Here is a 115,536-nt window from a genome sequence, read left to right on the forward strand (position 1 = left end):
CATTTCAAAATTTATAAATGCTGAACTATGTTGAACACCGCCCCCCCCCCCAAAAGGACACAGTTTAGATACTTTTATTTGCATTACTTACAACAACATACAAAACAAGCATGATAATGAATCCATAAGAGGAAATTGTTAACTTCAAAGCTAAGCTGAACGATGGAAGCTATCTTGGGGCTTTTTTAGGACTGTGGAGCTCCACAATCACAAAGTAGCATATGGAATAAAGACTGTTTTTCAGCAGTGAAATTCATAATGGGCCAGTTGTGACGTAAAAAGAAACCATGGTGTTCTTCTATGTGCACTAGTAGGGCGAGCTTTGGGCTTGTGTGCTCCCCATCCTCTCAACTCCTCTTTTATGGCCATGAGACAAGAGGTTTGTTTAAACTCTAGTTAATGAACAAATCAGGTTCATAAACCACAGTTTGATCTCAGTTTGTTTAAAGCAGAGTTTACATATACACAGAAGAAACTGTGCAGGTATTCTATCTTCTTTTCTTTAACAGAGTTTTGTAACAAGAAAGAAGACAGTAGTGGTGGAAAAGACGAGAGGGTTATTATGTGTGGAAAACAGTGTATGGCCCCCCTTATAAAATTCTGTGAATGAGGCAAGGTGATGGCACAATAAGAGGCTCATCTGGAAAAAAAAAACTATGCAGAAAAGTTTCATGATTTATTAATTTTCTTAAAAACTGCAATTTCTTCTCAAGAGATTTGTTATTTTGTTTGGCAATTATTTAAAAGTGTGTTAATAATAAACATGTTTACCATAGTCCTGAGCCTATACCACTGAAATCAACAGAGCCTGCACCAAGTGCTCATGAAAATTTGCAAATTCCTTTTGAACAACTTGTGGTTCTGTTGTAAGACATGAAGCAGCAATAACGGCATCATTAAAAAAGTGTTCAATTTATTTTCTCTTTTCTGTTCTCTGTTGACGCTTTCAGTCTGAATAATGCAAGAAGTATAAAAAGATACCATGCCAATGAGCTGTCAATATCTAAAAACAATATATGGTAATCCTTATATTTAAGTTAAGTAGGATTCTTCTGCTGAGACCACTATTCTAGTTTATATATTTTATTTATTAAAACATACTTTAACGGTTTTATCAGTAGTAGCCTAGGCATAGCTGAATTTAGGATTTGGGTCCTCCTCTGTTGCATGCCATTTTCTGTTCTTCTTACCGATGTCTATAATGGAAATGGGAAAATAAAACTCTTCTTCAGAAGTGCATGTCAGTCTCTAATTATGCTTTGAAAACTGAAGTTACCTCATCTAGTCATAATGCATAATAGTCATTACTCACTGTCACACCCTATTATACCACCAGAAACGCAAGTTACAGAAGGATATTAAACATTAATATACTAGAAACACTAGCATAGTAGAAAGACAATTATTCCAGATATACACCCTAATCCAGAATTTCATGCATATTCTGATATACAGGTGGATCTCCTATGCACATGGAGGTTATTGACCCTTCAATCCATAGTTCTTCAAAATTAAATCTCCTTCCTTTGAAAACACACACACAAACAAAAAATGGGCAACATGCAGAAAGGCAGCTTTGTATTCAATACATTTCCATGCCCAGGTTGCTGGTTGATGAGACAGCCAAGAAGGCATTGGTAGAGTTGAATCTATTGTGGAATATATCCTAGAACCTGCTCTTACAGGAGTCCTCGACCATTTTGAACCCGTGGAAACATTTGGGAATTTGAGCAACTGCTGTGGCCACCACCACAAAGTGGCTCCCATAGAGGAGGTAGCTAGTCACATAATGGCTGCTGTGGGGGCCTGGCTAGTCCAGAGGGGGCAGGGTGGAGAGTGAAATAGCAAGGTTAGACATTGGGAAAGGGAAATGGAAAGAGTTGCTCACCCAATCTTCTTCCGTTGACACAAGCCTTGCCCCTTTCTCTTTCTCTCTCTACTCCCAGCCTCTAGCCTTGCTATTTCTCTCCCTTTCCCATCCCTAGCTTTCTTTCTCTCCCGTTCTAGCCCCTAGTCTTGCTCTTTATGCCCCACTCACCTCTTTATGTTGCTGTTTCTCTCTAATGTTCTTCCATTTTTTTCTAAAAATATATCTATTTTGATCAGGGAAGGGAGTGAAGAGCTGTGTCATGGCACCTGCACTGGGGACCCCTATGCTGTTATATTATGATATAATTATGACAAAAACTTCAAGATTATCAGTCTTCTTGAAATAACATTCATCCTTACTTCACTTACCTAATGGCTTTTCTATCTAACCTCCCTTGTTTTACGCCTTTAAAAGCTGGAGCTCAGCTGTGTCATTTCTTCAAACTTTATTTCTGAACTTAAAAAAAAAATTATGTTGCCAGATCTCTTTAAGATAGTATTAAACAATACTATATATGTATGTATGTATGTCTATAATCATTTAGTATACGTTAAATTTTTCTTTTAAAAAATCAAAATGATTTTTAGAATATAGGTTCAGAGCCTCGTGTGGTGCAGAGTGGTAGGCGGCAGTATTGCAACCGAAACTCTCCCCACGACCTGAGTTTGATCCCAGCGGAAGCTGGGTCTCGGGTACCTGGCTCAAGTCAACTGAGCCTTCCATCTTTCCAAGGTCGGTAAAATGAGTACCCAGCTTGCTGGGAGAAAAGGTAGTCACGACTGGGGAAGGCAATGGCAAACCACCTCGCTATAGTCTGCCATGAAAACGCCAGCATGAGCGGCGTCCCTCTAGGGGTCAGTAATGACCCGGTGCTTGCACAGGAGGAACCTTTCCTTTCCTTTCTAAAGATCAAATCAAGTCATGCATTTTTGAGATAAAATTAATAAGATATTATAGTCACTCATTTGACATTTTTGTTAAGATTATAGAGCAATGTCAGGTTAAGTTTAACAATCATTTATTACATATAAGTTATATAAAATTAGTAAGGTACAAACAAAGGGCAGTATCCTATACTGTCGTTGTGTCTCCACTGGTTCTCTTGCACAAGTGGAACTGATCTCTTGCGCAACAGGAACTAGCAGTTCCCAAAACAACCCCAGAACCGAGCAGATCAGTGAAACTCCCTTCTATGAGCTCTGCTGACCTGCCCCATTCTAAAAACTAGTGTTGCTGCTTGTTTCTGAAACTGCGATTCCTCGTTGTGCTAGCTGTTGGTTGCGCTAGCAGTCAGGCAGTATAGGACGCTGCCCCAAGAAGCACAAACAAATAAATGGTTGCTTAAAAGACTCTTCATCCCACCTTTACCTGTTTTGACTAAACCGTAGCACCTTGCAAACCCATATTTGATTTAAGCAAATATGAATTAATGTAAAAATCAAACTGACATTAACAATCCACACCACTTACTCCAATTCAGATTTTGGCCTTAACCTAAAGACAAAGCCCATCAGTATAGCTAAGAGGAAATATCCCAGCTCAAGTGTGACAGCGGAATGTAGCAAGGGTTGATCACACATTAAACACTCCTACAAGACTCTTTTGTATCAGTTTTCTATGGTGTTAATGATTTAACAACATTTTAGAGGTAGAATTCATGTCAACGTTGACAATGAGTCCAAACATGTCAAACCTTCCATTATTGTTCTGCTTTTAAAGTAACTGATTAATCCTTGAAGCCCACATTTCTGAGAAGGAAAAAAATTAAAATAATTATATTGACAGCATGTTCATTTAAGACAGGATAATGTAAGATTATTTTCTTCAGATTCTACTGACCACATTATAATAAAAAAACTATTCTTCATAATATATATTGGCATAATAGTTATGCTAGCTGCATAAAAGCCAGCACAGCTCTCTGCAACCAAAAAATAGGTGGAATACTTCCAGGCACTATAGTCAGAGGGCACAGTATCAATAGCCAGCTTCCCCCAGTCCCCCAAGTCAGAATGGTAAAGAGAGGACTCAGAGAAAAGTCTCTTAAAGTATCTACAACTCAAACTCCTGCAAAAATGCTAAGTGCACCCACTGTGACATTTCAATTTTGTAACTATGCAAATTCGTAAAATGTTTAAAAAGTAAACACCTAATATATTTAATTACATACTTGTCTGTTCGTTCTGTTGTTATTGTAAGTGCTCTCTCTGGAGAATGTGAAGGAGATCTCAACGTTGAGCTAAGTGGAGATGAGGCACGTAGGGAAGATGTACAGAGGCCATGCCGACGCATCTCTTGAATGGCACGTTCCCTATCAGGTAGAAAATTATAACTGAAATATGGGAGTATCTCCACACATTTTCCTAAAGTGAAAGCAAGCTGGCCACTGTGCCTTCCTACACGATAAACTGAACCCCTGTATACCTAGCACGATTGACAGGCTGCTGGAAGCCCAAACAGCTGAATGATAGGCTATTAGGAGCCCGATCACACCAGAAAATAAGGTGCATGGGATGATTCTACCCATTGCCCCGGTGCTCCGCTATTTGGCAGGGTGCCAAAAGCCCAATTGTGCTGGGAAAGAAGGCACACAGGGAGAGTTATCTTAAATCAGATTTGTAATCAGTTGTAATATTAAATATTTTCTTAATACAAACTGTGTACAAAGTGTTTTTGTAGTTTTTCTCTTAAAAGCAAATTCACTTACCGTTCAAATCGTTCTGTTGTCAGCTGTCTTTTTACAATATCATAATCAGCCTGCAGCTGTGAAAGTTTATTTCGGAGTATAGAAACTTCTCTATTAAGACTTGTTCTAAAAATATTAGCAAACAAAGAAAGGTCTTAACAATTGCACATTTACAGCTGGCATCTTACAGGAACTTTAAAAATAGCCTCAAGCAAGGCAAACAGATAAACAAGAATCAAGAAATGCATGAATATGCATACATGCAAATTTTCGCACACAAATGCAAATACAGCTGTGCAAATGAAGATACTTCTCAATTGCAAAACAGTGCTGGGGAAAATGGTTAAGAGATCAGTCCAGTCCAAGCATGCATATTTCGAAGTAAATTAATCTGAAACTGAGATCACTCCACACATTTGCTCATGCTGCTGACTGAATTCCTTTCACACTGACATCTTTGAGCTCCCAAATGCCCAGAGGTGTATGGAGATGCTCACATGTGAATGAGAAATACATGGCTACGTAAGATTGTAGTGAGTATCCCAATCATCTAGATGAAATTTCGTTTAGTCCTGCTGCTGGCAGGCAGCTTCACATATTCCATTACCACATTGCAGTCACTATCTGACCTGTATGGCTAGGGGAGAAAATACATCACAACCATTAAAGGAACTACCTTTAATGTGAAACTACCTTTACTTCCAAGTCAATGTTTTGTCAGTCAAGGTGTTTTGTCTTTGGATGCAAGTCTAGAAGGACTGGGGCTCCAGGCAAAATAAATGAGGTTTACAACTTCTAACGACAAATTTGTATGTATATAGATGTACTAATCAGAAATTTAGGATCAGGTGATTTTTTTTTTATATACTTAAGTTTTATAAAAGCCCAGAAATCTCTGCATTAAGTTCCAAATAACAGCTGAAAACAAAAACAAAATGTTAGAATTGTAGTTTTGTGCCTTAAAACGTACAGTTTACTCTCTGAGAGTGTTAACTTGTCCTTGAGCAGCTGTATTTCTGAATCTTTCTCATGGGTTATCAAATGATTCTGAAAATCTTTGTCTCTGCTGGTAGCCAAGAGTGTTTCCAGGTTTTGTATTGTAAGTCGCTCACTGGACAGCTGCTTTTTTAACAGTTCTGCCTCTGCTTTTGCATCTTCCAACTCTGATATAACCTAGGAGCATGAAAATCATTTGTTCCAATTAGAAGCCTCACAGTAAATGTTAAATATTAAAGGTTTTATTTATAGACACCCTTTCATAGACTCTGTATAGATATATTGTTTAACCTTATCTATTTTCCTTAACCACATTTAAGTCTTAATGTCTGAATATACTAGCAATAGTTAAGGACTGGCTGCAAAGTAGTATGGGCCACTATGGTTTGCAAATCACTGTTTGCATTTACTGTAACTTATGTATGTACCAACTAAACCATGGTTAAGCCTCTTTCTCCATACCTCTAGTCCCTACTGCTTGCACGACAACAAGCAGGTCTTTATACACACACTCTGGAGCCACGACTTAACTCGGCAAGATCAGACTATGGTTTCTCTATACATTTGGGATCTTAACAAGGGTTAAGGTAATAAACCATAGGTAGTGCTTCTCAATAAAGATTATATCTACATCAGACTATCAAGATGAGAAGCTATCAAGATTTACTTATAAGATATTACAAGAATATAAAGTAGTCCAGGAATAGATGCTGTGCTTTGCTTGGGTTCAAATAATTATTAAAATGTGGGCAAACCACCCTCAGTCTGAGCTCTGTAACTGTAACACAGGAACATTAGTAAACTACATTGCGAGGGTTATGGGAGGATAATATCATATAATGGGGTTAGATGGACTTTGAGAATTTCTCATGTCTTATTGTGGTCCATCTTTCACTTTGAAAACTTTGGCTTGAATCTTGAGAACTTCAGGATGTTTACAGAAATCTCCTGTCTCCTTGTCCCCCTTGCAGCCCCTGTGAAAAGTCTCTCTGGAGGGTAGGAGTGCCCTCCTGATGTGAGATGTGGCATGAAGGGTTGCTGCAGGAGGAGAGGAACCGCCAAAAATTGGGTTTGGGTCCTTAAAGTTCACAGAACAAATGTTTCTCATGCACTACTCTGCTCAGCAGCTCCTCATACCCCCATCCTACATTAAGGAGATGTCCCTTGAGGGAGGCTTTCTAGGGATCACAGGTAGCTTTAGAAGGCAGGATGGGACAGGAAGCTTTCCATCCATGAACTTCCATACATTATCTAATTTAAGACAACTTCCTTAAGAACTTATCTTAGGATCCAAGCTGTTGGGTTTCTATTTTGGTGTTAAAAGTTTCACCAAGTCTCTTAAACACAGAATTTATTTAAATGCACTAAGTTCTTCCTCTCTTACCCTCTCCAAATCCAGAGATTTGGATGTTAACTGACGTGAGATAAGGTCTTTGCCAGACTCCAGTTTAACACACAACTCTCTAACAGAGGTCACATCAACAGTGATTGAAGATTTTTCTTCTTTTTCTCGTCTGAGACTCTCCTCCAGTCGGGCCATATTTTTTGCCATTGAAGAGATCTGTGATTCATAAGCTTGGTGTGCAATGATATGCTGAGTGAAAGACAAAAGCAACTCTATTACTACATGCATACATGATGGTCCTTCTCACTATATACTAATTGAAGTTCAAGTTCCCTGGCTCACCTATATAAAAACAAACAAAAAAACAACCCCCAACAACTTGAAACATTTTTTTCTCTTCCAAAATACACTTACAGCCATTTGCAAGACCTAACAGGCATTGGGCAAGAACAGAATTAGATCTGAAATTAGTTTTCCCTTGGACACATACTGATGATTAATTAACACCACTTGCTCCTTGCAGAAATCTCCAATTAATGCCAAGGCATTTGATTAAGAAAGCACATTAATAAAGTGGACCAGGCAGCAAAACCCAGCTACCAGTGATAATTACCTCTTGAATTTCTTTTTCTAATAATTCCACTCTCTCTCTAAGGTGTCTTCGCTCGGTATCAACAGAAAGGAGTTCCAATCGTACAGAACTGCTTTGCCCCTCAGCTTGATGGGCCTTTACTTCCCAGTCCTCAGCTTGGCTATGGAGCATCTGGAACTTTTCCAACAACTCTTTGTTTTCTCTTTCCTAGTTCAAACAGAAATATCCATCTAATCCACTGAGCAATGAATCACTTTAACAAGAGCTTTCTATCCACCAGTCATTTGACCTTTTTTATGCTTGGAAGTCAAATTGGCAAACTGCTTCACTACACGCGGCAGGAAAGGAAATATTTTCCACACCATACACAATCATGTCTTCCCCACACTTCAGAAAAATAGACAACTACATCCTTCTTAAGAGTCAGGCAGGGTCCTTGAGTTGAGATCTCAAAAGATTTAAAACAGATGTTGCTTTAATCAACTGATAAACATTCTGATTACTACACACAACGAGGGTGCTATTCTTTCAGTCTGCTGTACTAATTTTAAAAGAACTAAGGTCTTTGGCCATGTACATGTATACCATTCACATACCTCACTGGAATGATAGGTTTTAAGTTTAAAAAGCAATCTGGAAATTTGATGTGACAGTTGTTTCGAAAAGGATCACACAAAAATAGTATATATGCACCAGATGTATACTTGTGACAAAACCCCAAGCTGCTTTTTAATCTAATTAAACATAAATTAAATTACATATAAGTTAATGAGCACCCGCAAATGTGCTCATAGATCCAGCTCTGTCACATGAGGTCTAAGTGGCCTCAGTGTCAGCTTTGGCTGATACACTAGCTACAACCATGGCAACACAGCTTGGCTACAGTTATCCATGCACAGGTAACCTCCCGCCTGGATTATTGCAATGTGTTATATGTGGGGCTACCTCTGAAGATGGTCCGGAAACTTCAGTTAGTGCAGAATAGAGCAGCAAGGCTGCTTACTGGGACTGGCTGTTTCAAAGATATTACTCCAGTCTGCATCAACTTCACTGGTTGCCAGTCAATTTCCAGGCCTGACTGAAAGTGTTGGTGCAGATCTTTAAAGCCCTAAACAGCTTAGGACCAGTCCACCTGAAGGTGTGCCTTCTCCCATATGTTCCTGCTTGACTACTAAGATCATCTTCAGAGGTTCTTCTCTGGATGCTGCCACCCAAATGATGCAACAGGTAGCTACCAGGGAAAAAGCAGGTCTGTAGTGCCCCCTGCCCAAGTCGGTGGAGTGCCCTACCCAAAGACATACACTTAGTGTCTTCACTGTACACATTCAGATGCCAGGTTAAGACCACCTTCTTCCAGTAGGCATTTAATATTTTGATATTTTCATTGTTTTGGGGTTTTTATATTATTGCAAATCGTGTTGAAGACATCTGCCACCTTGGTGGTATATATAATTAATTAAATGCAGCATATGGTTTTGGAATGTGAGCTACTGAAAGGATTTTTTTTCTGTATAACGCTAAGTGGTGCACACAGATGTCTGGGTTACATCCTTTATCTTTACAACAAGCAAGAAATTGCACGCAGTATGAAATACTACACTCGAGATATTTGGAATAAGATTATGATTTAAAATTATTTTTAAAACGTTTCACAAGCAAATTAAATAAATTCATGAACTGCATGTTACATGAAAGACTTTGTATTATCCTACAGTGAAATACATGCAGAATTTGAGAGTGGCTTCAGAATTTAGCGTGCTGAGAATGGGCATGAACCAACCCTTTGCATGGGGCTTGAACTCATAAGGCTGTATCCCATGTTCTCATCCTGTACCCAAAAGGATGCATCTCATCCATAGAAGGAAACAGGAAGGCGTTGGCTAGATTACTGCTTAATGAATGTGGTTACAGTACTTAAAATGCCCCTGTACTGTCTATCTAGGAAGCCCTGAGATGCTACTTCTAAATGCAAGAGCTCTATCCAGGGCTGAAACTGTCTTCGAACAAAACTATAACTTGACCTCCCTGGCAGCCCTCCCTACCTCTACAGCATTCCACTTCTACAATGAGAGTGTACTAGATCATGCCCTATCTTAGCTTCAATTTTTTAAAAGCAAATTTTCATCAGCCCTCCGGCTGTAGAGATTGACTTGTGAATATGTGGACACTTGCTGAAATTTCAGAAGCCAGCAAAGAGCTCATCTGATGTCAAATAATTTAGGAATGTATGGCTTCAAGGTCCAGCATAATTATCTGTCCTTCCCCCTTGATAGCCAAAGCAAAATGAGCATACTTTTACATGCCTTCCACAGTGTACACAGGTTGCAGAATTTCAATTAATTTAGTGCAGAGATTAAAACATGGTACATTTTATTCATAGAGTATTTATGGTAACTTTCAGAATGCATTTCCTCACCTTTGAGGCCATTAAACTTTCAAACCTGGAGACTTCAGTTATGTAGTTATGAACTCTAATTTTCATTTCTTCTTTTTCACGTAAGGCTATTTCCAATTCAGTTGAGATTGCCTGTTTAGATCACACATAGTGTTAGATCCCATATTACGTACAAATAAAACAGGCCTAGCTCTCACTTCAGGTGGTAAACCTGTGTCTGGGCTGTACAACTTCAGGTGGATGCTCACATGACCAAATATTTATGCATAGGAAAAAAACCTCTTCCTGCAAGGAATTACATGTCAGGGAGAAGGCTAACTTTGCTCTTATACTCTTGTTTTCTATATATAGGCATTTTGTTTTAAGCTGAGGAGCATTCAAAGGTGTGAATGCTCCTCAACTGAATGCTCACCATCTACAGTGTAGTACAGCGAAGACATTGGTTGACTACCTTAAGGAGAACTAGGCCAATAGTGGCTACATTTTAACGTTGCACTTTGAACATTTATTTGATAACTATTTTAACATTTTACGTATTTTCGCAACTGAATATCTAGTGGTAAAAACCAAGTTTGGTAGAAATAAAGATTTATGGACCTTTTGCTACATAATAGAAGAGACATTTGGTTCTGAGTTCTAAAGCTACTGAAAGTTATTTGATCACTGAGCACATAGTACATGATGGTTTAGAGAAAGTAGAAAGATGATTTACTAGAAGTCAAACTTTTCATCTAAATTACAAGGCTTCTCCAAGGTTTCTTCCTATCCAATGACTGTAGATAGTAATTACAATAATACACATGCAGACTCTACATTCTATAGCATATCATATATTTAGTTACTATGACTGTTTCTCTGCAATAAGATGCATTCCCTAATGAGGTTGCAAGAATTAAAAAGACAAACATCTGGAGAAAGATAACTATGTATCAGTCAGTACAATTTAGTATGTCTATGAGCAGAAAAAAACTTGCTTGGAGGACAAGCTTGGAGTGTGAATGAATAGTTAGTAGTAGCATTTTATTTTGTTCGTATGGTACTTGGATGATAAGTTTGCGACTCAAACCAGTAAAGGGATATGAAATACCCAAATACCTACATACAAGAACTGTGCATGCTCCAAAATACAAAGTTCCTTTACTTTTATTTAAATAAGTAATGCTGATTCAGTTTTGGCCATAATAATTAAAAGGTTTTGGATATCTTAATTTATGCAAATTATGATGTGCATCATTATGAATTATCCTTGTACCTGATTTTCTCTGGCCATTGTGGCTAGATCATCCTGCAATCTTCTGTTTTCCTTCAGAGCCATTTCTTTCACCCTGCCGGTTTCTCCAAGCTCAGAGTGTATTGCATCAAGCTGGCGACGGAAACTGGCTAGTTCACGGTCTTTACCATTTAAGGCATCCTTTAATTGGCTAGCAAATGGGGGATTTGGAAAACCTTAAACAGAATTTATCTTTTTGCATTATGGTATATAATTCTATATAATAATCACATTCTAATAATTAAGATCAATCAACTCTTGTCTTTAGTTTTGCATTGAATGGTACCTATCATATTTTAATTATCACCAACGGGTTTGAAAGTAAAATTCTGTCTTTATAATGAACATGGATTTCTCATGTTTCTTGCCAACCTAATCTCCAAGAATTTGTGCGGTACGCCTAAATTTCTTGTACAGTACCATGATTGGCTGAATACAGCCAATGTTGCCAATGTCATGGTTTATATTAACCACTGTTTGCTAAACAAGCTAGGATATGGTGCAAACAAACCATTTCCAAGCCAACAACAAACCCTGGTTTAAAGCTGGCTTATTATCCTGGCTAGCTTGAGAACAATAAAAACATAATTCACATGAAAGCCAGTGTGGTGGAATGTTGGACTGGGACTTGGGAGACCCAAGTTCAAGTCCCCACTTAGCCTTAAAGTTCACTGGGTGACTTTGGGCGAATCAATGACTGTCAGGCTCACCTACCTCACAGGGTTGTTGTAAGGATAAAATGGAGAGGAGGATTACATAAGTTGCCTTGAGTTCCTTGGAGGTAAAATGGCAGGATATAAATTAAATAAATAAATAAATAAATAAATAAATAGTTCCTTTTCAGATGTCACAGTAAGCTATTCCTGCTGGCTTATTTACCTGTTCATAGGAAGGAGGCAAACACGCTTTGAGCATGCTGCTCATTTAACATTGTTGTGAGGGGTAAAAGGAGGGGAGCGTGGATTCCTGGGCCCAAGGGCAGTCTCTGACCTCGGATCCAGGAATCTGAAATATCCCATGGCCCCCAACAGTGGAGGCTGGTCTGGGGGCTAGGATTCAGCACCTTGAGCGCTGGAGGGCCAGACTGGAGCGTTGGGCAGAAAACAACAGAATGAAATTAAATAGGGATAAATGCCAAGTTCTGCACCGAGGAAAAAAGAAACGAAATGCAGTTACAAGATGGGGGATACGTAGCTCAACGATACCACAAGTGAGAAGGATCTTGGAATTGTTGTCGATCACAAGCTGAGTATGAGCCAACAATGGGATGTGGCTGCAAAAAAGGCAAATGCTATTTTGGGCTGCATTTATAGAAGTATAGCTTCCAAATCACGTGAAGTACTAGTTCCCCTCTACTCAGCACTGGTTAGGCCTCATCTGGAGTACTGTGTCCAGTTCTGGGCAAGGATGCAGACAAACTGGAGAGGGTTCAGAGGAGGGCAATGAAGATGATCAGGGGACTGGAAACAAAGCCCTATGAGGAGAGACTGAAAAAACTGGGCATGTTTAGCCTTGAGAAGAGAAGACTGAGGGGAGATATGATAGGGCTCTTCAAGTACTTGAAAGGTTGTCACACAGAGGATGGCCAGGATCTCTTCTTGATCATCCCAGACTGCAGGACACGGAATAATGGGCTCAAGTTACAGGAAGCCAGATTCTGGCTGAACATCAGGAAAAACCTCCTGACTGTAAGAGCAATATGACAATGGAACCAATTACCTGGGGAGGTAGTGGGCTCTCCCACACTGGAGGCATTCAAGACGAGGCTGGACAGCCACCTGTCAGGGATGCTTTGAATTGGATACCTGCACTGAGAAGGGGGTTGGACTCGATGGTCTTATAGGCCCCTTCCAACCCTACTGTTCTATGATTCTATGACCTTGGATAGCCCCTTTAGATTTCTGGCTGGTTCTGACTAAAACCCTGAATGGAATCACAGCCCCACTGAAATCAGAGCCACCAGCCTCTACTGGCCCCCACAGATGCTGTCTAGAGGCCATAGGATTGCTCTATGAATGTTTTCTAAACTGTCATATTTCAGCTTTCTCCAGAAAACGTTCTTCTGCAATTGCAGTGCACATATAAAGGCTCAATTATGGGGATGGGGCTACCTTGACTACTGTAGCATAAAATTTACAACAGCCAAAAGTAATAATTTTCACTACCACTACTTACTCTAAGGACGACTCCAACTGAGTAAGCGTTTGTTGTAAATTGAGAATTGTTTTTTCCTATAGAAAGAGACATGATGAATTACATGTTGCTGATATTATCTCTTCCTGTTATTCAAAGTCTAAAAACAACATTAATGAACCACATGAGCAGCAGTACTAGGTCTGACTAAGAATCATCTCTCAAGTGACCAAGTACAGATGTTTCAAAAACCCTGTAAATAGCAGTAATACAGTACTCTACAATATAGTACACAACCAGTCATTCACTAGCATCTCTGGTTGTTCAAGATTTCAGGGACAGCTACAGCATAAATGTTACTAATGGTCTTCGATACCTTTAACATCTATTATATTTGTCTTACTGTTTTGTTTTTGTACTCCAATTTTCTTCTGGCCACCAATGTCAATTCCTCCACTAGTTTCAGCTATGTTATATGTTCACAGAAGTGTGTGCATTACTGATATCCCCCCCTTGTGCACACTTCCTCAAGAAATAATCTGACCTCATCTTGCACCCTAAATAGTCAGTCTAAGTTCACACTTCTCCATGATGCTGACCACAAATGGTTCTGACAGTATGGCTGGGGGGATGGGGGACTGATGCACAACCCTTTTCTCTTCTTCACAGATACTGCAATATGCTTTGCCTTTCTCCTCCTCTCTCCTTCTTGAAGCGTCTATTGTGATCAAAAGGAAGTCTTGCTCTAAGAAAGCAAGAGAAAAGCATGTGGGCCTCACCTGCCAATGTTTTTCCTCCTCCCACACTTTGCCAGTAGGAGGGAGGAAAAAGGCAGGGGTGAAGTGGTAGCTGAAGGGGTCTTGGCAGCATCTTTTTTTTATTATTTGCCCATTTTAAAAATGTCAATCCCCTTCATATACATTACTTGGAGCAGGGGCGGGCAACCAGGCAGTGAGCTCTCCAGAAGCACAAATATCAAACAAAAATTGCTGTTTTATTAGATCTAGACTAGATCCACTGGATGACTAGATCCATTGTCTAGTCATTCTAGCCTTTAATATACTATTTGTTTTTTAATGAGGTTTTTAGGAAGCTTTTAACAATGTCTCATTTTCTTGAATTCAGGATCTATTTTGTTTAGTTATTTTTATTAATATGTGCCATATCTGAAAAAGACATGGAGCTGAACTCTGCTAATTCCACAGAGGTTTCCAGATCCCTCCTCCTGTCTGCATTCCCATGTTCCCCAAAACATTATCTTGAGGATCAGGGGGCCCCTGGAATGGTGTGGAACAGGACAGACTGTTCCACACAGGAACAGTGGGAGAGAGAAATTTGCAAGATTGGGGGGGGGGGAGCAGTAGTGTCTTCTACACATTTAGAGCCCCTTTGGAAACTAGCCATTTAATTTCCTCTGCAATTTTGTTTACCCATTCGTTCAGTACTACAAGCCCAAGAACTGTCCGCCCATGGTGCAACAGAATTAAGAATAAATCTATTATAAAAAGGTTCACATAATCTATTTCATACTTCATGTACATACCTTATTTGCTAAATTGTCATCTAAATATGCAATTCTCTCAGTCTTTTCATCTATACTTTCCTGAAGGCTGTCCTTTTCCTTATCCAAGACATTAATAGTACTTCTGAGCGAACTGATAGTTTCATCTTGTGTGGAGTTCTTATTATTGAATTTATCTGAAAATAAATGAAGAAGTGCTTACCTTGGTTTGGCTCACTTGTCTGAATCATCTACAGCTACAGTCTGTACTACAGAGATAAGTGTAGATTAGAGGATTCCATGGGTAATAGAATGTGCTCCTTCTCACACTTCTCTGCCTCTCTCATCTCTCTTCCTAAATGGAAATGACTCAAAAGGACAGGAGAATCAAAATGCATGAGAAAGAGAATCCCATCTCATGGGCACTGCCCTTCTCTTTCCTGCCCGAATTCCTGTCAGCGTTTCAACAAGACTGGAGAGGAACTGGGGCTGGTAACTGAAGGCCATGTTCAACCCTAGGGCTGCCAACTGTTGGCCTTTAGTATAGACTGGGAAAAGAAAAGGCAGATGATTCTGACTTTCTTTGTAGGGAGTTGAAATAGCTGTCCCAGTCTCTTCTAACTCTATGATTAAATGTCCAAGTCATAAAATTATTTTTCTAAGAAATGAAACAGCACTCACCTATTTTGTCTTCTAGCATTGCAATTTCTTCTTGAGCTGAATGAAGTTCATCTTCTTTAAGAGACAATTGGTGCTGTAGGTCATTTAGGGATTTCTGTATTTGTTCATTTAGTAATCTGCAGAATTGATATACATTGGGGGGGGCAAGGGGGGAGAACCCAAAAAGCAGGTTTTTAAATGCAATTAAGTCAGAATATGATGAACACAACTGAAAGCGACTGCAAAAGTACACTTTTATGCAGCAAAAGAAATCAATGTTTCCATTTTATCTGCAGTGGGTATTATAGCTGCTAAACTAGTAATACATTGAACTCACGAAAAGGGTAATTAGCATCTGTACCTTTTAAAGCTAGTTCCTTATTGTTGGATAACATCCAAAAGCAAAATTTGTGTTTTAAGATTTTGCTTGTGAATGTGTTGGCTTCTCCTATTAACTTATGGGTGGAAAATTATATTGCTAATACATCAACTAGAAATGCATACTGACACTGAATATTACATCCTTAAGGAACACAACCTAATTTTTACTGAAACAGAAATAAAAGACCACAGGGCTTGCCTCAGCTGGACTCCCCCCATCCCCCACAGGGCCATCTACCCTCAACTGCCCTGTGGGAAATATTCCAGGAGAGGGAGAGAGGCAGACAAAGAAGACCTCAGGGCCTGCCTCAGCTTGACCCCACCTCTCCACAAGGCCACCTACTGTCAACAGCTGTGTTGGAAGGATTCCAGGAGAGAGAAGGAGGTAGAAGAGGATAGCACATCTGACACCTGGATGCTCCCCACCCCAGGGCCACCTTCCCACCAACTGTGGGACGGATCCTGATGATTTAAAAAAAATGTTAATATTGTTAATTGTGATTTTATTATTTCTATGTTACTTGTACACCACCTTAGTAGGATTACTAAATAACTGGGCTGAGCACTAGAACATGAAAAAGACAAACTGTCTGACTGTATATAATGTGTTTTCCATCACTACTGAGCAACCAGACTGTCCGACTGTTATTTGGGATTAAGAAGCACAAAGTCTGATATGACTGTCGGGAGGACATAGACCTACCACGTCTCTTTTAGGGGTTGGTCACCAATGCAAAAACGTCATGTAAAATGGTATGAATTACAAATTTGTATTTAATACTAATAAGATACTAAATACACTAATGAACTTACTGAAGTGAGTTTAACTCTGTCTTAAATTGTGAAGTGTCTTGAGATGACTGGGAGAGTTGATGACACTTAACGTTTAATTCATCTTCTAAGCAGAGTATTTTGTCTTTCAATAATGAAATAGTAGTTATCTGGTCAAGGTGTTCTGTTTCCAACTACAGCACAAACAAGAAATATTATTTTCTGAATCTGCTTGTATTTTTCTTGAAAGTATTTTTTAAAAGCGAAGCAAAAAAAAAAGTTCAGTATAATTCACTCAAAGAAATAAAACTTATCTTGAACTCTTTACTTCGTTATAAATTCTACTGAAATTGTTAAGTATTAAGTATTTCAATGACTGCATTGAAGCCCACAGTAATCAATTACCACCAGGAATAGGAACAGGAATTATTACTAGTTCACATGGTGCCTATCACAATTCCCAAGATTCAAGCGATCATGAAAAAGTGATAGACCTCTAAAAGTCATGGTTCCAATCCCAATCTGAGTAGTCAGCGCAGAGAAACAAATGACATCCCATCATTATGCATGGGTTGATGTCAGCAAGTACCCTAACCCACTTACCCTTTGAACAGTGCTTTCTAACTTTGATATTTCCTGTTCCAACTTTGATTTTTCTAAAGCATTCTCCTTCTGCTTGATCTAACAAAATAAAGAACAATAAATTTAAGTAGTAAGTAAAAATCGGTTTACTTAGAGATTCTCATTAATAATACATAAATCTCCTAGATGTTATGAACTAAATTGTCAGTACAAGATTTCCAAGAGTTGAGCATCTGATGGTCCAGGGTGCATGGAAGTCTCAAGGACACCTACTTTGTGTTCCTTCAGGACATAAAACTTGGCTGAAGATATGCGGATGGGAGAGACAGCAAGAACAGAGATGGAAAACAGGGCTTCTCAATTCATCAGTGAGCATTTATATTCCTTTCACCATTCATACTTCGTGCATCCTTACAGTGAGAACTCTCACACAATGATATTTGCACGTTACTTTGGGCACTTAACTCACACAAGTTACTATAGAGAAAGGTGGGACCAGAGGCTCAATAAGGGTACTGCTATTTTTCATGTAGGGTTAATGTGGAATCTAGCACTTCTCAGAGAAGGTGTGGCATGTGTATTTCGAGTGATTCCTTCACCAAAGCAGACTGGGCCAGGGAAACCAAGGTTTTTCACCACTGTAACGGAGCTGAATAGAGTTTACCCTCCCATGTGGATATTCTCATAAGGATGAAATATTTTATTCTGCTTCTGAACTTATTTGTGTTTTAATTTTATTTTATGATTTAATAGCCACTCTGAGAACCTGTGCTGAAGTGGTATATAAAATAATAATAATAAAGAATATTGAACCACCCCCACCCCACCCCAATAACTGACTTCAGCTGCAGTACTTCTGTTGTTACTGAAGCTCCCAAACGTGCTTTAGAAAAGCTGGAATTTTTATGACTGGAATTAGTGACTGCCCTGTTTACATTGCACAATCCATGGGAGTAGCCAGTCTTGTGAGGTACGAAATTAGCCCAAAGTTATCACAAAATTAAAATACTACAGAAAACATTGCTCACCTTTAATTTCTCCCTTAGCCCTTCTTTCTCTGCCACTATTCTTCTGAAATCAGCCAATGCAATGTTTCGCTCCTCTTCTGCGTGACTTTGAGTCAGAAAACAAGTTCTGGTTTCTCTTCGTAAATGGTTTAATTCATCCTGAGACTAAAAGTATAAAATTAATATTTGTTGAAGTGATTATTAAGTAAATGTGTGTGCGCGTGTGCATGTACGTGCATATGCATATATGTATGTATAACATGAGAGCATGTTTGGAAGAAAAACTGTGAGGGGGAGGGAAATAATAAAAAGAAAGGATGGAGAATGAACTAAACTCTGCCAGATGTATGAAGAATTTGACCCAGCAATGACTTGTCCTGCCAATCTGCCTGCCCAACTTCAGGCCATTCCTAATTTATAGATCTTGCACAGACTAGGCCATTATTCTAGCAGCAGTAATCTATTATCTGTCTTTTTATCTTACAGTTACTCCTACCATGGCTTCCACGTCTAAACCTGGCTCCTCAACAATTATATAACTAGAAATTACTTAAACTCTTGTTCATGATTCTGCAAACCTCAGCCAGTGACCCCATGTGTTAATTTGGATAAGGCACATATTTACTTACCTGTTCATAAAGAATACTTAGTTTGTCTCTTTCTGCAGTTAAAAGTTTGACATTAGATTGAATTTCAATCATGTGTTTTTCAAATTTATCTAGCATAGATTGCAGCTCATCTCTTTCTCTGGTAACTAATCTAAGATCATCACTCTGTAAAATAAAGATACCCAAAAAAGGAAAATTTAATTATATAAAGTATTAAAACAATATATTCTCAGTTACTTGGCATAGTAGAGCCCTTACTTTAATAGGAGCAGATATAGTCTACTGTTGTAAATAATCACGGCTGAAATCCTGGACCAAATTATTCTTGTTTAAACCCTACTACAGTCAATGGCTGTGCTCAGACATCACTTTAAGCCATGGTGGCTTAATAAGCTACTCACAGCACCTTCTTTTTGAAATAGTCCATGATGCCCCACCACATGACCAGACTAATAAGCTACTGTGAGCAGCTTATTAAGCTACTCTGCATAATCTGAGTCATCCCCCACCCCTTCTAGAGCTGCAGTCCTCCCACCCCAGCAGTGGCACTGTTTCACTGATTGACATTATCGCAGCAGCCTGTTTTAACCTTCCACAATATCCCAATGAGAGGGGAGAGGTGTGGGGTGAAGTACACGGGCTTAATTTAGCATCACCCCAACAGGGGGGGGGGGGGCGGCTAAAAAGCCTTGGAGGTTTGCAGGATCTGGACCAAACTTCACACACAGCCTCTCCTAGTCGGGAGGCACCCGATGCACCATCAAAACCCTGCACAATACCCCAGAGGAAGAAAAATTCTGAGTGCACCAAAAAGGGGGTGGCACAAATAAACCATCTGAGGTTTGCAGGATCGGGACAAATTCCTCAATTGCGCATTCTCCCCTGTAGCCATTGTTGGCACAGACGCCTATATTAACCAGAGAAGGAAAAAAAGCGTGGGAGCTATAATGCCCTGACAGTTTGCTAAAATGGGGCAAAATTGCATAGGTGGGGTGCCCTAATGGGGAGCCCCCAGATGCCGTAGTGGATTATTGTGGAACTGTGCTTCTTCATCAAAAACTGAGCAGTTCTTTCCCTATTCCCTAAGTTGCACAGTGTCAAAGTAGCAATCAAGGAAGCCAATCAATGTGCAACTTCGCTGTAGCAGGGTAGTGCAATAGTGCGAGGCTGTCATTGTACTTGGGGAAAGCTATAATTTTGTAACTATAGTACAGTATCAGGGAAGGTTGTGCTTGTTTGGCTGTGGTTGTCCCTCAGCTGCTTGTCAGATCTCAGAAAAAGAGCTCTGCAGGCTGGAGCAGAGCAGCCACAACCGTTTTGACTGCTCTTTGTAGGCGATCAGAATAAACCACACTGAGCACCAGCCAACACAATAACCCACAGTGGTTAAATAACACTGCACAGCATGGGTTATGAGAGTGGCTTATTTTGACCCAATAAACCATCGTGGATTAAAAATTCCTGACAGACGACATGATAACTGCTGATGGGTTAAATACGCAATGGTGGCTTATTTAACCCATCATGGGTTATTGTGATGTCTGAACCCAGTCAATGACAGATACATGTGACAAAAAGATTGCATTCAAAGCTATGGACCGGTAAGGATGATCATTCAGGGCTTTACAAGCCATGGTTTATGAAACCCAGTAAGCAGATATTGGGGTTGAACATTCCTGTCTTGCACAGTGCTTGGTTCCTGGCTTGTATTAAGCCAGAGTTCATTACGCCTATTATATCCAAACTCTGGCTTAATATGTAAATTATCAAACCAGGATAATAAGCCAGGATGATTCTGTTCAGACACAATACTTAACCATAGTTTAGTATTACAAGTATGAGCCTAGGCAAGCCTTGGACTAACATATTCTCTCCTAATCAAATTATACTAATAAAATTATGGCTGGTCATTCCAGAAACGTTTGTTTAAATGTCTTTAGCAGGTGCCCAAAATTGCTATTTTGGGGCCTACGTGATATCAACTGGTTGGAATTCCAAAGATAGTGAGTCACTACACTAACAGCTCTACTCTGAGTGGACTATAAACAGACCTCAGGTCCACGCGGAGCCACCAGGAGTGCCTCATCTGATAACCTCAGTGACCAAGCAGCTGGTATGGGAGAAGGTGTGCTCTCAATTACTGTAGTCCCAAATTGTTTAGGGCTTTATACACCAATAACAGAACCTTAAACCTGGCCTAGTAGCAAATAGGCAACCAGTGCAGCTCCCATAGCAAAGCTGTTACATCAGGGATGGGCAACACAGGGCCTGCGGGCTGCATGAGCCTCCCTGGCCTATTTTGCGGCCCTGCAAGTGCCACTGCCACTGAATTGCCACTGCATTTTTGCAGCAAAAAAGGCACATTTCATCTTTAAAACAAGGTGCACACTCTGTTTTAAAGGGGAAATGCAGCTGGTGGTGGCAATTTCAGCAAGGATATGTGCGACCCCTGGACTCTCCAAGGTTTCCCACCCATGTTAGATGCTGAAACGGGGAAGCACCGCCATGGGATCTGCACAATTATGTGTTCTAGAACACGCGTAGTTGTCTTCACTTCGAGTCTTACACCATTTGAGCAATAGCTGACATCCAGCTGGTTTCATTGTCTGCAGCTCCCCAGTATACCAAGAAACAGAGCAGGCTCTACAGTGCCAGAGAAGGCACTCAGGTGCAGTGAAGTTGATGGCCTTCTGCATCTCACCATTCCACAGGAATACTAATGCCTTGGCTGGATCACCAGCTCTTCTCACTGCATAGGATTGGGCTACACATGGTATTACAGTACTACTAGATACTAACATCATACTGACCCATATTTAAGCCTGGCACTTCTTTTGGAAAAAGTCAGCTTTCCCCTCATTAAAAAAGTGTATATTAATTCAGTCAACATGTCTGAATACTTGAACACAGCCTGATTGTCTCATTCCTATTATAACCCACCTAACTAACAGCTGCTAACAGCCATTTCTGAGTAGTGGCGTGTTGGTGTAAGCCAGCCATGTATTTAACCACTTACCTAGTAGCCACAGGTGATAAGGAATTGCGTACATGCAGGTGAATACATGGAATTCCATGCAGGTGAATGGGCTGGGAAAAGAGGGATGGAGTGCTCAGGCCTCCTTTGTGCCCACAATAAAAACTAAGAAGGCTACCAAAGGAGGGAAGCTCCCTCCTTCTCACCCATCAGAGAAATGCAGCAGGCTGCTGAAGGAGCAGGGGCGAAGCACTCTGCCCCTCCCCTACCTGCCCCCAATAGGCTAGTAACAGTTGGGGGCTTATTAAGGCTGTTGTAAATTATTGCACCCTGTAAAAATGTAAGGTTGAGGAGTTGTTGGACTTTATACGAGAATATTAAAGGAACAATATACTTAACAAAATAAGCATTACCTTTTCTGGAGACCTGCGTAATGGGCTAGATCTTCGTTTAAGTATCTTTTGGAGACATTCTAGTTCTCGCTTATAGTGGTCCCTGTCTTCTTCTATAGTTTTTACAAAGGCATCTAGACGAGAAGGTGTCTTGTCCCCAAGTGCTATTCCACCTTCTAACCTCATTCTCTCTAGTTCTATAACAAGCTCGCGATCTGCAAGAGAATGTAACCAATAAACATGAACAAAGTTACCATATACAAACCGTCCACAATTAAAGCATAACTGTCAAGGAGGAGTCCTCAGGGGACCAACGGTATGGTGGGAAAGAGTTAATTTTACTTTGCATAGTTTTAAATTGTGTTTTAGTGTTTTATGGTAGGAAAGAGTGGGATCCTGCAAGAAGATTTACAAGTCAGGCCACCTGGAGGGAGGAAGAGATGTGGCCATGTCAGGACCGAAGGCACCAGGACGGAGGCCTTATCAGCGACTCAAGGTCGTAAAACAGCTTGGCCTGCCAAAGGGCCAGCACAGCTGGAGAGGTGTGAAAAACCCAGCTCATCCTCCCTGAGGGGGGATGAAAGAGTGAGGAACTGAGTTTGGAATAGGGTAAAAAGAGACCAGTAGCCATTCTTCTTTGTCCTTTGGTTTCCAACTGGTCTGAGTGGAAGGTGTTGGAGCACTGGCATTAGCTAAGGATCCTACCCAGAGGTATGAGTAGACTAGGGTTATGTAGTCTTTTATTGTTTAAGTCTACGTTGGGTTTCCAATGGGGAACTGGTATTTGGGGAAATTCTAAATTGTACTTTGTCTTACTTCTCTTCCCATTCCCTTACCCCTTACTTGTAAATAAAATATCTACCTCAAAATTATTGCTGCTATTTCTTTCCTGGGTCAGTGAGGAGGTTGGGATATCCTCCTGGGCTGGGCTAAGCCAGCTTCAACAGAAGAGGGGAGCGGATCAAAGGGGCTGGTTGAGCCCAGAGATCCTGCCTTCCTTTACAATAACCAAATTCAATATGGAGGTTGTAAAGGTTAAGGTCTTTTGCAAGTTTTTCATTTCCATTCAAAATCCCTCACAAAGACAGGAAAAGCAGTGAAGACTTGAAAGCTTGGGTTCAAACACAGATTCTACCTTTGCCACTGTTGTCAACTGATCAAACATTTTACATTTATAAATCTGCCTTTTAATCAATTCATATAACAACTGATTTTAAATATAATTGCATATCAAATATCCAATATAATGGCCTATTTGCTATACTGAAATGTGCAAAATAGCAGCAATTTAACAAAATTTACTACTCATTAGGAAAACAAAATCCATCTTTCATTACACCCTGTTTCATTCCTCAATACAATCACATACCAGAACCAAAACAGCCTAAAAACAATAAACAAGCCTGTGCTTGCCTCACAGCCTCATTGATTAAAATTGGTGGCTGCTTAATCAAGCTTCAGTTGATTCATCTCCTGATAAAAGTTTCAGCCTTACTAATTAATTCTTCCATTTATGCCTCCCAGAGCAACAAACCCAGTGCAAGTGCAGATGCAAGGAAATAAGGTCTAACATATTTTTCATTATACAAACTCCTCAGGATCCCCCAATTCCACCTTGAATACACTGAGTGGACACTGTGAGGATCAGAATGGTTTTTGCATAGGTGCCATGCATTACTATTAAATATATTTCTATCCCGCCTTTTAGGTATTCACCTTCCCAAAGAAGCTAAGTATACTGACTGAGGCATTCAGTTCAGTCATTATTGACTTGAAAGAGCAAACAAAATTCTTCTAATGCTTTGCAGGTCTTACATTTTAAAAAGCTAGGTAGATCCAAACAATAACATTCAACAAAGCACATGTTACATACTAGAAAGAAGAACAAATGTACAGAGGAGAGATAACTGACTAGACAGTAACTCTCTAGCAACACTTACTATCAAGAGTCTATCAAACTGAACATTTGTCAACTGTAGGATGCTGCTGGCAGATAAGAATGTCATTTTAAGAGCAGGAATCTCTGTTTGAAGCTTTAGGGTGCAATCCTATGGCTGCTAGGCAGTAGCTAGATGGCCAAAGGATTGTTTGGTTTTGGGGAACCAACCTCACAACCTGTGCTTCGAGGTCAGTTCCCAGAAAACCACCTCTCCGCCCCCTCGTAGGCAGCGCAGATTGTCCCCGGGCTCTGTGCTCGGAAGGGCAGTGCAGAGTGGGGCAAAAGGGGATGTTCCTGGGGGTGGGGAGAAGAGTGCAGAAGTGCCGGTATGACACTTCCTATGTGTCGTCCTGCATCCTTCCCCACACTGAAGTCCCACAGCTAAACAGTCAAAATCAGCCATCTAGCTGTAAATGCAGGGCAGCCGGAGCATGGAGAAGATCCCCTCCACGCTCCGCCTGCCCTGCATTGGATAGGCGGTCGGCTCTGAGTTCAGAGGCGGCCAACTATCCCCATAGGATCGCTCCCTTAGGAAGTAATAATACTTCTCAAATGGGCAGTGTAGAGATGTGAAGGCCTGGGGGAAAAAGACTGGAAAAATTCATTTTCCTCATTTTTTTCGAAGGACTGTTTTAATTTCCCCTCGAAAAATTGGAAACATTGAACAGCTTTGGATTATGAAATGTTTTCTTTTATAATTTAAGGTAAGGGGTTTATATATTGTTACCAAGTCTTTACTCCACCCCCCCACCCCGATTTCTAAAAACTATGTAATAAGACTTTTATAGAAAGACTAGAGCTGTGAAATGCCTGGAAATAATGAAGCCATGGGGGAAAATGTTTTTTAATTATCTCTGTAAGATTCTCAGCATAGTTATTTCTTCCATTTCTTATTAAAAGTTATTGATCCAATGTATCTATTACTGATAAATATTTTGGGGTGCTCCAAGTCATTCTCAGTTTCCCAGCATGTGAATAGGGTCAGTATATTATAATATGCTAGAAAATGTATGTTCTTGGCAGTTTGTTCTACAGAATCCTGTGTTTCTGGACTTGTCTTCCTCTGCCTCCAGTTCTTGATGCTTCTTCTGGGTTTTAGGATGATTCAGATGTTTCGGGCTGAAGTTCCCTCTGGTCAGACATAAACTAGGAACCTAAAATATGTTATGTACAACTTGGTTTGCTCATAAAATTAATCTTGTTTGGTTTATGAAATTTTAAAGATACAGTTTTTTCAGACAATAATTACAAATTTACTGAGTTCAATTTTTAAAGTTTTCAAATGATAATTTTATGAGCAAACCAAGTTATACATAATATAACTTCAGGAACGTAAATGCTGCTTTAGGAACATAAAGCAGCCTTCCTCAACCTGGTGCCCTACAGATGTTTTGACCTACAATGGCTAGCATTCCTGACCACTGGCCATTCTGCCTGAGGCTGACAGAAGTTGAAGTCCAAAATATCTAGAGGGCACCGGTTGGGGAAGGCTGTCCTAATGGAACAAAGTGGTTTTAGATCTGTAAAGAGTGCTAAAAAAGAGAAAGAAGTATTGCTTATTTTTCAATTTTTCCCATAACCTGTTTTTTCCTTAAAGAACGGGAAAAATGGATTTCCCGCCTATGGCTTCAACATTTCCAGAAATTGTACATCTCTAAGCAGTCGTAGGGTGTTGCTTTCATAAAGGGCACCACAGTTCAAAGAGGACACTGAAGGATTTGAAAGGATTCAGAGGCAATTTTTCATTGCTGAACTAACTAGTTTAGCAGTGAAATAAGATGTATATGTGAAAGTTCTCTAATCACCTTCCTTGGAATTTCCCCCCCAAGTTTAGGTACGGACTATCTGGTCTTAGGGCTGGATATATGTCTCCATGATCCACTGGGTTCCTTAAATGCTTACCTATAATTTCAAGGTTTTCAAGTCTTTTGGCCAGTCTATGGTTCTCTAGTTGAGCCTGGTTTAACAACATTTCAAGATTTTGTTTATCCTCTGTTTTTCTAAAGAGTTCTTCAGTCAGCCTCTCTTTTTCTCTACGATATGAAGATAACTCCTGAAATAGTATAAATATTGCAAAAGTTAGTAAGTACAATAAGAATTAGAAGCAAATTTTTAATTGTATCAGATACTATTTCCACTTAAACATGATAGATAAGGCCTAAATTCTAAACATCTTCCAACTAGTTAAAACAGGGGTGTTGAACCTCTTTCAGCCCAAGCACCAAATTCCATTTCAGAGAAGTTCTCAGGGGCTGCATTCCAGTCATGGGCGGGGCAGAAGGGACAGTGCCAAAATTTCCCCAAACACAAGCATATTTTAGCTTAAAGCTCCTACTGCCAGAAACTAAGCCACAGGAGAGGCATTTCAGCTTTTATAATAAGGGAAAATACCACACAACAGCTGGGAAAACACTAAACAGTTGGTGGGGTAAGGGGAAAGGGGGTGTAGCCTTCTGAGGAACCCCAGAGGGTTGGATTTGGCCCCCAAGCCTGAGATTCTGAACACCTGATTTAAAATGACTAAATGTAGCATAGTTTATAGTAATAGTCTGCCTACAGTAATGGGAAAATCTCAAATCATAGAATGTTTAATTCCAGGGTTGGGAATGGTGGAGAATTTATCCCTCAAGTTTTACTTATCTGCCTCCTGTTGAAATCATAGGACTTAAACCCTGCATATTTTTATACCAAGACAAGCCTGCCCTGATTTTGTCTTTTATTCTCTGCAATTTGTATGGTAAACAACTATGTACATGTTTCTGAGAAAGAACGTTCAAACAATAAAACACAATACACATCCTTAGCTAAGAATTCAAGAACATACACATTCTTTTAATCAAGACAATTTGCAATTGATGTTTTAATGTATTTATTGATTTCATTTATGAATTATCCTATAGCCAAAGCTTTTAGGGCCACATACATAAAAAAGACAAATACAACAAAACCTATACTATCACTTAAAAATGAAAAATTAAAAGCAGCAGTAACATTTTAAAAGCAGAAAAACAAATACAAGTACAAAGAAGGGCAATATTAAAACACAACTTTAAAATGTATCATGAGGAGTAAGACAAGCAGCACGGGTGGGATGTTGGGATGTTACTAGAGCATAGATCACTGACGCCAGGCCATCATCATGAATCACTAATGTCAGGCTATGGGCTTTAATTAAACCTACAATTGCCACATGTCCTGACTCTAGTAGCATTACTTTGGAATAAAAAGTTTCAGCAGTATAAAAATAGAGGTATCTTTCATGTGTTATAGTGGTGTATTAAAAACCCACTACAATAGAGATTAGTATCAAAAAGTAGTACTGCTATAAAGATACTATGACAGTGACTGGTTTGCTTTCTTGTACTATTTATTAACAGTTAGCTCCGTGCATTGGTGAAAGACAAAAACACTAAATTCAGTTCAAGAGGTAGTGATACTTACTGACTTAAGCCTTGCTATAGTCTCTTCACGATCCTGGATTTCACTGTACTTTTTTTTAATCTCTTCCTAAAAATTATAAGCAATATTTTTAAAAAAAGTTAAGGATATTTATATGTATGTCATTATACTAGGTAAAAATAACATAAAATAAGTTATTCTATTACATTTTAAGAACATGTGCTAATTTAAACATGTGAAATATATGAAGTACAATATGAGACCTATATTATAGCCGAGTATTCTACTTAAATCTTTCATTCACATAATTGGGGGGGGGGGGGGGGAGAAAATGTCAATCTAGAATTTGTTATGTAGATTTATAGGTATCATAAATGAGCTGGTAAGAAGCTGAGCTATGAATCAGCAAGTCCCAGGCTGAAATCTAGCATCTGCCTGAAATTCACTAGACGGCCACTCTCAGTTTCAGACCCACATCTGTAATATGGGATAATCAATCTGACCTACTTTACAGAGCTGTTTAAAGGATTACAACCACCGCCACAAATGTAAAATGCTTTGAATATTTGAAAACACTATATATATGCTATTATTATGTCTATAAAATGTAGCAAAAGCTTTTCAATAAGCTGTTTTCAAAATTCAATAAGGAGACTATGAGCACTTCTGCTTTCTTGCCAGACTGAGACCCATGTGGGCCCTTGTCAGAGAAACCTAGAAGTCACAGGGAAGACGCACCCAGAGAGCGGCAGGAAGGTAAACAGAATTGGGAGGAGTGGAATGACAACCAAGGTGCCTGCTGGCAACTGAGCAGCAAGTTCCAAATATAATTGCGGGTCTACCCTGCAGGGTTTTAGATATTGGTATCAAAACGCTTAGCAGACATCCCCAAAAGCATTTCAGTGGCCTTTAAGTAGTTTTAGAGAATGCTTTAAACTAATCCTTTTTGTAGGAAAGTTACTCGGTTCCAGAGTTTCTTAATTACAGAACATACCTACTTTCACTATAATGTACAGAGGGCTCTTAAACATTACAACACACAACAAATATGAAAACCCATGTACTAAAATGTGTATTATACATTGTACAAGACAATGCTCAACAGTAAAATCTAGCTCTATATTAATGATTAGCTTCACTTAATCAACAAATCCTCTTCTGCACAACACTGTGAGAAATTTAAGATATAACAGAATGACCTTTTAAAATAGATTCAACTCCTGAAACCTTTCATAGGAGTTGGAACATATTCTTGATGTTCTACCAAGCTACAAAATTCCCTTACCTTAGCCTCTCCAATTTCTTTATCAGCAGTCTCAAGCACAATTTCTTTGTGCCTTTCCAACTGTTGGGCCAAGTTATCGATTTCACTCAATTCTTGGCACAGTTCTTCATTTTTATTACTTAAATGAACCACCTCACTAGTCACATTTTGCCTACTGTCCAAAAGATCTTGTATGCGCATTTCAAGCTCTTTGTTCGACTGCTGCAGAAATTCAACCTGAAAATACATTTATACCATACAAAATGACTCAACTGAATAAATCAGCAGAAGCTGATTTACATCTGAACGAGGTTTAGTCATTAGCTCTTCAGAGAACCCTCCATTATTAACAATTACAGTACTTTCTGTTCAAGGAACGGAATAAAAATTAACACATGAAATCCATGGGTAACAAACAGCTAATGCTATACATAAATTAGCTTAAGCTGTAATACATAGATTTAATTCCCAAACCTTTGAAGGAGCTTTGAATTTAGGAGCAACATTAACACTTTTCATTAATATTACCATAGTTTTGTTAATGTGCTTGGACAAAGCAAACATTAAAAGGGTAAACATATGAGTGGGCATGATGTTTAGATGCTTGTAGTGGAAGTGCAGTAAAAGCATTCTTGCTATTTTTGTTAAAGCAGTTCCAACTGCAAGACATGTAATTCAATTTATAAAGTAGTTTGTCTCATCAGCCACTGCAAAAACAAAAACTACAATAGATGTCTATTCAAATGATTTTGGGGTTGTAGCACTTCAATAACGCCTTTTCAGGGGCTGAGGAAACTTTCAAAGGTTTCTGAGTGTACAAATTGAAAGAGACTGAAGTGTGTTACCTGCAAATTTAAGTGAGCAATAATTTTTTCATTACTTCTGCTTTTGGCTTCCAGAGATATGGCATCATGAGAGCGACCACCATCCATTGCTAGTGCTAAACGCTCAATCTCACTGTCTCGTAGCTCAACCTTTGAAGACAGAATCACTGTTTGTTCAATACTTTACTGTCAGTGCTATAAACACTTGGTCCAGGACTTTTGCATTTAGCACAGGAAGACATAGGTCTGGTGTTATGATCCTATGACTTCACATGAAACATCTACCTTAGGAGAGACTATTTGCCCCAGAAATTCTCCTTGTCCCCTGCGTGATACACTGATCACTTGTAAATATGTTGTTGTTGTTGTTATTATTTACATTTCTACACTGCCCAGTAGCCGAAGCTCTCTGAGTGGTTTACAAAGATTAAAAACATTAAAAATACAATATACAGAGATTAAAAATATTTTACATAAAAAACCCACGAACAGAGAATATACACAAAAGAAACATATACCTAAAACAACTTCAAACAATCTCAGAAGCAAACAACCATCACCATTAAGACATGCCAGGATCGATTACAACTTATCACATGTTGTGGAATGCCTGGGAGAAGAGAAAGGTCTTAACCTGGAGTAGAAAAAATAACAATGTTGGTGCCAGGCGGGCCTCGTCGGGGAGATCATTCCATAATTTGAGGGCCACTACCAAGGCCCTTCCCTTGTCACCATCTGCCAAGCTTCCCTCGGTGTAGGCAGCTGGAGGACAGCCTTAGATGTTGAGCATAGTATATGAGCAGGTTCATGTTGGGAGAGGCATTCCATCAGGTACTGTGGTCCCAAGTTGTGTAAGGCTTTATAGGTTAAAACCAGCACCTTGAATCGGGTTTCGGAAAAATACAGGCAGCCAGTGCAAGCGGGCCAGAGTCGGTCTTATATGTACGGACCTTCTGGTCCCTGTTATCAATCTGGCTGCCACACTTTGCACGAGCTGCAGCTTCTGAACCATCTTCAAAAGCAGCCCCACATAGAGTGCATTGCAGTAATCTAACTTAGAGATTACCAGAGCATGCAACCCCATCCAGAACAGGTTGAGCATCCAGTCAGAAGAACCACCCACCCACAGATTCTCTGGATTGAGTTTCAATTTATTTGCCCTCATCCTGTCCATTGTCGCAGCCAGGCACCTATTTAGCGCATCCACGGCCTCACTTGAAGAAGATGAAAAGGAGAAACAGAGCTGCATGTCATCAGCATACTGATGACAATGCGCCCCAAAACTCCGGATGATTGCGCTCAACAGTTTCACGTAGATGTTAAATAGCATGGGGGACAGAACTGACCCCTGTGGAACCCCATACTGGAGAATCCACGGGGCCAAGCAATATTCCCCAAGCACCACCTTCTGGAGCTGACCATCCAAGTAGGAGTGAAACCACTGCAATGCAGTGCCTCCCACTCCCAGCTCAGATAATCATCCCAGAAGAATACCATGGCCGATGGTACCGAAAGCTGCTGAGAGATCAAGGAGAATCAACAAAGTCACACTCCTCCTGTCTCTCTCCTGACATAGGCCATCATACAGGGCAACCAAGGCTGTTTCCATGCCAAAACCTGGCATGAACTCCGACTGAAATGGATCTAGATAACCGGTCTCATCCAAGAGCGTCTGGAGATGGTTGGCAACCCCCCACTCAAGAACCTTGCCCAGGAAAGGAACATTTGCCACTGGCCTAAAATCACTAAGATTTCTGGGACCAGGGAGGGTTTCTTTAGGAGTGGTCTCATTACCGCCTCAGAAACGGTGTGGTAGCATGTGGGCTGGGCCCTCTGCAAGTATTAAACACTATTATAGGATATTCTAAGTGCCTTGCAAGTTCATAAAAGACACACACACCAGCCCAGCTCAGAACAGTATAGGACAGGAGCAACGAAGTGAAGGAAAAGTCTCTTTGGTAAGGAGGCAGAATCTTTCCTCTCTCTCCTTTGCATGTGGCAGGATACTGAGGTAGCTATGGCAGAGCAAGCCATTCATCCAGAATGCTAAAGTAGTACTGACAGTTCCTGGGGGAAAACATTACTATTAACACATCTTCTTCAATAATACAACAAATAGACTATATTAAAGTTCTTTAAAATATTACTCTACCTGTTTGCTGTAATTTTTCATTCCACGTTCAGCTATTTCTAGCTTTTCCTGCAAGTCAGCTACTTCCAGCTGCAGCTCATGAATTCTGAAATATTTTATTTGGATATAGTTTTATTCAGGAATTCCTCATTGAATAAAATATTTTCCTCAGTTTTCTCATTATTATTTGTTCTATGGCCACTCACGTTAACTCAAAAGCCAATAAGTTACTTTTATGCATTAAGGGTGCAATCCTAAATAGATAGGCGGCCACCTCCAACCTCAGAGGTGACTGCCTATCCAAAGCAAGGCAGGAGAGGCACGGCGGGATCGTTCCCTCTGCGCCTCTCCTGCCTTGCTCTTTTTCGCTACACAGCCGCTTTGGCTATCTAGCAGCAGGGGGGCCAGCTGGGAGAGGAAGCTGCCGTACAACACATAGGATGCGTTGTACGCGCAGCTCCGCTCTCCCCGCCCCGGAATACCCCCCAGCCCTTTTCAGTTGCTCCGTGCTCATCTTCCGAGAGCGGAGAACGGGGCTTCTCTGTGCTGCCTCTGAGGCAGCGCGGACAAGGGGGGACATCGGTTCTCTGGGAACCAACCTCGGACCATGGGCTCCTAGGTTGGTTCCTGGAATAGACCATATCCTATGGCCCATAAGATTACTCTCTTAAAAGAGTATGAATATAAAAAAAGAAAAATCAATAGAATGTTTTATACTCATAAACCAAGTAAATCAGATCAATAGAATATTTATATATTCATAAAATATAGATATGCATAGTATATACATATGTATATAGTAAAATACACTTCACTTTCTAACTTTACATTCAGTTAAAATATAAATTAAGACAATTTAATAGTTTTAATCCATTGTTATATGATTGCCAACGTGTATGCAATGTTTTAGTTTTATTTATTACATTTCTGTAACACCCAATACCTGAAGCAATCTGGGTGGTTCATAACAATGTTATAGGTCCCTCTCTCTGACTTTTAAGGGGAAAATCCCATAATCTCCAAGGGGGTGTCACAGGGGCCATAGAATTTTGCAGTTGGGAGATGTTTTGCCACCAGAGAGGCCTGTTCCTCTACCAAGCTCTACCAAGTCAGCCTCCATAGGGTTGCTCTGCCTAGCACTCTAACACAGAGAAACATAAATAGCAATTTACAAACCAGGAATTGTTCTTTCAAAACATTTCCTACCAGTGAAAGGATAAAAAATTAGGGTTGGAGACTAATTCTATCTCATAGATATAAAGAGATGTTAAAGTAGCATTACCAATATTTCAAGATGTTGAGACACATATCAATCACCTGTTGTCAGCCACTTGAAGAAGATCTGCAATATATGGGTCATCTGGCTGAGGAATTGGATAGGCACCAATTCCTGAGGGAGGGACTGGTTGATCTATCTGCATACGCTGGCGCCTGAATGGAATATTTCTTTTCCTACCACCTATAAAGATAAATGTATATAACTTCAAAATCAAAATAGAGCATTATGCATTCCCATATATATTGAGAACCACAGGTTTTCATTTGTTTCTGAATTGAAACTTTTATTCATTGAAAATGTATATTCCCTGTCATCGGTGGCTAATTATGTGAATGGCAAACCAAATAATATATTTAATGAAAAGTTAATTATAAAATTAATTACGTCTATTAAATGTATGCTACGCTGACATAAAACTACACTAAAGTGATGTAAGATCAAGCGCATGCATCAATTTTATGATACTGCTGTGGAAATAAGAATGTTTGGCTGCATCAAGTTGTGTTATTATGTCCTTCACAGCTTGCTTTTCTTTTAAGTAACCTGTGGCTTCAATCCTGAACACATGTACTCAAATAAATCCCACTGAACTTGGTGGAACTGCGAATAAACTTTACATATGCTGAATATATAATGCTTGGAAGATGCATACAAAATGGCAAAAGCTAGTAAAGGCCTGAAATCAATCTACAAAGTTAACTTAGGTTGCAAGCTTATGCATCGTTGCTGAGGGGTACTTAGCAAAGCAAGTGGGACTTACTTCTAAGTAAACATGTATAATATTGGGTGAATATTCTGTATTTAGACCTTCATTTTAACTTGCCAACAAAGGTATCACTTTATGTTTTGCATATCATGGCCTATGACTAAAGAAGAGAATGGGTAATGCTTCAGTCAGAGAGCACAGAGGCAAATCTTTACTACTCATAAAGCTCTGAGAAATTGTGCTTTATCCTCATCATGTGTCCCAATCTATTACTTCTTTGTAGGTAACACTGCTCCAATGGTCACACAAAATTTGCATCACTGTGGCAGGCTTCCACATCAATTTCAATGGAAGAACTGAAAAGGGATGCATATGTGAAAAGCCCTTGCCAAAGTAAATAACTAACATTATTTAAACATTTATACTCCACTTTTCTTTATAAAACAAACTCAAAACAGCTTACAAGAAAATTCACAAAACATGTAACAGTTCAGCGAAACAATCTATATTACTAACATTAATTTTATACAATAAAATAAACAGGATAAAACACTTCAGTATAAAAACAGGGAAACAAACCAAAAGTTCAGCTAATTAAAAAGGTCTTAGCAGCTTGCCTGAAACCAAGAAGAGAGGGATCCAACTGAACCTCTCTAGTGAGTTCCACAAGCTGGGTGCTACAACAGATATTCTCAGTTGCTCTGTGTGCATGCTGGCTCTGTATCAGACACTTGGTCTGATATAGTGATCCCAGTAATAGATGCTTAAGCCAACTAAAATCAAAGATACTTAAGTACCAATAAGTGGGTGCAGAACCTAGTAAGTGAAGTAGTAGCAGGTGGGAACGATGATCACGTAATCTGATGCTGTACCTGGTGTCTGAACCACTGCTTGGAGATTTTTCTCTTGGAGCTGTTGGATCTTGTCAGTCTTGGCTTTATTTTCTTTGTCCAACGATCTAATTTTATGTACATACTGGTTATTCAGAAATTTCATATCTTCATTCTCATGTTCAACTTTCCTCAACGTAGCTTTCAAATCTTCAAGTAGGAAAAAAATACATTCAACAGTATTCTTCATTTCTATTTTAGTTGCACAATGCCAGGAATAAGGACCAGTTTCAACAATATTTCTTTCTATCCAGAAGAATGAAATATAAACACTGGAGCTTCAATTTGCCTGTGCACATGTGTTTTTAGCTGCTTATCTCTTTAAAATAAAATGGATTTAAAATACAATACACGCACAGAATCACTGCAGTATAGTCACTCACCGTAATTTAAAGTGATGTGGCTAAAAAACACACACATGCACAGTACAAACTGAGACCAGTCTTGGAAAGCATATTCAAGTAAAAATAAATATTGAGGCTCCCTTATGAATCAGTAAATTACTTCTCTCTTTAGAAAACCATAGCTTCTCAAGGCTAACATTTCCATGTTATTGTTGAAGATCTCGTCCAATAGTCCAGAGGTTCAGGTTACACCACAACAAATAAATTCTGCAACCTCTATAAATTATGCAAATTAACAGTTTGCTATAGATAGATGGCAAACTGCTAGTTATGGGAAAGCTATGTTAATATGAGCACTGTCTCCTTGCTCAGAAAATCACTGAGTCCCTGGCTTCTGAGATTTCATTAGGCATTACCCAGTAGCCAGTTCTCAGTCTGCAGACCTCAGGAATAAACACAATCCTGACTACAGCTTTTTTGAACCTTGACAGGTCATAAACCACCAATGTGGTAGTCATGAGTTCTTAGACAGATGGCACATGATCACGAAAAAACTGTTAAGTTTCAATCAAGCCATTTTTATTATCAGGGACCAATCAAGAAGAGCAGTGGTTTCATTCCCATAATCCAAGTCCAAATTCACATTCAATTAGGACTTAAAAAAATTATTACTTGTGTGTTTTTAACTTGGCCAGACCATATGAACTCATTTAAAGATAAAAATATAATGCAAAAATAAAGACAAAGCAATTTTATTTGTCTTTTACAAAAGTAGAAAAATTACAAAGTAGTAGAAGAATTATGAATCTCCGAAGTAGAAATATTACAAATCTCCAAGTTACAAAGCACTATCACTTGAAAACGCATAAATTAAGATTGCTATGTTACTATACTGGACTCTACAGCAGTTTGTACATGTAAAATGCAATAATGCTCAACAATCATGTTTAGATCCATGGGGCAGTATTTAAGTCTGCCAGCAGGACCTACTGCTAGTGCAACAGGAAGCTAGCTGCTCTAAAAGCACCCCAGAACTAGCAGAAATGCTAGTTTCCAGAATGGAGGGTTGCTTTTAGAACTGCTAATTTTTTGTTGCATGAGAGGTGGGTCCCACTTGCACAACAGACTGAATGGGAATGCAGCAGCAGTAAGGGATAGTGCTCATGGCTAGCATTAAGCATAAATTGGTGCTGCAAGCCAGGCTTGCAAACTGCTATTTTCCTGATGAAAATATAAATTGTCCCTAGATTACCAGGACTAATTCAGAGTCTCCCCACTTTCCAGAAATTTTTCAGTGACAGCCTGGCCTTTTAAAAAGAAGACAGAACTGCCCATGTTGAGTTCAGCACTAAGTGAGCTTTTGGTAACCATGTGTGAATCACTGAGCTTGTACTTTCACTTTATTTCCTGTGGCAAATGGCTCCAGAACTGAGCACAAGGTGACTACTTGCCCTTCTCCTAGTCCCCTGACAAGAAAACATTAAAGTTTTTTTCATATTACCTTTGACCCGCTGTTCCAATTGCTCTTTCAGTTTCAAAACTTCTAGATGTAGTTCATTATTTTCACGGGTGAGCCTAGCATTTTCTTCTCGATAAGGTTCCAAAACAACATCAAAGTTACTGTATTCTTTTTCAATTTTTCCAGCAGATAGCTTTGCACTCCGGAGGCTCTCAGTTGTATGAACAAGGTCACTGAAATCCAAGGGCAGCAAATTAACAGGTTTCAGAGATGAATCCTGTAATGCCAGAAACTACAGTTTCCTATAAATACCCTGCTTCAACCCCCCAGAGCAGATATCCACAGATTTTGGCCCATAATTTGTGGTCACTGCTGATTCCTCTTTCTCAATTTCTCTATGCATTCAAAAGGAGACAGTTTCTCATATCAAATTCAGCTTTGAACCAGGCAGAAGCAGAGTGGGAAGAACACCCCCACCCCTCCTGGAGAGGGGAGTAGTATCTCGTCTTGCTGAGCTGAGGTTATCACCTGATAAATCATGGCTAGGGCCAGCATCCTTGATGAGCTGGCAAGCAGCTTTGTGGAGGCCTGGTCCAGATATTTTTCAGATTACATTCTCAAAGTCTCTGGGTGTCTCCAGTGATAATATCAATAAGGAAGAACAACTTTCCCTGAAAGATTCCCTATGTGCAGCTTCAAAGGAGAATTTGTTCTAGTGGGTACTCTATTTATGCAGACCTGCCAGTGTCCCATGTGAACTGAATATACACTCCTAGAATCTCCTGCAATGTGCAGGAGTTCCATGGCAGGTATGCAAAGGTTGCAGTCCAGACAAAGTCAACAAAGAGAGGGTTCCCTCAAGGAAGTAAGTTTGAATACCACTGCTCTAGGACTTAAATATTTCTTGGGATTCTGTCCAAAAATATGATAGAAACTAGATTTAAAACTTAAAGTTTCATCTAGCTGCCTTGAGTACTATTTCTGGGTAGAAAGGCGGGGTACAAATAAAATCAGTAAAGATATATTTCCCTGCATTTTAAAGATGATTATGCATAGACAGCAATCTTAAACTTACTTTCAGGGGCAAGGTTTTACTAAAATCAATGTACAGGTGTTAAAGAGCTGGTGGGGGGAAGAGCAGGCAGACAGCATCTACTTTTCCAAGATTAATGTTTAGTTTCTGGCTTGTACAGCAAGATATCCCATTTATGCATGAGCAAAATCTTCCTTTCTGTGATGGATGCTGGTATTAATAACAAGAACAGTGTATAAACTCTTGCTTTAGCTGATTAATTAGCTCAAGTTAAGCCCTGGTGTTAATGTCTAGCACATTTCATATGGCTAGTACGTTTTCCTAGATTCCCTTCTGTCAAAGAAATATTAGAATTCCAGAGTGTTAGAATTTTTCCAAGTATTGTACTCAGCCTTCCATTCCAAAGCACTGAGTTTGTTTTAGACATGCTTTTAAAAGCTTAGCTTAGGGTGCAATCCTATGCATGTCTATACAGAAACAAGTTCTACTACTCCTAGCAACCCCAAGCCAGCTATGATTTTGATGAAGTCACGTAAAATATTCCACAAAAAGACCAAATTTCCACTAGTATCATATGGTCAAACAGTGCCCATTATTATTGTTTGCTATTTTCTGTTGTTTCAATACCTAAAAAGCTTTTCCACCAAAGGCAAACTCTCCACTCCCAGTGGTTGTCGATATCCAAGCTGATCCAACCGCTTCCTTAGATTAATGAACTTTCGCTCCGCAGCTGTACTCATTCTGAAGCTATTTGTAAGTATTCTTTTCTGTTAAAAATGGGGATCTGCAGATAATTTTAAAACATATACGTGAGTATGCACCATAACATACACATGCAGGAACAAGCTCCTTGCTTTCTAGCACTTGGTCATGACATGGCACAGATGAATGTGCTATTCTGGCATCTCAGACATTACTTTTTACCTCAAAGAGAGTGATATGGGCGGGTGTAGCTGCAAGCTGGAAACTCCCTGACATATCAGGTTCCAAATACCTGACCAGACCTAGCTCCTAAACAAGATACAGCCAGGGCATCATATCAGAGGCAGTTAAGTAAACATAATCTAGTGTTAAGTACAAATTCAATATACATTAGCAACTTCTACACACAAGGAGGGGAGGCTGTACATGTTAAATAGGCACAGTCAGCAAATATTCCATACCATAAAATCAACTGTGAAGACTGAGCTTCAAATCCCTACTTATCCATTAGCCTTACTGGGAGACTCTGGGCTAGTCACAGTCTCTCAGATTAACCTTCCTCACAGGGTTGCTGTGAGGATAAAACTGGAGGTGGCGGTGCACAGTGTATGCCACCCTAAGCTCCATGGAGTAAAGGCAGATTTATTTTTAAGTAATACATATAAATAACAGTTGCTGTTGTTCAGTCATGTCCGACTCTTCGTGACCCCATGGGCCATAGCACGCCAGGCCTTCCTGTCCTCCGCTCTCTCCCGGAGCGTGCTCAAGTTACGCAAGGCTTGCTAAGGCTACCTCTTCAAGACTATGGTAATGGCAAGGAAGCACGGGAGGTATGGCATGGGGGAAGCTGAAGTCCAGGAACCCCTTCAGCAGAATGAGCAAGGGAAGGCAAATACAGAGGGCTGGCTTACCACGTTTTAATGAGAAGTAATACAAATCACCATGTAAAGGGGGGAGGGGGGACCATTAGTTAAGAGTATAGAATCACCTAACTGCAGCACTAGGGAAGAAAGGAAGGAAAAGGCAAAGCTGGGCTGAGGCTGTCTGATGAACTGGTTACAGAGGTGCAGGAAATACCTGAAGCCCGGGGGGGGGGGGGGCTGCTAAACGAGCGGGGTGGTACCTTGGGTGACAAAACGAGCTGAGGTGGCGACTAGGGGCAGGCCTGCATAGAGCAACGCGAGAATGAGCTCGAGCTCAGCACAGCGTGCGACAGCGGAGGACGACGGCACCGCTGCCTCTCCAGAGCAGTCGCGCGGCCCACTCACAAGGCCCAGGAAGCCCGACGACCAAGAGCGACGTCCTTCGGGATGACGTCATCGCTCTAGCGTCATCTACAACGCCATGGAAACGGGCCTTCACGGCCTCAACTCTCGGCCTCTCTCTTAGGCGGGGAGAACGTTCCCGGCTGTCCCCATCAGGACCACCACTCACCGGCTCCAGGAGACGGGAGTGGGTCTACTTTACCTTCCTCCTGCTTCCGCTTCCTCAACAAAGCCCAGAAAGCGAGCGGACGGGCCTAGCAAACCGTTTGAAAATGGCGCGCGGAGCGTCGGCTACTTCCGCCCAGCGTCGCCCCAGCAACCGTTCAAACGCGCGAGAGTTCGGAACCAGCCGGCGAGCCACGCTCTTCGTGTCTCCACAGCGGCCCCTGGCGGTGGCTAGTGAGAATAAAATGTACGCGGCCGCTGTTCTCCGCAGCTTCGGCTCTTGATAAACCTCCCGCTGCCTGCCCGCTCACCCTCCCACGGAAGCTGGGTGAACCATTCAGGTTGCGAGATAGTCTGTTGCTACTCGCGCTCCCAGGCTGACCAAATGGTCAGACCAACGAGCATTCCCAGAGCAAGCCCCAGCTCTCCTTTGCTGCAGAATTTGCTGGCTAAAAAGAGTAGTTTACGTGCCAGCGCAAAAGGCATCCCAATTCAAAACCACAACAGTTTGGTATACTGCAAATTGAATGCAAGGCACCAGCTAGGAAAACGAGCATTGTGGCTTCTAGTGGAAGTCTTTCCACTAGAGCTGTATACAAATGGCCTCTTGAAATTCTTCACCCTATTTGTGGCATAGAAATGGAGGGGAGGTATTTCACCAACTTTCTCCAAGGAGAGGAGAAATTCCCAACAGTTTCCAGTTGGGGCTCACCATTGTAGGAGTTGTAGCACAGCTTTTCTTTTTTCGTCAAGGTTTTTTGGGGCGCGGGTTGTGCTGCCACGGCTAGTTAGCAGGCTGGTCCCCATTTTGCATCAACCACAATGCAGGTGTGAGTGGGACAGTATTGTGTCTTAACTCCAGGGAAGAGGTGGAGGCTAGTGTGCCAAAATTTGTCCTCCAATTTCCTAAGTTTTCTTCTCCTGTGAAAAAGAGTTCCTTTGTTCTGCCTCATTTTCAGGGTGTTTTATAATTTATTTTTGTGGTGGTTTTGACCTAACCTAATCACTGCAAGGCATCCAAGGATGCTGTGTGTGGTTTTCTTTCTATAACACACGTCTCCATTGCTCTACCGCCTGTATTTCCTGAGCTGAAAAGGCCCTATGGGAGGAATTACCTCATGATGTCTTCCACTGGGCTTTAATTGAAACATGGGAAACTGTGACGGCTACAGGCTGCCAGTGAGATGGTGTACAATGATAGATAGGACACTTGTGCACACTCCTCGGCTCCCTCCTAAGTAAGATAAACATAAGAAACCTGAATCCAACCCATGAGAATTTCTCTAAAATTTTGTTCTTTTAATTTCTTTTCAAAATCAATTTTCTATCGAATTAGAATGGTTGATAAAAATGTGGGAGAATTTTTAGGAACAGCACTACTTTCCACACATGCAGCCTCCAATTAAAGAAGGTGGATTTGGTTTTCAAGATCTTGCTTTATATCATTGCTTGTACTGAGGTTCGGGCTTTCCTGTCTGCACCGTACTTTTCTTTCACTTTGGTAAGTTTTGGAATCTTCTTGTCTAGTTCCTCTCTCTAAATGGATGCATTAGGTTCTAGACATACAACAATGCATAGGGTTCCTCCCACAGTTTCTAAATTTAGAGATGTGTTGTGTATAATGTCACATCAATTACACCTTGATCAATTTTTTCATACTAAATTGACTTTATCGGGCTGTCCTTCCTGAATGGTTAGTGCCCCACTTTTGCCAAACCCCTTGAATTACAGCTGAAAGTCCTGACTTTGCTCCCATCTGGGTGTGCTTCCTTTCAACTTCAATGTGGTGGTGTACAGAGGCCAACTGACAAAACAGTTATCCTTGTTCCAATATTTCTGGCCCTGATTGTACCTAACAGGACGCTGCCAGCCCTAAGCAAACCTATATTTTAAAGATGTGCTTTTATCATTTTATACCATGCTTGCTACAGGAAAATACGGGTGTATTTGCTATGATTTTGTTGCCTGCACTCAAGAAATTTAAGAGCAGTTTCATGACACTGCTACTAAGAAAACTCTGGAACTGAGGTGGCAAAGTAGAGAAAACCAGCTGAGTCCAAAACCCTAATTCTGCCTTAACCAAAGAAGAGGAACGTACATTGGATTGTTAATTCTGGTATTCTAGATCAGCAAAATTATAAGGATAACCAATTCTGAACTCTAAGTATATACAGAGGGACTAAAATAAAACTCTTTTCTATTATCATTTCATGTCATACCTATCAGTCTCTTCACATTCAGATCTAACCAATGCAACTGAGCTGTGTCAAACAAAATTTGTTACACGAAGAATATTAACAAAATGAAATTAAGATCAGAATTTCAGCTACTTGCAAAAGAAAATGTGCATCAAAAATAGGAATGCTTGAATGCATACCATTATCATCAACTGCCCTAAGAATGACCCAGTTCACACATAACAGTGGCAAACCGTGAGTTAATTAACCCACAATTTGCTGTGGTGTGTGCTGGGCACGTGCTGCCACCATTTTGAATATGCAGCCTCCAATCAGAGGTTGCTTCGTGAGGTCCAAACCCGGACACTATGGGTTAATCGTTGGTTAAATAACCCACAGTTAGCTTACAACTAGTTGTGTATTGCTTAAGCCATGATTAATCCATAGTGTCTGGGTTTGGACATCATGGAGCGACTTCAAATGTGCCAGTTGGAGGCTGCATATTCAAAATGGTGGCAGCATATGCTGTGGCAAATCATGGGTTAATGAACCCATGATTTGCCACCAGCAAATGGGGTCAATGTCTGGGAGCAGAAAGTTAAGCTTTTCTTTATTTCTTTGCCTTCTAGCCAGATTCACAGACGGAGAAAGCTGAAACTTACATGGAAATTCTCCTTCCCACCCCCCGAAGATTGATATAAATATGTGATTTTTATCTGCTTTATTTTAAATTCTGATTGTTAGCCACTTTGAATGCAATGGTGGTAAAGCAGGATATAGACTGAAATAATAAAAAAAAATATTGTTGAAGTGTCTTCTCCAGACATCTCATTCAAAACCCCTCTTATCAATTTGTTCTGCAATCCAGCTACACTACAGATGCAGGAATTGTTCCTATGCTTGGAGAGAAGCCAAAGTGATTCAGGCAGATTTTCTCCAGCAGTCAGCTGTAGCATCTTGCTGTTGTCTTCAGAAATATGGTTAACAGAGCAAATTTAAAATTATGGTCTTTAAAACTGAGATGTTCAGTGTTTCCAAGGAAACCTCAGCTAATGTATGCCTCTTAGTAGTAAGAAAAAAAAGTAAAACAACTTCAGTACAATCTCTGGATGCCTCATTTGGAGAAGTGACTGGCAATTTTTCCTTTGTGTAATGCTCAGGCATAGCTAACAAGAAATATATATAAGCAAGTACTTCGTAAACATGTTTTACTTCAGATCAGAATGACAGCCATATAGTCATAACTGATTCTCAAGAACATGCAATTGTATATCCCACTGATGCATATATTAACACACTTTGATGCAGGACACACACCCGCCACACACACAGCTCTTTACAATAATTTTAACACATAATTTCTAGAAGATACAGATGATTAGGAAAGCAGATGAGTTTAGTGTGTAATGTACTGGAAATATACAGAGCTAATATTTCAAAATGAAACTAGATGGACTGAGTTACATGAGAAAATGTAGGCTTTAACAGTCAGCAAGCAAAACGTCTGCTTAGGCCATCAACTGATAGGCATGAGGATAGTAAGGATACCCCTTACAATTCCATCTCTCAAAATAAATCTCCAGTGTCAAAGATCCTTCCCGGTCAATTAGCTTATCTTGCTTTACCACTTGGCAGATATTAGTGAGACTGTGCAATACTGGAGAAATAGTCTAAAATGTCTTGGATAGTGAATTCCATGGTAATTCCAGAGCCAGGATAACAACGTGCTATCAAGCCTTCGAAGTGCTTGTACTGGCGTATGAACTCATCTTGCATAGAATGCCACACCACCTGCCCCAAAGCAGAAAGCAGAGTTTTAATAATGCAAATACTATCCATGGTTCCAACCCAAGCCTCCACAGTCCTGTCCCACTGACTGACTTTGGTGCTGAGGATAGTTCTACACATGCCAAGGGAGTGTGTATGTGGAGCTGTCTCCAACATGAGGTGGCAAACCTACCTCTAGACTGTTTTACTTCAGACTATAGCTTGGGGGGGGGGTCACATCACTGAATATCCCTCCATACAAACAATTCCTTCCACTTAGAACCCTAGCGTGTGAAGGAGAAGACTAGACTAGAAGGTTTCTCCTTGGCATGTTAGTGTTCTGTGTAAATATTTTTTTTGTACTGAACTATTCAATCATGCAAGGCCCCACCTACAATCTGAAGCAGTTTGACCCAAACACACATTTATCACCTCACTGAGAACTAGACCTAAAAAGCATGTAACTGTATGTAGGGATTACAGCAAACCTGTCTTCACTGTGGCCTCTAAGGTTAAGAGCTGCATCCCACTCCTCAAATGCCTTCTTCCCCTGGCATTTGAACATGCTCCCCAAGTGCTTGAATTATTCTATTTTATTTATTACATTTTTATACCACCCAATGGCCAATGCTCCCTGAGTAGTTCACAAAAATTAAAACTCTAAAATACAACATGATAAAAGCTTTAAGTTTTTAAAACTGAAGGCCAACTGTGACTCCTCCTGACTTGGCAACAGTTATCCATGTTTTGGTTACATCATATTTAGACTATTTCAATGCACTCTATGTGGGGATACCCTTGAAGAGTGTCCAGAAGCTTCAACTGGTGCAAAATATGGCCAGGCTGCTAACCGGTGCATGGCATTGGGATTAAACCTGTCCTGAAAAACCTGCATGATTGCCAATTGCTTTCTGGGCTCAATTCAAATTTAAAGCACTACATGGCTTAGGACCTGTCTATCTAAGGGGCTGCCTGTCTCACTATGAACCCAAGAATTAAGAACTGCAGGAGAGGGCACCATTACCCACAGAGACCTGTTTGTCAGGCATGCATGAAAGGGCTTTCTCCTGTGTTGCTCTGAAACTCTGGAATGTGCTCCCTCAAGAATTACTATTGGCCCCAATCTCTTGGCCTTCAGAAAGGGTGTACTCTACCTTGATGGCTTTTTAGCAGAAAAAGGCAATACATAAATGTTAATAATAAATAATATATAAATAAAAGGCCTGAGAGTATAAAAACGTCTTCACTTGGTGCTGGAAAAACCAGGTGAGCCTCTCTTGGGAGGGCACTCCACAACCAGGGTGCCACCGCTGAAAATGCCCTCTCCTGAGTAGCCACCCACCTCACTTCATTTGGTGGGAACTTCTGGAGGAGGGCCTGTGAAGATGATCTTAGGGTCTGGGCAGATATATATGGGGGGAGACGATCCTTCAGATAACCTGGCACCAAGCCATTTAGAGCTTTAAAAGTTAATACCAGTACTTTGAACTGGGCCCAGAAAGAGACTGGAAGTCAGTGCAGAACACAAAGCACTGGTGTAAATAACCATATTGACTAGTCCTAGTTAGCAATTTTGCTGTGCTATTTTGCCAGCATGGTGTAGTGGCTAGAGTGCTGGACTGGGAGTCGGGAGATCTGGGTTCTAGTCCCCACTCGGCCATGGAAGCTCACTGGGTGACTTTGGGCCAGTCACATACTCTCAGCCCAACCTACCTCACAGGGTTGTTGTTGTGAGGATAAAATGGAGGAGGAGGAGGATTATGTACGCCACCTTGAGTTCCTTGGAGGAAAAAAGGCGGGATATAAATGTAATAAATAAATAAATAAATAAATTTTGGACCAGCTGAAGTTTATGGACTGTTTTCAAAGGCAGCCCCATGTATAACATTGCAATCATCCACATGAGATGTTACCATAGTATGGATAACCCCCACCAGATAGGATCGTAATTGGTATATCAGCCTAAGCTGATAAATGGTGCTCTGTACCACTGAAGCCACCTGTGTCTTCAGCAACAATGCCGAGAGCATTCCCACTTGCATGCAGATCTATGGTCCACATAGCTATACCTACTGCCATACCAGATATTTCTTACCTTATTCATGTGATACTTCACTATAATCAATAGACACAAACACAATATAAAAATAGTTATACAATATTAACCAGGTTAATACGGGATTATTCCCTAAATCACACTCTACCATCTATTACCTGAAGCAGGTTTTCCTCTTCACACAAGTGTTTATCCACCTTCTTATAAAGATTATCCAGCCCCTTTTTCACCTCCTTGCCAGGATACTCCTTTATAACTTTTCTTAGCTCTTGTTTATTGAAGGCCAACTGGTAGCTCACTTCCTCTTCTCTCACACCTTGGGCCACACGAGCTTCAACACCCTCAAAGAAGTGCTGGAGGGAAATAAAAGTCATTATTTAAAGTCACAAACAGGGTGCTGCTCACCCTTCTCATCTGGTAGTGAGCCTTGTTTCTATATACTGAAACTGGTTGGAAAACAGTTTTTCTATTCATTTTACCAATGTGACACTGACCAGGTCTCTCTTACTTGCTATCAAGAGAGGTCACAAACCATGTTGATTAGCAGCAGGCATCACATTAATACAAAATTATACATTCCCTGCTTGTGCCCCAGTGAAAAAACCCGTGCTTACACTGTAGGCAGCCTATGAAGCTATTTCTGCTGGTGCATACTGGTATGCAGGAACTATAAGCCCTTCCATGTTTTATCTCAGCCTATTTCCAGCCGTAACATAGTTACAGTGCTATTACATCATGTGGATATTAGTCAGGTCAATCAGTAAGAGAGCAGGTGAGCCACCCTACTCCCAATAATGATTAAAAATGGAGATCTTTAACTATCTACAAGCTTGCTTGTTCAAAACCTGACGGGATACTGCAGTGACAACTTGTGTCCCTAAGATGCCATTCTGGTTTCTGTAAGAGCATCTTCTCCTCCCCAAATCTCACCATCACACTATTGCAAAAGAGGAGTGTAACAGAAGAGCCTCCACTTAGTCCTTTTGGGGCAGTGACCCTAGTGACACCTATTTTTGTGGATGAGTTTAGAATACAACCAATTGTCCCATTTCAGAGTGATGTTATACTAGTGTGACAGATGGGTGAATGCTGAGCTTATGAATAAGAACTGGGGTATGTGAGTCTCCCACGCTATTATTTATGAGAGAGAATGTAATAGCCATAATTCCTACTATGAAATTAAGCACTTCAAAATCCATTTCAGTAACAGGTGTGCTCTGAGAAAGCCCTTTACTTAAGTTTATGAGCAACAATGTATTCGGGACCCAACAATCTCAGTATAGCTCCTCAGCTAATTTAGCTAGCTGATCATCTCTGGATTTTTTCCCCTTACATAGTTGAATGTGCAAAGCTTGCCCAATTATCCAGTAGTTAGAGAGATCCTGTCAGTGTCGTGGGGTAGTAAGAACTAAACTAGAAGGCCACCTGATTATGCTTTAAATTAATATCTTCTATTATTCAGCAAGAAGCTGTGAAAACCCAAATTGGAAAAAGGTCAAACAGTATTCACTAGAAAACAAATAATCCAGATTTGTCAATCTGGAATACTTTACTTCTTTCCCTGACCCCCACCCCAATACTGTTTCCAAAACTTGCTCTTACTGTAATTGATCAACATCTAAATGAACATGGATAGACTCCCAAAATGCAGTATTTAATGGGGGAAGGGGAGGAGAGAAAGGCTCATTAATTTGCCTTATGGAAGAATGTTCACAAAAATCTATTATTTATTCTAAACCAGAATTAGATTCATAACAGAAGTTCCTTACATTTAATTTCTCAAGAGGCTGCCCCAAGGAGTAGATTACATATGACTGCAGATGATCTGTGTATTTCTGTTTAGCTTCTTTTTTCTCAGCCTCCAAACATGAGATTTTCAACCGAGAGAGAGTTGCAAAGATATGGTGGAAATTCTCCATCATGACCACATCCCGGGGTGTCTTTTGGCTTTCATTTGCTACTTTCTCCACTAAAATAAAATATATCTCATATACACACAGTCACAGCAGGTGTCAAAAAGACAGAGTGCTTCCAGAAGGAGGGCTCCTAGTGCTAGCATTTAGAAGGCACCATGCAGCTATTCTGTCTTTTTCTCCATAACAGTTTTTTTCTGGTAACACAAAGACAGAAGTGGTGGGAAAGGCAGGAGGGTTATAGGAGTGAAAGCCAATGACATCTGGACCCACCCGTAAAATTATGTGAATTAGGCAAGGTGATGGTGCATAAAAGCCTCATCTGGAACTGGAAGCAACCAATATATACACACATCTATGATTATATAAACTTACATTGAAAAAGGTATTCAGTTTTCACGTTACAAGGTGATATCCATGTGATTTTAAAAAGCAGATACTAGAAACACTGGGGTATAAATAAGACAGGGGTGGTCAACATATGGTCATGATGCCCCTGCCAACTCTCTGCAGTCCCTGCCACCCCTTAAAAATTACATAAATAGTAAAGGAAAAAAATGGCATTCATAGCACTTGTAGCTGCTATGGATGCCATTTTTTTTTTTTCTGGTGAACTATAGCCTTTGTGTGGGGGGTTGTCTGGAGGGCCAAAATGTTGCTGAAAGTTGCCCACCCCGAAATAAAATAATTCAATCTAAGAAGAAACGTATGATGGCTGTGTTGATACATGTAAAAAAAAGGGGGGAGAGTTAAGCACATGCTTGTAATTACTTCGGCTAGATTGTCCCCCCTTTTTTTCTTGATGACTGCCAAAATAAAATAATCATTATACAACTCCATATTTAAATTGGAGAGTAGTTGTCAGTGTTTTCAGTAATAAAGAGATGAGATAGTATCCTAAATCACTGCCCAGTGAGTGGATATAATGTGACGCTTACACATATTAATAATGCCACAATACAAATGCACAGCTGAGAGGTACTAGGGCACAATGGGTTTAAGAGTGATTGACAGTGCAATCCTATAGATGCCTACTCAGAAGTAATTCCAGAGTCCAGTGAGGTTTACCCTCAGGTAAGAGGATTTAGCTGTGATGGGCAAATTATGGCCCCTCAGATGTAGATGTCAAGGGCTCCTTGGAGGCCTCTCTCAGTCTAATCCAGTAGCCAAGTCCAGACACAGACAAAGGGATTCTTTTCAAAGCTTTATTCCTCTTTTACAACTTAACAACTCTACTGTTAGCAACTAGATATGAGCAGCAGAGTACCTATGCCCTAAGTTGGAACAGTTGGTCCCCGTTTGAAAGGGAATTACTGGCAGACCCCTGAACTTAAGGACTAGGGAGAGTCCCTCCCCTTTTCCCTTGGATCCTCTGGGTGCAACCGTTGTTTGCGCGCCAACCGGGCACTACGCCTCCTTTCCGCGCCCTCCATTTGGCGCCACTCCCTACGTCGGTGTTGCGGGTCCAGCAAGTCTGCTTCCCGCACTCTCTCACTCCCGGGACTGCTATCTATGCTAGGAATGCCGGTGGGAGGAATCTCTGTCAGCTGTTGGCCCTGGGAAGGATGAGCGCGCTCCACTCCCAGGAGCAGCTGCTCCTCCTCAGAATCAGAACTACTCTGGGATTCTATGGGCTCAGTGTCCACCCTGACAGTAGACTTCTATCAGCCCTAGTTAGCATAGCCAACGATGAGTGATTATGGATAAATCGGAGAGGAGAAGGATCATGTACACTGCCTTGGACTCCAAGGAGGAAAGGTGGGATATAAATGGAACAAATAAATTATAGCAGTTGTAGGCCAAAACATCTGGATGGGCACAAGTTGCCCACCCCTGGAGTATAGGATTGAAACCCAGTTCTTCAATTGAATGAGGTAATTGATATGAGACAGCAGACCACTGATTTTCTGATCATAAGAGGAATCTTACCATTAGTGAAAACTCCTCTAATGAGTTTCAGATAGGCTTTATCTAGATCTCCTCTTCGTTCAGCATTTTTGAAAATAGATTCAGCTAGTGCTGCAAACTCTTCAAACTCAGCAACAAAGGGAAGAATTCCAACTTTGCTCTTCTTGGATATCTTTACATCTTCCATCTGTTTTATTTGGTTACTCTGAAATGTAAAAGCAAAGCGTGGTTGTGTTTTGGAACTCAGACCCCACCTCTGCCTTGTACTTCAGTACTTGGGCAAGTAACTTTTCTTTTAGCCTCACCAGGATGCCTTCAGGGAAACGGGTGTTTTGTGACAAGCCACGCCCATCATAGCAGCTAGTTAAGGAATGGGCAAGCTCCCACATGACAGCCATTTTGTACGAGTGCCCACAACACTCTCAAAATTCCAAAAGTGCCCACCAACTTGAAAAGGTTTGGGACCCCTGCCAGGCATTTCTACTGATGGACAGTTATGGAATCCAGAGGCCTTTAATTATAGCACAGCCTTATTTATCTGTACTTCTGAACCCACATCTTTGAATCCTTCTGTAAAGTGAAGAGTCTTTGTTTAACCAATACTTTTATATGCTTCCTGTACTCTTCTCTTTGGCCAGCTTTCTGCTGAGAAGTATTTACAGTTACACTTCTTTTAGGGGGAGGGAATATCCAACATTTATTTATTCTAAGGGGGAATAGCTCCCTCCCTGCTATGGCCAAGCAGACATATCCAGTGTTTAGGAGACAGACAGAAAGTTTAACTGTAAAGCAGAAGTCTTTTGCTCATATTCAGAAAACTGGACTAAGAATAATGCATAAATAATGCACAACTCACACCGAAGAGCTGTGCCCATCCAGCCCTTGGATCTCTAAGTATTGCTGTAATACTGAAATTGAATACAATCACACAATAGGTTCGGACATGCACAAGATTCCATGTTATTGGGCATATATAGGTAAGAATCTATGGCAAATACATTGAGGCAGGGGGTGGTGTGATATGGTCTTGCTTCCTCTGGAGTTTTACCCAGTTTGCCAATTGTCTACATAGACTCAAAGAACCCAATTATTCAAGCTGTTGAAAACTTACAATGCACTTGTCAAAGTTCCTTTTGACAGTCACTAAAACATTTCCAAGCGTTGTGCTGAGGAAGGAAGTCGGATCCACATTTTGTGCTGTCCATACATGGTGGCTCATTTTCACTAGCATATAAAGGGAATTGAAGCTATCAATCTTGTCCCCCAAAGCAATAAGGTTATTCAGTTCTGGCTCAACACAGCGAAATATTTTTGTCATCATCTGCCGGATCATGTGATTCCTGTAAAATGGGGAGCAGGAAATATAGAACAAAATTAGCTGAGTACTGTGATTATTTAGCTGGTATTTGTTTTTCAATCTGTAGTTATTTTTCACTTGCAGGTAACAATTAGTCTCCAGGTCTTCTGGTACAGAGCATAAAGGGGAAATGGTTTGGCTGAATTTTAGTGAGACCCTGCCTTGGCCTTACAGTATTCAACTTTTAAGAAACTTTACTTCTCATAATTTGCGACCATAGGACTCTAGCCCAGTATTCTCTACCCTCTGACAGTGTCTCTTCAGGGTCTCAAGCAGAGATCTTTTCACATCACCTGCTGCTTAATCCTTTTGACCAGGAATATCAGGCATTGAACCTGGGACCTTCTGCATATGAAGTACTTGCTCTACCACAGAGCTATGGTTCTCAGGAAAGGAAAGGTTCCTCCTGTGCAAGCACCGGGTCATTACTGACCCCTAGAGGGATGTCTGCTTACGCTGGCGTTTTCATGGCAGACTGTAGCGGGGTGGTTTGCCAGTGCCTTCCCCAGGCGTGACTACCTTTCCCCCAACAAGCTGGGTACTCATTTTACCGACCTCGGAAGGATGGAGGGCTGAGTCGACCTGAGCCGGCTACCCAAGACCCAGCTTCTGCTGGGTTCGAACTCAGGTCGTGGGGAGTTTCGGTTGCAATATTGCTGCCTACCACTCTGCGCCACACGAGGCTCTCCTATGGTTCTCACCCCCACCACTATTCAAGGAATTTTTGTATTTACAGTTTGTATAATACTTGTACTTCCAAATATTTTTTCAAAAATCCTCTCCTTCATCCTTGTGATGCTGTGAAGCAGGTGACGTTTCCTGCTTTTTCACAGGAGCCAGCCAATTCTGATGAGGGATTTGATTCACTCAGGTCCAATATTAACTCTTTTGTGACGGAACCATTCTAGCTGCCTAGTTTATAGAATTTACCCTATTACCATTACTTGGTTACAAATATTTCTGGCATGTACTGCTCCCAAAACTTGCTAAACCTCCCCCCCAAAGGCTGTATGTAGATTTCTGCCACTGTCTTGCCACATGGGCAGACTAACAAGGACAATATTTCATAATTAAAGATACACTTAATAGGTTTACTGCTGTGGCTGCAGGGACCAATTTTTTTTATTATCACACAAGAAGCATTCATTTTTAAGGTTGACCATTAGTTAGACACATGCAGTTTTGCATGCACAAATGCTAGCAATGCTAAAATATAGAAACATACTCTGAAGACATTGACTGAGGACCACCAGTATTGTGTGCCCTTGATAAAGTTCCTCCATCTATCTCCTCAGCATCACTCTGAAAAAGAAACCATTGTTTAAATGGCAGTCACTCCAGATTTATAACAATTCCATTTTTGAGTCAATAATCTTCAAGATTAAGACAGACATACCATTGGCGTTCCAGGAATGCTAAGATGCTGTTGAAGTTTGAAGAATTTACTAATGAAGTCTTGTTCTGCAAGGCATAGGGGTTCCAGTTCACTTAGGACTTGTTCAAAAATCTACAAAAGATCAAAACACGTGTTTGATACACACATGACTACTGCCATTATGTTCCACTGGAACATCCTTCATGATCTAAAGACATTATTGTAGAGAGAGGAGGGAAGAACTGTGCTTATTTCCTTTGACATTCTCTCTACGTCAGAGCTCAAACAGCTGAAGAGGCAAGGTGCTTTTTAAACTGAACAGCAGCTTGTGTTGTTTTAGCCCTGGAACTCCTGGGCCACAAAATATCAAAGTCCCCCACCAGCACATGTGTCTCCTGCCTGCACACTTAAAAGGCTGCTCTGGATTTCAGGTGTTTAAGAAGGTGATACAATTCAGTCACCTAAAGGAAAGAGATTTCATACAGCTATTAGCAGTGCTGATGAACAAATGCCTATGCTACAGGTCAGCTACATTAGAGTCCAGATATTATTTATAGTTGTGTGATGTGACACAGTGTGTTTCGTTTTACCTGAAGTCCCCAGGTAAATGCTGGGGCTTCATCGCCTTCTACAGTAACAGGCTATTACTATTACATGCATGAGACCTACTAGTTCAGCTTTCCCAACATGGTGCCCTCCAGATGTTTTGGACTACAGCTCGCATCAGCCCCAGCCAGCATGGCCAGTGGTCAGGGATGATGGGAGTTGCAAACCAACACATCTGGAGGGCACCAGGTTGGGGAAGGTTGTGCTAGTTGTACACACTGCCAGAAGATTATATCTGCTACTAAAAATGGTAATAGTGCCTTTGCCAGAAACATTCTTGATTATGTTCGAGAAAAGATAATAGTTCAGGAAACAGCCCTGCAAGCTATTAAGTTATTGGCACTTAAAAAAATGCATATAGAAGCATTTTTTTTAATAGAGCTGCAGCGTCTAGCCTACTGAAGTTCCCTTCTCACCTTACCTTGACAGCACAGGAACTGCTGCAGTATGACTCTTTCCCAGGCCACCAGGGTAACAGCAGAAGCCACGTGAGCAAAATGCATGCTGGAGCTCCTTCCTCCCACCATTATTGCCCCAGTTTCTGGGAGAAGCAGCACTGGCAAGAAGGGGGGCTGCAACATGGGCTGCTCCGCAGTGACTCCTGATGTTACCTTTGTGGTGTTAGAAGGAGCTGAATACTGTGCCGCATACGCAACACAAGATAGCAGGCTGCGTGCATCGAAATGATATTTGTTTATTATAGCATGCAATACAAGCCAGCACTCTTGCATTTTACCTTATCAAACTTGGTTCTATCAGCCACATCAAGGTCAGATGCAGACATGTTGCCCATATCCAGCAACGAGGATGACTGAGACCTGCGATTTCCTGAGCCCTGAACTGAGAGTTTGTTTAGGCTGGAGGTTGAGCCTGTCAATTTCCCAGAGCTTCCATGAAGGCCTAGGATTATAACGAAAGCCAGGTAAGAAGCCGTCCTAGATGGAATAATATGTTGCAACACAATAAACATTGTATATTACATAGCCTTGCCCTTTCTCCCTTAAGATTGTCAGTGCTTCTCTTATAGAATAGGCAGACTACTGTTGTGCTCACACATTTCTTCACTTAGATGAAACCACACAGAAGAAACTAGTTCAGGAACAAACACTTAGTGACAGACACTTGGGATCAGCAAATACAAGGACTACCGTAGGGCCAATAACATTCCAGAAAAGAGCACGGGTAAGGGTAGATAGAAAGGCCAGGTGCAATTCATAAAAGGGCATCTTCTAGAAGCAAAAGCAGAACAAAGGCAAGAAGTTACTATTTTTCTTTAAAAAGAAAATAGTAGCAGACACCTGCTGGAAAGATAAGGAAACCCTCCATGTTCTCAAGGCCTGTTTCGGTACAAATATTTCAGCTGCAGGCTACCCCTTACAGACAGATTTATCTGCCCAAGAAGAGCTTCTTTAGCTCAAAAGATGCTGGGATTGCCAGTCTCTGACCGCGCACAGTTATTTATGTATTCACACACCTTCTGTGGTTTTCCACTTCAGTTGCAGAGAAATGACAAACATACAGGGTGTGCAATTGCGCTGTTTCAGTATGGTAAGAAGCCACCATTTTGTATTTTTCGGTCAGAATTTAAAAGCGAAAGATTCTGGCTTGGAAGACTAGGAGTGAAAGTGTCTTGCCACTCCCACCCTTCCTGTTTCAGCCACCTGCACTCCCCACCCCCAAGTCTTTCCTGAGGGTTGGGATGGGGGATCCTTTGAAACACAGTGACTGTGTTTGGATAAGCCTAGGCAAGCTTGGGGATTCCATGCTCCCCCTCTCCTCCAATGCAGCTACAAGGAGAATGGAAGCTTCTGCTTCCATTTTAGATTAACCACAGTTTAGTGTGTTGTCTGAACCCTAAACAGTAGTTAATTTTAACTACAGTTAGTGAAAATAAGCCAGCTTTATAAACTACAGTTTGAAGTTGGCTTGTTTAATCTCAACTATGGTTGAGATAAACAAGCCAACTTCAGAACATCATTTATGAAGCAAGATTGTTTTCACTAGCCACAGTTAAGATTAATCACTGTTGGCTGGGTTTGGACAACACAATAAGCTGTGGTTAATTTAAAACAGAAGCAAAAACCTCTGAACTCCTCTTCACAGCTGCATTGGAGGGGGGAGTGCGCAAGCCTGAGGTTCATTCTCAAAATGCTAAACTATAGCCCTACAGCTCAAGAGTCCTTTTACTCTAAGATGAGCAAAATCCTGCTAACAGGGTATAAGCAGAAAGTCAGATTCCCAAAGCCTGGGGACTTTATTTGTGAAAAGGATTAGGTCAGTGCTGTGGAAAGTGCTGGCAGCTAATACAAAATACCCGGATACGAATGGCTGTGCAAGATGAAATAACTGCAGTATGAACTGAAGTGTAGACAAGCCCGGGGGGGGGGGGGGGGGGCTTTACCAGTGATGGGACACGCAGACTGCATGTTCACAAAAAGGTGAGTATGTGTTCCCACAATGGCGAGGATTATGTGGTGCTGAAGAATCCGATACCAATATTGCTCCTCTAGTAGTGCTGCCTGCGATCCCCATAGTGGGCTTGCTATGGCCCTGTTCTGCAGTGCAGACTGGCAGGGAATCCTCATGGGCTGAATTACAGATTCAGTGTAAGCTTTAAAGAGATGGGATGTATAACTTGCCTCCAAAACATATCCTGTGCAGACACTGCCTACCTACGTTTAAAAACAAACTTCAGAACACATTTTTTTGTATTTAGCCTGTAGTTCAAGCAGGATTCTATCATCAAGTTTTCCTGGTCTCGCAGCTGCAAATTTAGTTTTGTTGTAGCACACACAAATTTGTGCAAGAGCATTGCACCCAACAATTCTGGGGTTAATAGGTTTTGCCATGACAATTACTTTTTAAAGAGACATGAATGCACTGGCAATAACCACTTAAAGCGCTAGTCATACTCACTCTCCGTTTCCTGTTTGACAGCACTTTCTTTTCGAGGCAGTGTAGCTGGGATGGATTAGGTTGCAAGCATCAAAGACAAAGACAAGTTAAAAATGCATTTTTGCACAAACCATGCACGAGATGCAAGTTAAGCACTAGCTGGAAAGAAACATGCAGAGAACTATGAGAAGCAAGTAACTACAAGTTGCAAACAAACATAGCTGGGGAGGTACCAATCTGGGATATTTAACTGTGCAGGAAGTGTGTGTTAAGTTTAAAGTAGGCCACTGAAAGCTTACCAGTTGGTGTTCAGAGGGGAGAGAACAAACCAATGGCTGTGAGTCCCAACTGCACAAGGGCCCCCATTTGTCCAGTTATGGCTGATGGAGCTCTCAGAGCACACAGGAGTGGACATCACAGATAAGACAAGGCAGATCTTGCTCAAGGCTGCCCAAAGAGGCTACAGCACGCAAACTGGAGAGATGTGACCAAGGATCCCTTACAGGAGATTCTGAGACACATCTTTGGATTGCCCACCATTTTATGAGCAGTGGCTGCCCACGATCGAGGAGGTCTGTCCCAATATCCTCTGCAATGTGGCTGCTCTTGGACTGTACACAGCATCCACTTCCCTTGGCCACCTCCTACTGAAGGGCAAGTGCCTCTAAGTGACTGCTTTAATGCTTGTGTGGCTGGTCTGGTCCTGACAATGGGAGAGCCCAACTTGTTTGCAAAGAGTTGGAGTGCTACAAATATGTAGAAAAGTCAAAATCACAGCTTAATACATATGAGAAATAGTCCATTATAGGAATGGGGGGAACCATTACATTCTTACGTCCACTAATGAGGGCTACAAGAAGGCCTTGCAAAATTTATACTGTATAGTACTACATAAGGAAAACCTGCATTTTAAGGCAAAACTATATCTATATTCCAATCTCCTGTAAATCTGGTAAACCTGGAATATTATCTCATTATTGGCTACTTTAATACATTTCAATGCCATAAACACCTTTCCATGTGGTATATAGGATTACATTAAATGCCATCCAATCTTGAGATGAAGTCCAGGACAGAGAACATTAAATTCAGTTGAAACACACAGTACAACACATGCTTTAGAAATATTCATCCCTTCCCTCCCACCACTGGGGGGCGGGAGCAGCATTTCTGCGGGCAAACTAGATTTACCATGAGTCCACAAGTGCTACTAATAATATGGTTTTTCCTGTGTTTACACATTTTACTACTACACATTTTACACAAATACAAATCTGGCAGGATTTAACCACTACTGGAGAGGAGAAACTGTCAGGCCGCAAACACAAAATCACAGGACACCATATTACCTAATGCTAAAAGAGGCTTGGAAATTGCATTCCAATCCAGTATTTACAAATGGAAAGACAAATTATATAGGTAGATTTGATGAACAACGTCTGTAGGAAATAAATACATGTGCTGTGCAATCCTACACATCTTTACTCAGAAGTAAGTTGCTTCAATGGGATTGACTTCTAAGTGTGCACAGGACTGCATCCTTAGGCTGCAATCCTGTGCAGACAAAACTGGGAGTAAGCTCCATTGAACAGAGTGGGACTTACTGCTGAATAAACATGTATAAGATTGCACTGTCTGTCATGTCCAGTTCTAGATTTATTGTTTCAGTGGGATTCTTCTGTTTGAAAAAAAATAATTACAACCCACTAACCCTTCATTTTAGCATGGGTGTTGATACTACTTCTAATACATTATTAAATTCTGATATGGTTCATTCTGTACAATTCTTCTCTTCATATGCAACTTGTAACAGAATGCTTCCCTGCAGGAATTTCAGGACATTGACTCAGTAAAATCAGAGCAGCATCCATGCAATATGCACAGTATAATAACAAACTGGAATCCAGGAATTTTAAGTCTGCAGACATGTTGTGCTTTTAATATGGATGAACAATCCTGCTGTACATGCTGGGTAAATAAAACAATACACACTAAGCAAGACATGTAAATATCCTGGCACCTGCGAGTTTTACTCACAGCGCTACTTTATTAAAGACTTTTTACAAGGTTTATAAGCCCTAAGGAATTTAAAGATGGTGCAGAATAAAGTGCTTGACACACAGCCTCTAAGCAATCCTTTTAAAAACAAAAAAAGAACTTAACAAACTTCAGTTTCATAGATATACAATTTTTCATAGTATAGGTAGAGGGGTATGTATATTCTGTAGTTGAAAGAAGTCAAGGTTCTGGTTGCCAAGTAACGCAAATTGCATATCATGAAAAAGTGAATTCTTCAATCTGTACAGATTATGCAAATGTGCATTTAAGTGATTCCCCCACATACGTATATGTCTTCAGCTTGCCCTGGGGCTCCAGAAGGAAGGCAGCCCTGGCTTTATCATTGGCTAGAGGACTAAGAACTGCTAGAAACTTGTACCTTCTTCCTTCACAGTAAGAAAACACCTCACAATGACAAGGAATTCTCTAAGCCACTGGCTTGGCATGCGGGGGAGAGAGGAGGGAATATTTAGGGCAATACTATTTATTTGCTCTTTCCCCTCACTGTTGTTATTTTACACACACACACACACGGTGTGTGTGTTATACACCCCCCTGCCCCTGACTCTGGAAAACCTACTCTGTCCACATTCTCTGGTTTTTGGATATATCACAAAGCATTGCTCATATACATTTGAGTTTACCTTTGCAGCCTTAAGGGCTAGCAACTTGCCTTAAAAGGACAAACAAAAGAAGGTTCAACTGTGGGAGTGGTTGCACAGGCATGTGCAGGTGAGGAAGCATCACCCAATGCTGGCATGAGGCTCCCCAAATTCTACTTCTGAGGGCATGTGGCTCTTAATGGAAGAAAGCTTTCTTACCCTGTGAAATCCTACCCTAGTCCAAGATTTCGGGACCAATTATATAATTTATATCCAGAAAGATATAGGGCAAGTGTTATCTGGCAAGGCTAGTCAGGGAAGAGTTTCCCTTGGCTACTCTATTCTCACTTCAGGGCACTTAGGAAGGAACAAAAAGCATCTAATTTGGACAACCCAAGAACCCTTCTTGAATTCCACTGCAAGTCTTTATGTACCACTTCCTACACTTTATGCACTGCTTCCTACACTTCCAAATGTGCCACACTGTTCAACTCCTACTTCCATCACTGGGGTTTTGTTTAGAATAATCCCCTCATAGGTTCCAAATATTTGCACTTATTAATATTTAGAAGTGCCATGCTTAACTGAGACCTCTGAGCACAGCTCACATTTATGGCACTAGAGTTACCACACAGAAGACTCATAGGACCATGTCTTCAGAAAATCAGAAAGCACCAAGCACAGCTATATAGACTGTCAGTGGTGCCATCACTACTTTACTTGTCAAGAACAGGCAGACTCCACAAAGGGTGCATCATTTAACTTGAGAAATTACATCACATCTACTACCTGCTCTGAGGGAAAGCTTATTTGCTCAAAACCCGTTGAAACACTTTTGCAACAACGACTAAAATATTTGTTTCACTTCCAAAAGCAGGAACCACTTCAAATTATTCTGACACTATCTACTGTTGAGACACAACATTGAAAAAAGGTAGCACTTGTGAGAAACTTACCAAACTTCTTTCCTTCTTTGGTTGCACCTGTCATTTTAATCTTGACAACTTCAAAGAAATCCCTTATTTCCCTTTCATACAACCGTGACAAATAATCCATATAGTTCTTAAAGAAAAAGAAATGCAGAATTATAGGTATAGTTGGCTCCTCAAGAAGAGAAAACATCACTTCTAGACACAGAAGGCAGTATCCAATGGTACCTGTTTGCAGTTCTTGAGGCGACCAGAAACAAATGGAAATACTTGTTTTCAGAACGGGACAGATCAGTGATGTTCACAGAAGGTTGCTCTGCTGAGCTATCCTATTCTGGAAACAAGCATTTCCGCTCATTTCCAGGGTTGCTTTAGGAACCGCTAGTTCTTGTTGCACCTGCAGTAGGTCTCAACAGGGGCAAGAGAACGAGCAGCGGTGCAGTGGCAGTACTGGATACTGCCCAAATTTAGGATCATTTTGACAAACCAAGAGATGCCTTCCTGCACCATAAAATACGGTGACTGGAGCAAAACAAGAAGAGCTTACTTTATTCCCCTTACCTTGGCTGTAGGCCATACACCCAGTGATCCCTGGTTTTCAATGACAGAGAAGTGCAACCTAACCAACAGCCACTAACTTGCAAAGCCAGCCTTATATTAGTATATCATTACATTGCGAAATCCTCAGAATAATGGGAAGTATCCAAGTCGCCACTACTGCTAACAAAAACCATGTTGCGCTAACATAAGCGACCTCTAGTGCAACGCCAACAGCATTTGCTGGTGTGACAGGTTTCCCCATGAAACCTGTCACACCAGCAAACATTCCTGGTGTTGTGTTAAGAGGCCACATGCTAGTGCAACAGAATTTATGTTAGCAGTAGTGTCGACTTTGCTACTACCCATCACGTTTAATTTCACAAAACTATTGCTCACCATTTGTTCGGCAAGCGCATGTTTTTGACATGGTAAATTGACCTTGATCTGAAAACTACAAGTAGCACCCAAAACCCATGCAGCTGGTTGCCCTATGTATAAAACTACACTCTGGTTTGACTTTGTTTCAAATTTCTTTCAGTGGCAACCTTGCAGGTGTGTAAAAATATTATTTAAATGGTGCAATATAGAATATGTGTACACATAGATGGAGAAAAGTAAAAAAATAAACCAAAAATGTACACCAAAGAAGTATGTGCAAGCACCTCAAAAGGTGACACAACTGAAACTGCAACCTTGAGTCTGACAGGAAGCACTAGAGAAAGCATGCAGTGATCACAATGAACAAACGTTCCCTTTGACCCCATCTTGAGAAGTCAAAAGGAAGAATGAAGAGGCCACAGCAATAGCTTCCCTAATATTCAAGAGCTAGGAGTTCACACACTGGTAAATTATCTCAAATTGCCATCTTAAGGTAGCAGAAGAAAGGGTGGCTTGATTTTACCGAATAGCAATATGCTCCCTGCACTATTTCCCTTGGCGTCTGAGCCACTCACCTTTGTCAGCCCTTCATATTTCTCATAATCTGTGTTCTTTAACCACTCCATCAGTTTGGCATATCGGAGCAAGTCTCTGTGAAAGGGATGATGGTTTGGTAACGTCAACTCGATGGAGTGCTGAGCAAGAGTGGAACTTTGGTCATGGCCCTTGGCAGAAGAAAGCAACAGAAGAAAGTTGTGTGAGTGAACACAGTGGTAGAACTACACAGCTGGATATCCCGAGAAATTGCCACTTTGCCAGACAGATATTGCTTGCCATTTATTAGGTATGCCTTCCAGCTGTTCTGTGTTCCTTTTTGTACTTTGAAAGGCAGAAAGTTATCATATAGGCTTTTACAAAACAAAACACTGAAAGGACAAAATAAATGCTGAGCTACAAATTATGCATTAGGAATTATTTCTTGCAACCACAATGCAGTCTTCTCATCAGGAGTTGCTTTTTCTATTTGAAAATTTCAAGATGGCTCTCTTTAACCTTATATTTCAGAGATAAATTATTGTCCCTTGAATTAATTCATTTGCACTGTTGGTCACGTGCAATCATCTTCCACACTCACTTATGCAAAGTGAAAATGAACCCTTCTGTTTTTGTTTTGACTCCTGACTGAGCCATTTGCTCCAGAATGCTTTAATTTTTTAACAAGAGAGAGCTTTCAACAGAAATCTGATGTTTACTTTTTTAATGCAACTCTCGATAAGATGTTAAATACAAAACAGTGCCAGTTAATAGACATCATTCACATACATTTAAGCCACTTTGTCACCCATTCACTCAACTACCTATGGAAACACAACATCACCCTATACAAGCACAAGAGATCCAGTGAATCTATTTGTATTATACACAATTTGCAGTTGAAAATGGAAGCCATTTTCTCTCTCTCGAGTTAGATAAACTTAAATAAAATGCTAAATGTGATCAGTGCCAATATTCACATACAGAGCTCAAAGCTACCAGGATACTTAGATATCCTGTACACTAATAGCAAACTCATTCTCTAAGCACGGATCTTTATGCAATCAAAATGGCACCATCTGCACACAAGAGGGAGATCTCAAAAGATTTGGGTGAACCCCAAGGTTTGCAGAAATACAAAAAATATTTAGGAAAAAGCCCTAAGAGGGGAAAAACCCAAAGAGCCCAACGAGGACTGAGCATGCTCAGTGGGCACAGAAAATGGCAATGTTTTGCTGCAGGTTCCAATGGTTTTCTATTATTGGAAAAAATGAAATACTTTGGAATGACTCAACTATCATTTAATTTTGAGAGCTAGTGAATCAGAGCTATCCATCTGTCTTCCCTCCAACAGTAATTCACTTTGATACAACTTTAACCCATCAGTCATGCACAAACAAATGCACTTACTACAACCCAAAAACACTTCACAGTCCATGTTGATTCAACATCTTTTTGCCTTAGTTGTGCATCTTTTACAAAGCATATTAAATGACTTATGTGGGAAGCTGTAGAGCTGAGGTAACAGCTAGGAGGGTTTATTCCCTCAAGCCATAAGCAATATTTTTTATTTTATAGAGGCAACACTGCAGGAAATAATTAGGCTTAGCAAGCTTTTTTTTTTTTTTTTAAAGAAGAGGCTGAGTAGATTAAAGCAGCTTGATTCAAATGCTGTACTCACAGAAACTGAAAGACAGTAGGACCTGTTACTCTCCAGCTCTATAAACTATTTGGAGATAAAATACAGGGATAAAAAAAACTGTTGAGTAGAAACACCTTTACAACCCACTCTGGACAATGAATTGTGAATGTACTACCTACAAAGCTTCAAAACAAGGATGGCACAGAAGTCAAACCAAATATTCCTTTGTAAGGACCATACAAAGAAATTATGTTATATATAAACAACAAACATCTCAAAATAGCAAGAACAGAAAAAAAACATTTTTTTAAAAAAACGGAAGGACTACAAAGCCTGGAAGAATAAAAAGGTCTTCACCTGGCACTAAAACGACCATAACACAGGCAACCAGGTGAACCTCTAAGGCAGCGTTCCCAACCGTTTTGGACCAGTGGGTACATTTGAGAATTTGAGAAACTGCTGTGGGCATCACCACAAAATGGTTCCCATGGAGGATGTGGTTAGTCACATAATGGCTGCCATGGGGGTCTGGCTAGTTAAAAGGTGTGGTGAGAGAATTAGCGAGGCTAGAGGCTGGAAGGGAAGGGGAAATAGCACACGAAAGGTGTACGGGGATGAGAAAGAGTGAGGCAAGAGGCTGGGTGTGGTAAAGAGGAGGGAGAGAGAAATAGCATGAGAAGTGGGTGAATGGGAGAGAAAGGGCAAGGCTAGGAAGAGACAGAAAGAAGGCTAGGGATGGGGAAGGGAGAAAAATAGCAAGGAAAGGGATTAGGCAGAAAGAAATAGCAAGGCTATGTATAATTGCTAGAAAGTTGTATTTTCATATGTAGGCATTTCATATGTATTCATTGCTAGGGATATATATACAAATCCATGTATATTTTAAAAAATGGGGGGGGGAAGCTTCGTGGGTGCAGATCCTGGGACTGCTTCATGGGCATCACATTTGGGACCCCTGCTCTAATGGGAGGGCATTCCTCAACTGGGCTTCTGCCACTAAAAAGGCCCTTTGCTTAGTAGCCACTAGCCACTTGGCTCATCTCACTTGGTGAGGTCACCCAGAGGAGGGCCTCTGAAGATGATAGGATCCAGGATTAATCAAAATGGAGAATTGTAGGTATGGGGGGGGGGGTTGCACTATCATAGCACAACTTCCAACTGCATGGCTTACCCTAACCGAAGGGAGGGTAAGCCATGGGAGACGTGCTTGTACCAGGAACTCCATCCTGCATTCGTCCCATGTCCACACTGTGGGCAGTAATTCATTCAATGCTACCTACAGTGTGGACAAGGGACAAATGTAGGATAGAGTTGCTGGTACATGCACACCTACCACTGTTCAAAACTGCATCTGGATATGACTTTTTAAACTTCAGTTCCAAATTCCTTTCATTTAAGCTGAGCATATTTCCAAAACAAGATGTCCTTGGGATAGCAGTATGCCAGGCCCATAGGGCTGCCATCCAGTACAAGACTTACCCATCCATTGTTGAACACCACAAGTCAAGGCTCTATTGGGAGCGAAGATGCACATAGGAACCATACAAATAAGGACTACTGAATTATCTTCAATACTGAGTTAAGACCTGCCCTGCTGGTCTATCACTCGGCCTCTAACAGTGGCCGGTCCGATTCCCCTGGGAAGCTCTCAAAGAAGGTACTGCATTCATCCACAGTGACTGGGCTTGGATGAACACGCCGCAGCTTGTCATGTGTTCTTTAACCCACAAGTGCCAAATTGAATATGCAATCCCCACTCAGAGGGGGGGATGTGCAATCCCCTCACATAACCTATGCTTGCTGGGTTCATATGACACGACCTGCATATTCAAAATAGCAGCCACACACACACCCCGCAGCCTCACTGTGGGTTAAATAATCCATGGTGGGCTGTCGTGTTGCACGAACAACCCAAGTATGTGGTAATCAAAAATACAGTCAGGGCCAGAAATATTGGAACAAGGATAACTGTTTTGGCAGTTGGCCTCTGTACACCACCACAGTGAAGTTGAAAGGAAACACACCCAGATGGGAGCGAAGTCAGGACTTTCAGCTGTAATTCAAGGGGTTACAAAAGTGGGGCACTAACCATTCAGGAAGGACAGCCAGTGGCATACATACACCCCCATCGTTGGTGGCTCATTAGTAATGGAACAAACCAACATCATTTCAAACTTAAGGATCGCCTTTACTACCTGGATGAATATCCTTCGCAGTCAATGACTGGCTGAAGTCTGGAACCCATGGACATGACCAAGCGCTGAGTTTCCTCCCTCGAGATGCTTTGCCAGGCCTTTACTGCAGCTGCCTTCAGCTGCTGCTTGTTTGTGAGTCTTTCTGCCTTCAGTCTTGTCTTCAGTAAGTGAAAAGCATGCTCTATTGGGTGGAGATCAGGTGACTGACTTGGCCATTGAAGAACATCCCACTTCTTTGCCTGGAGAAACTTTTGCTGTATGTTTTGGGTCATTATCCATCTGCAATATGAATTGATATTGATAGGCGGCCTATCAGTTTGGCAGCATTCAGCTGAATCTGAGCAGAAAGTATAGCCCTATATGCTTCAGAATTCATCCTGCTGCTTTGATCAGTAGTCAGGTCATTGCTAAACACCAGTGACCCGGTTCCATTGGTAGCCATATATGCCCATGCCATAACACTTCCTCCACCATGTTTGACAGATGATGTGGTATGCTTTGGATCATGAGCTGTTCCTTTCCTTCTCCATACTTTTCTCTTCCCATCATTCTAGTACAAGTTAATCTTGGTTTCATCAGTCCAAAGAATCTTATTCCAGAACTGGGCAGGCTTTTTTAGGCGTTTGCTGGCAAAGACTAATCTGGCCTGTCTGTTCTTGAGAGTTACCAGTGGTTTGCACCTTGTTGTGAAGCCTCTGTATTTACATTCATACAGCCATCTCTTGACTGTAGATGTTGACAATGACATGCCTGCCTCCGCAAGAGTGTTCTTGACCTGGCTAGATGTTGTGAAAGGGTTCCTCTTCACCATGAGCAGAATTCTGCGGTCATCCACTTTAGTTGTCTTCCGTGGTCTTCCAGGCCTTTTGCTGTTGCTGAGCTTGCCAGTTGATTCCTTCTTTTTCAGGATGTTCCAAACTGTTGTGTTGGCCACTCCCACTGTTTTTGCTATCTCTCTGATGGGTTTATTTTGTTTCCTCACCCTAATGATGGCCTCCTTCACTCGCATGGACACCTCTTTGGACCTCATGTTGGGAGTTCCAGTGAACAGCTACCAAATGCAAATGTAACACTCAGAACCACCTCCAGGCCTTTTATCTGCTTGATTGGTCATGGGGTACCCAAGAAACAGGCCACACCTGGCCATGCAGCTGCCTGTCAGCCATTTGTTCCATTACTTATGAGCCACCAACGATGGGTGTGTGTGTATGCCACTGGCTGTCCTTCCTGAATGGTTAGTGCCCCACTTTTGTCAAACCCCTTGAATTACAGCTGAAAGTCCTGATTTCGCTCCCATCTGGGTGTGTTTCCTTTCAACTTCACTGTGGTGGTGTACAGAGGCCAACTGCCAAAACAGTTATCCTTGTTCCAATATTTCTGGCCCTGACTGTATATTGGCTCTAAGCCCTGCTGCCTTTTTGAGTTTAGTGCCTAAGAGCCAACATCAGGTATACTTTGACCTCTGTTAATTTGCCTAATACTTTTGTACATTCTTCTAAGCCAGCGGCCATGTTCACATCTTCTAGCAATAGTTGTTGGGAAAAAGCATTATTCATATTTTATCTCTCACACTACAAAAGTCAGGCAGCATTGATTCACTGGGGTTGCACATTGGAGCCCTAGTAGCAAGAAGTAAGCGCTTAATCGTATTCTAGATAAAGGGTATGCTCAGTGGCTGAATAATTTTGGGCACTTTTCTAGGCCACATCTCATTAAGGGAGTGCGGTGATGCAAACCTACCAGATGGTTTAAAGAAAGCTCTTAGTAAAATACACTGAGTTCGATCCAGATGTAGGCAACTGTATCTTATTCTTTTAACTATCTGTATTATATTTTATTCTTTTAACTGTTTGTAATCCACCCAGAGAACGTTTGTTATTGGGAGGATTAAAAATGTAACAATTAACAAACAAGCTGGGGTGGTGGAAATGGACTTCCCCACCCCGGTCCCCCTGGCAACTCCTTCAGCCCTCCCTCTCCCCCATGCTACACAGAGGGTCAGGAGACCCTGCTGAATAAGGTAGGCTATGCTACAGGGGGAAGGTTGGGGTCCCTGAAAATCGGGTGGAACCACCGTCTGTAAGCAGAGCTCCACTCAGGAAGATGGTTCTGTCCAATTTTCCAGGATTCCCCTGCCCCACAAATTCAGCAGGTTCCCCTAACCTTTGTGTAGCATTCAGGGTGGTGGTAGTGGTGAAGTGGTGCCATGGGAAGGGAGGGAGGGCAAGGAAGTCCACTTCAGTCAGCCCAATTGCACATACCTACATCTGGATTCAACCCATAGTTCACTGAAAGCTTTGAAAACCAAAATGAGCAATCACCTACAAAACAGATGAGAAAGGAGTAAAAAATACCTGCTGAACAAATACGTTGTTGAGATGACTGGCCAGTCTCCGTGCAAACTGCTCCCGCAGTTCTCTGAAGCGCTGCTGTTGCTGCTTGACAGCATCAAGCTTCTCATGTCCTATTAATCAGAAAAATGAAAGAGACTGCTTCGATAAAGAGGATTTTTGAAAAGAGAAAGGGACTGGATGGAACTAGAATGCTTGAAGTGGATAGATACAACAGTGCTAACGTTATTTTTTGTTTAGTCTATAAAACTAATTACCTGGCTGAAGAGCTACATTCATACACTGTAAAAGAGCATCTGCTGCATTAGTGCAGGCCTCAATGCCCCGGGAGGATGAGAGGTCTCCTTCTTGGAGGGCCTTGATGTGACCTTTTGCCAAATCCATATGGTTCTGGAAGAACAAATATTCACACGGTTAGGCCAAGATCTAAAGCACTTACTTTTCATGTACCAGAGGAAGGAGCTCAATTTTTTTAAAATGTTCCAAACAAGGCCCTCTAAAAACTAATTTCCACCCACAATAACGATTCTGGAAATTAGCTTTCATGTTCGCAGTTCTATAAATGTCCATAGCTGCTGTTAAACAGACACTTCCAAATAAATAGCTAAATTAATTTGAGAGCACAAACATTTAAAAGAAGAGTAGCGTACAAACTATATCCAGGCCTGCTAAGATTTTCCCCCTTGGAATGACCTGCTTGCAGTCAAGTCACTACATAGAGGCAGAACAGGGCCACAGAGGGAAAGCATTGGCAGGCTGGATATGGTCTGTGCACCAACACTGCCTTCAGATGATCCACAACACAGAGCAGCAAGGTTACAAAGTAGTTCAAGCATGTGTGCGCATGTGTACACACACACACGCGCGCGTGCTCGCTCTCTCTCTCTCTCCAGGAACCAGGGCAATAACAAAAGAAAAACACAAGAAATAGAAAATTGTTAGGGAATACAAATTGGCTTGGGCCCTACATACCTAAGAATCTGCCTTGATCTCTCTGTATAGCCCATCATGACCTTTAAGGTAAATTTAGGCTGTCCTCCTAACAATTCAATCTAGAAGTCCAAAACATCTGGAGGTCACCAGGTTGAGGAAGGCTGTATTAGTTTACAGGTAGCAATTAAACAAATGGTAATAAATCCTACGGAACACACCCAAGCCCTTGGGCACACCCAGAGCAATTCTTCGAATCCTAGTGTATGCAACTGAATAGCTAAACACATTTTACTGATATTTAATATAGCTGCAGTGTAGTCTTTACTTTTTCATCTATTGTAACGCACCCTCAATTTTTGGCATGTATGGACTATGTGCTTGAACAAACAATGGCATAAGTACTTCACATGCTTACAACAAGGAACTCTATCTCTGACAGCAGTTTCAGGTTGTTAGTATTGCTAAGATGAATTAGATGGTTGCTTTCCGAAATCTGATCCATTTGTTCTTTTACACTCTGCAGCATCTCCTCGTAACTGCTCAGCTTCAGTTCAATTTGGTCCACCTCTTTCAGTGCCTCATCTAGTAGTTTCATCAGAATGTTCACTTGTTTCTCAGAGGCCATGATTGACTGAATGTTTGCCTACAAAGAAAATCATGTAAATTAGCCAACAGTCAGACACCAGGTAAAATATATGTTTCCAATCTTTAGTCAAGATTTTATTCCAGGGAACTCTGGTATTTCAAGAGTGATAATTGGTAAATAAAATAGGACAGTTTCTTGGAACATAGTGGATGAAGAAGTAAAAAAGCAAATACTTCTGATATAGAATTATTACAGTGGCATTCACTTACAGTCTAATAAGTAGAATTGCCGGGGGGGGGGGAATAGTGGGGTTCAGAAATCAACTCTCCCAGCTCAGAATCTGAGTCCATCAAAAAAACAGAGCCTAAACATCTTCTCAAATTTGGCCTTGGCTCGTAATAGTGCCCTCTTCACCATCATCCACTTCTTTCTCACTTAAACGTAGCTGGTAGCCACAACAGGGGAGGCTGGCAATGGGGCTTTGATTATATACAAGGAAGCTACCTTAGCAGCATAAGAACTCGGGACCCCTGGGAAAGGACAAGCTGAGCACACTCCCTTCAACCGCCAGATAGGTTCTGAAAGAAGGGAAAGTGATAGGACTTGAGAGGGATGCAGCAGCTGCTGAGCCCTTGATATTACTGGGAACGTACGAGGCCTAAATTTTGGAATACACTCAGAAACAATACGATTTACTTTCCGATCTATTTGGAAAATAATTTGCTTTAGCCAGACTAATTCTGAATTGGGGGTGGGTGGGGACTGTGCCCATTGCTACTGGTAAGTGTCCAAGTGCTACAAGTTAAATATAGCTAGTCACTCGTCACGCAGGTCTATGACACTACACAATTCTAAGTATACCTCTTCATAACAGATATGAAACTGCCTTATCCAGAATCAGACCTTTGGCACATCTCGCCAAGTACTGTATACTCTGACAGCAGCTTTCCAAGGCACAGGACTTTCCCTTTGCCACCAATCATCCTTTCTGGGTTGAAATACCAAGTATTGAACCTGGAACCTTCTGCATGCAATGCATGTGCACCACTCTCCCTCTCCCAAGCAGCCTTCCAATAGTAAAGTATTTTAAGAGCTCATACTAATAGCATTAAGTTACGCTTTCCCCCTTAACAGTTTTTATATTAAAGGTGTATTTATAGAGCTGAGGATTCCTAAAGCCACTGCTTTGTAAGTGTGGCTCTCTCCCTATTTCAACGTTGGGGCTGGTAATTTGAAAGCAGTATATGATACCACCCTAATGACAGAAAGCGAAAAGGATCTAAAGAGCCTCTTGTTGAGGGTGAAAGTGGAGAGTGCAAAAGCTGGTTTGAAACTCAACATTAAAAAAACTAAGATCATGGCATCTGGCCCCATCACTTCCTGGCATATAGAAGGGGAAGAAATGGAAGCAGTGACAGATTTTACTTTCTTGGGCTCCAAGATCACTGCAGACGGTGACTGTAGCCATGAAATTAAAAGACGCTTGCTCCTTGGGAGGAAAGCTATGGCAAACCTAGACAGCATAGTAAGAAGCAGAGACATCACCTTGCTGACAAAGGTGCGTCTAATCAAAGCTATGGTGTTCCCAGTAGTAATGTATGGCTGTGAAGCTGGACTATAAGGAAGGCTGAGCACCGAAGAATTTATGCTTTCGAACTGTGGTGCTGGAGAAGACTCTTACGAGTCCCCTGGACTGCAATGAAGGAGGTCAAATCAGTCCATCCTAAAGGAAATCAACCCTGACTGCTCATTGGAAGGACAGACACTGAAGCTGAAGCTCAAATATTTTGGCCACCTAATGCGAAGAGAAAACTCTCTGGAAAAGACCCTGATGCTGGGAAAGGCTGAAGGCAAAAGGAGAAGGGGACGGCAGAGGATGAGATGGCTAGATATCATCACTGATGCAATGAATATGGACTTGAGCACGCTCCAGGAGAGAGCGCAGGACAGGAAGGCCTGGCGTGCTATGGTCCATGGGGTCACGAAGAGTTGGACACGACTGAACAACAACAACAACAACAATATTCTACATCCAGCAATATTACTCTTCTTGAACAAAAATGCTGGCTAATTTAAACCACACAGACTATCTTAAACTATCAATACTTTGAATCAAAGTATTACGACATTAGCTTGACACACTAAATTAATGGTGGCCAAGCTCTTTGACAAATGTGCCAGATGTTAAATCCAAAGTATCAGTGCCACTCTGGGGCGCAGTGCAGTACAATTGCAGCCACCATCCTAGGGCTTTAGGGTGCTTTCAATGCACTCTGCCTAGAACAGGGACTAACCAACAGCACAGAAGAAAGTAAACAGGTAGGTGTGACACCCTGATCTGATGCTGCAACCAGATTCTCCTGCCTGTGTTGAGCAGGGGGTTGGACTCAATGGTCTTACAGGCCCCTTCCAACCCTACTATTCTATGATTCTATGGTAAGTAGGCTTCAACCCCTCACTGTCATTCTACCTCTGGCACTCATGCCTCAGATCAGCCACCTATGTACTAAATTAATGTAAATGGTATTGCTTGGAATCCAGAGGAACAGTGAAACTAGTCCCATGAGCCTAAGGCAGCCTTCCCCAACCTGGTGCCCTCCAGATGTCTTAGACAGCAACTCCCAGCATTCCTGACCATTGGCCATGCTGGCTGGGCTTGTGGGAGTTGAAGTCTAAAACATCTGGAGGGTACTAGGTTGGGGAAGGGTGGACTAAGGAAACTTAGACTTACTATTCTCAAACATGTCAAACCACTTTTGAAACAGAGGACAGTTTCAAATGCAGTTTGTGGTATCGCACTGAGGAAGCTGTTCAAAGAAAATAGCGAAAAGTTCAACTGAACTAGTGCTGGACAAGCCCCTCCTGTGAGCCCAAGCGGAGACATAGGAAGTTGCTTACAACAGGTAAGACTGTTTGTCCACCTAGCCCAGTACAGCCTACTCTGACTGGCAGCAGCTCTCCAGGGTCTCCATTTCTTGGGATCCCAACCATTTCTTATTCTTTAACCAGTATGAAGCAGCCCAAAGCCCAAAATATGGTTCTAGTGTTGCTGGTCAAAGAACAGCGCTTTGGAGAGCACGTGAAGAAAATAAGTTCCCCTCAAATATGGACTCTATTTACATATATACACCAGCTGTATAAACTGTGCTACACACATGAGTTGAAACTGAGGGGTGACCGAAGAGCTCCTACTTTCTATACAAGCAGAGAACTTTTTTTTGTACCCTTTGTATCCTGTCATGCATTATTTCACAAGAAATCCTTACCCCATCTAGCACTTGCAGTTCTCTGGACAGCTTGTCAGCAAAGGCTTCTGCATTAGAGATGGCATATTCACAGCCTTCCATCATTATTTCAATGTCCTGCTCTTCTCTTGCATTTAACTCTTGATATTCGTCCACCGCCTCTTCATCTCCTCCCGTAACATTCTGATTCTCGCCACTTGGAACAGATTCTTGAGAGAGAAGCAAAAAAAACCCCAACCAATTGTGGCCATGCAAGTTGTTCACAGTGTATACCTTTCAACATCTTTTTGACTGACAGACAAGAGTGTCAAAGAAAAGGGAAGATAATGGTCCATATGATGTAAGCCTCTTGAGATTTCTTTTAGTGATAAGACAGGAAAGACTAATATTCCCCAAGGTTCTTTGGAATATTAAAGAAGCAAATATCACTAAAAGCTAGACATTCTATTTTAATTTATTTAGGTTCCTTATTTGGTACCAAAAGAGAGATAACTAGAATTTAAGACTCTGCAAGAAAAAGGCTCCAGCTACATTAGAGACCTATTGCTGGAACTATAACCAGTCAACAACTTGTATTCATGCCAGGATCCTACCTTCACATGTTAAGGCAGCAGACCTTTGCAGCAGACCTCTTAAGGCCAACTGAAACGGACTCTTGTAATCTCTGTTATGTCCTCCTTTTAGAAGGTCACTTGACTTTCGAAGTCACCTGAAAACATTTTTATCCTCAAAGGGACCCATTATGTGCTTGCTCTCAACTATTTCTCTTTCCTTACCATTTTCTGCCATTTTATAAAAAGATCTTGTTAGGATTTCTAAATGGAGTTTTCCTTCCTTCCTTTTAATAACGAACAGAATGTTATCTACCACTTTTACTCAATATAACTGATTTTTAAAACAGCATCACCAGATATCCCCTTCATGGATCACTGCCTTGTTGTGGCGAAGGGGCTTGCGTAACTCAGTGAAGCCATAAGCTATGCCATGCAGGGCCACCCAAGACGGACAGGTCATGGCAGAGAGTTCTGACAAAATGTGGTCCACTGGAGAAGGAAATGGCAACCCACTCCAGTATTCTTGCCAAGAAAACCCCATGGAACGTATCACAAGGCTAAAAGAGATGACGCCGGAAGATGAGACCCTCAGGTCGGAAGGTGTCCAATATACTACTGGGGAAGAGCAGAGGGTATTTCCAAGTAGCGCCAGAAAGAGTGAAGCGGCTGGGCCAAACCTGAAAGGACACTCAGCTGTGGATGTGTCTGGTGGTGAAAAGAAAATCCGATGCTGTAAAGAACAATATTGCTTAGGAACCTGGAATGTAAGATCAATGAATCAAGGTAAGCTGGAGGTGGTCAAACATGAGATGGCAAGATTGAACATCGACATCTTGGGAATCAGCGAACTCAAATGGACAGGCATGGGCAAATTTAATTCAGGTGACCATCATATCTACTACTGTGGGCAAGAATCCCTTCGAAGAAATGGAGTAGCACTCATAGTCAACAAAAGGGTGGGAAAAGCAGTACTGGGGTACAATCTTAAAAACGATAGAATGATCTCAGTACGAATCCAAGGAAAACCATTCAACATCACAGTAATTCAAGTCTATGCCCCAACCGCTGATGCCGAAGAAGCTGAGGTCGATCGGTTCTATGAAGACCTACAGCACCTTCTAGAACTACCACCAAAAAAAGATGTCCTCTTCACCATAGGGGATTGGAATGCTAAAGCAGGAAGTCAAGAAATCACCGGGATAACAGGCAGGCATGGCCTTGGTGTACAAAATGAAGCAGGACAAAAGCTAATAGAGTTTTGCCAAGAGAACACGCTGATCATAGCAAACACTCTTTTCCAACAGCACAAGAGACGACTCTACAAATGGACATCACCAGATGGTCAATATCAACATCAGATTGATTATGTCCTTTGCAGTCAAAGTTGGAGAAGCTCTATACAGTCAGTCAAAACAAGACCTGGAGCTGACTGTGGCTCAGATCATGAGCTTCTTGTTGCAAAATTTCAGCTTAAATTGAAGAACGTAGGGAAAATCACTAACCCATTCAGGTATGACCTAAATCATATCCCTTATGAATATACAGTGGAGGTGAGGAATAGATTTAAGGTATTAGACCTGATAGACAGAGTGCCTGAGGAACTATGGATGGAGGTCCGTAACATTGTTCAGGAGGCAGCAACGAAATCCATCCCAAAGAAAAAGAAATGCAAGAAAGCAAAGTGGCTTTCTGATGAGGCTTTACAAGTAGCTGAAGAAAGAAGGGAAGCGAAAAGCAAGGGAGAATGGGGAAGATATACCCAACTGAATGCAGAGTTCCAGAGAATAGCAAGGAGAGACAAGAAGGCCTTCTTAAATGAACAATGCAAAGAAATCGAGGAAAACAATAGAATGGGAAAGACTAGAGATCTCTTCAAGAAAATTGGAGATCTCAAGGGAACGTTTTGTGCAAAGACGGGCATGATAAAGGACAAAGAAAGCAGGGACCTAACAGAAGCAGATGAGATTAAGAAGAGGTGGAAAGAATACACAGAAGAACTATACAGGAAAGATCTTAATGTCCCTGATAGCCATGACAGTACGGTCACTGCACTTGAGCCGGACATCCTCGAGAGTGAAGTGAAGTGGGCCTTAGGAAGCATTAGTAACAACAAAGCTAGCGGAGATGACAGTTTTCCAGCTGAGCTATTTAAAATCCTAAAAGATGATGCTGTTAAAGTGCTGCATTCAATATGCCAACAAATTTGGAACACTCAGAAATGGCCCCAAGACTGGAAAAGGTCAGTTTACATTCCAATTCCAAAGAAGGGCAACGCAAAGAGTGTTCGAACTACCGCACAATTGTGCTCATTTCACATGCCAGAAAGGTGATGCTCAAAATCCTACATGCTAGGCTTCAGCGGTATGCAAACCAAGAACTACCGGAAGTACAAGCGGGGTTTCGAAGAGGCAGAGGAACTAGAGATCAAATCGCCAACGTTGGCTGGATCATGGAGAAAGCAAGAGAATTCCAGAAAAACGTCTATTTCTGCTTCATTGACTATGCTAAAGCCTTTGATTGTGTGGATCACAACAAACTCTGGCAAATTCTTAAAGTGATGGGAGTACCAGACCACCTTACCTGTCTCCTGAGAAACCTGTACGAGGGTCAAGAAGTAACAGTAAGAACCAGACATGGAACAACCGAGTGGTTCAAAATTGGGAAAGGAGTACGACAAGGCTGCATATTGTCGCCCTGCTTATTTAACTTATATGCAGAGTACATCATGAGAAACGCCGGGTTGGATGAATCACAGGTCGGAATTAAGATTGCTGGGAGAATTATCAACAACCTCCGATATGCAGACGATACCACCCTAATGGCAGAAAGCGAAGAGGATCTAAAGAGCCTCTTGTTGAGGGTGAAAGTGGAGAGTGCAAAAGCTGGTTTGAAACTCAACATTAAAAAAACTAAGATCATGGCATCTGGCCCCATCACTTCCTGGCATATAGAAGGGGAAGAAATGGAAGCAGTGACAGATTTTACTTTCTTGGGCTCCAAGATCACTGCAGACGGTGACTGTAGCCATGAAATTAAAAGACGCTTGCTCCTTGGGAGGAAAGCTATGGCAAACCTAGACAGCATAGTAAGAAGCAGAGACATCACCTTGCCGACAAAGGTCCGTCTAATCAGAGCTATGGTTTTCCCAGTAGTAATGTATGGCTGTGAGAGCTGGACTATAAGGTAGGCTGAGCGCCGAAGAATTGATGCTTTCGAACTGTGGTGCTGGAGAAGACTCTTACGAGTCCCCTGGACTGCAAGGAGGTCAAATCAGTCCATCCTAAAGGAAATCAACCCTGAGTGCTCAATGGAAGGACAGATACTGAAGCTGAAGCTCAAATATTTTGGCCACCTAATGCGAAGAGAAAACTCTCTGGAAAAGACCCTGATGCTGGGAAAGACTGAAGGCAAAAGGAGAAGGGGACGGCAGAGGATGAGATGGCTAGATAGCATCACCGATGCAATGAATATGAACTTCAGCACACGCTGGGAGAGAGCGCAGGACAGGAAGGCCTGGAGTGCTATGGTCCATGGGGTCACGAAGAGTCGGACACGACTGAACGACTGAACATCACCAGATATGCAAAAAGCTAGCTTCACTTAATTATATCTCTAACAAATATTTGAACCATAAATCTTAGTTCTAGCTGATGTGCAGTATCACCAATGCGAGTTTATCCAAATTTTCTTTTAACGCATACTGAAGAATATCCTGTTGTGCATAAATAAGGTAACTTTTTCCAAAGGAATAGCTTTATTTAAATCTTTCCCATCTCAGTTGTCATCTCCAGTGTCCTATTTAATCAAAAGCTTACATAGCTTAAATACTCCTTTAGTCTTTATTGCCCTTTTAAAATATGTTTGAAAGCGGATCGTTGCTGGATATACTTCGTATCCTGTAAACACAGGTCCATAATAACTCTCAATATTGTAAAACGTAAGATATTTAATTTGCCCTTGTTACAACTTAAAATGAGACCACATGTTATCCATGTACCAAACTACAGCCCTTCTAATCCTAAAAAGAAGAGTTTGGGTCTCTCATTAAATCCTTCTCAATTGGATACAATATCAAAATTGAGAGATAATTTTGGCAACTATTTAATTATATTTAAACCAGATTTCCAATCAATTTGGAACAAGTTATTTATTTTTATATGCAATTGTTCTCCCCTGCCTAAAGCAGATTCTAACTGATTCTGTTAAATATTACATCAAACAAGTGTTTTATCTGAAATAAAACCATAAGCTAAAGACAGTAACTGGGACCCAAGGTAACATTTAATGATACTTAGGGCACAATCTTATGCATGTTTAGGCAGATAAAAGTCCTACAACAACTAGGACTTGTTGTCTAAACATGCATAGGACTGCACTCTTAATCATTTAATGGCCAATCCTCATGCACTGTGTCTTTATTCAGGTAGGCCCTTTTTGTCCTTATATAATTTCAATTTCAGTTTGCAGACTGTTCAGAAACTTAATTTGCGTTGCAATAGGAAGTTTGGGAGCACATTCATTATCAATCATGTGTTCTGAATTAGAGGACTAATATATTCCCAGATACTGTTTTTCTCATTTAATTCTTTACTAATTATTGTTGAAATCCGAATAGTAGTATTCATGATTAAAAAAAAAGAAAGGGAGGGAGGGAGTAATCCTATGGCTGGTGAACAGTGGCTAGACGGCCATAAGATATTTTGTTTCCTGGGAACTGACCTCAAAGCCTGCGCTCCGAGGTTGATTCCTGGAAAACTGACCTCCTTCCACTTCCACGCTGCCTCAGAGGCAGCATGGAACAGCCCCATCCTCTGTGCTCGCAAGTGGAGTGGCCAAAAAGAGGCGGTCCAGGAGGCATTCCGGGGCGGGCGGAAATGCCTGTACCAGTGTGTCGTACAGCAGCCTCCTCCCCCGCTCAGCCCTCCTGCAGCTACACAGCCACAATCAGCTGTCTAGCTGAAAATGCAGGGCAGGAGAAGCATGGAGGGAATGATCCCCTCCATGCTTCTCCTGACCTGCTTTGGATAGGTGGTCACCTCCAAGTTCGGAGGCGGCCGCCTATCTAGATAGGATTGCACCCTTAGTTGACTTCTGAGCGTGTATTTTTTATGCTCAACTTGAATGCTGAGAAGGACAAAAGCTAGTAGTGACTATTTTTACATCATTGTTTATTATTCCCACTGCTTTTTGGGCTAGCATATCTTTAGATCATGATGTTTCAGACAGAGGATTAATTACTTCAGTTATAGAACCTCTTAATAAAATCTTAAACAAAATTTTATGGAATACAAATCAGTTTCAAAGGTATGCCCCATTTATATTATACCTACAGCTTCCTCAGTGAAAAACTAGTATTGTTTCTTTTCTTGCAAAAATTTTTTGTCGATCCAATGCCATATCTATTTGATTACCATCCTACTACTCCCATCTATATAAAAGACTTTCTCCCAAATTCCCAAAGCATATACTATTATTTCTCTTACCTTCTTGTTCAGAAATGTAATTAAACTATCACAGGGTTTATTGAACCTGCACACTAAGCTAGAATTTCTTGTCTCGCTACCTACCACAGTCCCTTTCAAGTCTGCAGAATGCTGACATGCTGGTGTGCTGGTCATCCACAGAAGCACTATGATTTTAAAAAAAGCAAACATCTGGAAGCATTCTAATGCAACCTATTTAACCATTTTATCTATTAAACGTACTTCTGTCAGTTATCTCATCAATTCCTACTCCCACCCCATTGCAAGGTTTCTGCTATTTACGTTTCCCTCTTAGGACTTTAACCATTATTCAACAGTCCTCCAGAAGACTTATTACTTTAATGGGCAATCAAATAGCTCTACACAGCTTTGCCTTGCTAATGACACAATAATCAAGGGCCTGGTTCTGAGGTGGTAACCGTGAATTTGGGCTATTCCACTAAGGCTGTAGCTGGGAACTTATATGATGGAATTTTTCCCCACATGCTTTTTTTCTAAAGCCAATCCCCACCTCTTTCCTTGTCATCTAGTTTTCTATGTGTGTGTATATATGTCCATTTTATAAAGGACAGTGCTTTATTAAATCAAATAGTCTTTATTACGGTTATTTAGACCCATTCAAGTTCAATATAGGAACACGTACACAAATAACTGCTTTGACAGTTAACTGAGAACTTTTATTTTGTGGTGGTCCTCATTGTTTTCCCTACAAGGTCCTAGAACAAAGCTACAACTGGTGTATTATGGCGAGAAAGGGAAAGGCAGTCAGGCCACCAAAAGTGGATTTATGCTGTTGCTACTGCTGCTGCCATGACAAGCAACAGCAAAGGAAGGGGGAAGACTCTGCCACCACTGCTGCTCATAGTGAGCCATGTCCTCCAAGCCAGCAACAAACTTTATTGCACCTCACTGAAAGATTCTGAGAAATGTCTCCCCATTCTGAAAAGCTCTGGATTTTACTCACCCCCTGCCTCCCCACATAGAATTACACAGAATTACATAGATTCAGATAGTCAGTTAGTTGTGTTAAAATGTAAACATTTACTTTTTAGGGTCCTATTTTTTTTTTTAACTTTAAAGGTAATTCTGTGGGCTACAATTTCTGAAAGAATATTCTATACTAAAAGAATATTCTACATTATACTATACAGGAAACTTCCAAGGATTCTATTAAATTCTGTTACAATAATGCCACATGTTTTGGTCTCAAGGAAAACAGTTGCACATAGCTTAAACAACAACTGCAGACAAATTACTGCCTGGTTGGAACTCTTTACTCTGGCATGTAGAAAATGCAGATCATACCTGCAGAGCCTGAGATAGCACATTATTTATAACTCTTCCCCAGCTAGTTATACAACCAGTGGCCTTTGTGAATTTTGAGATTAGGAATGCCTCCCTATCTTAATTTGAGCTTCATGGGATACCATTCATATATACCAAGCTTCAAGCTTTTATAAAAGGGGAAGAATTCTGACTCCTGCTGTGGCTTGGCCAATGCACTAAAGCAATATTTTGACTGGTTTTGAATGGCAACAGTCAAGTGAATTGGGTAGTTGTCTGTATTAATCCATCATAAATTTCACTGGCAATAGATCGAAGCATGAGGTTATCAGAGATATCCTGCCTCTTTTTCTCTGGATACAAATTAATGCCATAAATGACAGGATCACAAAACCCAATGAAGAGAACCCATAAGTGATGTAAAAAAGGATATGTGCGCATTTTTGACACATTCCTTATTTTTGCTAACATGTCCCAATCTAATATAAAATGTGATGAGTTCCAGAGCCATTAAACCTGACAGATTAAACTATTTTTTAATCTTAAAGAATAAGCTAAAAGTCATTGTTAATTACTGCTGAAGGAATGAGAGTAAATACCAAATGTCAATTTCTTTCCAAAACTAATTAATACATAAAAAGGTACATTTACAGTGTAATCCTAGGCATGTCTACTCTGACATAAGCTCCATTGAGTCCAATGGACATACTCCCAGGTAAGTGTGTGTAGGACTACAGCCTGAGTGTGTAAACTAGTTTAGGGCCTAGGTGTGCTAAATGTAATGCATACTGCATTAGTTCAATACAAATATTCTAAACCTTAAGATATGTTCAAAGGAACATGCTGAAAATGGTCTGCTCAGAGATTTTGAGCGCAATCTTGAGTTTAGAGCAAACCATAATGCAAATTTTTCATTTATTCAGTTATTGGTGGAAACTTCAGACGCATTTTTAGTCCTAAGCGAACACACAAAAAATCAAGTCAACAAGGATTGTACCTCAAAAGGCAGATTTTGACTAATTCAGGCAAAGATGTTCATTTTTGCTTTCACCATAGCTATCTATGAATGGAGACAGTCCAACCTGCAGCATTAAGGCTTCAAAGAGCTACGGATTTAAGAACTCTCCAATAATATTTTCACCTGCATTTTCAGTACATTCCCAACTGACCTGAGGAACGTGATTTGCTTAACAAAACTGTTTACAGACAATTTTAACAAAGCAAAAAGCAACTGAATTAGTCATACAGAAGAAAAACGGAAGAAAAAGGTGTTACGCACCTTCAGTGACTTTAGGTAGTTCTGGAGAATTAAAAGTATGAGAAAAGCAGAGGAAAGGAAGCAAAGAATATTAGCCAAGCAGTGAATTAACACAGATTTTTTTTTAAATGGCAACAAGTTGTCATAGTTTCAAAGTTTTGAAAAATTATGAGAACTTTTAAGTAGACTACAAAGCAGATTTCATCAAACATATGCAACATCTGGAATACCGCATGATTTACTATTACGTTTAAAAACATACCAACATGCAAGTTTAGCGATTAATATTAGCAGCAGCTTGAGAGTCACTTTAATATTATACATAAACTTGTATAAACTTGTATTCAGTTGTTACTCTGAAACTGGACAGGTTAGACCTGCCAAACAGCGTACGTTACAAAGCTGATCTGATATTACTAAAGCTGAACATAACATTTGTCAAAAGCCACCCAGAACTACAAAATTTGCTTGGCAAAACATACCAACACCTTGATCCTAAGACTTACAACTTGCATTGATTTCAATGGAACTTCCAAGAAAGTGGATCATGGCCGAATTCCATATGGTAGCTAAGCATTTGGATCATATTATTCCTATTCTGTATTGTTTACATTGGCTGCCTGATAGTTTCTGGGCCCAATTCAAGGTGCTGGTTTTGGCTTTCGAATCCCTGAATGGTTTGTGCAATGTTATCTGAAGGACCAGCCATGCCTGCATTAGCCTGCTCAAGCATTAAGATCAGCATCAGAGGCCCTACTTTCTGGCTCACCAGTAAGGCTGGCAGGTACTAGGGATAAGGCTTTCTCAGTGGTGGCTTCACACCTTTGGAACTCCCTGCCCAGGGTGATATGTATGGCCTCATCACTACTGCCTTAAAAAAAAAAATCCTGAAGACCAGTGTGGTGTAATTAGTGTGGTGTAGCGGTTCAAGTGTTGGACTGGGATCTGGGAGACCCAGGTTCTAGTCCCCACTTACTCAGCAATGGAAGCTCACTGGGTGGCTTTGCACCAGTCACACACTCTCAGCCCAACCTACCTCACAGGGTTGTTGTTATGAGTATATCAACTCATAGGAGAGGAGGAGGATTATTTATGTACACCACTTTGGGTTACTTGGAGGAAAAAAGGCAGGATATAAATGCAATAAATAAAGTATGGTGTTGGTTTTGACCTTTAAAACCCTATATGGTTCCGGCCCAGCCTATCTTAAGGAGCGCCTCCAGCAACACCAGACAGGCCGCTTAACAAGATCAGCCTCGGATGGCCTTCTCTCTGTCCCATCAGCCAGGACAGCTAGACTGGTGGGGACGAGGGAGAGGGCCTTTTCTGTGGTGGCCCCCACCCTGTGGAACTCCCTCCCTAGGGAACTCCGTCATGCCCCCTCTTTAATGAGCTTCCGTCATGCATTAAAAACGTGGTTGTTCAGGCAGGCATTTGGGGTGGGTTAGGGTATTAAAAAAAAAAAATTATGGTAGAATTTTATTGTTTTAAATTGTTTTATGGTGTGTTGTACATCGCCCAGAGTGGCTGGGTGACCAGCCAGATGGGCGATTAATAAATTTAATAAATAAAAATAAAAATAAAATAAAGACACAGTCTGCATTTGGTGCTTAAAAGCATTAGCTGCTGCTGACTGCTGTATATGTGTGTGTTTAATTGAAATTTGTATGTTCGTGTTTTTATAATATTCTAGGCCACCTTGTGAGGACATCGCTACAGAGGAAAAATAATTGTCATGTTTCTACTGAGGTCTATCTGCCACAATTCTACACAGGATTGCCACAAAAGACTGCTTGGAAGATAGAAATAGTTCAGTACTGCTGCTTGATTATTTCCAATTTGGGGATCAGAGAACATAGGGAAGGACCATAACTAAGTGGTAGAGTACATGCTTTACATACAAAAGGCCCCAGTTTCAGTCCCTGGTGTATCGAGGTAAGGCTTGGAAAGACTGCCTGGAAAGTCATGGAGATCCAGTGCCAGTTGATGTGGACCAGGAGTCAGCAGACTTGGGGCTTGTGCAATCTCCTTCACGCTTTTTACTAGAACCCTGCAGTCTGCTAATCAGAGCTGGAGTGTAGCACAATGGAGTCAATTACCTATTACATCCCATGAACCTGCACTGTATATTCAAATATAATTTTACATCTATGTTAAAACTGATCAGGGATTCTAACACAAAGAATCAAAGTGGCCAGTAGACTGCACAAAAGCCTGGTAAAAGGTAACCAATTAATATTCATATATTGTGAGGAACACCAAGGCTAAGAGATAAGCGATTTGCACGAGGCCAGCCATGGCAGAGATTTCTTTAAACTTACAATTTTATTAGTTATTGTTAAACTACTGGGAGTCAGAAGACCTTGCTGATCTTCTACAAATCACCCAGAGGTCTACCAGTAGATCCCAATCTACCTTCCGCTCATTCCTGGTGTAGGAAGTACTGAGCTAGATGGAGTAACTGCTGCTCAATATAAGGGAACTTTCTATGTCAGTAACATAGAATATGAGCTCTTGAATTGGTTATCAGTTGTCTGTGGGCATAATTTATTGTATTGATTATTACCTTTAAACCCCTAATGGCTTAGGCCCACCTTATTGCCAGGACCACTTCTCCCTGTATGGAGCACATACAACACTGCCTGCACATAAAGAAATACAGATCAGGCTTTGTTCTGTATTTCTTCTATGCATAACCTCTGATCTGCTGCTGTGTAGACTACCAAGAACCATTCCAGCAAGAACCTTTGTGGGGAAAGAGTTCAGGAATGTGGTAAAACCTTGGGTCAAAGTATTTTTATGAGCTGTTCTGGTTGGTTTCATAGACACTATACACACCAATGGCATTTATTACACAATATAGTGACAGAGTGTCAAAACCGAACCTACAATGGAGACTTTGCTGATTTTCTGGCTGTGACAACTGAAGCAAAAAACTATTATCTATAACCTAGACATACGTTTGTAATATTCCTGTCTGTATTTTATATTTTACATTTCATATTTATTATGCTCTATGTTTTTATTGTAATGCGATGTAAATGTGCCATACGATAAATAAATAAATATTACACAATTTTGTTTATATAAACAAACTATAATTAAAAAACTGGCCTTGTAAACAGTGTGGTGTAGGGAACAGTGACAAAGAGAATAGAATTCAAAGCCCTGTTCACCCATGAAACTCACCACATGGCTTTGGGCCAGTCACCCAGTATAAAATGCTTCACATGGTTATCATGAAGACCCCCAAAAATGGGGAGAGGAAATTTAAATCACTCTAGAGGACAAGCAGGTACAAATTAATAAGTACATTAAAAACATTTTTTAGAAGAATGGAGCTCACCTTTAACTTCCACTTTGAAGGAAAGTTGGGTTATGATTTTTTAAAACAACATACATAAAATAATGGCTCTGGATCACAACTATCATGTGAAAGTAAGACCCACTGAAGTCATTCTTTGTAATTAATTTAGGATCACAGTGAAAAATACAAGAAGCCCAAAGGAAAAGTTTACTTATTAGTAGATGCACGAATTAAGGTAATACTAACAATTATACGGATTTTCTATTTGTTTTAATGTATGTTGAATTAATATCTAAGCTATAATGTAGCATTACAAAACATAAACCTAAAAATATTACCTTCCAGTAGCTGAGAACTAACATTTATGAAGTCAATCTTCTTTCTTATATACCGCTGATTAAGTTTCCAAATACATGAAATGAAGGTGTTCTTTTCTGCTATACTGCTAGCAACCCATTTGTACACCTTGTCAAAATGCAGATCAAACTCAGGACTTTCCTGGAAAACAGGCACAAATCATAATACGTTTTTAACACAATACGTTTTTAAACACCAAATGTTATGTAGGATTCTGGGCTGCTTTAATATAGTTATGGAGCCCCAACAGCGTGCCAGATGCAGCACACAAAAACACAGAAGTGGCACAGTCCCCACCAATGGGGAACCAAGGTTTAATACTTCCAAAGTAAGTTCATAGAAGACTTATGAATTATAACTGTCTGTCTGATATTCAAAAAGGCTGCTTTATAAGAAACACACAAACATGGCAATATCCATGCAAAAGGTTCTGAGTAATGTTTGGTTTGATTTCAAACCAAAATTCTTGCTCAGTACATGGAAGAAACAGAAACTAACCCCTCTGAACTAGCATTGCACCTGTCCTCCAAAGGAGGTTCTTTTCTGTAAAAGTTTGATATGTAGCCTGATCCCATGTGCACCTTACTCAGAGGTCTCACTGAGTTTGATAGGACTTACTCTCAAGTAAGTGTGTGTAGGAGGGCAACCTTGGTTAGTGCCTTTGAGTGAAGATTTGCAGTACATATCATTATAATTACAACGTACTTTGATAGCATCCTTGGCATCAACAACAGCAAGATCTCGAAGCACCCACGCAGTCTGCCTTTTGTAGAAATCTCCCTTATCAGATTTTTTCACCTTTACCACATTCACCTGCACTGGGCGTTCAGTTGTCACTGTTAAGTACAGCATATAATTAATCTCCACAAGATAATAATCAGTTCTAAAACAGATATCCTTCCCTATTTAATGTTTATGAAAATGTAAAGCTAAGAGATAAATCAAAACACAACCTTCATTCAAAATGGTTCATGTTGTAGGTGGCAAGGAGAGAAGAAATCATCATTAGAATTGTCTCAAGGTGCTCTCCAAGGTGTCTCCAGGTTGTCTTTATTTTGGTGAGTCAAGAGAAAGGGTAACAAACTACGAAAGCAATATTGATTATGTACAGACCACCAGATCACATTGTTTTTCTTCAGAAGAAAAACAAACTAAAATGGCCTGTCCATAGAGGTAGTCTGTGGACAACAAGCAGGAAGGCTCTCTCAGGAGTGGACGTGGATGTAGTCAGCACCTGCTAAGCAGGAGGGAAGCATTATGCAGATACTTGACTAGTTGGTAGGTTTATTAAGAGTTTAAGGGTGATTACTAAAATCAGCGCACACCGCTCATCTCAGAATTATATGGCACCTGTAGGAAATCTCCCAGTAACAAGTAGTGCTTGAAAAGTTCCAGGTAACTAAGGGCACAATCCTATCTGGATAGTTGCCAGCCTCTGAAATTGGCTGGATCCTCTCCTCCATGCTCCAGCCATCCTGCATTTTGGCTAGATGGGTGATTTCTCCCATCTAGCCACAGTTTCAGGGTGGGGGAGGAAGGAGCCTGGAGACCCAATAGGAAGCTTTATAAAGCAGCTTCCCCAATCTCCTCCCCTCCCTTTCTCCAGGACACCCCCTTTTCCACATCTCTGTGCTCCACCTCCGAGCATGGAGACATAACCGGTGTGGGGAGAACCAGGTAGGAGGGGATGGGGGAAGGGGCGGGGAGCGTGATTTCTGGGCTCCAAGGTTGGAGCCCTGGTTCCCACCTCAGATCCCAGAAACTGAACAATCCTATGTCCCCCCAGGCACTGTCTAGGGGGTATAGAATTGCTCCCTAAAATGTTAATGTTTGTGCATAGGACACTTGGTATCTTCTGCTATTCCCAAGTAAGGCTGGTCAAGTGAGTCTTTGGGATCTAGTGTCCACAGCCATTTAGCCAATCAGCTGACAATGCCTTCCTAAGTCGTTCATGAACTCAGCCGTGAACTCAAAACTGCTACTCTGACTTTCTGTACAAGAATCCCAAGTAGCTGTGAAGGTTTGGGGAGTTCCTCTTAGAGATAAGATATACACTGAACTTAAATGTTGAAACTCTATGCCCTCTCTCACAGAAAGGCCTTTTAGTGGAAACATACAGTAACTATACTGTGGTGTTTTCCTAACAAAGCAGGATACGTAGTGCCACCAACATAAATAGCATTAAATCACTTACACTGTATAGGAAAAGTTGCACAAGGTTAGTAAAGAAAGTAGAACTCTAAATTCAATTAATCCCAGTGTACATCATAGACAGGAGAGCTAGCTTTGCTTATGCTTCAAAAACATGCATACCTGTAGCACACAAAAAGCAGTTTCTCTTCTTTTTTCCTGCTTTGCAAACATTAACAATGCTTAATAAACGTTCATCATTCGGAGTGAAAATATCCCTCTGTAAGGCATGCTTGATTGCAGTCATTTTCTCTGAGCTGTAAGATATGGGTAATGCTCAAGACCACTACATTCAATTACATTTCTCAGCGGGCAAACAGTCTACTTGTTTAGTTCCCTTACAGAACACGCTAGTTTTCTACAGAGTAAGAATTGCAATTGGCTATTGACTAAACACAATAAAAGTAGCTTGACTTAAAAAGAGATTCAGTTCTCAATGCTGCAACACATATTATTCTGAAATGCTAAGAAAACACAAATCCTTTGCATAAAGTGTAACTGTATGAATGCTGAACCCTTACAAGAATACCAATATAGGTTTTTCATCCTTTTTTTAGCCCAAGGCAGAAATTGGAAATACCAGCATATAACAACAAAACAGTGTATTAAATATTGTGTATTGGCTAATGCTGGACTTTGAACAGGGTTTAGATTGCAATCTGGCTGAAATCAAAGATAAACATGCAAACATCTGAAATTTTAACTTGTGCCTAAACAACTTGAAACAGGCCATATACAGTAAGTTCACAAACAGCTATATAACCCCCCTGGGATATAAATCACATCCCAGATCAGTAAGTGGAGTAATCACAAATGTGTCAATAGCTACAGAATTACACAGTCATTTTAATGAGAACATTTGCTGCACCTAAATAAAACCAAAAACAATCAAGAGGTAAAGCAAGATGAAAATCTGTTCGGGAAATTTTAAAATGTCAAGGCAGCTGAAGATAAAGGAGGGAGCAATCCTATGCCCCCTAGACAGCGTCTGAGGGGACCATAGGTTCCTTCGGATTTCCAGCTCTAATGTTGGAGACAGCAGCAAGACCTTGGAGGAGGGAATTGGAGCCCCGACCCCCCATCCCCCTCAGGGCAGAAAGAACTGCGCTGGCTACTCTCTGAGATCCGGAACTCAACCTCAAAGGACAAGGAAACAGAGGCATTTTAGTGGGCAGGGAGGGGAGGAGACTGGAGAGGCCAGGATATGAGAAATCCTGAACCCCTGCCAACCTCCTTCCCTCCCCTTCTGAAACTCCATCGCTAGACAGGCAAAAAAGCCTGACTAGCTAAAAATGCAGGGCAGGAGGACAGGGAGGCATAGATCTGCATAGGATGACTGTAAGCCTCCGAGTTAGGAGGCTTACAATTAGTGCAATAGGATTGCGCCCTTTCAGAGCAATCTTATACATGTCTACTCAGAAGTATGTCCCACTGAGTTCAATGGGGCTTACTCCCAGATAAGCAGATATAGGATCGCAGCCTGTATCACACAAGTGGCAAAATGCAAAACTGAAGCAAATATGGGGACATCCGAGCTGTAACATCTGTGGACCTGACAATGTTTTGAAGCACACAATACCTGCTATCCCTTCTGAGGGTCTAAAGCACTAGAATAAGGAACAATAACAACAGGAGTATTCTAGTGAACCCTTTAACTATCCCCACACAGGGTTTGGCTGAACTCAGATGTTACCGTTTGAGGGGACACAGCTTGTATTGAATTCTTGCAGTGTGATTTTACTGGGCTTGTTGAAAAATGACCAATCATTTACATTTGTATTTTAAAAAAAGATCGATTTTCATTTCCAGCTTATGATTTCTGTTTGGATGGGGCAGTGCCTGAGGGAGCGGGAAGCAAGGGAATGTATATGTGGTTTCCAGGTGAGAGGGTTAGAAAACCGGTGCCCTCCTGGAAACAGAAAGATTTTGACAGTACACAGTGTACAGCAGCCTTCCCCAACCTGGTGCCTTCCAGATGTCTTGGATGACAACTCCCAGCATCTCCAGCCAGCATGCTGGGAGTTGTAGTGTAACACATCTGGAAGGCACCAGGTTGGGGAAGGCTGAAAAACAGCGTGAGACGAAGGAGTGGCGGTGGGATGCCTGAGGGGCAGAGGAACCGTCAACGGAATCGCCACAACCACTGACCGGCCCCGCAGACTCTCCCCGGGCAAGCGCGCCCAGTGCCCAGCGCGATTTCCCTCTCCTTACCCCACAGGCCGGGCTGAGTGCAGGTCTCTTCCTGACCTGGTCCTCTAAAGCCAGCAAGGGTCACTGCCAGGCTCTACAGACCCGCCTTCTCCGTCTCCAGTCGCATTTCCTGCTTCTGTCATATGACAGCGGCGGAAGTACAGAGACACTAGCGTTTAACGTTTGATACGATTGACGCACACCATAGAGACTAGGGGCGGAGGGGAGGGGGACGTAGAGATAGAAAAGGGTAGAGTGACACCCAGGCGAACGTCCGCTTTTATTTTCAATAACCTTTTTCTCTCGTCGCCCTTTTAAATGTTTAAAAACTAGAAATACGCTCGCTCACACACCGCACGACCAAAGATTTCCCACACGAAAGAAGCCCCGACTGAGAAAGGGCACGAACTCCTGTCTTCTCTGCTGCCGTTGTAGCTGGACACGCTAGTTCCCAATCTCTACTACGGTAAACCTCAGGCGCTCTCCGTTGCTTTCGACAGGGAGCTCTCATGACCCGGAGGGAGATTTAAAATGGCGTCCAATGGAGAGCTGGGCATTCTCTACTCAGTGATGTCGGGCGGGGGAGACACTAAACGCGAGGCGGAGAATTGGGGAAGGGGGAAGAGTCGATTTGGGGAGCGAAGCCGGGAGAAGAGCCTTTTCTTTGCTCTTCCTGGCTAAGGGGACTGACGGAAATCAGTGGAATGGTACGGGGGGTGGGAGACTTGTGGCCCTCCCGATGTTGTTGGACTGCAACCCCCATCAGCCCTAGCAGCATAGCCAATACACAGGAATGATGGGAGTTGCAGTCCAATAACATCTGGCGAGCCACAAGTTAATGGTATACACGCGAAGGCCCCTGTTGGGCAAAAACAAAACTTGTTTTAGCTTGTGGGTAGCAATTAAGAATAATTGAATCTTTGTTTTCTGTTTTTCTCCTTTTGTGGCGTAGCTTATTGGTAAGCCACCATGGGGATCCAAAGGTGGGTTAGGAGGTAGGGTAGGGACTTTAAAATAATTTTAATTTTAGGTCACAGAATAGGGTGTCCTTGCTGCATCTTGCTATGCAAATGCAGAAAAGTGAAGCGGCAAGAGGACAGGATTATAAGGTGGGCTTAATTCGAACTAGGCTAAGCGCTGGAACTGGCATTATAAATATACACGTGGGAGCCCACCACAAAATGAAAAATAGCTTCTCAGTGTGAAGCTGATCAGTGCCTCCTATGTTTCCTCCACCACGGCCTCCTCTTCAGCAATAGGTTCCATTTTCCTCTCTCTCTCATTTTCTTTTCCTATTGATTGACTATTTCATGGCTCCTGAGCATGCTCAGTCCGCATTGGATATTTTAGGCTGAGGGGCCTTTGCCTGTTAAGGTTTCTTCCCTTTTTTGCATGTGTGCTTCTGTAAAACGTGGGGTTTATTTACATATTTATTGGTTGCCTCTTAAATGACCCAATAATACATTAAAAACAAAATACAAATAATAAAATAATGAATAAAAACAGCACATAATAAAAATCAAGATAAAGCCAGCAGCAAAGAGTAAAAATACTGCAGCATGTAAAATCAAAGTAAAACACCAGCAAAATAAAAGTGCAATGATCTAAAAGCACTAAATTTTAAAAACAATTCTTAAAATGCCTGGGAGAATAAAAGTCTTCACCTGGCACTGAAAAGATCATAACATAGGTGCCAGGCAAGCTTCTCTGGGGATTCTACAGACAGGGTACCACTACTGAAAAGATCCATCTTGTAGCCGCCTGCCCACCACTGCACATGTGCACACTGCAACCTCTGATTCTCAGAATGGGACTCCATCAGAACAAGAGATCTATCACGTGAGCAGGCTCTCTGGAGAGCCAACCAGGCCCAAATGCCTTGCTCTGTGGAGGGGTCCTTTGCTTTGTGCAGCCAACACAACTCTCTAGAGAGGGTGCCTACCTGATCTCTTGCACTAGAGAAGGCCTCAGAGCAAGAGACTGCGTAGGCACCTGCTCTAGAGAACTTGGCTCCCCAATCTCTCACTCTAAGTACTCCCTTAGAACAAGAGATCAGGTGATGGCTTCTCTGAGGAGTTCCACTGTCTGCTCTCCTGCTGCAGTATTTGTCACAGCAGAAGAGTGGGCCAGCAAGGTGGTGACAGGGGCCTTCCTGGCAGGTGTGTATGTGTGTGATTCACTGCCCCTCCTGATCCACCACCTTATGGGAGGGCCAGCCCTGCAATGACAGATCTAAGAGCACCCCCAGACTATGAACTTGCTCCTTTAGGGGGAATGCAGCTCCCTCTAGTACAGGTTGAATGCCACTTAACTGGAAAGATGAACCACCCACAACAAGTATCTTCATCTTGTCTGAATGAAGTCTAAGTTTATTGGCCTTTAGTCCATTATCCTGCCCAAGCAGGACATCAACTGCCTCATCTGTATTAGATAAAATGGAGAGGTAGAGCTGGGTATTGAAGTGGAAAAATACCACTTGCATTGTTAGTATGGGAATGTGTTGCTGAGGTGCCAAGAGTCATGTAGGCAAAAAAGGACACAGTGATTGTATTAGTGCTAGAGGTAGTGATTGAATTAGTGATAGTTGATTAACTTACTGCACATGAGTCACAATGCCTAGCAGGCCGTTTGTCTCTGGAAACTGGAAAACTTCCTTTGAAGGAAGTTTGTAGCCCTTTGATTCAGTGCTGCACCAAATACTGACCAAAGCTTACATCATGTGCCTTGTTCACTTGTTTGTATAAATACCAAAGTCATCTATTGTTCTGGGTCTAGGCCCAAGGGGCCGTGTTGGCAACTCTTGACTGCACCACACCTTGTTGTTCTGGTAATAAACATCCACTCAAACAAAAGTCGGTGTCTGTTCTCTGACCGAGCCCAGCAGAAGGGTAAAATTCTGCAACAGAATCATCTGAATAGTGGTGACACCTCAGCTCACATCCCCAGATAAACTCTCCCAATGTTTTCATGTAGATGTTGAAAAGCATGGGGGATAAAATAGAGGAACCCCTTAGCACAATTGCCATGGGGTAGAGCAAAAAAATAACCCAGCACCACTTCTGGGATCAGCTATCCTAGTAGGACCAGAACCACTGCAATACAGTGCCCCCACATCCCAACTCAGACAGCCTGTCCAAAAGGATACCATAGTCAATGGTACTGAAAGACACTGAAAGGTCCACGAGAACCAATAGAGTCGTATTCCCCCTGTCCTGGCACAGGTCATCCCCCTAGGGTGACCAAGGCAGTTTCTGTTCCAATCAAACTGGATTGAAATGGATCCAAATTGGTCCAAGCAGCATCGGACCATTTTCCAAAGCATCGAATCAGGGTCCAAGTCAAACCTTGTGAATTGTGCACACCTCTAGTAACAACTTAAGGATTGAGCTATTTTGCTCTGAACATGCAAATGAGGCATTACACAGGTTTAAATTAGCTCTCTTTCACATAAAGTGTTCAGAATTGCATATATTGTATCCACTTTTCATAGCACTGGTATTTAACATATATACTATATTACCATGTGATTCCTGTTACATATACAATAAGAGCCAAGCAAGAGCAAAAATAGTTGAATGTAACAAATCTGGGGTTACATAATCAATTTTCAGCATAAAACAAAAAGTCTGTCAAAAATATCAATTACTTGAATATTGCTTAAGAAAGAATGGCAAAGAGTATTTACAGCTGGCTGGTTAATTCATGTTGTTTAATTAAAGTCTTAATAAGTGGACTTAAAGAGCTTCTTCACATGGAGCTTATAACCTGTGATCAAGATTGGTTGCTCACGAAAGTTTGGAGGTCCTTTACATGACGTCGTGAACCTCCAGGGCCCCTCCCACAGTTTATGACCTTTATCCCACTTTTTAGAATATTGGAGATAACACAATAAGGGATGTTAATCTGATCTATGGGCTGTCTGTAATGACGGCATTGCTCTATAATCACAGCACCATCTTGTAGCTGTAAAATGAAACATATAGAACTTGCCGAGAAAGGAAGTTCTTGATTCACAGCTTGTTTCCGCCCATGTAAACGAGCTGATCTTAATCCCACAAAGAATCCAGAAACAGAAAGCCCTGGTAAGGATGCGGGATTTGAGCCTTGTGTGATGAACCCCAAAGTTTTATTAACCTGGAGCAATCAGTACTTCCTCACGCCTCCTAAATATAACAGTTATACGGGTTTGCCTGAAGTTGTGAGTCTTAGATCAGTTCTTTCTATTATCCAGATGGTAATTTAGCTGTACATTTCTTTTAAAAAATAATTCTCTGCTTCCTATCCTGTCTTGATAACATCGCACACCCAGAGTCTGTTTTTAGGAAAAATTAGTCCTATGATATTCTAAAGAATAAGAAATATATTGTGGCCAGGATTCATGTCAAAAGATGCTGGAAATGGACATTCACTTGAATATTCATAAATATTCGCACATGCATACAAATAGCATGTAAAGGCTTAAATATGCTTCCAGCATTGTGTGAAAATGTCCTCATTTTGAATCAGACCAATATACATTACTGAAAAAAGGTCTTCACTTTAACTGTATTGAGTGACCATGTACATCCATAATTAGGAAACTGTACAATGGGAACTGGGAATCAAACTTGGGGGCCCAATACAAATACTGCATGCACTTAACCACTGAACTATAGCCTCACATTGATTAGTTTCACTGTAGAAAAAAAATGTTCCATACAATAACATATAATCAAAAGTCAAATGTCATATTATAAGAAGTTTAGAGTTCAAGTCTGTTCAGCCCACCTCGTGACTAGTTGCTCTCCAAATAGAATGGAACCATTCCTAGCACACACAGTTCAGTCCTCATAATATTTTCCGTTATAGTCCAAGTATGCACAGCTTGTGACCTCCAATGCTTTAGGTCTGCCATATGGAAGACAAACCCCATTGTTTTCAGTTCCAGACAGGCAGCAAAAGCAGGTTTATCTCTGATGATCCATTATCTAGGGATGATGGCCTGTGTTCAGCTTGGTGGGTCACAGGTTGTTCAAACCTGCTGTAATCTATCCCCTGACTATGAGTGTGCATATGCATTGTGCTTTCAGCCAGTGTTTCTCAAACTGTGAGTTGGAACCCACTAGTGGGTCTTAGGCAACATTCAGGGGGGGTTCAGTGCTGTAGAATGCTCAGTGCCTCTTTGCTTGACCACCCTGTGCCATGGCTACACTACATAGAGCCGGTTAGAGAGCAAAGCTAATTAATCATCATCATCATCATCATCATCATCTGGGAATAAGAGGAACAGGATAAGAGAGGGAAGCTGTTATAGGAGGAAGTGAATGTAAAAGCAGCAGGATGAAAGAAACTGGCAGTTGGTTCAACTGGCAGTTGAAAGGAACTGGCAGTTAAGTGTGAAAGAAGAAAGGGAGAAGAAAAGACAGGAGATGGGTAAAAAGATGAAGCATACGGTGGAAGGAGAAAGACAATATGAAATAAACAGTTTTCTCTACTTAGAGCAGAGATGCTGAACTTCTTTGGGTTGGTAGGGCACGTTTTGAATTTTGAGACAGTGTTATGGGCACTCTCACAAAATGGCTGCCATGGAGGAGCTTGCTCATTCATAAAATGGCTGCCATTGGGGGCATAGCCAGTCACAAAACAATGACTTCCCAGAAGACAAACTGGTGAGACTAACAGAAAACTAGCCCAAGGACCTAAGTACAAGGCAGAGCTGGGGTCTGAGCTCCAAAATACAAAACTACTCTTTTAAATCCAAAAAAAGATTTTGAACCCAAATAAAGGGCAGTACTTTGCTTTACAGCATAGCAATCTCCCAGTTAAAAATTAATTTAAAATAATCTCAAGAAATAAAATTAAAATCAGGAAAGGCAGGGAAGCTGGTGGGCACCAAGAGGGTTCTGTGGGCACATTGGTATCCACGAGCATCATGTTGGAAACCCAGACTTAGAACCTATGGAACAGCAAATTCTTCCCACAAAAGGAATGATACCTCCAGAGCCAATGCCTGTACTTAACTTTGAGGGAAGCTGAATTCCTTGCTTCAAGGAAACTGCTGTGGCAAAAAAAATTAGCCATTTTCAAAGAGGGATTCAATATCAATATAAAATTATATTTGCAATTGCCAACTGATTATGCCAAACTTCACCTCCATCTGCCACTATTTTGTGATGAGTGGGCCTCAGTTATTTTCAGTTCTCTCCAGCAGGCTTTGAGGGTAGAAAGTTTGAGAACCTTTGCTTTAGGCTATTAGGAACCCCAGAGGTGGCAGAAAATGAAAATGATCTTATAAAAATATGGGACAATAACCAACATTGGGTTTCCTGTCCCTACTTCACTGAAACTTTTTGCATGCACAGTAGCAAAGAGGGGAAGTCTCTGCCTCCCAAAGCACCACCCCATGCCAAATTACAATTCCAAGGATTCTTTGAAGCCAAGACAGTTAGGGTGGTATAAAACCAACCTACATTTTTATTTAGATATAGCCTTGAAGTGCAATCCTGTACATGTCTACTCAGAAATAAGCCCCATGTAGTATAATAGGGCTTACTCCGAGATAATTGAGAGGATTGCAGCCTGAATATACATTTCATGATGCTGAAATGAATAGTTAGAAAATCAATACTTAAACACATATATATCATCAAGACTATACTTTTGAGAGAATGATTGAGTTAAAAATTGTAACTGTTATGAAAAATAGAAACCTTGACAGTACTTAGTATCTATTTATCTTTCTTAAAATATTAATTCAAAATTTTATCCAAATCTGGAAGAAATAATAACAGTCAGCCTGGCAGAGGGCACAGAGACAGACACAAAAGGTTGGATGCATAGAAGCAGATCCTCATAAGTACTAAACAGTCCCCATTGCTGGATGACCAGAGTGCATCATCATTGATGTAGGTAAAATCAAAGTTCACAATCTTCAAGTCCTTCTGGAGGTACATCTCATTTAACTTATTTAGTGTTCGTGCAAAGGCATATTTAGATGCACAGCTGTAAGCTTCCCAACTGTAGACTTTCTTGAAATGCATATCAAACCATGGATTATCCTAAAAAGAAAGAAAGAATAATTAATAATTGTATTACAGCCTCTAAACCCTTTATTGTGCTGCACCCAGTCACCTTGTAGCTTTGGCACATTCTTGTAGCCTAATAAAATACATATTAAACAAAAATAGATTTTGGAAATATTTCCAAAACTCTGAGTCATTATAATTTTTACAAATCATGTCAGTTCTTTAAGGGGAGGGAGAAATGAAAATATTTGAATAGTTATAAGTCACTCCTAAAATGTACACTGCTCTTAACAATGGAATCAATTACCTAGGGAGGTAGTGGGCTCTCCCACACTGGAGGCATTCAAGATGAGGCTGGACAGCCATCTGTCAGGGATGCTCTGACTTGGATTCCTGCACTGAGCAGGGGGTTGGACTTGATGGTCTTATAGGCCCTTTCCAACCCTACTATTCTATTATTCTAATCGGGGAAGGGCGGGAGATGTAGGTAACATGTCTTTTTTTGGAAAAGCTTCTGTTGCCAAAATGCTTGAGGTTTTCACATTTTTCTGAAAATGCTAAAATTTTATGCCACCTGAAGCTAGTTGTTGTTTGGGAACCACCTGGCCATAATTAAAGTCAAAATAACACAGGATTTATGTTACAGGTATAAGACAATTCACTCTTGCAGAGACTCAGGCTGCAGTCAAAGCTGACAGGCAAGAAGAACTCCATGTACAATAATTAGGGCCAGTTCACACAAATTCAGAATTGGCTCTCATATAATGAATTCCAAGCATGTTACAATTGGGTATGAGAAGAGCAGTTGCCTAAATCCTCTGTCTTGCAGTCTGATAAAGTTTCAGCACAAGGTTAGAACCATTGCATTTATAATAGTAATCTCATCACATGCTGAAAAGGCTACATGATGATAGAGCACAAAATGTGCTAAACTTGAATTACATGGAGAGTGACGGGAAAAGTTGACAAGAGGTGTCAACTAATAGTGGTGTTGGGCAAAACTCAGTTTTGGAATATGTCACTTTTGCTGCTTCTATTGGTGTTTGGTTTGCTATTTGGAGCAGCACTGGCATTATCACAGTCCCCATTTAACTGATTCAATGTACATGAAACTAAAAAAACCTCGGTATGGAAGCAGCCTTTAAGAGTCTCTACATTAAGAGGAAAAACCTTCAGCCCTACTGGAGCATTTTGCTTCCATTTCTGTGGCACGATTAGGATTGGCTCCTAATCGACGAACATGACGTGGAATTGAAAACACCCTTTCTCAGCAGCCTTGCCAGGGCTTTCTATATTTTTCAATGAAACAGTGCCATCTAGTGGCAGAATTATCACAATATACCAGCTCTACACACTGCAGAAATGGTGGGGTTTCTTTATATTCCAGTTTATATCGTCTTTTTAAAGGCGGGATAATTGGGAAAAACCTCAGGAGATGGCCTGGAGGTTTATGACATCGTGTAAAATACCCGTAAACCTCTGTGAGTGGCCAATCATGAGTGCACAATAAATGCCTTGTGTAGAAATGGCCTTAGAATCCAGAAATCTTAGGGTGGACAGAACACAACATTTTCAATAGCTATCACAGTGGGTTCTTCACCTGCAGTGCAACCTGGCTTCTCAGCAGTTTCATGTCTTTCATTCAACATTGTTGACTTATTACTTCATATATTGTTTATTTCTGCATTTTAAATTTATATTTAATTGTGTTATATGTGTTTGTGTGAGTGTGTGTTTAGAAACTAACCTTGTAAATGACCCCACAACAGTTACTAGCCTGCAAAAATGTTTCCTAACTGCTGGGGGCTTGTAGCGAGAGTCAGAGACTGCTATCCCTCTTACAGCAGCATGCTACTTTTTTATGCTGGGCACAGAGGAGGGGCTCCCCCCCCCCCGGTAGCCCACTTGGTTTCTATGCTGGGCACACAAGAAGAATGGAGCATCCCTCCTCTGCCAGCCTGCTGACTTACCTGTATGGAATTCCAAGCATCTGCTTACAAGCAATTCCATGTAGCCTATGGCAACCAGGCTACTGCTTAAACACAAGGCCTGCATAAACATCATGAAGTTGAAAGAGACTGCATAGGAGTTTTGGCAGGCATTCATCCTCTGTACCCCATACTTAGCTTGTATTGTTGGGCAAACATGGTACATCACAGACTGCAGGATAAACAAACCTTATAATAAAATGCAGGACTTACGGCATCAGCCTCTTTTCCATCAATCATCTCCAAATCATCAAGAAACCATTTTTCAGATATTTCATAGTTCTCATCAAGGCCTATTCTAAAGTGTTTCACCATAGATATTTGTACTTCTTCACCTTTTGTCACTGCAAGACAAAAATGTATATACGCACTATATTTTCACACACATCTGAAAAAAGTTGTTTTAAAAAAACCCTTTGTGATGGCAATTAATGAGTAAGCCCCAAGAATGACCTGGTTTGCAGGGTGGTTAATAAGCCATGGTGGCTTGTTAACTACCTTACACATGCTGGTCACATCCTGGGGAGATGAGCATAATTACCCTCTGCCACGCAGCTTGTCATGTGAATCCAGCCAGGGTGGCTTGTTGCTGTGGTTAACAAGTCACCCAGAATCCATGGCCTATTGTAGGGTTCTGGGGTAGCTTGTTAACCATGGTAACAAATCACCTTGGCCAAGCTTGCATGACAAGAAAAGCTACACTCCCATGGGTTAATTGCCCCAGCATGTGCAGTGAGAGAAATAAGTCACCACCATGGCTTATTTCCCCAGCTGCAATTATGTAAACTGGACCAGTGTCTGAAATTTGTTAAGTTTGGTTGCTTTTAGCAGTATATACTCTTTGTGTCTCATGCCATTTGCACAAACACATTAACAAATGAATACAGTAGCAGATCAAATGTAAATCATTCATCAGTTAAAATATAAAATCTACAGCTGAATCTGAAGTGTGCTTACTTCGAAGTAAGCACATTTACAAGTAAATGTGTCTAGGATGGCAGCCCCATGCACAAATACTTCAATGGCACCAAAAATTCTGTATTGGCTGGCTAGTGTTTGTACAATATTAACATGAGATGATGGTAGTCTTCACTGGGCAGTATCCAATGCTGCCCAAATGCCAGTGAGGCCCACTACTATTGCAAGAGGAAGCTAGTACTGCCTAAAGCAACTGGAAATGAGCCAAAACACTTGTTTCCAGAATAGAACAGGTCAGCAAAGCTAGCAGAAGCAAGTTCTGCTGACGTATTTCATTCCAGAAATTAGCGTTTGGGCTCAGTTCTGGGGTTGCTGAAGGAAGTGTCCTGTTGTGCTAATGGCAAGACTCTCCAGTGCAACAGAAATGGTGGAGGTGCAGTGGCAGCATTAGATACTGCCCATTGTGTCTAGTAATTAGTTATTGTGTATTGATCCATCCCTAGGTTTCCTCATATGAAACTTCTAGCACATTAAAGACCTTGCCACACATGATCTAGACAGAAATCTTGTACTGTCCCTCTTCTTGGCCATTTCCACAACCCTTCATCTATACTGTGAAGATACTTTTTCAATGTTGTATTTGACTTGTTGCATTTGTGTTGCATCCATTCACTAAACTTATTTAGCTAAAGCTGGGTACTTCTTCATAGTCAGGGACTTTGGCAACTCATGTCTCCCCTTTACACAATATCAATTAGTGGGGAAAGGGATTGCTGAATATGTGCATGCATCCATGCACAAGAAAGTACATTATATAAGAAACAAAAGCTTGCAAATTCTGGGAGGAGGAAGACATGCATATTTATGGACAAACACATGGAAATTGGTTCCATGACAGAGATGAGCAAAACTGAAATGTGACAACATTGCTGGTCATAGCACATTCTAAATCTTTCCAAGTCCTGATTTGCAGATGGAACTGGTTTCTGGAGGAAATGGAGGGGGGTTGGTGTTTAATGATTTCTGACCTTTAAAAAATGTTAATGCTTCTAAAAAGCTGTAGAAATAATGGTAATGGGTTAGATCCTGACAAAGGCCCAGTTCACACACTAGGGTGTTTAATAAGCAACACATGTGTTAGTTGCATGCTGGCTCATTTCTTTAATTACCCTCACCGGGTGCAGCTCATTGTTTACATGTGAACCTGGTGAGGGTGGGTGGCTGTGGTTATTAACAAACCACTCAGAACCCATGCTCTGTTGTAGGGTTGCTGGGTGGTTTGTTACTGGGTGGTTTGTTCACACATGACAAACTGTACCTGGTGAGGGTGATTAGGCAGCTTGTGCTCAGCACATGTGGGGGTAGTTAATAAGCCACTGTGGCTTAACTACCCACACACATGTGAACCTGGTTTATTCTAGTTGCATTTAAGTGCCATTGAAATCAATACAACAAATTAATAATACCTGAAGTCCCAGGGTGCTTCCAAATGAAGCTTTTGTCATGCAATCACCCTGCTTCATTCACCAGTTTCAGAGGGGGCACAGATGATGATGATTTCCACTTGTAAGCCTCCTGTCTTTTCCTACTGCTACTTCTGTGTTTTTTTTAAAAATCCACAACAAATACATTGAGGAAAAGGCAGAATAGTTGCACAGTGCCTTTGTATTAGTAGCATTAGGAACTAAACATCTGGAAGCACCCCCACTGATTTCAATAGGGACTAAATGCAACTAACGTAGAGTCTGGATCCAACCCAGTTACTTCTGTATTGGAATTATTTGGCTTCCCCTCTCCAATGGCAGTTCATTGTAGTACTTCAAAAACCCAAAGGTCCCCTCAAATTTTTGGCAGTGTCGGGCACTCTGGGCCTTATGTCTCTGGAGCCAGACTCTGATTCAGACTTAGACTTAGAACAAAATGATTTAGAACCCAGTCCAGTTGTGCGAAGCTTGGGGCCTGAGAGCTTGGCTCTGCCTGGCTTCCCATCTGACTGCAGGCTGAAGGAGAGTGATGGTTCCTATTGGCCACAGCTGCAGGAATTGACCTTGAATTAGACCTGTGATTTAACAGCCTGGGAGTGTGGGAACCATGCAGGAAGAAGACTCCATGGGGGGGGGGGGTGTCACCCATGTTATGGTGCCAACTGAAAAGGTCCAAACAGAGATGCCTCCTCAGAAATAGTACTCATTTATGGGCCAGATTCTGCTGTCAGGATAGATAATCAGAAGGGGGGGTGTAAGAGTCCCTCCCTTGTATTTAAGCTGATGCTCAGGGTGAAGAGCCTTTGCTGAGAACTTCTTAATTGCTCAGAATACGTTCTTGCCTGGACTTATCATGAGTCATGAACTCTTATCTGCCTTGAATCTTGTATCATTAAGACTCTGACTTGTAGTATATCTCTGGGACTCTGTTTTAATTCTCACCTTGGAACTGTCTCTTGAAAAAGTGTGCTGATAGCCTTTGCAGGGGTTATATGATGTATTGGGAATTATAACCACTGTAAACTGTGCCATAAACTCTGGAAAGCTTGATCTGTGTAATCTGATCTACTTCAATAAAGAGTTTTGTTGTAGACAGTGATCTGCATTGACTTGCAAGAGGGTGTCACAAAGCCAGGCCTGACAGTGAGCAATTTTTTAGGTGGTGCAAGGGGTTGCTTTTTGGAAGTGGGGAGGCTTCTTGCTATGTCTGTTCTTTACAAATCTATTCCCAAAGCCCTTGTAATCATAGCCAACAATATTACAAAATTTGTTCATTCAATTGTCTTTTTCTTTTCCTTATCAAATCATGTAAAGGCCTCTCAGAGTTTGGTTGCTGTTTAAGGAACACAAGAGAACATTTGCACAAAAGATCTCCTATCCTAAATGATGGCATTCTATATTAATTTCAATGCAATTTGAAAATGTAATGAACCATAGTGTCAGCTCAGCTGAACTTTCTTATGGTTCTGTATATTTATTTGTACATTGGTTATGTGTGTACATTCTCAAGGAAGTGGTGTATTACTGTGTTTTAATGGTTTCTCTTCTAAACAAATATGATTTTCTTAGCACACAGAATGCCAGGTTAATCTGCCATATTAATTTGAACCAACGCAATATTACTAATATTGCATAGGAGGGCAGGGAAGCATTTTGACTGCAAGTCCATGAGTATTGCTTTTGTTCTATGGAGCTGTCCAGGGTACTGATTGAGGCTTATAGAAGGTGTCCTGTGCCCAATGAAGAACGGGGAGAGGGATGCCTTTCTTGTGGTTTACCTCAGGGGCTGACTCTGTCTTTTGAAAGTTGTATAAGGAATGATAAGAAATACCAGGAACAAAACCGGGCTTGTGCATTCCCAATCTGGAATTTATTTAAAGTTATTTTGTATGAATGCTATGTAGTCAGAGATTGATCATGTAAATGAAATCTTCCCCAAATAATCTTGCATCGTTTCTAAATCTTGTCTTAAAGTGCAGTTTTTGCTTAAGGTCTTGTGTGGTAAGAGAGGGCTGCAAAAGTTGGAGAACAGATATTACTAAGGATACAATTCCCTGGAGATTCTCACCATCCAACAGGAGGAAATGCTATGTGCAGGTCTTTTCTTGTTATATCAGGACAGCTGTGTGCTATGAGCTGAGTCCATACTCACTGAATCAATGGGACTTAAATTAGTAATTACTTAGTATGACTAACTCTGGATCCAATCCTATATGTGACATTTCTTTAAAAAAACAAACAAAAAGAACACCAACAGTTTGCAACATAAAAAAGATGCAATCTAGACTGATCTATAGATTACTTGCTTGTAAAATATCCCCCACAAGCACATACACACATATGTGCTCATGGACACACAATGTTGTGTTGCCTGCCTGTCTAGCAGGAAAATGCTAGCCTACACAAAGAATATCGGGACTTCTATTAATACCACTTAACATTATGATTCTAAATAAGTGGGGAAGTTTTGGAACTTTTCTACACGAGGCTGTTAATTGGCTGTTAATCTGCTGTATCTACTTTTGGTTTCATTGGAGAATTGTTATCTGAGTACTATATGAAGAGTGTTTCCTTTCTTGCTTTTCTGCTACATAACCTTTAGGAGTCACTGTGGTATAGTGCAAATACACAAGAGGAAATTGTGCTTTCTTTCACTTTCACAATTAAATGCTGCATTTTCCCTGCTCTAAAAAAGTCTTGCCAAAAGTGCTGGTTAGAAACAGAAGCAAAACTGAAGGATCACAACATCATCTAAAGGACCTGTAAACAACTGTGAGTAGGGAATGATGAATACACAATGAAAGTGTTGTGTAGAAAAGTTGTCGGTTTCTTTGAATCTTACTTCCAATAAATGTGTTCGGAAATTAGAAGTTAGAGTTTTATACATTTAGAACAAGTTTATGATTTTTGATATGTGTTGACAAAATGACCAGCATATTGGGCTTCTGCTCTTTGAGGTGATGTTGCAGCTTATAAAAATAATTTAGTGCATTTTAGAACTGCTTTGTTGTTGTTGGGATGGAAAATCAGGATTTGTTTATGATGAATCGCTCACAAGAACATAAGAACTGCTTTTCTGAATCAAACCAAAGGCACAGTTAGTCCAGGACTTTTGTCTCCAACATTAGCCAGCTAGAAGCTCCTGGGAAGCAGATGGGCAGGCATGATGGCAAGAGCCATCCCCCAGCATCAGGCAGTCAGAGGTATACTGCCATGCATTGTTCTAAAGTTGCATTATTCTTGATTGATTTAAGCTCTATGAATCTGTCCACATGTCGTAGAATAGTCAGCAGTTTATCACACATAGAGATTTGTAGCACAAACCAATTAAGGGTGCAATCCTATGGGGATAGGCGACTGCCTATCCAATGCAGGATAGGAGAAGCATGGAGGGGATAGTTTCTTCCACGCTTCCCCTGCCCTGCATTTGCGACTAGACAGCTGATTTTGATAGATAACCACAGGAAGACAGAGTGGGATGGGGGGTGCTGGACGACACATAGGATGTGTCGTATCGGCATTTCCACCTCCCCCACCCTGGAACGCCCCCCTGGAACATCCCATTTTGACGGCTCTGTGCTCCTCTTCTGAGCATGGGGCTGTTCTGCGCTGCCTGTGAGGCAGCACGGAAAGGTGGGGGGGAAGGTCGGTTCCCAGAAAACCACATATCGAATGGCCATCTAGCCACTGACTAGCGGCCATAGGATTGCTCTCTAAACCGTTTAACTATGTTTTCATCCAATAAGGCTGTAATCTTATACCTATATACTTGGAAGTAAGCCTCACTAAACTCAACAAGACTTACTTCTGAGTAGTCATGTATACGCTTGCACAGTTAGTCCCACTTTGCTTTGTTAAGGCAAACAGTGCCATCCTGTACATATTTACTCAGAAGTAAGTCTCACATAGTTCAATGGGACTTAATCTCTAGTGTGTCAAGGTTTGCAGCCTTAGTTGCAATCCAACCATTAGATGCAAGTGAGAAATATATAATTTTAACTGGCTTAGAGATTGCAGGCTCAGGCTGCAATCCCAGGTACTTTTACTTAGGAGTAAACCCCACTGAACATAATGGGATTTACTTCTGAGGAAACATTCATGGGATTACACTGCAAACTTCTTTCCATGTACATTATATTTATGTATTTAAAGTATTTTTATCCTGCTTCTCAGCCAAAAAAAGGCTCCCGGAGCAGCTTAGAATCAATCAGTAAAACAAAAGCCTGCCTATAGGCTTACAATCTAAAGAGACACAACACACAAGGAAAAGGGGATGAGGAGAGAAGAGGAAAAAAATAAATAGAATTTCAGTATAGCCAATGGAATGGCCCTGCTTACACTTGCATCTCCAGCAGGGGGGATTGTCCAGCTGGAGCAGGCCCTGATATTCCCTCTGCCTGCTCCTACCTTCCTTGCTATTTCTTCCTTCCCACAGAGGAGATGATGCCCTGTGGGAAGGGCAGTTGATGGCACTTGACCCTGTGGGAGGTGTCCAACTGAAGCAGGCCTTGATGTTCCCTATGCTTGTTCCTAGCTCCTTTTCCCTTCCCACAGAGTCATTGATGTCACTTGGCCTTGTAGGAAGTCCACCTGGAGCAGGTGCTGATGTTCAGACCCTGATTTATTTAGAAGAAAGTTCCACCAATTCCACTGGGCCTGATTTTAAGACATGATGATAATGATAATGGCTACCTTTTAGTCAGAATGGCTTCTAAGGTAGTTTACCATTAAAAAAGACAAATTTAAATAATGCGCAATTAAATCTGAATCTAAATATAAATCTAAAAAACAATAGGTTAAATATCTAACCAAATAGTACTGACAGCAGGACAATTAAAAAAAACTGTCAACATTAAAGCAACAGCAAAAATACAAAAAAAAAAGAACCCTTGCTTGATAGAGGGATAGGCAGACTTTAGCCTTGTGGAATGTACTTTGTTTTTTACTAGAATCCTGAGGCTCACCAATCAGAATCAGGGGCAAAATAGTGGCTCTGAGGGGAGGCCAGAGCTAGGAATTAAGGAACAGGGTGTCTCTAAGCACACCCATGAATTTGTGATTAGTACCCGAACCAACTTATACTTTCACCTCCAAATCCACTTCTGTTTCCCCGCCCCATGTTCTTTTTCAGCAACCTAAAAGAAAAAACACTTTTTAGGGCACAATCCTATGGCCACTAGTCAGTGGCTAGATGGCCATAAGATAGGTCAGTTCCCTCCACCCCCTCCCGCGCTGCCTCATAGGCAGCGCGGATCAGCCCCGTGCTCTGCGCTTGTAAGAGGAGCGTGGAGCAGTGAAAATGGGACATTCCTGGGAGTGGGGAGTGCAGACATGCCTTTCCAACACTTCCTATGCGTCATCTGGCATCCCCCCCCCCCCCGCTCCGACTTCCCACGGTTAGACAGCTGAAATCGACTGCCTAGCTGCAAATGCAGGGCGGCTGAAGCACGGAGGGGAAGATTCCATCCATGCTGTCCTGCATTGGATAGGCGGTCACCTCCGAGTTTGGAGGCGGCTGCCTATCCCGATAGGATTGTGCTCAGAGTTGTTGTCATTGTTAGATAATTAGGATTCAGAAATATTTGCTGATCTACAGCAAATCTATCAGAGATATACCAGTAGATCCAAACTTACCTTCTGCCTACCCCTTGCGTAATCTAATTGCTGAAGACGCTGGGCCGATTCACATGACCAAACAGCCCACTGTGGCTTATTTAAGCCACAATGGGTTGCGGTGCATGCCGGCAGCCATTTTGAATGTCATGAAAACCTGGAAACCATGGGTTATAAGAGGGTTAAACAGGGCATGGGTTCTGCTTGTTTAACACTCGCACAACCCATGGTCCCTGGGTTTGGATGACATGACAAGCTGCAGCTTGAATATGCAGGATGGTGCCCATGGGCACTGTCACTCATTGAGGCTTAAATAATTTTAATAAGCCATGACAAGCCACCACCATTGTGTGAACCCAGTCACTGTGGAAAAAAGGACATTTTCACACACACCCTCCAAAAAAAGAGGAGAGATTGCAGCTGATGAACCTCCAATGGGAGAGACTTCCAAAGAACTGGGGCTACCATAGACAATGCCCTGCTTCTTGCTGAGGTCAGCCTCTCATCCACAATTGATGGTAACCAGAGAAGGGATTCACTGGTGGATCCTCATACACATGGGGGAAAGCTTTCCCTAAAATACCTACAGATAAGTGCCCAGAATTAAAGAGTTATAGGTCTATTTTTATTTGGATGTATAGTCTGGATAATTTATAAATGTTTCTGTTTCTTAATTAAACCTATCCAAAGGTGTATTAATTTCAAGTTTCTTCAATCTGAAATGTGTTTTTGAACCTCAAATGAAAATAAAAATCATGGCTATTTATAGAGTGATGATGATTATTCATATTCCCTCATGTCTAATTTATATGGCTTTGCTAACTTTATATTTTATAAATGCAAACTGCTTGGCACTCAGATCGCATAGGCATTGAAAAAAAGTTCCTTTAACACTGACAGCATTATGAAATATGTATTTATCAGAGTTATGTAACACCAGCATCAAACTTCGTTTTGGACAAACACTGAAGCATGTTTCAGATGGCCAAGTGAATGCATGGAGGAAGGTTGAGAACATGACTGCTGTCCCCACTCCTGACCTCTGTACATTCATCTGATAGATATGTACCACTTGAACATGCGTGGTCTCCCTCTGTGCAGTCTCTGCATACATTTGCAAGGTTCCTTACTGCATGACAAAAACTTTATGCATATAAGCTCTACCCACATAGCTCTGTACAGCAATCAGATAAAACCTGCAGAGCTCAGGAGTAGGGACAGAGGGCTGACCCCCTCCTTCCACACATCCAGTGGTTGCCTGAAAAGATTCAGTTTCATGTCCTATTTAACCATTTGATTTTGGAGGTATTTTGTTTTATGTTATGGATATCAATAAGAAGCAAAAGCTGAGTGTATCCAAACGCTTACCCTGGATTTTAGGAAAGCCAATTTTAACAAACTCAGAACAATGATCAGTAAGGTCCCATGGCAAGCGACTCTGACTAGAAAAGGAGTCCAAGATGGCTGGGAGTTTTAAAAAAAGGAAATTCTAAAGGCACAATTACAAACAATTAGGGATGTACAAAACTGACTCACCGTTTTGTCCGGGGTCATTCGCGGTGGGGGGGAGGCGCACCGTTCCTTCCCCCGAAATTCTCCCCGGCCAGCTCCGCTCTGTGGCAACTCCACAGAGCCGCCAGCCAGGGCCACCCGCAACCGGACATCCGGCCACTGGGCTGTGCAGGGACGCAAATGGCAGCCACCGTAGCCGCCGCCATTTGCGGTCCTGCCTACTGCCGTGATAGGCTATGTAAATACTTACGTAGCCTATCACGGCCATTCGAAAGGAGGCGAATGGCGGCCACAGATGTGGCCACCATTCGAGGAGCACCGGAATGGCCAACAAAGGTAGGCTCCGTTCTGGGTCCATTTCGCAGGGTGGTGGGGCGGGTGGCTTCATTCCACCATGGATTCCAGGGGGCCAAATGCGCTGGCATTCGGCCTCCCTGGAATCCGTGGCGAAATTCTCCAACATCCCTACAAACAATTCCAACAAGAAAAAAGGTGGAAGACAAAGAAGAAGCCAATATGGCTTTACAAAAAGCTTAGAGATGACCTGGAGATGAAAAGGACACATATGGGAAGTGGAAGGAAGGCCAACCTACAAAGGAAGAGTACAGGCAGGTAGCAGAGAATTGCAGGGATGGTGTCAGGAAGGCTAAAGCTGACAAAAAACTGAGGTTAGCAAGGGATGCTAAAAGCAACAAAAAGGCTTTCTTCAGATACGTGCATAGTAAAAGACAGAGGAAAGAAATCGTGGTTCAACTATTAAATAAGGATGGCAAAACAATAACAGATGACAAAGAAAGGGCAGAAGTGCTCAATTACTACTTCAGCTCAGTCTTCTCCCAAAGGAGGGTCTATGAACCCCCTGGCAAAGGAAAAGTACAAGCTGAAGGGGCAGGATTGCAGCTTGAGATTGATAGGCATATGGTCAAAGAACACCTAATTACTTTGAATGAGTTCAAATCCCCAGGGCCAGATGAACTGCATCCTAGAGTAATAAAGGAACTGGCAGAAGAGCTCTCAGAACCACTGTCTATTATCTTTCAGAAATCATGGAGGATGGATGGGTGAAGTGCCAGATGACTAGAGGAGGGCTAATGTTGTCCCTGGGCATCTCTACACCAGTCTAAAATCCTGCATTTAAAATGGGGCTTTCTGCTTCCATTTTAAATGCAGGATCACAATTACTCCCCTTTTCATGTGCTTCCTTTCCCCCTTCTCCCCATATCTGACTCTTCCATTATCTTTCATTGATCTTGCTCCTCTTCTTGATGCTTTTCCTCTTTTCAGGAAGGGAACTAAAGTGAAACACAACAGGATAATTTGATAGCTCATTATCTGCGATCTATTTAAAAATGGAACAAAGGGCATTTAGTGCAGGAGACGCCCTGGAGGATCATGGCATCATGTAAAGAGCCAGCAAACATCCTTCTGTCCATCTCAATCGCAGGATAAAAGCTTTGTGTAAAGAAAGCCCCTATCTTCAAAAAGAGCAAAAAGGAGGAACCTGGGAACTTCAGACCAGTCAGTCTGACATCAATCCCTGGGAAAATTCTGGAGCAGATGATAAAGCAATCCAGCTGTAAGCACCTTAAAAACAATGCAGTGATTACTCGAAGCCAACATGGCTTTTTCAAGAACAAATCCTGCCAGACAAATCTGATCTCATTTTTTGATCAGATAACCTCCCTTGTGGACTGTGGGAATGCTGTGGACATAATATATCTCAACTTCAACAAAGCTTTCAACAGAGTGCCCCATGATATCCTGATTAGCAAATTAGCTCAAAGTGGGCTAGATGAAACAACCATCAGGTAGATCCACAGTTGGCTACAGACTAGGACTCAAAGAGTGCTTATCAATGGGACCTTCTCAAACGGGGGAGAGGTAACGAGCAGGGTACCGCAGGGATCAGTCCTGGGCCCAGTGCTTGTCAACATTTGTATTAATGACTTGGAGGAGGAGGTGCATGGAATGCTTATCAAATTTGCAGTTGACACAAAATTGGGCGGGATAGCTAATACCCTTGAAGACAGAAACAAAAAGTGATCTGGACAGACTGGAGCACTGGGCAGAAAACAACAGAATGACATTTAATAGGGGTAAATGCCAAGTTCTGCACCTAAGAAAAAGAAACCAAATGCACAGTTACAAGATGGGGGATACCTGGCTCAACAATTCTACAAGCGAGAAGGATCTTGGAATTGTTGTCGATCACAAGCTGAATATGAGCCAACAATGTGATATGGCTATAAAAAAGGCAAATGATATTTTTGGCTGCATTAACAGAAGTATAGCTTCCAAATCATGTGAAGCACTAGTTCCCCTCTACTCAGCACTTGCTAGGCCTCATCTTGAGTACTGTGCCCAGTTCTGGGCACCACACTTTAAGAAGGATGCAGACAAACTGGAGAGGGTTCAGAGGAGGGCAATACAGATGATCAGGGGACTGGAAACAAAGCCCTATGAGGACAGACTGAAAGAACTGGGCAGGTTTAGCCTTTAGAAGAGAAGACTGAGGGGAGATATGGTAGCGCTCTTCAAGTACTTGAAAGGTTGTCACACCAAGGAAGGCCAGGATCTCTTCTCGATCATCCCAGAGTGCGGGACACGGAATAATGGGCTCAAGTTAGAGGAAGCCAGATTTCGGCTGAACATCAGGAAAAACTTCCTGACTGTTAGAGCAATACAACAATGGAACCAATTACCTGGGGAGGTAGTGGGCTCCCCTACACTGGAGGCATTCAAAATGAAGCTGGACAGCCAGATGCTTTGACTTGGATTCCTGCACTGAGCAGGGGGATGGACTTGATGGTCTTATAGGCCCCTTCCAACCATACTATTCTATGATTCTATGAATAGACAGTAATCAGCACATGTACTTGGAAATTAGCCCTATTCATCCCAGTAGAATTTATTTTCAAGTAAGTATAGTTACAACTGCCATTTTACATCATGATTCTAAATACATTGGCCAAAACCCAAAGAGCTACTTTAGGCACATACAAAGGTTTGGGCATGCCCAGTGGAATTTTTTACTTCCTCCTACTTTGAACAGCAGATCCCTATGTGATATCACACAGTGTGTTTGGAAGTCTGACTTTCAAAAGTGCATTAGTTTGTGGCTTGACTGACTAATGTTTAAGAAACACAATCCCGAATCCTTTTTGGTGTGTAGAGCTAGTTGCATGGTTCTTTGGAAACTGGCAATTTCTGGGATAAATAAAATCTTCCTTTTGAAATATTTTTGGAAGAGATTACATAGTTTCTCTTTGGACTACTCACTTTGCCAAGCTAACTGGAACTGAGTTTCAAGTTAATGCGTGTGTGAGCATCAAGGCGAAGCCTGGGTAAACCAAACTGAGGGATGTGAATACCAAAGAGAATTTCAGTGACCGAAGTAGTTCTGAATTATCCTAGTGACTTTCCCAACCTTAGCTTGGGTTTCAGTCATTTCTGCCAATCAGTGCAGCAAGCAATGACTGGATGTAAGTGTGAAACATATAGACAGATACCAAAAGATGTTGTCCTGAGTTTTCTCTGGTTTTGCAGATGGCCACTGAAAAGACTGCAAAAGAGCTGCTTGAATGAAGCTAGTAAGAACAAAAAGGAGTTTTCTGGGAATGGACTTCTTCAGGACTACCAGCACTTTCATGTCAAGTCTTTAACTACAGATAACAATGGAAGTGTTGTCCCAGAGTTATTCTGCTCTTCATTTTCTCAGTCCTTAAAAATACATTTTCCATTCATTCATCATCCAGACTGATTCTGTACTTTTGATTCAAATGTGGCCTTTGAGGATTTATCTTTTCTAACACTCTATGTTGCACAGATTCTCTCCACCACCCTTCTACACCGTTCTGTTGATTACAAAACAATGTTGCTCCATCACTGTTTCAGGGGAAAACCTGTTCATTCGTATCTGCATTATCTGGATGTCTTGCATTTGGATATTTTTAGCAATATGAAATGATGCAAACAACGCCTCCTCATATTATTGAGTATTGGTACCCTACACCAAACATGTTTGCCAACACAGTAGACTTCGTAGTCTACACTTCCTTCTCAATATATAGTTAGGTGACAAATAAGTTATTTTAAATAGAATATTGAAATAATGTAATAGAAATTTTGTCAGATTCTTAAAATGCTTTAAATAAATATGCAGATATACCTTGGCCACAAATTAAAATGCTTTGTGGAACAGATGTTTATATTGTAATGTTAGAAAGAAGGGAAAGGAATATTTTTCTAGGATGTTATAAGAGATCTTACACACAGAAGCAAAAGCACTTCTGATAGTATCTTTGTTGAATTATCAAAATCGCCCAATTACTGAAAAATTATGGTGATAAATTATTGCATTGCAAAGATACACATTGTCTTGTGTGAGTTGCTAAGCCACAAAATAAAAGCAGTACATTAAGCATATGAATGAATTTGTAGTCTTACTGACATCAAACATAAAAACAAAAGAAAGCAAAAAATCTCTGCAATGGCTACTAGAATGTAAAAGCCTACACAATACAAACAAAGTCCACAAACTATTTCTGGAAAGTGCTCTGTCTGTACATTAGATATAGCAACAAACACAAGATATCTAGTCTATTAAAACACAGCCATATGTCTTTCTGTTGTGTCTCTCTCTAGAAAGATATATCATCTAGCTCCATACAGGTAAATGCAGCTCCCAATTACTGGAAGATTTAGGGAAATCATAAACATGTCATATGAACTGGGCCATCTTGAAGAGGGAAGCACCTAACAATACAGTTAAGTCAATCCTGAGCACTTTGACTTCAAATAAATTTAGTAGGGATTACTTAAACACATTTCCTTGTGTTGCAGACAGAATTTGAGAAGGAAGATGTCAATTTCTCTGGCTTTAAAGCTGTCTCCCTATAGCAGCAGGAGATAACAAGTATTTATAAATAAACTCAAACTGCAAATCCAACCCCTACTTGGGAGTAAGCACTATTGAATTCCATGGGATTTACTTCTGAGCAACCATGCATAGGATTGTGCTGCAAAACTAGATTACTAGTTTTTTGGGATCAAACATCTGGGGAAGACTAGCCTCTTATCCCTAAACACATTAACACTGCAATCCTATATATGTCTGCTCAGACATAAGTTCTATAGAGTTCAGTGGGGCTTACTCTCAAGTAAGTGGGTAGAGGATTGCAGCCTAAAAGCTTGATCCCAGTCACATTAGTTTGAAGATCACATTGATTTCAGTGAATCTTACTTCCAAGGAGATGAGCTTAAGATTCCTGCCTTATGTGGAAATAAATGCTATGCCATTTATGGAAACTATATAATCACAGCCCAACTGTAGACTCCCTGCCAGATAATAATAATAATAATAATAGCAATAACAACAACAACAACAATCTTAACATTAATATAGCATTTTACAACATTCAAAGCACGTCACATATATTGTAACAATTTACTGAAATAACAATCCTTAATGTGGGTAGGTCAGTAGTATTATGTCTCTATTGCAGATAAATGGACTGAGGCTGAAAGAACAGTGGCTTGTTCTAGGTCACCTCGTTAGTTTTAAGGCTAAGGTGAGTTCTGAATCAGAAATTCCAAGCTCCCAAGTCACACTCTTAGCCACTGCACTACACCAGAATGGATACCTGGAGCCTGGACATAGGTAGTCCCCTTTTAGTCCCCACCCCATTTACCTGAAGCACAAAGGTAGAAGCGATCCTGGCCCGTACATTCAACTTCAATGAATTCGTACAAACTTTGCCCGAGGGATTTGAACAGCTTCTTGTTGAGGTCCTCCTTCACCAGCGATGACATTGCCTTGGCTTCGATCACAGCTGATGCTGCTGTTTTGTTCCCACTCCTCTTTCTCCTCCTTCTTGGGTCCCTCCAGGAGTTGGGGTTTGGTTCAGTCACACAGCAATTAGGCCACCGCACCCAGCTTCCAACTGTCCAGCTTGCTGGCCAGAGGAGGAGCAGCAGCCCCATTCAATACCCAGCCCAGCAAAATAGGTTTCTCTGCTCTGACATAGTTTGCTGATGTGATGGGAGATTCTCTCCTGTGGGTCTTAGCAACCCCTTGACTATCATAGGGAAAAGGCATCTTTAATACCAAAGCAGCAAGAAAGCCTCATCTGCACTAACTCATTTTGATTCCATTACCCCAGCCAGTTAACAGCTGCCTGGAGGTATTGATTGGGATGATCTTCCATTAAGGATATTACCACTGGCGAAAGAAGAGACAGAAGCAGGAGCTACATCTCCTCACCCGCCCTCATCAGTAACGCTGCTTCTGTTCCCGAACACTTAACTTTTCCCACAAGTATACGTGCATCACTTCAGAAGCAAAGAAAGGCCAGCCAGTTCTGGCTCCAAAACCACCTACCATTTCAGAAAGGGATTCAACACTAAATCCAAATCTCCACTTTCATGCCACTAGGAAAAAAAATCCATCATCCGGGTTATATAATTGTGGAAAGCTAATCTTTCTTTGTAACCCTTTCCCTGCTGGCATTCTATTCCAATATTATACCAATGTTGCAAATCATTTTATTTATGAGGAATAGTTCATATTCTTCACTGACTCTCAAAGCTCAACCCTAGTAACTTCCACAAAGGTTTTCTAACCCATTCATGTTTTCTATGCTATCTTAATTACTTCACTTACATCGTTTCCATCTATAGTTTTTCCTGTTAGGTTCAACACAACATATTTACTACCCACTTTAACAGGGATGAGCCCTATTAGGAAAAAAATGGTAAAAAAAGTACTAGATTGGCAAGCTATCCTGAGCTGGCCACCTGAGTCTTGTAGGCGCAATTTGGATTGGAAAGAGCATCTGCATACACTATTGATTTTGAATAATATCTTTAATTCATCTCCTTGCTCATTAGTAGAATTGCTTTCTGTTTCTTCCCCCCTTGCCCCTGGAGACTGTTAGCAACACATGACCACTTAGGCAATTTTCACAAGTGATGCTTAAATCAGCTTTGCATTTCCTATGCAATATGAAGTCTATATTAGTTACAAAGCACAATCAATTTAAACTTAACTCTATTCCACTTTTTAACCTTCACACAAATGGAACACAGGAAGTTCAAAGGCACTCTAAGCCTTCAATCCTATATGCACTTCCCCTGGTGTAAGCCCGGTGAAACATAGTGAGACATGCATAGGACTGCATTGTAAGGCTGCCATTCTGAGCAGAGTTACTCGGGGTCAAGTAAATATACTAAACATATGCCTGACAGCCCTTCTTATTCTGAAAAAATTAGGGATGCTAATTTTTTCCTCACTTGCCAAATCACTCTATCCCAAAGCAGTTTTCAAGCTAAAAGGGGCTTTTGGGCTACCATTACATCCACCATGTGTAGTTTGGCCCTCATTTGGGTGTACTTCTGATGGTGGCTTCAGATGAGATGTGAAGCTGAAGTGTGACTGACTTATGCTTCCTCTTCTCACACTTCTGCATCTCATTCAAAGCCACCTGCATGTAAATATGAATAGGATTATTGCATGTGCCATTTGCGACCCCACCCCTTTTAAAGTGCTTCTGCATAGGAGTTTTCTGAATTCTTAGTATAGTATGGATCTTTCTGAAGAATTAGTGCCCGAATTTGTTTGGTTTTATATTCCCTCCTTATTCCTTTCCCCTTTTTTAGATGCACCAAAAATGGTTTTATTAAGCCCAACATTAGATCCAAGTTTTTTCTCAGGGCCACTCTTGTACAACAATTTTCAGGCTGGTATCAAATCACTGTCACAACTTAAGGAAGAATTTTGTTGAAAATGTATTGGACTTAAATAAAAACCTGGATGGTTTTTTCCCCCTTCTGTTCCCTGCTATTGGTGCCTTACCATCTGTCTTTCCTATTAGGGGGTAAGCCTGTGGGAGGCTGCACAAGCAGAAAGCACCAACGTGTGTGGACTTGTAAGCCCTGAATGTACGTGTACAATCAGGTCCTGTATTTTTCTTATTGCTGATTGTGTATGCTGTCTGTTTACAGGTTTGTATGTAAATAGTTTTTATACTATATATAATGTATTTTTAAGGTTTTTAATCTTTTTAAACCACCTAGAGAGCTTTGGTGTTAGAAATGTAAAAAAATGAAATGAAATGTTGTGATCCCTTCCAGAGCCTTTCATCCAGGGTGCTTTTTAGTCCCTCTTACACTGTGGAAACATAGAAATTAATGTAATGCTTTTTTGAATACACAGGAATCTAGCTTTTAAACTGATTGATGGCCATGCAGGAAGGTGGGTTTACATACGTATTTCAAACTTTGGGTCCTTTTTGTGATCAGAAATACTTTTTCTGAAGCCAAGCATATTTCACAATTAAAAGGAGATACATAAATGATAAGCAGCAGTAGGATTGTTTCTCAAGTACCTTTGCCCCCACCATGTTAACTTTAATGACCCATTAGCACATATATATTTACCTATATAGGGTAAATAAACATTTGAGAGGTTTCTTCTTAGCTTAGGAAGAAGCTAAGAAACCTCTCATTCCCCCTCACAGAAGCACTGTGTTAATAGCTACCTAGTCTGGTGGCAGGCAGAAATCCAACTGGTGCAACTTCTCCCTGCACAGTAAGGGAAACCCAACCTGTTGAAAATCTGTCTTATAGCTGGGTGTTTTTGTGTTTTTTTTTTAAAGTTAGTTTGTATTCAATTTTTAAACTTTTATATATACAAACAAAACAAAGGGTTAGGAAAAAATAGAGGATAAGGGAGGTGTGGTGGGTTTTTGTTGTTTGAGACACACAGCTACTACAACAAAAAGAAAA

The 115,536-nt window shown here is 41.2% G+C and overlaps 3 protein-coding genes across 12 annotated transcripts; all 3 read right to left on the reverse strand.

Annotated features, from left to right (window-relative positions):
• Positions 1-663: 663 nt before the first annotated feature.
• CEP135 (centrosomal protein 135) lies at positions 664-39,712 on the reverse strand. 7 transcript variants are annotated; one of them, XM_084856715.1, is made up of 27 exons: positions 39,257-39,626; positions 38,059-38,215; positions 36,441-36,631; positions 34,578-34,745; positions 33,038-33,179; positions 31,742-31,826; positions 29,611-29,739; positions 28,787-29,002; positions 27,544-27,609; positions 26,005-26,155; positions 22,185-22,378; positions 18,819-18,962; positions 18,211-18,354; positions 17,204-17,281; positions 16,643-16,794; positions 15,470-15,585; positions 14,831-14,985; positions 13,330-13,385; positions 11,137-11,305; positions 9,906-10,016; positions 7,511-7,696; positions 6,937-7,146; positions 5,527-5,729; positions 4,578-4,682; positions 4,041-4,181; positions 3,564-3,618; positions 895-1,196 (listed from the first exon to the last, which is right to left on the reverse strand). In XM_084856715.1, the coding sequence occupies exons 2-26, from the start codon at positions 38,169-38,171 to the stop codon at positions 3,597-3,599; spliced, it is 3,447 nt and encodes a 1,148-aa protein (XP_084712841.1). In that variant the 5' UTR covers positions 38,172-38,215; positions 39,257-39,626; the 3' UTR covers positions 895-1,196; positions 3,564-3,596. The 7 variants fall into 7 exon arrangements, with proteins under 7 accessions (XP_084712839.1, XP_084712838.1, XP_084712842.1 ...); XM_084856713.1 differs by having other exon boundaries at positions 664-3,618; positions 39,601-39,712; XM_084856712.1 differs by having other exon boundaries at positions 664-3,618; positions 39,568-39,707.
• Positions 39,713-42,931: 3,219 nt separating this feature from the next.
• EXOC1 (exocyst complex component 1) lies at positions 42,932-88,378 on the reverse strand. Of its 4 annotated transcripts, XM_084856725.1 has the most exons (20): positions 88,255-88,378; positions 86,167-86,300; positions 84,559-84,689; positions 83,835-83,994; positions 71,632-71,819; positions 68,195-68,422; positions 67,104-67,236; positions 66,850-66,959; positions 62,340-62,384; positions 60,700-60,849; positions 59,234-59,339; positions 55,639-55,683; positions 53,459-53,622; positions 52,138-52,248; positions 51,967-52,043; positions 50,496-50,724; positions 49,406-49,589; positions 47,333-47,532; positions 45,722-45,916; positions 42,932-43,531 (listed from the first exon to the last, which is right to left on the reverse strand). In XM_084856725.1, exons 2-20 carry the CDS (start codon positions 86,288-86,290, stop codon positions 43,379-43,381), a joined length of 2,733 nt encoding a protein of 910 aa, XP_084712851.1. In that variant the 5' UTR covers positions 86,291-86,300; positions 88,255-88,378; the 3' UTR covers positions 42,932-43,378. The 4 variants fall into 4 exon arrangements, with proteins under 4 accessions (XP_084712851.1, XP_084712853.1, XP_084712852.1 ...); XM_084856727.1 differs by lacking the exon at positions 62,340-62,384; XM_084856726.1 differs by lacking the exon at positions 55,639-55,683.
• Positions 88,379-94,651: 6,273 nt separating this feature from the next.
• Positions 94,652-112,563, reverse strand: EXOC1L (exocyst complex component 1 like). Its single transcript, XM_084856730.1, has 3 exons — positions 112,443-112,563; positions 97,439-97,569; positions 94,652-95,270 (listed from the first exon to the last, which is right to left on the reverse strand). Exons 1-3 carry the CDS (start codon positions 112,561-112,563, stop codon positions 95,004-95,006), a joined length of 519 nt encoding a protein of 172 aa, XP_084712856.1. The 3' UTR covers positions 94,652-95,003.
• Between the last annotated feature and the right edge of the window lie 2,973 nt (positions 112,564-115,536).

Source organism: Heloderma suspectum, chromosome 5 (assembly GCF_057233095.1).
Source record: "Heloderma suspectum isolate Gila_16-S chromosome 5, 16-S_ref, whole genome shotgun sequence".
In the NCBI taxonomy this organism is placed as follows: Eukaryota; Metazoa; Chordata; class Lepidosauria; order Squamata; family Helodermatidae; genus Heloderma; species Heloderma suspectum.

Bases quoted from the DNA above. Each gene is read 5' to 3' on its own strand.
- CEP135 (XM_084856713.1), bottom strand. From the start codon at position 38,171: ATGAGTACAGCTGCGGAGCGAAAGTTCATTAATCTAAGGAAGCGGTTG. The intron at 29,740-31,741 runs GTAGAGTAATAT...CTGTCTTCAAAG, and splicing joins TGAAAAATTACAGCAAACAG to GTTGAGCTACGAGACAGTGA. The intron at 3,619-4,040 runs GTATGTAATTAA...TTTCCTTCTCAG, and splicing joins ACAACAGAACGAACAGACAA to AAATGTGGGCTTCAAGGATT.
- EXOC1 (XM_084856725.1), bottom strand. From the start codon at position 86,290: ATGACTGCAATCAAGCATGCCTTACAGAGGGATATTTTCACTCCGAAT. The intron at 60,850-62,339 runs GTGAGTACAGCA...TCTTCTGCCAAG, and splicing joins CCTACTGTCTTTCAGTTTCT to GGCCATGACCAAAGTTCCAC. The intron at 45,917-47,332 runs GTAAGGAACTTC...ATTTCCCTCCAG, and splicing joins AGCCTCTTGAGAAATTAAAT to CACTTCTTTGAGGGTGTTGA.
- EXOC1L (XM_084856730.1), bottom strand. From the start codon at position 112,563: ATGTCATCGCTGGTGAAGGAGGACCTCAACAAGAAGCTGTTCAAATCC. The intron at 97,570-112,442 runs GTAAATGGGGTG...TTTGTCTTGCAG, and splicing joins CTTCTACCTTTGTGCTTCAG to TGACAAAAGGTGAAGAAGTA. The intron at 95,271-97,438 runs GTAAGTCCTGCA...CTTTCTTTTTAG, and splicing joins ATGGAAAAGAGGCTGATGCC to GATAATCCATGGTTTGATAT.